Source organism: Pipistrellus hanaki (genome assembly GCF_964339955.1).
Source record: "Pipistrellus hanaki genome assembly, chromosome: 4".
NCBI lineage: Eukaryota > Metazoa > Chordata > Mammalia > Chiroptera > Vespertilionidae > Pipistrellus > Pipistrellus hanaki.
The window spans coordinates 63,181,364-63,306,466 of NC_140506.1; the positions used below are offsets into that span (position 1 = coordinate 63,181,364).

The 125,103-nt window shown below is 38.6% G+C and overlaps 1 protein-coding gene and 1 pseudogene across 2 annotated transcripts; one reads left to right on the forward strand and one right to left on the reverse strand.

The window, feature by feature from the left end:
* Positions 1-5,935: 5,935 nt before the first annotated feature.
* On the reverse strand, positions 5,936-7,255 carry LOC311621722 (chromobox protein homolog 1-like; annotated as a pseudogene). Its single transcript has 2 exons — positions 7,124-7,255; positions 5,936-6,732 (listed from the first exon to the last, which is right to left on the reverse strand). The product of its transcript is annotated as a chromobox protein homolog 1-like (transcript).
* A 1,890-nt stretch (positions 7,256-9,145) lies between these two features.
* HSD17B4 (hydroxysteroid 17-beta dehydrogenase 4) lies at positions 9,146-79,273 on the forward strand. The gene is made up of 24 exons (XM_084880466.1): positions 9,146-9,357; positions 10,785-10,838; positions 19,557-19,664; positions 21,257-21,316; positions 22,816-22,837; positions 22,955-23,001; positions 24,782-24,866; positions 27,250-27,437; positions 34,195-34,286; positions 38,556-38,580; positions 40,115-40,243; positions 44,368-44,474; positions 45,496-45,732; positions 49,422-49,473; positions 51,777-51,848; positions 54,238-54,341; positions 56,545-56,610; positions 59,197-59,266; positions 59,871-59,977; positions 60,880-60,966; positions 64,148-64,234; positions 65,871-66,009; positions 75,391-75,518; positions 78,874-79,273. The coding sequence occupies exons 1-24, from the start codon at positions 9,300-9,302 to the stop codon at positions 78,961-78,963; spliced, it is 2,214 nt and encodes a 737-aa protein (XP_084736592.1). The 5' UTR covers positions 9,146-9,299; the 3' UTR covers positions 78,964-79,273.
* The last annotated feature ends 45,830 nt before the right edge of the window (positions 79,274-125,103 follow it).

Consider the following 125,103-nt stretch of genomic DNA (forward strand, 5'->3'; position numbering starts at 1 on the left):
ATTTGTGGGTCCCTCAGCCTATCCTGTGGGATCGGGCTGACATCCCCAGAGGGGTCCCAAATTGCGAGAGGTCACCTACCAGGCTGAGGGAGCCCAGCAGTGCACGATCAATCGGGGCTGGGGAAGGGCGCTGGAGGTTGGCCAACCGGGGAGGGCCTGCGGGAGGGCTCCAGGGCATGTCTGGCCCATCTTGCTCAGTCCAGACCCACCAGACCTCAGCAGCAAGCTAACCTACCAGTTGGAGCATCTAGCCCCTGGTGGTCAGTACATGTCATAGTGAGCAGTTGAGCAGTCTTAGCATATCTTTAGCATATTATGCTTTGATTGGTTGAATGGATAACTAACAACTGGACACTTAGCATATTAGACTTTTATTATATAGGAAGATACTACAATAGTGGATAGATGTTATTATAAAATTGTCAAAACCCAAAGAGTTTTTTAAAAAAATATATATTTTATTGATTTCTTTAGAGAGGAAGAGATAGGGATAGAGAGTTAGAAACATCGATGAGAGAGAATCATTGATCAGCTGCCTCTTGCACACCCCCTACTGGGGATGTGCCCGCAACCAAGGTACATGCCCTTGACCGGAATTGAACCCGGGACCTTTCAGTCCGCAGGCTGACACTCTATCCACTGAGCCAAACCGGTTTCGGCAAAACCCAGAGTGTTTTGACAATTTTATAGAGTGAATCCTAATATAAACTATGGCCTTTGAGTGATAATGATATGTCAGTGTAGGTTCATCAATTGTAATAAATGAACTCCGGATGAGGGCATGTTAGTAATGTGGGAGGTTGTTCATGTGTGGGGGCAAAATATATGAGAACTCTGTTTTCTGCTTAATTTTGCTGTAAACCTAAAACTGCTCATATATATATATAAAGACTATGGCTGTTATCTTAGGTGCTTCATTTTGCTCTCCCATTTGCCATGTTGTGAGTAGCCTTATGTAGAAGCCCATGTGGCACCCATGATGTCTGCAGCCAGCAGCTGGCTAAGGCCAGTGGATACTCCCCAAATGAACCTTGAGATGACTGCAGCCACAATGGACATCTTGATCACAGTCTTGTAAGACACATCTCAAGAGACTCTGAGTTTAAGGAACTAAGATAAATCATGCCCAGATTCCACCCCATAGAAACTGAGGTGATAAATGTTTGTGATTGTAAACTGTCTAGGTTTTGTAGTAATTTGCTATGTAACAACAGATAGCTTAGATACCTGTTAAGTACCTCTCGTAATACAAATTTTAAAGAGATTCTTTAATAATAACAACTAGCCCTGGCTGGCTTGGCTCAGTGGATAGAGTACCAGCCTGCGGACTGAAGGGTCTCAGATTCAATTCCGGCCAAAGGCATATGTCTGGATTGTGGGCTCAGTCTCCAGTAGGAGGTGTGCAGGAGGCAGCCGATAAAAGATTCTCTCTCATAATTGATGTTTCTATCTCTTTCTCCTTCTCTGAAATCAATAAAGAAATAAATAATAATAATAACAACTAGATGATAAGTGCTTACACCTGTTGTTCATACTAGATATTCTATGAACAGTTAAGCTTAAATATATCCAACCATCTATGAGAATACAGTCATAATCACTGTTCTGTTCTAGAGTAAAATATCAATTTCTCCTCATAAAATGAAGAAAATTAATGTACTAAGCATTAATATTTATGAGGCCCTTAACATGATATTTTTAAAGAGAAGATTAGAGTAGTTAAATAATTCATGCAAATCTGTATGGATAGAAAGGGAATGAGATGGGATCAAAACTCCTGTGTCACTTTAAGGACAAGGTAAAAAGTAACTTACATGACTTTCTAGAACTTTTCCTTGCACTAATTTATGTTGAATAATTAGGCCTTTCTCTACAGAAAGAACTTTCAGGACAGAACTTTCAGAGCCACTGTGGTCAGAATCAAGTGGGACATTTTATACATATTTATCTCAGTAGCTGATAGGACAAACAGACAAAATATCAGTAAGGATATACTAGTAAAAGGCTTGAATAATACGATCTGCAAATTTAACTTAATGGCCATAAAACACTGAGCCCTAAAATGAAAATTGCACATTCTTTTTAAGTACAGTTGGATTCTTTGCTAAAATTGATCATAAATCTCAATATACTGAAAAAGAATTAAAATTAAAATATGTTTTCTTATAATAAATCATTAAGCTCAAAATCAAGAACAGATTATTAGGAAATCCTTATGTTAGGTATTAAGGAATATACCCATCCCTGGCTGGGTGTCTCAGTTGGAGTGTCATCTTGTACACTAAAAAGTTGTGGTTGGATTCCCTGTCAGAACACAACACAGATCAATGTTTTTCTCTCACATCAATGTCTCTCTCTCTCTCCTTCCCTTCCTCTCTCTAATTACTCTAATTACACACAAACACACACACACACACACACACACACACACACACAATTAAAAGAAAAGTATGTACTACTTTTTTTTTTTTTTTTTTTTTTTCTGCATAAGGTCCAACCTGGCCATCTATCCAAGGCTAAGAAACAAGATAAAGGAGAAAAAGTGTAGTAAAAAATTAACTAGATTTCTACCTACTAAGCTGAGCTTGAGAAAAAGCCAAGACTAAAGTGCTCCATTCTAGAGGTGCTAATAATGGGTCTGAAGTTCATGCTAAGTACAGCTGCCCTTGCTGTATAGGGTCCCCTAGAGAGCTTTTGTGACCCCTGGAAAGGAATGTCTATCTCCATCCAAGACCGGATCCTGACATGCTGTATGAGGCCCTGGAAGATCTGTGTTGGTTCCCAAAGGAATCTGTGCTTTTCTTGTTTTGTTTTGTTTGTTTTATTAAACTTGGCTTATGTGATTTACTAGTGCTACATCAGCCCTAGATGCAGCTGCAATCTCCAGTCAGCTGCAGCTCAGTGACAGCAGACAGAACTTTCAGAAAGTGAGGTTCAGAGCCACTGGCAGTCAGGAACCAATCATGCCCAGGCTGTCTGATGAGGATACCATTATCCTTGCAGCTGGACCCTGGACACTGCAATTTGTGCCTCTGACACTACTGCCAATGAACATTGCCCACTCCCTCTAGAGCTGACGACATTGTTGCTTCCCTTTACCACCAGAGTGGATTTGATATAGTTGGTCATTCTGCCCCAATTTAATGCCTTGACAGATAGAGGCATTAGGTCATGTGCTATGCCTAGATGCAAGGGAGGCAGAAAGGTATCTGGCATTTCAGCCTCTGAGGTTAAGATAGAGGTGCTGTGTTCCTTGGGCTCAGAGACTGAGAAACAAAAAAAGAGAAGAATATCATTTCATTGTAATATTCCTCCATGTTTTCCCAGCATCAGGGCTTTAGCTTGGTTTCTCCCTTAGAAGCACGACCCCTTAGAAAAGAAACATCCACAAGGTCAAAGCAGAGAAGACAAACGTAGGTGAAGTTCTAACCAGCAGGAAAGAGTAAACAGAATTCTTACCGAGAAGGCAATAGAAAGGGTTGGGAGGGTAGATAATAAGGGCTATGGTTGGCCTGCATTCTTTGGGGCCCCAACACTCCTTGTCCTCTTCCTGGTCTGGGCTTGAAGAATTGGGTCAGTGAAAAGGACAGAAGCACCAGATAGATTTGGACTCTGAGAAGACACTGCCAAGCAAGTGACCTTGAACCATCGTAGGGTGACCACAGCAGAATGCCAATAGCCTTGTTGTTAGTCTATGTGATGAGCACGCTGAAGGTCCCATGTCTGCCTCCCTTAGCTCCTGGCTGGCATAATTATTTTATTTGAATAAATTTTTATTTTAAAATATGTTTAATGTAGAAATTGCTAAAATAGTTTATAGGGTAAGATATAATGCACAACAGATTCTTGGAATAACTAAACCAACACACTGATGTAAATATGAGTCAGTGGATGGATAGATTCGAGTTGGGCCCCAGTGCAGGTGGGTTGAGGAGCACTGAGACCCCCTCTATGATGCTGAGAAAATAAACCACGCATTTTATCTGCTACATACTTTATCAGTAGGTGGGGGGAGAAGCAGAGGCCAGCATGGACCACACCTACCTTTGCCAACCCTTCCTCTATGGTAAGGTGACATATGGGCTAGGAGAGGAAGGAGGGAGAAATTCTGAAAGATAGCACTTACCCCAAACAGACTGAATTATTTTTAACTGAAAAGTTTAAGTTTCCTTTCTGTCTCTCCTCCCACAAGAAGGAGAACTTGAGAGCAAGATGAAACCTTTAGAGAAAATAATCTATACTTCTACTGTATAGGAACACTTTCTGTAAGTGTTTTAAATTACATTCCTCACTGTACTTCCATGACCTAAATCTGTACTGCCTCTCATTCATACTTACGGCAGATTTATTTGGGCACTTTCCAGGCACTTGTTGGCTTTGGTCTGGGGTTAGCCAGGCCCCCGATGTGAGTCTGAGAAGTGTAATATTGGCTTCCAAAAATGGCTGATGAAGCCTTGATTCTCACTCCCCTTGTAGGTCTGTGGTTGGACACCTCCCTGTAGGTTACAACTGGGTTAATCTTGAAAATATGGATACACACTGCTCCCCCCTCTTTTGTTTTTTTATATAAATCTATAGTTTTATTAAAACAATAACTGAAAGTGTTGTATGAAGTTTACATTTAAACAAAGTTTTCACAGAAATCTAACACATGCCTAAAAGGATTTTACATTGAAGTTCTAGATGTAGGCCTGGATGATATCAAGAACTGACGGATTTTATAAGTCAAGCTAGCATTTTGGGTATTAATTCTTGGGATTAAAAAAAAAAAGTTTTGTTTTGTGTCTTAAAGTGAACCACTGACCCAATATGAAAGTGAAAGATTAATCTTCTCCTGAGACCAGAGCTTCTGAAATAATCCAACTCTTGAAGTGATTCAATGAACTTGTGCTGTCAGTGATTGAACCCTGCCACCAATGGTTCCAGGGTTCAAAGTTCAAAATACAGACAAGCTCCAAGAGTTTTTCCATCCTAAAAACATGGGCCCTTCTCTTCATTATCACACCTCCTATACCATCCTCTTCACCTCCCCCCAAATACCTCAGCCAGGAGCTTGGATGGACAAGCTAATATCTACAGCTTCATAATTAGAAAAGAAAGGGTCTTGTCAATTTCAAGGCTTAGCACCTCTAAGAATGATCTGCCTATATATGTGCTCCAATAAAAGACTTTCTTTTCTCAACTAATTTCCGTCCTCCTACGGTACATGGCAACTTTGGTAACTTATCAACTGGCTTAGTCCTTTGTTGGGAACAGAATTAATCTCAGGCAGGGAACACCTGGGCCTGTAAATTTCAGGCATTCACAGTTTTTAAGAGTCCTCAGTTAGATTGCCAATTACATTTTTTAAAAAGAAAATATTCTGGACACAAAACCAAATCATTAGTAGTTTCTTCTTTTCATTGTTTCACCATTTCCATAACCAGGTCTCAAATTTTAGTAAAAACAATCCTACTCATCTCCCTTCCTACCCCATCCCTCTCCCCCCCAAATAATATAGCAGTAATAGCCAAAAACTACACACATGCTACGCTGTAAAAATGCAATTAACACTATTGGGAAGAAGGCTGTGGGTTGTGGAGATGCTCTTTGAAGATCTACAGTATCCTTTTGCTCTCACTCATACCCATTCTGCAAATTTTGCCCTTCATAGAAGACCCTTCACTTTTCTCAGCAAAGTGCAGAATGAATTGCCTTGAAACACTTATCCTCCTTCCCCTCCACATGGATGGGTGTGCAAACTATACAGCATGGAATGGCTTTAAATGCTATATGGCACAGAAACTATACTGGCTCTTCAAAGAACATCTTCTCAAATCACTTCTATGGTACCAAGATGAGTAGACCCCTGACTGGTTTGGCTCAGTGGATAGAATGTTGGCCTGTGGACTGAAGGTTTTGGGTTCGATTCCGGTCAAGGGCATGTACCTTGGTTGCGGGCACATCCCCAGTAGGAGGTGTGCAGGAGGCAGCTGATTGATGTTTCTCTCTCATCGATGTTTTTAACTCTCTATTCCTCTCCCTTCATCTGTAAAAAAATCAATAAAGTATATATATATACAAGTAAAACTCCTTCCCTCGCCACTTGAAACTCACAGTCAGATGTGACAGGGGCTGGTACTCAAGAGTTAATTCTTGTCTTTTTCTTGTCATCATCCTCTCAGGGATAGCCACGCCAACCTTTCCTCATAACAGGATATGACAACCTGGGGGCACTTGACATTGGCTTCTTGACTGGGACCAGCTAAGCCTTATCAGAGTTTTTTCCATCTTATCAGGAACATGAGACCTCTACTGGAGTCTGTAGTTTCAACGATCTGCTCAGGCTCCAAACCCTGGGGAAAGCCCGAGGCTTTTCTGGCTCTTCTTTCTTCTTCTCTGGTGTGCTGTTCTCTCTCGTATCTTTAGAATCAGAGTCAGCTTTGCGATAGCCTCCTTCTGATCTATCTGTCTCATGTGCTGTTTCCTGTGACTGTAAGAGCTCAGCAATGAGGTCGGGGCAATCCAAGTTCTCTCCTGGCTCCCACGTGCTGTCCTCCTCTGAGCACCTCTTCCACTTGAGGAGGTTCTCCACTTTGCCCTTCACCACTGGACGATCGAGAACTCTGTCCACCTCATATTCCTCTTCCTCTTCTTCTAACACCTCCTCCACTTTCTTCTTGTTTTATCCCCCCCCCTCATAGTGCCCCCCAGTTTTCTGGTATGAAGGGTGACACTGCAGACACTGAAGAACTGCACAAATTAATAAGCGTAACGCATATAAACCTATTTTTCTGTTGTTCTCTGAAAGCAAAATATTTTCTGTTGCACACACCAAACAAGTCAGTCCTAGACGGATCCCCCCTTTTGTTTTCTAATTACTTTTTTAAACATGAGAACAGGATCATTGGGTTAAAGAGGAAATATTACAACACAAAATCAAAACAGATACCCGACAGGGATATCTGGGCACTTGCACCAGGTGGGGCTTGGAGGAAGGGCCCAGGGCACAGTTCACTAGGGCATCTCCCGGGATCCACTTTGTGGAAATTGGGCTCTGCTGCATTGCCTGGCTACTCCAGATTTCTCTGCAGGAATTAAGGGTGTGGAGGCCAAAGTCTGCCAAGCTGTCACACAGGCTTACCCTTGGACCTAGAATTCCCACATGGCCGTGCTCTGGTTCACTTTTGCATTTTGATCCAAGCCTGGATTCATAATGCCCGTGGACTGTACCTCTGGGCCTTCCTCGTGGCCAGTATGCAAAGAAGGTCGTCATTGGTCTGAGCCAAGGGTAGATGCTCCTTTTCACAGAGCAGCCTGTGTGGTGGCAGCAGAAGTAGTGCCAGCATGGGACTGAGAGGAGGGCTCTGTCTCCAGGCAACCCACCCCATTGGTTGGAGGAGGCACTGGGCCAAGGCGAGGTCTTGACCCAAAGCTTTGGGAGTCACCTCTTTCATATAACAAGGGCTTTCTTATCTTTGGGCCCAGTGCCCTCAGAGTTAGCCTCCTGGGGTTTCCATGAGCACTGGAATTCAGGGGTCAAATGTCAGAAGGAAGATGTGCACAAATGGTTCTGAGAGCAAGTTGCTGCTTTAGGGCCAGCTTTCAGCCAAAGGGCTGCTCTTTGGAGAGCTAGTCTTGAGTTACAGAGAGACTTCTCTTGCTGTGCCTGAACATTGAAATCAAATTCTCAGAGCCCCACTGGTGTGGCTCAGTGGTTGAGCATCGACCTATGAAACAGGAGGCCATGGTTTGATTCCCAGTCAGGGGGCATGCAGGCACCAATCCGTGATTCTCTCTCATAGAGATATTTCTATTTTTCCCTCTCCCTTCCTTTCTAAAATCAATAAAATTATATTAAAACAACAACAACAAAATCTCTGAGCTCTAAAAACCACAGATGTCTGCTAGGCATCTGCAGCCATAGCTTCCCTTCACTTCCCAAATGCAGTTTGTCCCAAGTCGCAGGCATGTCCCCCCTAAAAGCTGCTATTCCTTTTCTGATGATTACCACCATAGCCTAGATTCTGTAGCCAGAAATATGGTTTTTTTTTTCCAGTTGTTCATCCCTCACATCCGCATCCAATTAATCACAAAGACTTCACTCCATTTCCAAAAATATCTTAACATTTTCCCTCTTCAACATTTCCTCTGACTTACTTCTGACCTCATGATTTGTCTTCTGTCAGTTCTCCTTGTCAACCTCCAATCAATCCTCCAATCAATAGCGCAAAGCGATGTTTTCATGATATAAATGTATTCTCTGGAGTAATGCTGCTTCAAGTCATTCTTAGCACTAAATTAAAACATCTAAATGTGATCTGACAGACTGCTTATTTCTGCGACCTTACCTTCTCCCTTGCCCCCAAATCTAGCTAGTATTTTCATTGCCTGTAATGTTCTGGTTTTTTTTTTTTTTTTTTTTTTTTTTTTTTTTTGCATAGTCACTTCTGAAAGTACTTTTTGCGTCAGCTCCTTTGGCAAGTTTCACCCTGTATCCCCAACAGGGATAGGGTCCGTTTATTTTGGCACCATCAGCTCACTTGTACATATTTACCACAAGTCTTACCCTGTTATTGAAGGTTTATATTTGGCATTGGGTAACTCCGGATTACCTTACTTTTTCTCTGTAAATTTGTGCTTAATAAATGTTGACTGAATTACATCATAGGACTATTATCAACATACAAAACCAAAAGTCATTTAGGGGCACTTGTTTACTTTTTTTTTTTTTTTTTGTCCCGATATTCTATTTTGGGGGATCAGCGTGGGGGTCCACGACTACGCATTTTTGACAGTTCCCAGATGAACTTTATGCAGAAGGTTCAGAGATTACATTCTGAGACATCTTTACTCATAGGTAAGGGTGCCATTCCTTCTTAGAGGCTATTTTGAAAGCTACTTGAGGATAGGGGCTGCGTCCTGTATCTCTAGGCTAGCTCTTAAATCCAGAAAACGTTTGTCGACTGTACGGCAAAACAACGGGTGAAAGGATAAACACAAAGTGCCAAGTCAGCTACTTTACCACAAAAGTCCCAGCAGCTTCTATTGCTAACTGGTGCAACAGAAATGGGCTTTCCACCAAGCGTCTTTGGCCTGCTCTCCGCGCCACCTCCCTGCTGGAGGCACGCTGGACTACATTTCCCAGAGGGCCAAGGGTCTCCGCGCAGGCGCACTTGGAAAACTACGGCGTCCGTCTCCTTCCCAGAAACTGGCAGGTCACTCGCGCCCGCCTCCTCTTTGCCTGACTCTTCCCTGTCCCCCGCAGTCTGAGCTCCAGAGGGTTCGGCTAGTGTGTCTGTGTGTGTCCTGCAGGACTCATGGCCTCGACGCTGAGATTCGACGGGCAGGTGGTTGTGGTCACAGGCGCGGGGGGAGGTGAGCACGCGAAGGCTGGAGGGCTCGCACGCCCCGGGGGTCGCGGCGCGGGGAGCGGGGGGCTGGACGCGGTGGGATCGGGTGTGAGGACGTGGAACTGCTGTTGTCGGGACACCGAGTCTGTTGTGGAGGGAGAGATGGGGCCGGCGGCCGTGCGTGGGGAGCCGCGAACACCTACCCTACCACGGTCAGGTGCAGCCCGATCCCTCCCTGTGCAGCCGCCCGTGGGCCCGGGGGCTGCGCGGGAGGGCGCGGGGCGGGGCCGCGGGACGAGGTGAAAGTCCCCACGGAGCCCCTCTCCGGCGACTCTTCCTGCCTTCAGACTCCAGGCCTCACTCAAAGTTGCGCAAAGCGGCTGGGGATCAGTTCTTTGCCTCTGAAAAGTGCCTCCCTTAGCGTCTCTTTCCCTCTGTCCGATGGCGGTCAGCGCTGATTTTTATTCTGGAGAGTCCTCTCGTTAAGTTTGCATACTTATCAAGTCAGTCTTCAGTTACCGTTGAGCCCAAAAAATTGTTAGGTGGAAAGTTCTAGCAATAAACTTCAGGAGTTTTAAGTTGTGCACCATTCTGAGTATTCGTGATGAAATCCTGAGCAGTCCCGCCCTGCCCAGCTCTGGATGTGAGGACTAATTGTCAGCCTCTTAAATCCTTTTCCCGAGATATTCTATGCCCGTAAAACGCCTATAGGTTTTGCATTCATTTTTGGATGTGTACATTTATACTTTATATCCTTGAGTTGGAGGTAAACATTTAATTACTACTTGATTGAGAATTAACAAGTGCTTGGTGATTGTGTCTAATTAAAGTCCAGGGCAGGATAGAAGAGTCGCTAGATATTTGGGGCAGGAAAGGATGTAACTTAAGCCCTTTGTATTTTTGGCAGTTTCCTCTTGGAATGACTCCTGGAACAATCCCAAGCAGGTCCGTCAGGATTCACAACCCTAGAGGCTGCCTTTTGAACTGCCGCAGCCTCCTTGGATACCAGGGATGTGCAACATGGAAGCCACCATCCAGATTTAGGGAGCTAGGTTAAGAAGTTGCCGCGATCTCCACGGTTCCTTAATACCTAGGAGGCTTCAAGAATTCAGCTCCTTAACCAACAGCAGCAGCTAGAAGTCACAGTACGGGGGCTTCTGCCTCAGTTCCACTTTCCAGATTTCATGCAAATGCATTTAATGGTGGCATCCAATTCCCATCTGGCATCCTAGCAGCTAGGTAGACTGGTAGGAAATGATGGGTAGAAAATACAGTTTTAAGCTTTTTAACATCTGCAGGTAGAAGAGGGTGAGGTACAGGTTGAGAGTACTAAGGAAGACATTGTAATATAATTAATTGCTCACTGATTATTTTAAAATAGGAAATGAGTTGAGTGGATCAAAACTTACCCTAACATTTGCTCAACTTTTTGATTATTTTGGTTTTCATTAGGACTGGGCCGAGCCTATGCTCTGGCTTTTGCAGAAAGAGGTGCATCAGTTGTTGGTAAGTGGACATTTTTTCTTCTTTTTAATCAGTAGCTGGTAGCTAAAGTACAACAGTCTTCACAAGCCAGCCATGTTTGTCTTTATATCACTAATGTGCCAAGGTCAAATTTATTACTGATTTTTTTTCTTCTGCCAGCAAAAATCCCCCCTCTCCCTCTTGAGGCTGACTTTATAACTTACATTTTAAAGTAAACTACTTTCACAGAATTTTCAACTTAACAGAATTGATTAGGATGGGATGCCATTCATGGTATTAAAGGAATTTATTGCATTTTGTATATTGTGGGCTATCTTTTTAAAAAATACATTTTATTGACTTTTTTACAGAGAGGCAGGGAGAGGGATAGAGAGTTAGAAACTTTAAAGAGATAGAAACATCAATCAGCTGCCTCCTGCATATACTGGGGGTGTGCCTGCAATCAAGGTACATGCCTGTGACTGGAATTGAACCCAGGGCCCTTCAGTCTGTATGCTCTCTTCACTGAGTCAAACTGGTTAGGGCTGGGCTATCATTTTTTGATGTAGAAGGCTCATGCAAGAGAAATCTCTTAAGTGTAAATACATTGCTAAGAGTAAGAAATAAGTGCATTTGGAAAACTAGCAGTTTAGAATTAGGGAATCCAAAGTATGTTGTTCTTTTAAAACATATCTTTAACAAAAAATTTTCACCAGGAAGCTTTTTACAACAGGTCATTAAATTTTTTACTGAAGGGGTAGTTAGCTTGAGATTTATTATGAGGGGTAAGTTGGAAGGTGCTGCCTAGAAGAGTCTTAAAAGGTGAGAGAGAGGTTTTGTAATATAAATGGTGTGGACTGACCTGAGGTACTTGGTCATTGTGTGAACACAGGAGCAGATTTGTCTACATCCAAGTCTTTGTGGGGAATAACTGACTAAGTGCTCAGTGCAGGGTAGGTGGGTAGGGCAAATGCTATGGCCCAATATTTAATAGTATCTTTTCTGCACTAAAATTGTTGGCTTCCCAATCCCAGTTTTCCTATATCTTAGGTGGAGATAAATTTCCCCTCATTTTTTTTGGAGACATAACAAAAGAGTAAGCAAGCAACCTGATTTTCTAAACAAAGAAAAGCTAACCAGGGCATTAAATATATTATTTTCCCTCACTGGGAATGTATAACCAATGTTTATAGAAAGGACACAGAGACTGAGTTTTCTTGTTTAAGATCATAGCCCATGTCTATTAATCCGATCTGCTTCTTGTTGCAAGGACACGCTTTGACACTGTATTTGACTAGTGGGTGTATAGTTTAGGTCCTCTTTGCCAGATTTTCCTCACTGTATTTCATGTCACGGCATAATGACACATATTGTTACCGTTTTTTTCTTTTCTTTTTTTTTTTTATATTGCAGTTTATTTCTTGATATTTTTACCGTATAACTTTTTATTTTCACCGGTTCCACTCAATTCTGTAAGTGCAAGGACTTTGTTTTATCTTCAAGGATCTAGAATATTGCTTTGGGCAAAGAAGGTACTTTTTCATTGGTTCTCTTATTGTTTGCAGAGGCTTTTTTTAGGGGGGAGCCCTGAGAGGGAGGGGCAGGGCCTGGTGTGTCTTTGAGATTGGTTGAATACATTTCTATTTTCTTTTTTGTTGTGACTGAGATAACATTTTTAGGTTACAAGCTTACTTTATGAAAAGTTTACAGCAGTGTGTTTTTGTGGGGATCAGTTTTCCTATATTTGTGACCTTTGTTAAATTTTGATTAGGAGTTTTTAAGTTCTAAAAGGTAAACAGGGACAGTGTGTCTATTTATTTGGTCATTGCCTTAGGGATGGTATTGCAGCAGGTGCTGGTGAAAGTTTAAGAAGGTAGGAAATGTGTGTTTTGGAAAAAATATTTGCCAGTCTTAACTGAGAGAACCAGATTTAGTTTGGCTTAGGGGAGAAGTCAATCTATGTGAAACTTATGTTGATTTCTCCGATTCTAAGTTGGACTTACCTGTGAATTCTCTAGGCACAAATGGGTTGTGCTCTTTCCTGACCAACACTACACTCTACTTTAAAACACAGATACCCTGCTTCTAGATTGTGTCACATGTGCTGACATGTCTCTTGTAAATTTTTTTCGTCTGCTCAGCAATTTTTTATATATATTTTATTGATTTTTTTACAGAGAGGAAGGGAGAGAGATAGCTAGAAACGTCGATGAGAGAGAAACGTCGATGAGAGAGAAACATTGACCAGCTGCCTCTTGCACACCCCCCACTGGGGATGTGCCCGCAACCAATGTACATGCCCTTGACTGGAATCGAACCTGGGATCCTTCAGTCCACAGACTGACGCTCTACCACTGAGCCAAACCGGTTTCTGCTGCTCAGCATTTTTTTTTTTAAAAACCTGAATAAGCAAAATATATTAAAGAGGAATAAGCAAACCTAGGATTGTTATGACATCAGAAAATCTTGTTTTCAGAAAAATCTATGACTAGCTCTGAGGCCAATAAGAAGCAAGACCTTCAGAAATAGAGTAGCTTGTTTATCCTTTAAGTCAACTTTTGCTGGCTTATGCTGGATTTACAAACACATTTAAATGGCTTGCAATAACAGGATTATTTCATGCTTAGGTGACCTTTCACCCTCTGTCAGCTGTGTCTTGTTGGTTGGGTCACTTTTGATTTAACATATAGCTCTCCCAATTGTGTGGGCAGAGAAAGCCTTATAGCCCCCCACTCCCCAGCTTCTCAGGTCAGGTCTACTTTTGGTCTACTTATGGTCACTTTAATTGTTCAGGCCAGAGATACCTCTCTGTATCCTAAGTTTATGGCTATTTTAATTGCTTAGGCCGGATGTATTTCTGTTTGCGTGTGGCACATCTCTATCCTCTGTACAAATAAAAATTCTGGTGCCTTCAAGTCTCATTCCTTCCCATGGACCCTTTTCATTCCTAAAACTTCCTAAACATGTCTACTTTACCCCTAAAATAAGGTGACCAGACGTCCCGCTTTTGGTGGAACAGTCCCGATTTTTAACAATTTGTCCCGCATCCTAGGCATTTTAAAAAAGTCCAAAAGATTTAAAAAATTCTTTCCAAAAATCGGGACTATCCCACCAAATGTGGACGTCTGGTCACCTTACCCTAAAACTCCTTTCATCTGGATGACTCAGTCTCTCATTTACAGTTTCTTCTCCCTTTGAGAATAACCTGGATGCCTTCTTGTTATTGAGAAAAAGAAAATCAATTAAAAGGACCTAATTTAAGACAATGCTGTCTAAACTATTGCCACATTTTGGAGTCCTTCAAATATTTATGGCCATTCTGGAAAAGATTTTTCATGAACTAGGGTGATTGTATTTTTCTACCTTAAGTGAAAATGATATCACAACTCTGTGTTTTCCCCTTTTCCTTGTCTGTCAGTAAGCTTCAGGGTAAACCTGACACTGTCTTGAACTAGATTAGCTACCATTAGCCTATGCTTTCTGTAGGCTTGTTTTTTCCCTGGCATAACATGCTGGGGTTCTTGTCTCAGCATTAAGAAGGGTTCAGCAATCTGGAGAAAGGCTGTGCATAGATTAAGTAGGAGTCCGGAGATGAAAGTTAGTTTTGAAAGGCATTGAGGGTCACAGGAGCTTCAGCTAAAGGAGCTAAAAGTCTCTCTTGTCTCAGGACCCTTACTTTTTATTAACACAATTTGTCCTAAGGCAAGGTGGAGATAATATACTTCATAGGGTAGGGTTCACAGAAGCATGGTCAGATTGGGGAATACCTACAGCTGTTCAGATGTCTGGACAACAGGAGGTAATAACATGTAGATTAAGATGCCCTGAGCTGTCTGGCAGCAAACAACCATCCTATTCAGGTTTGGGGGAAGTGCCCTCCAGCCATTCCAATAGGTGATTACACATGTGACTAAGCCCTTGTTGAGCCCCCAAGTTTCAATTAACCTTTTGATGAAACTCTTGCAATTATGACATGCTGGAATTGACTTCAAGCAATACCATTTTGTTAATTTTTCTGTTCTTTAATAGTCCTTGCACATGTATTTTATATTTAAGTCACTTTAAATACTTTTGGTAGCAGACAGTACAAAAACAGAATATAGGAAGAAATCCCCATTGGGCCCACAGTTGTAAAATCAATGAAATTAGCCCTAGCCAGTTTGGCTCAGTGGATAGAGCATTGGCCTGTGGACTGAAGGGTTCTAGGTTTGATTCCAGTCAAAGGCACGTGCCTAAATTGTAGGCTTGATCCCAGTTGGGGGGCATGCAGGAGGCAGCCAATCAATGATTCTCATTATTGATATTTCTTTCTCTCCCTTCCTCTTAAATAAATAAAAATATATTTTAAATCAATTAAATTATTCTCTTTTTAATTAAAAATTTAAAAAAATGTTTTATTTTAGAGTGAGAGGGAGGGAGGAAGAGATGGACAGAGAAGAAAAAAACCATCAATTTATTAATATACTAATTTATGAATTTATTGGTTGATTCTTATATGTGCCCAAACCAGGAATTGAGCCCTCGACCTTGGTATATTTGGATGATGCTCTAACCAACTGAGCTACACAACCAGGATCCATGAAATTATTCTTAATGCTATTGTTTGCTAAAGGGCACTTTATCAAATTGGGGAAAAATCAACTGGTGTCGCTCAGTTGGTTGGAGTATAGTCCTATGCACCAAAAGGTTGCTGGTTCGATTCCCAATTAAGGCACATGCCCAGGTTGTGGACTCTGTCCCTGGTCAGGGTGCATGTGGGAGGCAGCCAATTGATGCTTCTCTCTCACATCAATGTTTCTCTTTCACATTGATATTTCTCTTTATCTTCCTCCCTTCCTCTCTCTCTAAAAATTAATAAAAACATACTTTAAAAAGTGGGAAAATGTCCTCAAACAGAAATGTCTGTAACAGTGGTCAGCAAACTCATTAATCAACAGAGCTAAATATCAACAGTACAACTACTGAAATTTCTTTTGAAAGCCAAATTTTTTAAATTAATGCCACTTCTTCAAAATAGACTCACCCAGGCTGTGGTGTTTTGTGGAAGAGCCACCCTCAAGGGGCCAAAGAGCCGCATGTGGCTCTCGAGCCACAGTTTGCCAACCACTGGTCTAGAAGGACATCCAAGGAACAGCCTAATGCATTTATCTGTGGGAGAAGATAAAGGATGTGTAAAAAGGGACTTTTTGAGTTTGCATTTCTTAAAAAAAACAAAGAGCCTCTGCTTTGCATACTCACAATTGTAAACCTACTTTTGTTCACCCCCATATACAATGGAATATTAGTTGGCCATAAAAAGAACAAAATCTTACCATTTTTTGACAACATTGATGGACCTAGATGGTATTAATGCTAGGTGAAATCAGACTGAAAGTGACAAATGCCATATGGTTTCACATATCCGTGAAAGCCAAAGAAAATAAATGAACAAACAAAACATACTCATAGAACAGAGAACAGTTGGCAGAGGGGAAGGGGATTGAGGGGTGAGCCAAAACAAAAAAAAGTAAATAACTTAAAAAAAACACACATTTATAATATAATATTGCCCTTATTATCTTTTTATACACTTCTTGGGTTACCTAGTACAAAGGCTGTCTTACATATCAATACATATAAAAGTTATTCCAATTTCTACCAGTATAAGGTAGAATTGGAAGCATCATTTTACTTTGGAAATAAAAATAGTTTATAGATATGCCATTGGTAATATATATGACTCATTTGGTGACAAACCCTTGAACAAATTGAACAAATTTGAATTGAACAAATATATGAACGTAAATATGTGTAAAGATAGTTATAAAGCACTTTTCAAATATAAAGCATTATAATATTATTCCTCTTGATAATGTAGCGGGGAAGTTGGACATTGCTAATGACCAATTTCCCACATTGAGCTACAGAAAAAAGAAGGAGCTACCTATAATAAATTGAAATAGTAAAGTGAAGCCATAAAGTAATGTTAATGTTCAGATATTATCTCTCTTTCTCAACATTTTAATAAAGTAATTTATGATTTGGAATACATATGACATGTAGTTAAAATATTTTATAAAGTACACTTAAAAATCTGTAAGAAGGATAAACATTCCAAAAATGTCACTTAAACAAGCAAAACAGTAAGAAATAAAAATGAAAATTTACAAGTATATCATATTTTGGGATATTTTGATGGTTTCAATTGAAAAGACTGTCCTTAACTATCATCATCTTATCATTTTTACTACATATTTTAAAGCTATTTGTTTGAGTGAGGTGGCTGATTTATCATTTCCTCTATAGCTTCCCCAAAGAAATATGATTTTTTTTTTTTTTTTAGTGGAAATAATTACCTTCTTTTCAGGATAAAAGAAACTTGCTTACAGTATTAGAGGAGCAGAGTGGCATTGAAGTAGGTCAGAGTTCTGGTCTGGATATTACTATTTCATGAAGCCTTGGAGCCTGGGGCGAAGTTACCTAATCTTTCCTGAACTTTCCTCACTGTGAAAGGAGGAATAGCTCTTCATGCTAACGTCCTAAAAAGCTGTGTGGAGATCTAATGCAGCAGTGTACTTAGTGGTTCTTTGAAAATGCCACGTAAACACATACCAATATAAGGTGGTAATGGTATTTAAAAAATAATTATTCTTATTATAATTTTAGCCATAAATTTAAATGGTAACAGTGTCACACAATATAGATCTTAATATTAAAAAAATCTTAATATTGTTTCTATCCAAACTCTTCAGCATGAAACTAGCTTTTCTAGTTAGGGTTGTAATCCCTGTAATTTAGTTCTGGTGATAGTGAGATGACTGAAAGAGATCAGTTCTAATTTAATGCTCTCAAATCTAGAGACTTATCTTGAATAAATCTGTTCTGATACTGTTTCACTGCACATTATTGGTCTCAGTGCTTACCTGTGTGGTTGCACTTTGACCAGTTTCCACTTGGGGGTGGTGTTTCATTGCATAATTGAACGATTCTTTATTTAAATATTGCACTTGCCAGTTTGCTTTTGAACTTTCCCTTGCTTAGTTAAAAAGGCTCTTAAAAGACTGTTAGCTTCATGTCTTAAAATATTGATATTTTTTGCTGGTTGTTTCCTGTCATTTGCATGGAATGAACAATTAATAGGAATTTAGTGTTAAATCTTATTACTGCTTTTTAAAAAATCTCTTGAGGGATAATGTAAGCCTCTTTTTTTTTTTTTATTATTTTGTGTTTGTGGTTTTATTATTTTTTACATGCAGTAAGAATAAATCTAATTGTTAGAAAAAATATGTCTGAGTCCACATTTTGAAAAACATATTCCCTTAAAAAAAGTTAATTAAAAACGCATTGATTTAGCTAATTTTAAGTGTTGATATGCATTTGATTTTTCTCTGTATTATCTTTACCAACTAATCCCACTTGCCACTCTCATTCCAATGTACAAAAAACAAACAATGCCATTCTTCAGAAGAAAAAATATTTTCTTTTTTCCCAGATGTGGTAATTATCAACTAATATTAAAATATTTTAAAATTTAGTATATGTCATCATTATTTAACCATTTGTACACCATAAGTGTCTGTAGATGCAAGCGGTGGACCTTTTTTAATTAAATTCAAAATATGTGGCAGTTAACTGGTTAATATTTTTTATTATATTCCAAAGAAATCTTACAGATCATTTTGCAATGCACATTAAATTTTTGTCCCAAGTATTTTTCTTAAATTCTGTTTTTTAAAAAATATTTGGCATTGATCTATGTATCTTTTCGTTAGTTTTTGCATGCTATTTCATAAAGTTTATCTTAAATTATTGTGTAAATTAACTTTATCTGGCTTATTATTTAGTTATGTTGGCCTTTATGCTAAAATTTATTGTGCATTATGGTATTCATAGATTAAAAATGCTTTAAGATGTACCATTTTTATTCATCTCTTGTTCTTCTGTAGATTTTCTTGCAAATAATAAATGCTCAATTAACATTTATATCTATGTAATTGGATATAGGCAGATGTTATGTAGTAAGTGTGATTAGTTAAAGATATAAAGACGGAGTCATGGTATAGTGACTGAACATAGTTTAAATTAGTTCTGTATATAATTTTGATTTTTAAAATAGTTTTATTTGCTTCATTGTAGATTATAGCATAGTATGTATATGAAAACTCATTAACTTGCCTCTCTAATAGTTTAATATCATGATTGTTCTTTATCACCATTTCTGTAAACAAAGGCTTTCTTCACATAGAGAAGATATTTCACAATGTGTTTTTAACCTTTCTTTTTAAACTATGGTAAGAACACTTGATGTGAGGTATACCCGCTTAACAAAATTTTAACTGTTCATTAGTTCCCCTTTTTTCATGGTTTTACTTCCCACAGTTTCAGTTACATGCTGTCAAACACCGAAACTATTAAATGAAAAATCCCAGAAATAAATAAATGTCATCGTGTGTTTAATCTAAAAGTGATCTTTAGTTTTCTTCTATTATTTCTTTTTTGCTCATGTTCTTTTTCTTTTTAAAAAAACAAAATCATTATACAATTAAAATTTTATGACAAACCTGTTTAAATATTTTTATTGTTTTTTCACGTCTGTATTTACAAACAAAAAGAGAGTCATGTTTTGAAAATACATACCTCATAGTATGTTCAGTAAGATGAGGGTGGGAAAGAATGTAATTGGGCAGATGACTAAAGAAATATACTGATAACTTAATACTGATACTTCAGTTCTTTGAAGGTCTAGAAATGATTGCATGTTTGTTTATTTTTGCATTGCAGTGAATGATTTAGGAGTGGACATCAAGGGACTTGGTAAAGGCTCCTTAGCTGCTGATAAGGTTGTTGAAGAAATAAGAAGGAAAGGCGGAAAGGCAGTGGCCAACTATGGTATGGTACTTGAGAGAATTAGGCTATTTTAAAAATGTTTCCTTCAGCTAATGCTATGGCACACATTGATGATCATTGAGCAAACATCTCTGCATTCCAGTGCAATTGTGAAATTAGATTTTATCTAAGTCAGACAAAGTTATTTGGTACATATTTTCTATCATATGTGAGAATTTTTAACCCTTTTGATGTAAATTATTTCATGTCTACCTTTTATTCTATTACTTAATTTTTTTATTAATGAGCACATGACATAAATTATTGTAGATATGTATAAGAATATGTTCTTATTCTTAAAAGACCTGTGTAGCTAAAAGGTCTCATGTATTTCTATAGATACCATTAAATTTTTCTTTTGAAATTGTTTAAAAATTTAAAAACAGTAATATCATGTACAAAGTGAAATGCCCCCTTTCTGTACTCAACCTCTATATTCCATTATTCACAAGTAATCTTGTGAATGCTATATATAACTTCTTATCTTTATAAATACTTGTGTCAAAGTTAGGCATTAAAATGAAGCCACAAGGAAAACAGCAAATACAACCTTTACTTTTGATGTATTGAGTCTAATAGTATTTGTAAGGAACCTTCTTGAATAGATTTAGCTAGCACTTACTAATTTCTCTGCAAATTAAATTGCTTTTATGAGCCAGGGATTAAATTCAATTACCAGTGACTTCATTTGGAAATTTTAGAGGAAAGGAAATAGGATATGATTTATTTTGAGTGTTTAAAGAAATAATGGAACAGACATTTCAGAATCTTCTTTCCAGATTAAGGATCTAGAAAACTGTCTTCACCTTTTTTTTTTTTTTTTTTTTTTTTTTTAATTTTGGTGTTTTAAAAACCTATTTTTTATAAAGATAAAAATTCCAGACCTTCCTTACTCCTGCCCTAGTTTTGATATGCAACCTGTGTCAGTCAGGCTTCAGTCAGAAACACAGAAGTTCCTCTAGGCTTTCCAGGTGTGAGGGTTTCAGTACAGAGAAATAGAGGCTCACAGAGCCATTGGAAGGGTTGAGTAAGTGCATGTAGGGGAAACTGTCCATGGCCATCTCAGTCTGCAGCAGGTGGTAGATGTGCTGTTGGTTTTACATCTCCTCACGTGATTGCCTGCATATGCAGGCTTCTACTTTTCCATGCTATGATTATCTCTTTTTGACTTATCTAACTCAGGACTATACGTGACCTAGGGAAGGGACTCTATTTCCTGGGTCCTCCCCTGTGATTGCAGAGGATATAGAAAGAGGCAGTGGTGACGCTGAGTAGACAGCTGACCATTTGACACACAACTTGGGGATATGAGCCCTTCCCCTCAGCTGATTAGCAGAAAACAATGAAACTACTATTTTTGCCAAGCTTCATTTCTTGTGTTTGGTATTACAAAAATAGGTTTCTTTTCCATATGGAGTTATATAGTGTTGAACATTCTTTTTCAATTTAAATACGCACTTTCTTTTTCTCCCTTCCTTCTTCCTCCTCCCTCTCCCCCTTTTCTTTCTCTAAAATAAAATAAAAAATTAAAAAAAAAGAATTTAGAAATCATTTTGAGAGATACTAAAGTTTTGTACTAATTTCCCTTTCCTCAGATTCAGTGGAAGCAGGAGAGAAGATTGTGAAGACAGCGCTGGATACTTTTGGAAGGATAGGTGATGTTTCTTTGCTTTCATGGTACTAACAATCCATGGGTTTTAGCAGTTTCATGGTACTAACAATCCATGGGTTTTAGCAGCCTGACTGCATTTGAACAAAATAGTAGAGTTAGCTATCCCTTCCTGCCTCAAATCATGGTGCTCTTTTTCTTACTAATAAATGTAGTTTGTGGCATTTACTTTTTTCAGAAAAGAGCACTTTCATTTGTATTAAAAACCTGTTCAGGCAGATATCCTTTCTTTTCAGCAATTTTCTTAACTTGTGTCTGGAAATTTGTCTGCTGCCTGTTGGTCAGCAGAAACTGCTTCCCATATTATCTGACATTTTTAAGCCAAACCTCTTTCTAAAATTTTCAGACCACCCTTTGCTTTTAAATTCTTGACCTTTATTTGGGTCCTTCATCATCCTTTTGCTTTAAGTTGTCATATAATGAGTTTGCTTTTTCTCAGGTCACATTAGTGTGTGTAGCCATGCCTTTCTCACAGCAATCCTGCACCCCATAAAAGCTGCATTTCAATACTAGATAAGAAGATATTTCACTAAAAAGCACAAAGTTTTCATGACTGCCGATGTAGCTACAGTGATGGCTTCATGAATATTTTTGTTTTGTTTACAATGGTCTTTATGCTATATTCATTTATCTAGACATGCAGGCAACCACAGTTAGAACTCTCAATCTATGATACATGTTAAGTAATTCAACTTTTTTTTTTTTTTTTTAAATTTAAGACAAGGAATACTTTTTTTAAACCCATCAGAGAAATGGACAGGTTGGGACTGCAACAAAGCTTCATGTTTGAAAACCTAGGCCAGTTATTGTATTATGAGAGTATGCACCGCTACATCCAACAACTGAACAGACCATATCTTTTCAAAGTTTAAAATTCTAGAATGAAACATTATTGCAAGCTAACCCAATATGTTTACAGTCTGAATTTTTTTTTTTTAATTTGAACATATTCCTTCGTTTTTTACTGTCAAGCATATTTGTTTTTCTAGTCATGTTTGGTTGAGCTTATAAAAGATGTGTTCACATATAGTGACAGAGGGATCCAGACCACAAAGGTGGGAAGTCATAAGTGAAAATAGTTACATGACGGTGGTTCACCTTAAAATATATAATTTATTTTCATAAGAGGAATACAATTATGTGTTAATACATCAGCTTCTTTTTTTAAAAAAAAAATTCTTTATTGTTTAAAGTATTGGTTTTCTTTCTGGGCTTTTGGCTTTTGGGTGGCAAGGAAAAATCTTTCAAGCTTTTAACTAAGTGAATTTTGAGGCTAAATGAGGAATGGCGTGTGGTCACCCCTGAATCCTAAGAACCTAAGAGTTGTGCAATAGCTAATTATATAAGATGATAGAATTTTAGCAGAATGTAGAGGTGGAAAAATTTAGATATGAAAATTTGAGAGCAAAGCCCTGGTATAATGCACTCTCTACCAGTTAATATGCTTGCTTATATAGTTGTGACCTCTATCTTTTTATATTGCAGATATTGTGGTTAACAATGCTGGGTGAGTGTTTCCTTTTTTCATTTTTTAGTTAAGTAATGTGCAAAGTTTTTTTTTTTTTTTTTTTTTTAAACTATATACTCCCTCCCCCCTCTAACCAATATAATATAAATTTTTTAGAATTCTGAGGGATCGTTCCTTTAGTAGAATAAGTGATGAAGACTGGGGTAAGTTGTTTTTAATATATGTCTCTGGTATATACCTAACTATTTTGTCTTTTAATATTTGATAAATTTCTATATTTAAGAAAAGACTTGCTTTTATCTACTTCTGCTAATGTAAGTAATGCATAGATAAGCTTTTTAACTGAAAATGATGAACACTTGGAAATAACTAATTTTTTTTAAACATTTGAGAAATTTTAAAAAATTTAAATCAGTTGTCAAGTTATTAAAAAGGATTTTGTGCCTTTCGATTTGTTTTTCCCTTGAGAGGTTGTCAGAATTTCCTAGCAGTATTAACTCTTTCTAACAGCCTGCAGCATGCTTCTCTGGCTCTGTGATTCTTATTTCAAGAGCAAGAGCAGAATATGGAAGAGAGCCTGGGGCACTAAAAATGATGGAAATCTTAGTAATGGGTAGGAAAACCTAGATGTAATTTTGAAGCTTCTAATAAGTAAGAAAATTTTCCATTAGGAATGCCCCATTGGAAAGATTGAGTTTAGATAATAAACTGATCACAGTTAAGAAAAATGTTTTTTCTGTTCGCTCTTCTTTGCCCTTGTATTCATTGGCTATCAGAACTAAAACAAGCAATGGTGGCTGAGACAGTGGCAGGCATGATAACCGAGGTGAATTCTCTCATCGTTTGTAGTGTGTGCCTGAGGAATACGGCCACAAGTTCTGTTGGAAGAAGCAAAATGTCTTTGTGACTTACTAGACTTAAGCAGGTCTTTTGGTTTCCTCTCCCCTTGTAGGAATTGGAGAAAAAAGGAAGCTAAGATAAGATCTGTGGGCAAAGGGGGTTTATGTTGGCACTTCCTTCTCAGCTCTAGTTGGACTGGGATGTTTCCTCCTCTGGTTCCATCCTCAGCTCACCACCCCTAACTTAGTACCTCCCTACCCTTTAAGTTTCTTCTTTTACTCTTACATTATTCTTCTAACATATACATGAAAACATTTGATGAGACCCCAGATTGAAACAAAAATAAGAATGATTAAAAAATTAATAATTAAGATATCAAATTAAATCTAAATAAATTGAGTTAAAAAATTAAATCTACAGGTTTTTGTTTATCTGAATCATTCTCCAGGTTGAATATTCATTAGATTAGCATTCTTTCTCACTTCCTCCACCTTCCCTCCTTCTCTCATTTTCTCACCCCTAAACTCCCAAGTCTCTCTAACGCATTTATAAATCCTGGGAAAAATAGGGATATATTGAGCATTTTGTAAACGTTTCTTGATGATGAACTGTGTGGTTTGTTATTATGCTTTAACTAATGTTTGTGTCGAGTCCCAACTATATATGTAAAATTAGTGATTTTTAAAAAATATAAAGTCGGCATAAATTAAAGATGGCATTGTACCGTACTTACCTGTCATGGGAAATACCGTGATCACAAAGGTGTTTTTCTCAGGGGGAGGCTTATCCATTGCACCCTGGATATGCTGACCCCTGCAGTTTCCCTAAATGTGGGAAATTCGACTGCACAATTTGTGGTAGCGGAGGACTGTGTTCTCACTTACCCCTGGGGGGGAAAAAAAAGATGTCATTGTATTTAGATATATACAGGGTTTCAATAATTATATCATAAATGATAGGGAAAACAGGTATGATTGGTTTTTCCTAATTGGAACAAAGGCAAAATTATTTACCCAGTTGATTTTGAATGCTAGGTTTATAAATAACATCTGTTTATAAGTAAATCATTGCTTATGTTGATTCTGAGACATGTGTATTGGAATTTTTGACAAAATATATAATAAAAATAATTTCTTGTTTTAGATATAATTCATAAAGTTCATTTGCGGGGCTCATTCCAAGTGACCCGGGCAGCATGGGATCACATGAAGAAACAGAAATTTGGAAGGTAGAGTTGCATATGACTTTCCAGGGGGATTAGAAATATGTGTGAGTTCTTGTGTAAAGGGAATGATAATTGTTTTGATATTGAGGAAAACATTATCATATATGTGTAAGCTTTTTAGGTATAGTTTGGGCACATATCCTCTCATTAAATTGGTCACTTAGTTATAGATTAGCTGAGCTGGACAGCTTTATGTATTTTTTTTCACCTCCTACTTTTCATTATTAATGATTTTTCTCCTGTGCTGATATTTTAGCCGTGTTAACATGGAGAACTTAACTGTACTTTATTCTCTAGCCAAAATGTCATTTTGTATATCCAGTGACTAATTCAGGAGAGCTGAGTGGCTGTTTCCTATTAGTTGGTATTTGTGAGAAATTAGATAGTCTTTGTAAACTGTTTAGGAAATGTATAGACCTCTCATAGTTGCATCTTTGTGAGTACTCAGAATGTGGGAGAGCTAGTAAATATGTAAGACTGGGTCAGATGATACGATGGCATTGTTTTAATATGAGGTATTTAATGTTATCCAGAAAGGGAGAAGGTCAAAGTGGTGAGGACTGAAGAATTAGAACTGCTTTATCTAATATTTCTTTTTTTTTTTCTTTTTTTGCATATATTTTATTGATTTTTTACAGAGAGGAAGAGAGTGGGATAGAGATTAGAAACATTGATGAGAGAGAATCATCAATCAGCTGCCTCTTGCACACCTCCTACTGGGGATGTGCCCACAACCAACGCATATGCCTTTGACTGGAATTGAACCTGGGACCTTTCAGTCTGCAGGCCGACACTCTACCACTGAGCCAAACCGGTTTCGGCTATCTAATATTTCTTACTCAAATTTTACATATGTATTGTCAGTTTATTTTATATCCTAATAAAAAAGTAATATGCAAATTGACCACATCACCTCTACACTCACAAGCCATGCCCAACAGCCAATCAGAGTGAGTATGCAAATAAACTCAACCAAGATGGCTACAGCCACAGACAGCAGGAGGGAGGCTTAGGTTTTCCTGGCAACAGAGGAAGCCAAGCTTTCTTCCTGCCCTTGCTGGCTGAAGCCTCCACTCAAGGCTACAAAGTTTCAATTATAGAAGATAAACAAATTCCAACAGAAATGGCTGCAGCCATGGAGCAAGCAGGAGACTTGGCTCTGCTCCAGGCTATAAAACTTCAATTGTAGAAGATACATAAATCCCAGATACCAAGGTCTCTGCTTGGGTCGCTAGGGGGCATGGCCAGCCTGCAAACCACTATAGGCCCCACACCCCACGGGAACCCCCACCCTGATCCGGGACACCCTTCAGGGCAAACCAACCGGCCCCCACCCATGCACTAGGTCTCTATTCTAATATCCAGATTGACCATCACTCCAACACACAAGATAGCTGCCCCCATGTGCCTCTATGGGGAGGGTAGTTGAGAGGGACCAGGCCTTCAAGGTAGGGCAGTTTGGGGCAATCAAGTCTGCAGGAGAGGGCAGTTAAGGGTGACCAGGCCTGCAGGGAGGGCAGTTAGGGGTGACCATGCCTGAAGGGGAGGGCAGTTAGGAGCAAATAGGTTGGCAGGGGAGCAGTTAGGCATCAATCAGGCTGATAGGGATGTGGTTAGGAGGTTATCAGGCTGGCAGGCAGAGATAGTTAGGGGCAATCAGGCAAAGGCTGGTGAGCAATTGGGAGTCAGCAGTCCTGGATTGTGAGAGGGATGTCCGACTGCCCATTTAGGCCCAATCCCACCAGAATTGGGCCTAAATGGGCAGTTGGACATCCTTTGAGGGGTCCCAAATTGGAGAGGGTACAGGCTGGGCTGAGGAACACCCCCCCTTCCATGCACAAATTTTGTGCACCAGGCCTCTAGTTTATAAATACTTATTGTTGTTTTCAATAGATAATGAATGAACATTCTTATACTTGAATTTATTTGGTTCTAAACAGGAATCCTTTTTAAAACAGTTAAATCTTCTGGTTGAAGTTTGAGAGATTACTCGTTTATTATTATCATTTATTTTTAATTTATTGATTTTAGAGAATGAGAGGGAAGGAAGGAAGAAAAGAGAGAGAGAGAGGAGAGAGAGAGAGAAACATTGTTTTGCTGTTGACTTATTTATGCATTCATTGGTTGTTTCTCATATGTGCCCTGACTGGGACAACCTTAGCATATTAGTATGGTGCTCTAACCAACTGAGCTACTTGTTCAGGGCTGAGATTAATTTTATTATTAATATTATTTTAGATATGTGAATCATGACTGTAAGAATATAATGGCAGTATAAGAGTTGTTTTTGACAGGTGTAATAGTACTGAAAAGAACAAAAGACGTACAGTTGCAACATTATCAAATCAAAGCAAATATGATATTGGGGGACTGATTTTTTTTTTAGGATAATTATGACTGCATCGGCTTCAGGAATATACGGCAACTTTGGCCAGGCAAATTATAGTGCTGCAAAGCTGGGTCTTCTGGGCCTTGCAAATACTCTTGCAATTGAAGGCCAGAAAAACAACATTCATTGTAATACCATTGCCCCTGTTGCTGGATCACGGCTGACCAAGACTATCTTGCCTGAAGGTAAGTAGCTTTGATTTTTCAGTACTGTTACCCACAAATGTGTGAAGTGAGCTTTGCAAAAGTATTTAATTTTCTGAATAGTTAAAAAATCATTTTTCTACAGTTTAAAATAGCATTATGTATGATATGTGTTCATTATAAAAATTTTAGAAAAGTACAAGGGAAAGATTAAAAAATGAGCCATAATTCTACCACACTGAAATACACTTTCATTCTTTTTCTCTGCATAGGCACATATACATAAATATATTTTTTACAGAATGCAGTAATAACATTCTTACTGTTTTATAATAATAATTTAAAAAAATAATAGACTATTGAACCATTGGTTGTTTAGTAGCATGTTGTTTAGTCTCCATGTGTTTGTATTTTTTCTAGATTTTTCTTGTAATTGAGTTCTAGTTTCATGCTGTTGTCAGAAAAGGCACTTGATATGATTTCAGTATTCTTTAATTTATTAAAACTTGTTTTGTGGCCAAATGTGATGCATCCTGGAGAATGTTCCATTTGCATTTGAAAAGACTGTATTCTGCAGTATTTGGATAAAAGGTTCTGCAATATCTATTAAGGGCATCTGATATGTCGTTTAAGGACAGTGCTTCCTTTTTTGTTTAGTGGTGATGAACTTCTGTAGTTTTAGCTTCTCTGGGAAACTCTCCTCCAATTCTGATTGGTAACCTTGCCCCATAGTGTATTCTGGCATGTAAGTTTTTCCTTGTCATCATTTTAAATATATCCCTTCTGGCCTGCAAAGTTTCTACTGAAAAATCATCTGATAATCTTACCGGGTTTCCCTTGAATGTGACAAGTCAGTTTTTTCTTGCTACCTCTAAAATTCTCTCTCTCTCTCTTTTAACTTTTACCATCTTTATTATAACTGTCTTGGAATAGATTTCTTTAGGTTCATGTTGTTCAGGATTCTGTGCGCTTCCTGAACCTGAACCTGGATGTCTCTCTTCTCCAGAGTAGGGAAGTTTTCAAGGACTCTTTCTTCAAATGAGTTTTCTACTTTTTGCTTTCTCTTGCCCACTTCCGGGATCCCTATAATGTGAGTGCTAGTATGCTTGATGTTGTTCTAGAGGTCCCTTAAACTATCTTTATTAATTTTTCTTCTTCTTTTTGCTGCTCTGATGGAATGATTTCCACTGTTATGTCTTTCAGATTGCTGATCTGTTCTTCATATCAACCAATCTGCTGTTAATTCCCTCTAGTTTATTTTTTTATTTCACTTACTTTCTTCATCTCTGATGGCTTTTTTCTTGTGTGTTTTTCCCCCCCTTGGTTGAAGTTCTCCCTGTGTTCTTTCATTTTTCTCTTGAGTACAGTGAGTATCTTTATGACTATTACTTTGAACTTTTTATCAGGTAAATTACTTATATTTGTTTAATTAGTGTTTCAGTTTTATTTTGTTCTTTTTTTTTAGAGTGTATTTCTATATTTCCCAATTTTGTTTGACTTTCTGTATTTATTTCTAGGAATTAGACAATACAGCTACTTCTTCCAGTCTTGAAGGAGCAGTCTTGCATAGGAGTGCATTGATTGTGTGTGCCAGGTGGTTTTGGCTGGCTGGCTAGAACTGAAATAGGCATAGTTCTGGGGAGTCCCAGGATGCGCTCTGTCAATGCCGTTTTGGTGGAATGGCTGGAGCTGGAGCAGGTGTGCGTTGGGGTTTCCTAGGTCACTGCCATGCTGGGGCTGCCTGGAGTTGTAGTTGGTATGGGCATGGAGGTCCTGGGGGGCACTGTGTTTTGGTTGTCTTGGCAGAATGGCTGGAGCTGGCTTGTGTACTTCTGGTGCTGTCTGGTGGGACAGCTAGATACGGAGGAGGCATGGGATGGGGGTGATATAGGGTATGCCTCACCAATTCTATCCTGGCAGGGCAATTGGATTGCATGCAGATTAGGGGGTGGGGGGTCCTAGGACACTCTTCACTGGAGCCACCTTTGGGGGATGGTTGGTGCTGGTGTGAGCCAGGGACTCAGGGAAATGGAATGGCCGTGGCAGGCCAGCTAGAGTGCCTGCACTGTGCTCCAACCCCTGCTATTAAGGTGGAGGGAGTAACATAAAGATGATGCTCTTTGCTACCTCTGATCCTGAGAGAGTTCCAGCAGTTCTCCACCATGTGGCAGGCACTCTAAGGTTTGTAAATGGATTTCCTCACCGATAGGCTAGCTGCCCTTTAAACTGCTGTTTTCTCACTGTGCCCCAGGGTGGTCTGCATGCAGGGCCCCTCAGTGATATTTCTAATGCAGGCCACTGTGTTGGGGATGGGTCCCCTCATTACCATATCTCCATATTGCCCGCCCTTCTCTGGTCCCTATGTCATTTGTTGTGCAGAAGCTGCTTAGTCAGCCCCAAGTTTCTCTTCAGGAGAAATTTCTCTGTATTCGGGCTATATTAGGTGTGCTAGTGGGAGGAAGTGATTTGGGATCTTTCTGTGTCATTATCTTGCAACCCTATTTTTGTTTTTATTACTTTTTTAATAGTTTAGAAAAAGCTGAAAATTAATTTTGCACAGATATTTCTTCACTCCCTTTGAAATATCCACTTACAGGCTGTTATAAGAATTATTTGTTAAAAAACAAGAAGTTATGAGTAATGTGTGGAGACATTTGCAGTTTCTTTTTTCTATTTAAAATATATTTGATAAATGGAAATAAATATACGTAAATTATATATTTCTTACCTGAAATAAAACATAAACCTAGAATGAATAGCCATGAACTAACTTCCCAAATTATATTAGTTATTTACTGTTCTGTGATAAATTATTCCAAACTTTAGTGGACTAAAACAACAAATATTTATTATCTCATACAGTTTCTGGGATCAGGAGTTTTCAGTAGCTTGGCTGGGAAGTTTTGGGGTTTAATGCAGGTGTTTTCTGTAATGAGATTTAATGGAGATAGTTTCTGGGACTCTGGTCATTTGAAATCTTGTCTGGGTTAGAGGATCTACTTCCAACCTCTTATATGTACATGACAGTTAGCAGGAGGTCTCCATTCTCTCCTAGCTATGTGTGGAGACCTCAGTTTCTCATAATCTGGTTTTCTCTGGGATTACAGCTGACTTCCCCCAGAGCTAATAATTTGAAAAAGAGAAACAGGCAGCAGACAGAAGTTGCAGTGTCTTTTCATTTCTGAAGTGTCCTATTCTGGTGGTCATAGAGAGCAATCCTGGTACAGTGTGGGAAGGGACCACAAAAAGGGGTGAATAAGAGAAGGGGAATCACTGGGGCCGTTTTGAAGACTAGCTGTCATGCAACCTCCAAATCGGGGCATTACCAATAACTTACATCTATCTTTGTTATTCTTTCATCCCAACCCTCTTGTTTCCCCAAGATGTAATCACTGAGAGAAAATGATTTGCTTTCATTTCTGTACCATTTTTCCTTAAAAAATACTAAACCATTTAAATATTAATTAAATTTTAAAAATAATAAGTACCTGGCTAAAAATTGTTTATTTGATTTGCTTGTTTTGTTATTCATAAAATTGTAATTGCTGTGTGTTGGGGGGGTTGCTCTGGTTATTTTGCACAATGTTATATTTCTAAGATTATATTATTTATAGCTGTAGTTCACTCGTTTTTATAATAGTTCTGTAATAGTCCATTATGTGAACTTATCTAATTCCTATTAGCGGACATCTGGGTTTGTTTCCAGTTTCCATTCCTGTTCATGTATCCAGAGTTACCCAGCAAGGATATTTCTAGGTTGTGTACTTAGAAGTAAAATGGCTGAGTTATGGAATATACTAATGCTAAACTTTACATAATGCTAAAGTTTAGCATTAGTATTTAATTTTCAAATGGTTAAGCCAATGTAATAATCATCAGTGGTTACAGAATTCTCATTGACCTATGGTTGGGTTGGGGTTTTCCAGTATCACTCCAGGCTCCATAATTCTCTAGAAGAATTCACTGAACTCAGCAGAGCTGTTATGCTCATGTTTGTGATTTTTTATAGTGAAATATACAAGTTAAGATCAACGAGGGGGAAAGGCATACAGGGTGAAATTCATGAGAAACCAGGATAGATGCTGTAAATGTTGCCAGCCAGGGAAGACCTCCTGAGCCTTGGTGTCTAGGTTTTTTATTGGAAGTCAGTCATGTAAGCAAGCAGCTCCTGTGTGATTTACCTCAGCCACTCAGACTCCATCCCCTCAGAGCAAAAAGACTTCTCCTTAAGTCACATCCTTCGCATAAACAATCTGACCAAACTGGTTCAGGATGGCCCAGGGACTCAGGCCTACAGAAACACTCCTACTAGGCTGCATATTCCAAAGGCTCAGAGCTCACCCCTCAGGAGCTGGCCAAGATCCAGTCTTGAAGACAGACCTTTCTGAGGATTGTGCAAAGTTTAAGCAACCCTGGCCTGCTGAGTTAACCCTTTTCTATGCCTGGTCCTTCCCCAAACCTGGCATTGTTTTTATGTGTCAATCTAGTGAGTATAAAATTGTATCTCACTGTGATATTCTCAGGAATTTCACTTACCTCCTTCATCCTGTTTTTTGTTCATAAAATTGGGCTTATGCCAAAACCGGTTTGGCTCAGTGGATAGAGCGTCAGTCTGTGTACTGGAGGGTCCCAGATTCGATTCCGGTCAGGGGCATGTACATTGGTTACGGGCACATCCCCTTTGGGGATGTGCAGGAGGCAGCTGGTCGATGCTTCTCTCTCATTGATGTTTCTGGCTCTCTGTCCCTCTTTCTCTCCCTTCCTCTCTGTAAAAAAATCAATAAATTATATTAAAAAAATATATAAAAAAATTAAAAAAATAAAAATTGTGCTTAAGATGCTAGCTAATGTTGGAGTTTGGAATGTACCGTATTTTTCGGACCATAAGACACACTTTTTCCCCCCCAGAAGTGGGGGGGAAAAGTCCCTGCGTCTTATGGTCCAAATATAGCCTACACATATACTGTAAAAAAAAAAGTTTTTTTACTTGCCCGGCTCTGTGTGGTCTCTGTGTGCTTGCCCGGCTCTAAAATGGTTCTAAATGCTGCTGTTTATTTTACAGGGTTGATTACATGTGTTTATGACTGTGATGTTGGGTTTTAATGCACATAAAATATTTTAGGACACTATTTGTTTCAGAATCTTTTTTTCTTCATTTTCCTTCTCTAAAAACTGGTGCGTCTTATGGTCCGGTGCGTCTTATGGTCCGAAAAATATGGTATATTGAGTACTGGAAAGCAAGGATATTTACTTACATTATTCGTGACAATATGTGAAATGCAAGTCGAAATATTCTTCCTATGTGACATGTTCTTTTCTCCTTTTTTATCACCTAAGATAATAGTTGGTGAGGTGGATTTCATTGATGTATTAATTGTTGCATTCAGTACTACAAAGTTAGTCAACTCAAACATCTGAATAGGTTAAGAATTTGTTTTGTCATGTCATTTAAGATAGTTGGATTCTCCCTTTGGTTTTCTCCTCATGCTTATAACAGAGAGTGGAGAACAGTGTACCATTGGATTTTTTGAATACTTGAGAACTTTTAGAGGCTATGAAATGAAAAGTTTTTGGAGCTGCTCTTTAATTTATAGGCACTGTTTATGTCATCTTTGCTACTTTAGCATATTAATTTAAATTATATTTCATAATTTCACAATTAAACTATGCAATTATTTTAATTTTTTAAGTTTTTTATTTATTAAGTTATTACATATGTGTCCTCATCCCCCCATTAGCTCCTCCCAGCTTACCTACTCATGCTCTCATTCCCCCCCCCCCCCCCCCATTGTCTGTGTCCATTGGTTAGGCCTATATGCATGCATACAAGTTCTTTGGTTTATCTCCCCTCTTTCCCCCACCCGCCCCTACCTTCCCTCTGAGGTTTGATGGTCTGATCTATGTTTCTCTATCTCTGGATCTGTTTTTGTTCATCAGTTTGTGTTCCTTATTCCTTAAAGACTATAAAGGATGTTAACAAATTGTATTTCATTTGAGCCTTGGAACAACTTGATGAAACAGGCAGGGAAAGTATTTTACTTACCGTCTTATTGAGAAGACATGTCCAGGGAAGTTGAGTGATGTGTTCACAGTCCTAAATTGCCTGCTTTGCAGGGCTAGCAGTAAAATCCAGGTCTTCGTACTCCTTGTATGGTACCTTTCTGCTTGGTTACATTGCTCACAGAAAGGATGCAATGGGGAAATATTTCTTACACTTTGTTACTCATCAGTAATGGTTGCAAGGTTCATTTCACATCATCATCTTATGCAGTTGCAAGGTTCATTTCACATCATTATCTTACACGGTTGCAAGGTTCATTTCATATCATTATCTCACTGACATTACAATTGTCAAGGCAAGCTGTGGGTTTTTTTTGTTTTGTTTTGTTTTGTTTGTTTTTTTTAGTTTTCTAGCTTCTGGTTACATGGCTAAGAGAGCAAAATAGTTTTGGGAACAAAGGATAGCAAAGTTCCTTATGTCATACATAGCTCTCCTCACCAGTGTTTGCCTAGGCAGCTCTAACTGACTTCTGAATAGTGTGTTATCTTGGAAAAGGTATGTCTGATGTATTTAATATTCAAAGCTTGAGAGAACTTTAAGAATATCTCTATTGGGATGGAAAAAGTTATTTGAAAAGCCGCGAGTGTTAGTCTAATTATGTACATTTAAGTTTGTTCTTGTTATTTGAAATGTCTCTGAGTTGCCTATTAAAAGTAAGAAATTTTCAGAAAGTAAAATGATTGCTTACATGTGTACATATTCTTGTTAATAAACTTTTTTTGGGGGTATTTATTTCAGATGCTGTGGAGGCACTGAAGCCAGAATATGTGGCGCCCCTGGTCCTTTGGCTTTGCCATGAGAGTTGCGAGGAAAATGGTGGCTTGTTTGAGGTATTTGTACCTTCCTGCTTTCTTTCAAAGCAATATTGTGTAATTAGATATAAAAAATGTTTAAAAATTAGTATTTTCCATTTGCTCACATTTTTAAAACTCAGCATCAGTTGATTTTTTAAAAATCTTATGGTTATTTTATAATTAAAGAACTTTTGAGAAATTAACTGCAACTTCATAAATTCTCTTTTTACTTCATTTCTGATATTCTTACCAAATGAAAATGGGCTGGTTTGGGGTGTATAGTCAAATATAGAAAGTCTCATTGAGTTTGAGAAGTTCAGTGGTAAAGTGGAAGAATGAGCTTAGGGCTTAGTGTCAGTCAGGTCAGATTTTAGTTCTTATTTTGGCAGTTGCTAGCTTGCTGGAATTTTGTGCAGATTAACCTCCCTGAAGTTTAGGGTTTTTTTTGTGGCAACCAGAAATCATACTTTTAAACTCTTAGTATAGAACTTAGTACATAGTACATAGCAGTCACCCCTCAATCCTATCTAATAAAAGAATAATATGCAAATTAGCCATTACTCTGCTATGCCCATAAGTTATGCACACTAGACAATCAGGAGCGAGTATGAAAATTAACCCAACCAAGATGGCTGCAGCCATGGAGAGAGCAGGAGGCTTGGGTTTCCCCAGCAATAGAGGAAACCCAGCTTTCCATACAACCTGGCCGGCCCAGGCCTCCACTCAAGACTACAAAGTTTCAATTATAGAAGATAAATAAATCCCAACAAATATGCCTTCAGCCACGGAGCAAGCAGGAGGCTTGGCTCTGCTAAGGGCAGCAAAGTTTCAACGATAGAAGATAAATAAATTCCAGATACCAGGGCCTCTGCTTGGGTCGTTGGGGGCATGACCAGCCTGCAAACCACCACAGGCCTCCTGCCTCATGCCCCAAGGGAACCCATACCCTAATCTGGCACACCCTTTAGGGCAAACCAGCTGGCCCCCACCCATGCACCAGGCCTCTATCCTATCTAATAAAAGAGTAATATGCAGATTGACCATCACTTCAACACACAAGATGGCTGCCCCCTTGTGGACACAAGATGGCCAGCAGGGGAGGGCAGTAGGGCAGTACCAGGCCTGCAAGGGAGGGCAGATGTAATCAGGCCAGCAAGGGAGGGCAGTTAGGGATCACCAGGCCGGCAGACAAGGGAAGTTGGGTGTGACCAGGCCTGCAGGGAAGGGCAATTGGGGGGGACCCAGGCCTGCAGGGGAGAGCAGTTGGGGGGTACCAGGCCTAAAGGGGAGGGCTGTTAGGGTGACCAGGCCTGCAGGGTAGTGGTTAGGGGTGATCAGGCTGGCAGGCAGATGCGATTAGGGGCAATCAGGAAGATAGGCAGGCAAGCAGTTGGGAGCCATCAGTCCTGGATGGTGGGAGGGATGTCCAATTGCCTGTTTAGGCCCTATCCTATTGGCAGTCAGACATCCCTCCCACAATCCAGGACTGAGGGGTCCCAGATTGGAGAGGGTACAGGCTGGGCTGAGGGCACACTCCCCCCATGCATGAATTTCATGTACCAGGTCTCTAGTTTAAATATATCAGTATAGCAGGAATTTAGACTGTGTGTGATAGATCAGTAAACACAACTTACTATTTATCTTAACTTTAAAAATAAACTCTTCCCTGTTTCCTTGTTGCAAAGCTTTAAGTGTTTGTTGTAAAATTAAAAAAATACATATATATATATATATTATTCCACCATCCATTGAGACCCATAGTCAAAGTCCATTTAGATCTCTTTATGCCACTTTTTGCATTTTTTTTCTCATTTGAGTTTGATCACTTATTACCTTTCTAGCATGAACTATTGATATAGTTTATAAACGCCCGCCTTCTCTAGTAATAATGCACCTGTTGTATGAGGAATACAACGATATTCAAAAATATTTCTTAGTAGCAAAATAACCTGATGCAGTTTGAAGTGAATAGTATTTTAGCCTGATTCAGTTGAACAAAAAGCTGGTAAGTAAATAAAAGCAGTCTATACATGTTTAAATGGATATATGTGCCTCTATTTTCTTACTTACAATCATTGGTTGTGAATTGTGGACAGTTATAGGGGGAAAGAACTTTACCATGCTAAATTTACAGAGGAGGAAAATTTAATATCAAGCTCAAAATTTTGTCTGCTGTTTTTTTGTTTTGTTTTGTTTTGTTTTGTTGTTGTTGTTTATCTTATTAGGGAATTAAAAAAATCTTTTTACCTTCTACAATTATTTAATTTATGGAAAGAAAAATTATGTGTGCTTTTTATGGATAACTTTAAATATACAGGAAAGTATTTAGAAGAAAATAATCACACACATTATTCATTACTACTATTTAGAGGTAACTACTGTGTTTCCCCGAAAATAAGACATCCTCCGAAAATATGACCTAGCACATGGAAAGATAAGACATCCCCTGAAAATAAGACTTAGCGCAACCTTGGGAGAAAAAATTAATATAAGACACTGTCTTATTTTCGGGGAAACAGGGTACTACCGTATTAATATTCTTATACATTCTCTTCCAATCTTTTATTAGATGCACATTTTATACTAGTAGTCTTGTTTTAGATATGCATTTTACACACATAAATATACACAGTTAGTATCCTGGGTAGATGAAATTTTATGATATTGTGCACATTTTTAGTGAGGAACATTTGGTATGTATGATTGATAAAATAAAGTAAGGTATGGGGGAGGGAGGGTAAAAAAAATAAAGTAAGGTATGTGTGTGTTATATCCTGTTTACACCTTGAAAGTTAATTGCCACTTTATTTGCAAAGTCTTAATAGATGACTGTGATGGCAGGTACAGTTCATTTGGCTCAGTTGTAGCTGTTGTTTCTAGCACATGAGAGGAGCTTTTAGTTTGTTGCTTCACTCCCAAAATATGATAAAAGATGGCATCTCTTTTGACTATTGTCAAAACCACTGCTGATTTATGTACTTTGACAGCATCAGGACTGATTTGTCTATTATAAAAAGCATGATCATCTACACCAGTGTTTCCCAAACTTTTGACATATGTGTACCCCTTCTATAATTTTCATAACGCTGAGTACCCCACGTACTCATGAGAACGTAGAATTAGGCGCAGCTAAGCACGGTGCAGTGCATATCCCCACCAAACTCCGGTGCAACATATACCCCCACCCAAATCTTTTCTTACCCCTAGGGTACGCATACCACACTTTGGGAAACACTGATCTACACTAATAAAAGAGAAACATGCAAATTGACCGTACCATTGCGACACCCACCAGCCAATCAGGAATTAGTATGCAAATTAACCCAACAAAGATGGTGAGTTAATTTGCATACATAGTTGCTCCAGGCCTCTGGGCAGCGTGGGAAAGTGGAAAGGCGGCTCTGGGCTGGAATGAAGGTGGTGCTGGCAGCTGGGGGAAGGGAGACCTATTCTTGCATGAATCTTCGTGCATCGCACCTCTAGTGTTAATCTTTGAAAAAGATGGAAAAAAATAGTCATACATTTGAGCCTATAGCCATTAAGATGTGTACTGTCTCCTGGTAAGTTTTCTTCTTTCCATACATGTGTGGAATTCTGGTGATGAGTTCTGGCACACTGAGTTATATTTGAAGACATGGCAAACAGGTTTTCTTTATGTCCAACATTTTCTTTTGACAATATCTTTGAATGTCCTCTAGAAAAGAATTTATCTTATGTATGGCAGTTAATATATTTGGTCATTTGCTTTACCTTTACATAAAGATGTTTTTATTAAAATGACATATAGATGTTTTAGTTCATTAACTCAGATCCTGGTTTTATTTTTCTTTGATTTTAATATTTTTATCCACTAGGTTTTTCTAGAGAGACATGTATTTCAAGTCTGTGATGTGTTAGACAATTTTATAATTTATATTTTTTAACCTTCATGATAACCTCACAAATAGTGTATCATTATCCTTATTTTACCTAAGTGGAAACTTGGCTTTAGGGAAGTCAAATAATTTGACCAGGGTCACATAACTAGTCAGTAAGAAGAACTGGTATTAAACCTTGGTTTCTGACATCAGAGTCTTTTCTACTACATAATTTCTACTGCATTGTGCTACTTTATATTTCTACTGCAATAACATGAACAGTGCAGTCACAAGGACGAGTGGATATTTGTAGAGCTGTATTATTTTTATCCTTTGTAATCTAATATTCTAATATTCTTAGTAAGATAGTGGCCTGTTTTTTATATTTAAAGAATTTTATTAGTGATTTCACATTAGATGGTATAACTTTTTCCCCTCTTCTTGGTAGGTTGGAGCAGGATGGATTGGAAAATGTAAGTCTCTTTTGCTATATATTACTTCCATATCTTTAAACATGTATATCTAATTAGAGCTGGATAAAGGTCTTGTCAAATGCCTAACCATTGGATCTAGTGCACACACACTCAACCTCAAACATAGTTACACCACCAGGTATTCTAAAACCTGGAAGTTGTCCTGTGGATTTGTAGCATTTTCAAGAATCTGTTTTATTTTCTTCCTGTTGGCAGTCCTTATTGAGGATTTGCCTCTTCTTAACTGGCTTTTCCTTCAGACAGCACAGTCTCTATATTGATGTCCTCCTACATCTCTCACATGCCAAGTGCTTGTTCTTACTGTTTCAGCAGGAAAGTGGGAGGGAGGGGGAGCTGGTTTTTAAAAGATGGGAAGAGCCACAGCAGGCAAGTTCTCTAATTCTCTCATTTAGTTCTTTTTTTCCTTGGAGCATGACACATCAAGAGACAGAGTCACATGGACAATTTTGTGGGACAGAAATTGCAACTGATCTGTGGAAATTTATTTCCCTTCAGTCCACTAGTAAATTAATTCATTTGGCTTCAACCCTCTCTTAAATCTTGTGAGTGCTAGCGTGGATTATTGCTTTTCTAAGGCAATTTTTAGAAATTTAAAAATTCTTATATCCCCATTTATGTTTTCAGTTGGCTAGTGGTATAAAAATTAATTGAATTATTTGAAAGGTTACCATTACTGGGGAGCATTGTAGATTATCAATATTTTTATCTCTTCTCTCCAGTTATTAAAATAAATTATATTACTCAATTAAGTGTCTTATGACATAAATTTTAAAAAGGAAGATCGGTTGTTACAATAAGAGCTGTATCTGAGACTTTATTAATAGGAAAGCTCTGGAAGCAGTCATTTCTGTCATTCCCCAACATAGATCTTTAGTTTAATAGTAATCTGAATTTGACCATTATGTTGAAATAAGTTACTAATGGTTATTTATCCCTGTCTTTTGAAAAGAAAACAATGTTAATTCTCATGGAACTTATGCCGTAGTAACGATTTTTGTGAATCTGTTAATGCTAGTTGACTTCCTGTGGAAAAGGAGGAAGAACAAAGGGAGGAAAAGGGAGAATTATTTTGATATAGTATTTGGTTGTCTGGACTTTTTGATCTGATACCACTACTAGTACTTGGTGTACTATCCAGCAAAGCTCTGTTCTGTTATCTTGAAGAATATTCCCCAAATGATCTGTGGTCATGAAGTGAGTTTTTTGGCATGATAATATACATTTAACTCTTTCTGATTCAGCATTTCATCCCTGCTTTTAGTAGTGTTTTGTATAATACTATACAAAAGAAAAGTTTTTCCCTTCAGTTTCAGATATTTTCTTAAAAATTTGGCATTATCTTAATGGATTTGTTATTTTAGAAAAATCAACTTTAAGGCATGTAGGAAAACTCTTTAGAAGTTAGAATCCTTTTTCCGAATTTCCTTTTTTTAAAGTTAGAAAACTTCGAGGGACTCTTATGATTTTTACTTAAACTATGTGTTCACTATCTTATTTTTGTTTCTATGACCAGTGCGCTGGGAGCGGAGCCTTGGAGCAATTGTAAGACAGCGGAATCAGCCAATGACTCCTGAGGCAGTGAAGGCTAACTGGAGAAAGATCTGTGACTTTGAAAATGCCAGCAAGCCCCAGAGAATTGAAGGTAATAAGTCCCACTCAGTCCAGTCCTGGCTGGGGAACCAGAGGCATTTTATTCTTTTTATAGAATTGCTTCCTATTTTACTGTGATGACTTAGACACATAAAATTATTTAGAGTACATTTTTTACTCTAGTATGTATTAGAACTCTTCAAATTTAAGATATGTTTGTCACTCCCACTGTCAGTTTTTCAGGTTTTTTTTTAATAGTCTTTCCCCTCTTCCTCCCCTTTCCCCCCCTTTGTTTTTTTTTTGGTGTATAAAGTAAGGTTATCCATTTGTATGAGGTAAGTTATCCATTTGTGCTTAATGCATCTACTTCTCATCTGATGGTTAGTTTCAAAGTCTTCATTATCTAACCATTTGCTCCTTACCTGACCTGATTTTTCATGATATCAAAAAGGTTTATTTAAGCCTATTTTATTTAGAGTTAGCTCTGTTCTGTTTGGTGCGTAGATTTGCTGTTCTAGCACTTTGTTTTTGCCATTGTTTCTCTATATTTCTAAAATGCCTCTTCTTCCTTTTATTAGGACTTCTTTAGAAAAACTAAAGCCTTGGATGTTCAACAAAACCTCCCCAGATATTCTGCGCTAAGCTGATCTTTCTTGTAGCTGAACTGTTAAGGTGTATTGATTAATAATGCAGATTGTGTAATCAGAGAAAGCACAATAATTTCAAGAGAAACATAAAAAGTGCTTTATTCAAAGAAATATCCATAGCTAGCTACACATTTCCCCCATCTTTCAGGTAATTTGTGGATACTGTCCCAATAGAACTTTTTTGTTTTGAGGCAAACCATTCAGATACCCATTTTCCACTTCTTTGTATGTTTTGAAGTGCTGCTCAGAAAGTGAGTATGGCATCGATCAGAACAAGTGGTAATCTGAAGAAGCAAGGTCTGGTGAATACAGCGGGTGGGTTAATACTTCCCAGGCAAGATCTTTTAACATGTTTTTAACTGGTTTTGAAGTGTGTTATGGTCATTATCATGGACCAAAATTATTTTGCCATGTCTTCTGCCCATTCTGATTGTTTCATGATTCAAACTGATTTTTTGTTGTTGGTAGCGATCAGTATTAATGGTTTCATCTGGTTTTAGAAGCTCATAATACCCCACAGTTTTCTGATACCACCAAATGTAGAGCATTGTCTTCTTTCGGAAGCGATTTGGCCTTGTAGTCAATGTTGATGGTTGATCTGGATCAACCCACTTTTCATCACCAGTCACAATTTGATGCAAAAAAGACTTTCTTTTGTGCCATTGAAGCAACATTTTACTGATGACTTTGCGGTTTTCCATTTCTCTTTTGTTCAGTTGATATAGCACCCATTTTCCTTCCTTTAAAACATTTCCCATTGTTTGTAAATGATCAGAAATTGTTTGCTGAGCAACATTTAATCTTTCTGCAAGTTGATTTTGAGTTTGACACACATCTTTATTCAATAATGCTTGTAATTGTTGGTCTTCAAACTTTTTCGGTTGTCTGGGACGTTCTTTGTCTTTCACATAAAAATCATCACTTTTAAAGCATTTAAACCAGCGTTCACAAGTATCTTGAGATGGAGCATGTTCATCATAATAGCTTCCCAAAGTATATGATAACTTTCAGCAGCACTTTTCTTCAAAATAAAGTAATTGAATTAAAAGTTCCCACAAATGCTCTTTTTTTGACACAAAATTCGACATTTTTAAGCATAAAAATATCTATGATGTTAACCCCTTCAGCAAATTTGATATGAATCTTGCTGTCAACACAACAAAGCAGTATTCATATCAGATCACATTTATATATATAAATCCTCTCCATTAATATATATATCAACATATGTGGAACTCCATCTATTGAAAGAAAATCCGCATTATTAACTAGTACACCTGTCTAATTGTTACTGCTTCTCACTGCTCTTGTTTCATAATTAGTGTGGTTTCTTAATTGCATTGTAAGTTTCTTTAAAAGCAGAGACTATATCTTGTATATACTTTTATAGTAGTTGGTGCTAGCATAGCACAGAAGTCATAGAAAGGGTTTAGTAATGCTTGTTACCTTGAATTATTGAATCATCTTTGATATGCCACAGAAGTAGATAACCAATAAAAGTCACATTATTTTTTCTACTATAACTCACATGTACATATAATATATAAAATTTAAAGGACCATTTTGGGAAAGATCATGAATTAAGGTGTTGTTTTTTTTTTTTTTAAAGAACTCTTTTTTCCCCCCTCTTAGTAATTTTATATTTAATGTTTGATAGAATAATATATCAGAAAAATGACTATTCTGTTCCCCCCCCCCCTTAATAATAATTTGCTGCCTGCAGGTAAATACACTGAAATTTTATTGTGCTTTCCCTCAATCAGATGATAGCATAATTTTTATGTCATTAATGGTAGCATTTTCTATATTCTATATTTTGATATTTGAGATAAATTTAGTCTATCAATAGCAGTTGCCTATCAGTGAAAATGAATGAAAGGAAAAAGGAAGGAGTATATATTTCCTCTGATGTCAAAGTTCCACTTTATTGACTTAAAAGTATTGGACTAATATAAAGAAAAAGCTAACTAAGTGAATTATGTATTATATACTGGAGGCCTGGTTTATGAAACTCATGCATGGGTAGGGTTCCTAGGCCTGTCTAGTGATCAGGGCCAATCGGGGCCTGCTGGCTGCTGGCTGGGGCCTTCCTTCATCCCACACCATCCCCTGGTGGTCAGCACACATCATAGCAAGCAATCAAACTTCCCCATCTCCTGGTTGAACTCCTTGGGGACATTTTGCATATTAGCCATATATATATATGTATGAATATATCTTGTATTTGAAGTACAAGTAGAAGAAAATATTTCACATTTTCAATAGGATTGAGACTGTCTAGAGCAGTGGTCACCAAACCGTGGTCCGTGGACCACTGGTGGTCCATGATGTCTGAAAGGTTGGTGACCGCTGATCTAGATCACCTACTTATACCACTGCTCATTTTATAGATGATGAACTAAATCCCAGAAAAACTAAATAAATGTTCCAAGCTTTCTGTGTTTGAGTCAAGAGTTAACTCAGGTTGTCTTACTCTGAGTGTGGTACTTCCAGTCTGCATTAAGGTGACTTTCAGTTAAATAGCCCCCCTCTAGGTGGCAGGATGACTAGGGAGGAAAGGATAGAACTAGTAGGAAAAATCCTCTCCATTAGTATAACCAGGAGGGGCAGATGTCTCCGGTCCTGTCACATTGTGTAGTTTGGTTTTTGTTTTTCTCTGAGTTTAGAAAGAAGCTTATAACTCTAAGGTTTGTTAGAAAGGTCCCAGAGCCTTTGGAATTATATGGCATATGTGGTTGCTCCATGATTCTTCACTAACCGTTAGACCTTAGAACAGCAGTTTCCAAAACCTGTCTGGAGTCACTGGTCAGAATGGTGGTTTTCTCTAGAAGAATTTTTAGTACTATCTTCAGAGCTACTACTTGATCAGGGACCTAGGAGTAATTTTGGCATTGTTCCATCCTGGAGAAGGGGTGACAGTAGTCAGAGAAGGGAAATTAGTTGTCCCTCCACCAAACAGAAATTGCATGTCTATGGATTCCAGTTTAGAGTTTTAAAATTGCTCTAAGACATTGCAAAGCTCAGAGCCTCCTTGGGGTCATAACCTATGAAGAGCATGTTGGACAATGTCTTGTTTTCAGTTGAAAACATCCAGTTATCTGTAGTCTATTTCAAAGTCTTTCACAACTTTCCCCCAAAATAGCCTGACATTACACATTCAGTTCATGAATAGCAATCTAGAGTCTGCAGCAGGCTTGCTGAATGCTATAGGAAAAATTATCTAGCACAGTGATTTTCAGCCAGAATTTTTAAAGCATTGACCTCTTTTTCCCTTAGACTTTCAAAAAAAAAAAAAAAAAAAAAGACAACTTCCAACACAACAATAGCCGTTGGGTGTGAATGAATCAAAATTATACCCATTTTTTTTGTTAGATTGACAAAAAATATATTTCTGGTGTGCTGTGGAATTTTAGTAATGAGATTTTGTGTGCCATGAGGTGAAAAAGTTTGAAAGTTGCTGATGTAGCACATTGTAGCTTTCTTTAGTCACATCTTTAACAAAGGTATTATTATTGTTGTTATTTTTTAGAATCAACTGGCGGTATTATCGAAATTCTAAGTAAAATAGATTCAGATGGAGGAGTTTCAGCAAATCAGACCAGTCATGTGGCATCATCAAAAGCCACATCAGGAACTGTAAGTAGGAGAAAAGCCTAAAGCTGTGCCTTCTTGGGAGAAGTTTTCCTGCCCTTTTTTCTTTTGTTTCATACAGAACATTATTTTCCAAGCTATTAATCTGTTATTAGGAAAGATAAGTGACCACAAAACTTTTTATAAAATATATACTAAATATTTATAAAATTTGAACACAAGGCTAACATATTAAATGTAACGTGTGCTTTCTCTTCTTCTGTATAATTAGGTGTCTTTTCCCCCCCCAGAAGCATTGATAATTCTACGTTAGTCACTATTTTTCTAACTTATTAGAAAAGGCTAATTTATATAGTGCCTTTTCTGAGTCATTTCTTGTAAGGGAAAGCACTGATAGAATGTATGTCAGAAATTCTAATAGAATTGTGATTATAGCATGTGAAGTTGTCGGATTTACGATCTCTTGTACTTATCCTTAAAAAAAAAACACTTGTGCATAAAATAGTAAGGAGTCAAGAGTTTGACACATGTGATTTTGGTATTTTGTGATTCAGGACAGACATAGTGATAAAATTAACCATCTAGTTTTAACCCTGAGAATGTGATCAGTTTATAAGTGTGATTTTACTTAAGGATAGGAGTTGGCAAACTTCTTTGGTAAAGGGCAAGATCATAAATATTTTAGACTTCCTGGACCAAATACTATTTCTGACACACCTCTTCTTGATTTTATTTTTTTTTAACCACTTAAAAATGTAAAAACCATTTTTAGCTCTTAGCATTGTTTGGTAACTCCTTCTTTAGTATGAGACATACTACCTATTAGTAAGCAATAAAAAAAGTAATTACCTAAAAATGCACTACTTTCCACACATTATTAATTGGTTTCTATTTAAAAACTATATAATGAAATAGTTATAATACTCCATTAAATTCACTAAAATGATATTTTAATCACATCTTTTCAAAAAACAAAAGTAGGTATGTACCATAAGTAATGAGTAATTCTGAAAAATTGAAGTTTTAACAATGAATACAAAAATCATTTCCTACAATTGCCCCCTAGGGTGAAGCTGTTGGCCACACACTTTCTTCATTTTCTACTGCTTACACGGAGCTGGAAACTATTATGTATGCTCTTGGAGTGGGAGCATCAGTCAAGGAACCAAAGGATCTGAAGTTTATTTATGAAGGACATTCTGACTTCTCCTGTTTGCCTACCTTTGGAGTTATTATAGCTCAGAAATCCATAATGGGTGGACAATTATTAGAGATTCCTGGGCTTTCAATTGACTTAGCAAAGGTATGCATAATAAGAAACCTTTATTTTGCTTTTTTTCCTGTTTCTTTAAATATGGTTGATAAGTATCACATCTTATTAGTAAAACAGTTTTTAATGGTTGATACAGGAATAAAGAGTTAGCATATCCTTTGATATTCCTTTTTAAGAATAACAGAGAAAAGGGTTAGTTGAAAAGGCAAACAAACAAACAAAAAAAAGCAATCATGTTCAGTCCCATAACCTTGACATAATGTTATTAATTCTTTCTCTACTCTACTTGCTGTCTGACCAAGGGTAAATAACTTCTCTAAGCTTGTTTTCTTATCTGTAAAGTGGATATGATCATTATTATCTGATGATATTGGGGAAGGAGCAAGCCAGGCAATTAATTATCCTGTGGAAGAGTATTCGAGGCAGGAAAAACAAGTGTAAAAGGCCTCGAGGCTTCTTTTTGGAACAGCAAAGGGATCACTATAGCTGTAGAATAAGCAAGGGGGCCAGTATCACTGTAGAATGAGAAGGGGCAGTGGTGGGAGAAGAGGGCCTTGTAGTCATTGTAAGGATTTCAGTTTATACTCCGAGTAATGAGTAGGGACATCAGTAGCACTTTGAACCGAGGGGTGATAGGAGCTGGCTGTGTTCACTCACAGGCTCATTTTTGCTGTTGTGTGAGGATTAAGTTATATGGGAGCCAAGCATGGAATCATGGAAACCAGTTAGGAGCTTACTATAATAATGCAAGCAAAAAGCTGGATAAGAGGGGGAAAAAAAGAAATCAAGGATAAAGGTTTATAGTCTGGACAACTGGGATAATATATACAGGGTAGGGCAAAAGTAGGTGTACAGTTGTTCATATGAAAAATAATACAATGATTAGTAAATAACAATATAAGAATAAACTCTATTTCACTTACAACTATACACCTATGTTTGCCCCATCCTGTATACATAACACTATATTATTTATGATTAATTATATATAACACTAGAGGCCGGTGCATGAAATTCACGCATGGGTAAGGTACCTAGACCTGACTGGCAGTCAGGGCCAATCAGGGCCTTCCTTTCGGCTTCTGGCTGGGACTTCCCTTCCCTGGTTGCCAGCTGCCAACGAGGGCCTCATTCCCTGGCTACTGGCTGCTGCTCCCTGGTGGTCAGTGCACATATAGCGAGCGATAGAACTGGTCTCCCTGTTGAACTCCTGGTCTCCCTATCAAACTCCTGCAGGACATTTTGCATATTAGCCTTTAATATATATGGATATTTAATATGTATATTATATTATATTATATATAACTGTGTCTAATAAAATAGATATATGTAGTTACTTTAAAGTAGGGATAATTAGTTGTTTTCCGACAGATTTGAGATGCCTATCATACATGCAGGTGGAGTTAAAAAGTGGACAGTTGAACATATGAATCTAGAGTTTGGGGATAAGGTCGAATTGGGGTTTGTAGCATTTAAGTGATATTTAAAGACATGAAATTACCTAATGTGTGAATATATGTAGAGAAGTTCTTGAGTTTAGGGACTTTGCAGTGTTTAGTGGTTGAAAAGATGAGGAGAAATTAGTGAGAGAGACTGCAAAGGAATGGCTGGTAGGGTATGAGTTATGAGGAATATCAAGAGAATATAGTATTTGGAAAGGAAAGTGAATAAATTATTTCAAGAAGGAAGGAGTGAACATCTGTGAGAAGGCTTTTGAGGTGAGGTCTATTTTATTTCTTGGAGTAAGGTTTAGAATGAGCCTAGATAATTGTTGAATCATAGAACTATGAGACCATTTCTGCAACTCCTCGATTGGAGAACCCATTTACTGGAGGTTCCATTATCCCATTGCTGTGTTGAACTTAGGAGAATACTCTTATTTTATTAAGAGTATTTCATGAAGTTGGGAGGGAGCTGAGAAATGTATGCCAACCAGTTTGTAGTTTTAGTCACTCTCCCGTGGTAATTGCTGCAAACAGTTCTTGTGTTTGCTTAATGTAAGAGCAAGCAAAACAGTTGTTTCAGAATTGTCCTTCAGAGTTAAAGGAATTGGAAATCAGAAATGGTGTTCAAAACCTGTGGCCTGGAATGATAGCTGTCTTGGCATTTATTTTTATTTTTATTTTTTTTGGAATTCCTTACCCAGAGATATTTTTCCATTGATTTTTAGAGAGAGTGGAAGAGAGAGAGAAAGACAGAGAGAAACATTGATGTGAAAGAAACACATTAGTTGGTTTGTCTCCTCCACGTGTCCTGACCAGGGCCCAGGCCAAGGAGAAGCCTTCATAGTGTGAGATATGTTTCCTTGACTGGAATTGAACCTGGGACCCTTCAGTTTGCAGACTGATGCTCTGTCCACTGAGCCAAACCAGCTAGGGCTGTCTTGGCATTTGAATCCTAGTCTTCCCAGCTTGAGTTTCCAGACCTTATGATACAGTGAGGCATCCTTCATTTGTCCTCCTTGCACTGCTAACTGCCTACCCCTTTTTCCTCTTCTGGGTTCTGAGGAAGACTGGGAACTAAGCTGTCCATGGCACTGGAGTGTGGTCTTTTGATTATGTGGGCCACGTTTTGTTTTTCCTGTCCTATTGTTTTCCTACATATATTTGGGTATTCTTGCTTCAATACGTGGAGGTTAGTGACTATGAAGGTGGCTGCCCCCATGTGGACACAAGATGGCCACCACAAGATGGCCAGCAGAGGAAGGCAGTTGGGGGTGACCAGGCTGGCAGAGGAGGGCAGTTGGGGGAGATCAGGCCAGCAAGTGAGGGCAGTTGGGGGGAGGGGAGAACCCAGGCCATCAGTGGAGAGCAGTTGGGTGGGACCCAGGACTGCAGGGGAGTGCAGTTAGGGGTAACTGGGCCAGCAGAGGAGGGCAGTTGGAAGAGACCAGGCTAGCAGGAGAGAGCAGATGGGGGGGACCAGGTCTGCAGGGGAGAGCAGTTGTGGGCAATCAGGCCCGCAGGGAGGGCAGATAGGGGTGACCGGGCCAGCAGAGGAGTGCATTTGGGGGAGACCAGGCCAGCAGGGGAGGGTATTTGGCGGGGACCAGGCCTGCAGGAAAGGGGAAGTGGGGGGCAGGGGCAGACCTGCAGGGAAGGGCAGTTAAGGGTGACCAAGCCAGCAAGGAAGGGCAGTTAGGGGTGACCTGGCCAGCAGGGAAGGGCAGTAGGGGGGGACCAGCCTGAAGGGGAGGGCAGTTGTGGGCAATCAGGCCAGCATGGAGGGCAGTTAGGGGTGACCAGGCCTGGAGGGCAGTTAGAAGCATTCAGGCCAGCCAAGGAGCAGTTAGACATTAATCAGGCTGGCAGGGGAGTGGTTATGGGGTGATCAGGCTGGCAGGCAGAAACATTTAGGGGCAATCAGGCAAAGGCTGGTGAGCAGTTGGGAGTCAGTAGTCCTGGATTGTGAGAGGGATGTCCCAGATTGGAGAGGATGCAGGCTGGGCTGAGGGTCACCCCTCGTGCACGAATTTCATGCACTGGGTCTCTAGCATAAGATATCTTCTCTGTTCCAAAAGACAGTTTTTAGATTGGGGGACTGGTTATTTCTAAATCATGTGATTAAGAAGTAGAAGCCAAACTGAAACAATTAATTTGGGGGAAGTAGTGATGCGAGCATGTGGACAATGAAATGTCACTTTTGATGAGTAATACCCCCAGACAGAACCCGTGGAGAAAAGAAAGTCTGCTAATAAAACTTTACTTATCCTAACATAGGTTCTTCATGGGGAGCAGTACTTGGAGTTGTATAAACCACTTCCCAGAACAGGTGAGTTCTTGATACACTGACTCCAGTAACCACACCATAATTTTATTTTTTTTTACTAACCTTCCAAACTGTGTCAGGTATGTTAAATTGGCACAGAGAGACCTAAATAAAGCATATCACAAGTTATTTATGCACTTATCAGCCATTAGACTAGGTTGCTATTAACTAATACCTGTTTTGATTATCTTAAACTTTGTCCTTTAATATTTTCCTTTAATAAATTACTTCAAAATGCTAATAATTTATTTCTATTGATATATGTGCTATTCACAAATGAAAGGAGCATTTTTGTGAATATGTTCTAAACTTGGTGATTGTGTACAATCAGTTATGATTCCTGTTAACATGGCTCTTCATTCTTTTCTCAGGTGTTTATATTGGTGCTCATTTTCATAAAATAAACCATGTTAAAATATACAGAATTTTTTGTATCTTTAATCATCTATTTTTCTCAATAATATCTTAGTTGTTCATTTCACATTATATAATGTAGAGGTCAGCAAGTAGCTAGAAAAAGTTAAAGTAGCTACTTTAACTCGTTCCTCAATCTACTTATTTTACTAAATAAATTATGAGATTCTTATTGCTTAAGGCTGAATAGCTTTGTTTCATTGTTAGTGTTACAGCCTGTTTCACACTGTCTTTTTTATCCATTATAATGCACAGTGTGTGGTGACTGTTCATCAGATATCTGCTGGATACTTGCCACTTGTAGGACATATTTGGTTTTAGATAGTTTTGTAATCTGACTGTATATTAAAATCACCTGTTATATTACATTATATTACCTGTAACCCCTTGTGATAAACATTATAGGTAAAACATACATGATACAATTAGAACTTAAAATAGAAGGATTGGACATTATTGTATTGGTAATGAAAGTGTTCTCTAAGGAACGATTAAGAAGAGAGATTTTAAAGAAAGATTTTAGGTGGGTATGAAGTGAGGCAAAGCAGGAAAGAAAGAGCATTCCAGACATCCAAGGGCCTGTGTAAAGGCTCTTGAAATACGAGAAGCATAGATAACGAGGAGCAAAGGAAGGCCAGGGTGGCTGGAGAGCCTGGTAGTGATGGCAGGGAATAGTATCATATAGATCATGTTAGGGAATTTTGTATTTATCGCAATTTTATAAATATTTATGGGACTGGTGGGGAAAGATAGTGGTAGTGTTGGGAAAAGCACTTTATTACATTGTCAAAATTGACTTTGGGGAAAAAATCACCTCAGACATGTACGGAGCATGTTTTAAAGTTGGTCAGAGTGGATGTGCAGGCACCTAGTTAAAAGTCTGTATTGGTACTTCAGATGAAATGATGGTAGCTTGCACTAAGGTGGTAGAAGGATGAAAACAAGTGAGTGGATCAGAGAGATTTAGAAAAGTGAAAAATCTGGATATCTTCCATGGCGTCTCTTTTACCATCTTTTACATCCAGACACTTACCAAGTTTGTTGGTTCTCTCCTTTGGTACATCTGAATCCTATTTCTGTCCACCTCCACTTCTACTTTTTTGTTTAGTCTACCATCTTCTCTTGCTCTCTTAAGTATTCTCTCTGTCTCCATTCTTATTCCCTTGAGGTTTATTCACCTCGCTGCAGCCATAATGCTATTTCTGAAATGCAAATGTGTTTGTCACTTTCCTATGAAACCCCAGACTTAAGGATGAAGTAAAAAATTTTTGTAGAATCCATCTTCTACCATCCTCGCATACTCAAGTGCAGACACTACTTAGACTCTGTGAGTCGGGTGATGCTCAAGTTTCTGTCTTGAGCAGCTCGGCGGGTAGTGCCATCTATTTACGTGTGGAACAAAAGAGAAAGCAGGTTTGAGAAAAGCATGAGTTTACCCGCAGACAATGATGATCCATCAAGACATCACCAGTTAAATGATGGAAGGAAGAGTCTGTAAAAGTACAGAGTGATTAGAGAGAAACAGTGTCTCATGGAAGCTAGTAGAGTAGAGATTTGAGAAGGAATGGTGTAAATGGCACTGGTCATATCCTTCACAAATGTTTGTTGAATGATTGAAAAGTATTATTTCTTAAAACCTAATTTATCAGAATTACTGATTCAAGTTTAGAGACTCAGATGTTCTGACTGCCTCTAATGTTGAATTATTTAGCATTGTAATGAAAATTATTTAAATGATACTTTTTAGTTTTGCTGAACTTATAGTGGAAATTATGTTAAATTCTCTCATGTCTTAATATAATAACTTATTATTTTTAACACAGTCTATTTATTTACTTATGACCTTTAAAACAGTCTATTTATTTATTTATTTATTTTACTTTTCATTTTAGGAACATTAAGGAATGAAGCAATTGTTGCTGATGTCCTAGATAAAGGATCCGGTTTAGTACTTGTTATCGATGGTAATTAATTTTCAATTCTTACGATAATATTGTTAGATTGATAGGTTTTATATGTAACATAGTACTTCACCATAGAAGTTATTAGTAAGTTTGTATTTTTCAGTTTCTGGGAAAGCAAGATAAGCACTCTAAATATCTATAAGCTGCTTTAGAAAATAAGGAAGGAGGGTAGGAAGCAGTAGATTAAGATGAGGATAGGGAGAGTGGGCCACTTCAGGGGATTTGAGACGATACAAACAAAGCACAGAAGAACTGTGGTTGGTTAAGGAGAAATATACTTGCTGAGTTAGTTTTGGACAGGAAGGAATACATAGACAGCCCTCCGTTGGTAATTAGGCAGTATTATAGAAATTGTTTTCTGTGTTAGCTCTTTGAAATTTGGAACATATCTGACCCCTGAATCACTCTTCTAAATGATAGTTAAGTTTCTAAACTTGCACCTTCAGGCCTATAGAACTCATAATGTGGTTTAAACATTATAGCCACATTTTATTTGCAGTGGAAAAAATATTATAGTAGTTTAATAAATGTTGAAATACTAGTAATTAAACATAAGATACAGATAACACTGCTTAAAATTTTTAAAGTTTAAGAACAAAAGAAATAAATATTATCAAACATTTTTAGAAATAAAGGACAGTGTAAAGTTTAATATTATTTGATATTTGGAATATAGGCGTTAATCATTTTTGTTCTAAACACATAGGATGTTATACTCTATTTGCTGTTTGGACTTGCCTTGTTTTTACTTAATTATATATTGAGAATATTTTGATGCTCTTAAATATTCTACTACATTGTTTTTGATAACTCTGTATTTCATCATATGTTGGTTATCTCTTCTTTTCCCTTTTCCTCTCTTTCTTGTCTTCCTCTACTTTTATTCTTTTTTAGATTTTCACATTTTATTGTCATTCCAAATGTTGGCCAGTATTTGGCTGTAATTCTCCCAGTTATCTTTTAGTCTTCTCACCATCCTACCAAATATAACATACCACAAAAATTCTGCAGTAACTTTAGCTTCAATTTTTCCTATTGTCTCTTGATCAACTCCATTTATTTAACTATAGCTTGGTAATTTATACTAATAAAAGCCTAGGTGGCCCTCGTATATGATGTTGTCACAAGATGGCCGCCACAAGATGGCCACCACAAGATGGCCACTCTGCGTGGTGATACCTGGGGGTCCCATGGCTCCATGCAGTGTGGAGGCCCGTCCCAGCATCTCCACTGCCTCGCGCAGAGGAGGCGGGTTCCAGTGGCGGAGGCGAGTTGTGGCAGGGGAGGGCAGCTGTGGGAGATCAGGCCAGCAGGGGAGGACAGTTGTGGGTGTTCAGGCCAGCAAGGGAGGGCAGTTGGGGCAATTAGGCCAGCAGGGGAGCAGTTAGGTGTCAATCAGGCCAGCAGGGGAGTGGTTAGGAGCCAATGGTCCTGGGTTGTGGAGGGATGTCTGACTGCCAGCCTAAATTGGGGTTCCAGATTGGAGAGGGTGCAGGCTGGTTGAGGAAAACCCCCCACCCCCAATGCAGGATTTCATGCACTGGGCCTCTAATATGTAATAATTTATTAGAATTTTTAGTTAAAGTATAAATGAAATAGAATGTCCAGTTTCTTATTTAATAAATACAAAATTTTTATTTTAAATACGAATTACTATGACCTTTTTTATTTTTTGTTATAATTGGATTTTTTTCTCTAATGCAGTTCAAAATCATGTTCCTATTTTTCTAGAGCTGGAAACACATATAATACTTAAACTTTCACTAGTAAATCAGTCAGTACAAAGAGGAACAGCTGTCTTATATTCATTTATTACTTGATTACCTGTTCACTACTTGCTAACTTGTCATTTAGTCATTGATTTGTTAATTGACTTAATAGACATTATCAGGTGCCTCTTTTTGGTCCCAGGTACTATTCTAATTGCTGGGAATATGATGATGAGCAAAATAGCCATGATCCCTCCCTCCTGAATCTTATACTTTCACTCTCACTTATTTCTTCTTTTATATTCTAGGCTCTTTTTGAGTGCTTTAGCAGAATGTTTGAAAGTTTGAGTGTGAGGTTACCTGTGCTTTATAGTGGGATTTCTTGAAATGTTTGATTTTGAGAGAATTAAAATACGAAAGTTGGGGAGGTTTAAAAAGAGGGGAGAGAACCTGTTATTTCATAGTCAAGTAAGGGTTTGTGAACATCCTCTTCTGTCTGCCTTCCAGAAACTGGTGAATAAAAAGGAAAGGCTCATATCCAAACTTAGACATATTTAAATTATAAAACCTTTCAGTAATTGGATTTTGTTTTTTAACTTTTAAAGGAATTGCTGGTCATATGTTGGTTAATTAGTTATGTCTTTTGACAACTTAAAACATATTTTTCATTTACTTTTCAGTCTATTCTTATTCTGGGAAGGAACTTATATGTTTTAATCAGTTCTCCATATTCCTTATTGGCTCTGGAGGCATTGGTGGAAAACGGACTTCAGATAAAGTCAAGGTATGTTATGTCTTTATAAGTAAAATATATATGTAGTTAAGGATCCTAATCTGTATCTTAAATTTACCATTTTACCACACGTGTAATTTCATGCAGTAGAGGCTCAATAATCCATACTTCTTAGAATCAGAATATGTTTCTTGGATTTGAAATGCTGTTTATGTTTGTATAGTTTAATATATAATATACGCTACATATAGCAAAATCTGGTTGAGATAAGTATAATGTACCTGAGATAATTATGGGTATGCTTTTACTTTCTTATACAAACTTTGTAGCACCCAAGGAAGTCTTTATAAAAGCTTAACACATACAAGTGACTCTTGTGGAAATGAAAATCTTCATTCATTAAATGGCTTTAGCACTTCTCTTATGTAAGACAATTCCAGTTATTCTTTAGTTCTCAAATCTATGTAAAAATATATTTATTCTAAAAATATTTTAGAACTTGTATTTTACACTAATTTAACATGGCCTTTACTTCTAATTTATGTGAAGTCATAAAGATACTGTAATAAATATTCTTCTGGGATAAAGTATTATAAAAGCAACATTGCTTCTGGAATGTAGTGTGTGAGTTCCTTTGACCCTTTCCCCTGTGAAACAATCATAACTGGTAAAAAATTATGAGAAAAAAGAAAGTTTAAAGTTTTTGGGAATTGTTTTAAGGGAATTAGCAAATGAAGAAATATCTATTCAAGATCTATATCTTGGCAAGGACAGTGAGAATCTGGCATTTGAGCCATGATTCTCTTCTTCCTTTCTCTCCCTGGCTCAATGTGGTAGAAGCTTCACTTCAGGCAGGTGCAGCCAAACCCATATCCCTCTGTTCAAGTGGAAGACTACTAGAGAGGACCACAGAATGAGACAGTTAAGTGGAGTCCTCATTGGTTCATAACACATCTCTAAGACTAGCCCCAAAGACTAACTATCCTTTTAAAGACGCCTGACTTTAATTGGATCAGACCTTGGAGCAATTTATGCTCCAAAGTATTGTTGAAAATAATAGAGCAGTCATCTGGCAGCTAGTGGAGCCCATCAGCTGAGTGGGATTCCAAAAGAGACAGACAGTTTAACGTAGAGAGCCCTAATAAAACCACAGGGCAAGCTGCACCATCTGAGAAGCAACATCAGGGCTGCACACTGTGGGAGAGAGAGACTTAATTAAAATAGTTTAGTCAAATCATCAAATAAATTAACATGTTAATAACAACAAGCCGTGAAGGGAAGGGCGACTAGTATCCAGAGTTATTACAATATGTTATCTAAAATGTCCAGTTATCAGCCCAAAAATAGGACATGAAAGAAACAGATAGAGTGATCCATGGATAGATAAGAAAAATAAAACAAAATAAAACTGGCAACAGAAATCACCTATGAGAGGATCTAATAACAGATGGAGACTTCAGAGCAGCTATTATTTATTTAAAGAAGGAAAGTAAACCCTATTTATAGAAGTAATATATGATGACATGACTCATCAAGCAAAGTCAATAAATAGAAAATATTAAAAAAAGAACCAAATAGAAGTTCAGCAGCTGAAAGTACAATAATTGCAATGAGGAATTTACTAGAGGGGCTCAATAGTAGATTTGAATTAGCAAAAGAAAGAATCAAAAAGGTTGAAGATATATCTATTCCACCTATCTATGAGTATGTATCTGAAGAACAGAAAAAAGGTAAAGGAAAAAAAGAAAAGAATGAAAAGCCTCAAAGAAACATGGGATACCTTCAAGTAACAGGAGGAGCAGAGTGAGAGGAGAGAAAGAAGTAGAAAATAATTGAAGGAATAATGCCTTTGATGCAAAACAATCTACACATCCAAGAAGTTCAACCAACTCCAAATAGGCTATAAATGCAAAGAGATCTATACTCTTAGTAAAGTGAATTTAAAGATTAAATTAATTTAGATGTGAATTGTTTAATTTTCATATCTGTCCTCATCTTTTGCATTTGGAAAACAATCTTTACCTTTTTCTTCTCCGTGATCCCTCTCATTAAATAGGGAAATCATAATGTAGAAGAAGCTAGCAGTTATGAAATTTTAAACATTATCTCCTGAACATAAAGTATTAAAAAAAATTGTTATCCAACTTGCAGATTTTATTATATTAAAACATAGTTGGTTATAAAATGCCAGTTTGGGTAAAGAGAATAAAAGTTACTTTGTTGGTATTTAACATACAGTATTTTTTTATTTCAGGAAGCTGTGGCCATACCTAATAGACATCCTGATGCTGTACTTACAGACACCACCTCACTTAATCAGGTGAGATTGTATATTTTATTTTATTATTATTATTTTTTAAATTTTTATTCCGTTTTTTACAGAGTGGAAGAGAAAGGGATAGAGATTTAGAAACATCAGTGAGAGAGAAACATTGATCAGCTGCCTATTGCACACCCCCTACTGGGGATGTGCCTGCAACCAAGGTATATGCCCTTGACTGGAATCAAACCTGGGACCCTTCAGTCCACAGGCCGATGTTCTATCCACTGAGCCAAACCTGTTAGGGCAGATTGTATATTTTAAAAGTGATAAATCCACCTGACTTCTGACACTTTTTAATTTATAACTTGACACCTTATAGTGCTTGTGTCCTTCAACATAATAAATAAATAAATATAAATATAAATATAAATATAAATATAAATAAATATATATATATATATATATATATATATACACACACACACACACACATATATATATATATATAGTGTCGTTGGAATTCATTCTTTCTAAATTTTTACTTATCAATTTTTTCTTCACTAGGTATGAAAAGATAATATAAAAAGGCTTTTCAGTAGTCTCTTCAAAGAGCATCGGGCTTCGCTGGTGATGGAACACTTGCCTTAGGGAGACTGTCATGCTTACTAGTGAAGAAATTCATAAGAGCTTTAGAGTGCAGGATGTAAAGAATAAAAAGGCAAATTTTAGTCATCCCTTTCTCTATTGGGAAGGAAACTGAGCTGCATTGGTTGGAATCAGATTATATTATGCTAACTTTAGCATACAGGCAAAATAAAGCATCTTAGAAAGGGTAGATGATTTAATCTCTTTTTTTGACATAAATAATTTGTTCTCTGATGGAAGATATAAAATACCCTATCAGGTAACAAATGCTATGAGCATGTAAGGATTTATTTAAGAAGCAAAGAGTAGCCACAAAGAAGAGAAAAACAGCTTTGTTTTTGGGAGACCTGAAGATTCTTCCCTGAAGTGGCCAGGAGACAGCCATGCAGAGAGAGAACAGAACAGGCAAAGCCCTGAAGTTGTGCTGTGAGTGAGCTTGTGATGACAGCACGTTATTTATAAAGTCCACTGCTTTTTTGTGCTAATTTTGATATACTGGATGTGAGAACTTCTGCAAGATTTATATTTTCTGACAAATATAAATATACTAGTAATTTCATGAGCCAGAAAGAATTAAGGTTGGTACATATTGTATTCCCCCCCCACCCCCACCCCCCTGCACTATATAATCAGATGATGGAGAGAACAATATATATTTTTTTTTTGTTCAGATTAGTTTTTTCCTTTAAATGTTTTAGCAATGTCTGTTTCTTATCAGTTTCTTAAGAATGCACGTGTGTGTGTGTGTGTGTGTGTGTGTTCAATTAAAGCTTCATAGTGAAATCAGTTTTTTAAGGGCACTACACAGAAAAGGTTTCAAGGTTTCACAGTGCAAAAAGACCACCAATGCTCTTTTATTATTTTTGGGTTACTGAAATAATAAAATGTACCTGTTATAGATAAGAAAAACTAGATAGTTTCCAAAGCTTGAATTTCTACACATAATGGAGGAATTTTTTTCTTTTACTTTCTCAGATGAATAGAACTTTTTATTAGCTTTTAGCAGCATTGTCTATTTTGCTGCACCACAAATATTAAGTTAACAAATTTTTTTTGTATAAATAATGAGCTCTCATCATTTGACAGAAATTCCTGATCACTTTGCATTTTGTATTTGATTTAAAACACTCTATTTAGAAAGTTTGCATACATTTTGCTTGGTTAGAAAAGGCTGTAAACATTTACATTATTTCTATTGTATTTTAGTGGGAATAGGTTGATGGATTTCTTTTTGTGAATTTCTTCTTAAGTAGTGGTAACCAGTGTTATATAGTTCTTGACACCCCTTCTTATTATTTGACAATCCTTCTCAACTGATTTCAATGTCAGGTATTATAAAAATTTGCTTTACAGTTAATTTTTTTTGGGGGGGGTAAAAATAGTTACTTTTTAAAATATATTTTTATTGATTTCAGAGAGGAAGGGAGAGGGAGAGAGTGATAGAAACATAATGATGAGAGAGAATCATTGATTGGCTGCCTCCTGTACTCCCCCTGCTGGGAATCCAGCCCACAAACCTGGGCATGTGTCCTTGACCCGAATCGAACCTGGGACCCTTCAGTTTACAGGTCAATGCTCTATCCACTTAGCCAAACCAGCTTGGGCTAGAAATAGTTATTTTTTATTTTAATTTTATTTTTAAAATATATTTTATTGATTTTTTTGCAGAGAGGAGGGGAGAAAGAGAGAGCTAGAAACGTCGATGAGAGAGAAATATCTACCAGCTGCCTCTTGCACACCCCCTACCGGGGATGTGCCCGCAACCAATGTACATGCCCTTGACCGGAGTCGAACCTGGGACCTTTCAGTCCGCAGACCGACGCTCTACCACTGAGCCAAACCGGTTTCGGCGAAATAGTTATTTTTTAATCAAAGCTGCAATTAGGTACATTATAATGCATTTGAGATACAATAACCAGCCCTATTTCCTGTTTTTCTTTTAATGTATTCTAAGAAAGCACTGGATACTAGTTACATTTATAATTCTTCTCTGTACAGGCTGCTCTGTACCGCCTCAGTGGTGACTGGAATCCATTACATATTGATCCTAACTTTGCTAGTTTAGCAGGTGAGTTGCTAAAATACATGCCAATGAAAAAATATTAGCTCAGTTATCTAAATCAGACTTAAAGACATTGCTACTTATGACTTGTAGTTTAAGTAACATTTTAAAAATAGCCCTTTCATAATACATTTATACAAAGGATATTGAAAGATAGGAAGTAATATTCCGAAAATGGTGTACTTGAAATTGAGATTTTGGTGGAAAGAAGCTCCTGCTAGTGAAAGGTCTAGGATAGGATCATGTGTGTCAGTGTCTGAGTTATGAAGGTCAAGGTCATTGGAGGAAGGAGCAAGAAACTGAAAGGTTAGGGAAAGATTATCTATATAAAAAAGGATATTGAAATCATCCTGGATGATTTTGTGGTTACAACCAAGCTAAACAAAGCAATGCTTTGTGTTCCCATATCTCTAACATTCCTTTCTTATCTTTTTCTTTATTTCATAATTTTCATCCAGGAGGTATTATTTATAGAATATTTTCCATATTGCTTAAAATAGAAGGTATAATTCATTCTAATGTAGTTAGAAGATTATGTTTTTGAAATCTTAAATTTTTCTTGGTTTTTAAACATGAAATATATCCATATCTAGCTAAACTCTCTTTTTAGGTTTCAACAAGCCCATATTACATGGATTATGTTCATTTGGATTTTCTGCCAGGCATGTTTTGCAGCAGTTTGCAGACAATGACGTCTCAAGATTTAAGGCAATTAAGGTATACACATATTATTGCATAATTTGAACATTTAGAGAGAAGATAAAGTTTTAGGGACTTTTTAAAAAGTAAGTACTATACTGAAGTAATAAACATTTTTATTACATTGACTTGGCAATTAACACGTTTTCTTTTTGTAGCTAAAATACCTCTATTACACATTTTTCATGTAAGGGTATCATATACAGTTATAATTTTAACATATTAATTGGATTGTTTTATAAAATATATGCTTTTACAAAAACTTGAGATTCACCTTAAATTTTTTTTCCACTCTTTTGTAATTTGACATTAATTTAATTGAAAATGTTAAATGGCTATTATACATTTGAACTCTAATAACACCTACATCAACATGATGGTAGCATTTAGTTTTTGTACTTTTAAGTGAATTCAAGCTTTCATCCATTATAAATGACAAAGAAAACCATCTCTGAACAATATCTTTGCATAACTGTAAGTAAAAAGATACACTCTTAAAAAAGTGTAGTACAGTATCAAACAGTTCCCAAAGCTTTTATCAGTTTGTGTTCCATATAGCAGTGAAAATGCATTTTTTTGATACCTTGCCTTTGATAGCACTGGTTATTCTCATGTTTTTGATTTTATTTGAACTCTTTTGGTGGTAGTACTACTTAATATAATTCTGTTTCTGTTTCTGGGTTTGCCAAGATTAAACACTATTTATTGACTCTGTACTTTGAAACACAAAGAATTTACTTATATTAACTATATTCTTTCTCTACTTATTTTATCATATTATTTTTATTGCTTTATAAATTATATTTAAACCTGTCTTTTCTCCTTGTATGCTCTTTGACTTCCCTCACAATTTTTTTTTTTCACAAATAGAAAAGTTGCATTTTGAAACATTTTCAATCCCAAAACTCATTTTTTTGAAGGCTCGTTTTGCAAAACCAGTATATCCAGGACAAACTCTACAAACTGAGATGTGGAAGGAAGGAAATAGAATCCATTTCCAAACCAAGGTATGAATATTGTTTTCTTACCCACTTCACTATGTCCTATAATTTTGTTCCATAAAACAAACAAACAAAACACACACAAAAACCTGTAAAGTCTTTGTATAATCAGTGGTAACTTTTTTTTAGAAATAAGATCCTATGTACCTTGTTTTTTATTTTATTTTGAACAAGAGGCCCAGTGCATGAATTTGTACATGGGGGTCTTTCCAGCCAGCCCCAATTGGGGTCCATCGGGCTGGGCTGATGTGGGGGAGGGGTCACGGACAGGTGGCTTGCTGGCCCCGCCCCCAGTCGGGGTTTTGGGGGCCAATCAGGGCCCAGAACAGGCTGGTTGGCTGCTACAGTGCGCATCATAGCCACCTGTTCTGGTTGTCCCACCGTTCTGGTCACTGGGCTTTTGTATATATACTAGAGGCCCGTTGCATGAAGATTCCTTCCCCTGGCTGCCAGCACTGGTTTTCCTCTGGCATCTGGGACCCAGGCCTTTGCTCTGGCTGCTGCCTTCAGTCTTCGGTCCAGCTGTAGCCTTCAGTCTTTGTTCCATCTGGAGTGTCACTCTTATAGCTCCCTCTGCCCCCACCCTCCCCCTCATAGCAGGTGTCCCACCCCACCTGCATGCATGCTGCCCAGAGGCCCAGAGCGGCTGGGGGATAGGGCCGCCACCATCTTTGTCAGGTTAATTTGCATACTCCTGATTGGCTGGTGGGGTGTCTGAAGTGATGGTTAATTTGCATGTTTCCCTTTTATTAGTGTAGATAGATAACTGGTTCCTGTATGTGTAGCAGTGACAGAGCTATTCTGCAAATACAACCAACCCTATCTTTTAGGCTCAAGCAGTTAGGTTGTTGTCAAAATATAATCTTCAAAAAATTAAAGATATGGCTCTCAGAGAGATTTAAATGAAAACATGACATAAATGTATTTAATTAATTATGAGGGAACTAACATAATTAATAACATTTGGTTCTAATTCTGTTTTGAACCAGTTTTAGCATCTTGCAAAAAGATGATAAAACTGGTTCAAAACAGAATTAGAACCAAAGGAAATGCATTCTAAAATAATTTTACTGATATAGAGACAAAACTAGTGAATGTACTAAAGGATAATCCTCTATAATAATAAAAGTGTAATATGCTAATTAGTCTGGACATCCTTCCAGATATCCTTCTGGGAGAAGCCAGGGCTCTGAGGGAAGTCCAGGTCCCAGGTGCCTGCCAGCGGCCGGATGGAAGCCCAGGTCCTGGGTGCTGGAGGGAAGCTGGTGCTAGCAGCCAGGAGAAGGAAGGCCTACTCTTGCATGAATTTCATACATCAGGTCTCTAGTCTACACTATTAAAAATATAATATGCTAATTAGACCAGGCCACCTTCTTGGGTATCTTCTGGATGCCCTTCTGGACAAAGCCATGGTGACGGGGCCGAGGCAGAGGCAGTTAGGGGCAATCAGGCCAGTGGGGGAGGGCAGTTGGGGATGATCAGGCTGGCGGGAGGGCAGTTGGGGGCGAACAGGCCAGCAGTGGGGGGCAGTTGAGGGCCATCAGGCCTGCAAGTGGATGGGGGCAGTATTTGCCTGAATTTCATGCACCGTGCCATTAGTATATAATAAAAGGGTAATATGCAAATTGATAGAATGGTGGAACAACTGTTTGCTATGATGTGTACTGACCACTAGGGGCAGATGCTCAAGTTGGGCTGCAAGTTGGGCTCAGCTACAAGTTGGGCTGCAGGGCTAAGGATGTCCAACTGATGGCTTAGGCCCGCTCCCCATGGGACATCCCCTGAGGGCTGCTGGACTGCTAATGGGTGTAGAGTGGGCTGAGGAAATCCCACTTTCAAATGTATGAATGTCATGCACCAGGTCAGAAAACACCTGTATCTTAATCACACAAAAATTCACAAATTAACATATTATGTCATAAGTCTGAGATTAATTATAAATAACAAGACAAACAAAATGTATTTCCCTATAGAATTAAGTAATTTTGGGTTGAGGCTGTTAAGCAGTGCCCCAATAAAATACTAAAAGGACATGCAGCCGTCCATTTACTTGTAAGTTTTTTAAAGGTCATTTTTGTTAACACAGTTGACCAGCTGATACTATTTGGCCTGATCATGTACCAATACTGCATAGATGGTTTGTGTTGAGTAGTTTAAACACCTCTGTTAATAATAATAACAACTTCCAGTTATTGAGTCCCATAAGCAGGCTATACCATTATCTCTAATATGCTGTGATTAGATGTGCTCTTTTTCTGCTAGTTATATATATAAGAATCATCCCTCCCGCCCTTTTTCCCTCAGTCCCTCCCTTTCTCCCTTTTTCTTTCCTTCCTATTGTATTGTAAGAAACATCTTAAACTAATGTTCCAAATGATATGCTTGGCTTGGTTACAAGAAAGTAATTTACTAAAGTGTATTTTGTTTATAAATTGTCTTTTTTCATACCTTTCACTGATATAATTTGAAATAAAATGAACAAATTTGGAAGTTCTTTTTTTCTGAACTATGATATGAAGTAGTCAAAGGATAATGATCTTGATAGTTAAAGATCAGTTTTGATAAATGCTGCCTTAAATTTTAGATATGTTCCTGTACATTTGTAGCAGTACCATAATTTTATAAAAGAATAGCCATTGAAATAATTTTAGATAAATTATTAAGAATTAAAATTTTAGTTTCTGTAATAAATGAACTTTTGTTTTGATAAAAGCATTTAGTTTATGCTATGTACACTTCCTATTTGAAACAAGAACTAGAATTAATACTTTGAAAAGATGAGTATTAGCAGAAATAAACTTTGATTACCACTGCCTCATGTGGATATTGGACCATGCCTTCTACCTTTCAACAATTCAGTAATTCTCATTTTGGTTCCCATTATACACACAGTTGTGTGTTTTTTAAAGTCCCCCAAATACCAGTGCCCAGGCTGCACCTCGGATTATTTAAAAAGCGTTCCAGTTGATTTTATGGTTAGATTAATAACAGTAGTATTAAATCAGTAAGGCTTCATATTTATTCATCTTGACATTTAATTTATGAACCTTTAATTTAATTTGGATTATTTTCTTTTTTATATGAGGGGGGAAAGTAAATTTTCTTTAACTTTATACTATTTCACATGAAGTGTTTGCATCGGAATTATCAATGAATTGTTTATTTTATTTTATTTACCCCTTATAAGATCCAAGAAACTGGAAACATCGTTATTTCAAATGCATATGTGGATCTTGTGCCAACATCTGATGTTTTAGCCAAGACACCTTCTGAGGTAGGTTATAAAAACTGGTATTCAAGCCATCTCCTAATTTCTGAATGTATATCTGTTAGAATTACTTTAAGAATGTTCATCCTACTTTTGAAAATTAAGAGCTGTGAAAGATTCTTAATTCTTGAATTAAAACTGCTTAGAATAAAAATAATATTTTGAAAACATATACATTTAAAAAATTCTTTGGAGGCCAGACTGGGGTATCTTTCAAGATAAAATAATTAATTTTCTAATTTTAGAGTACTTATATCAATTGTTTAATGAGAAATGTCAAGCAAACAAGGTTTTGGAGAAAAATAAGTGATAAAATTAAATATTCTAAGACTTTCTTGATTTAAATATTTGTACAAAGCTTTGTATACAAATATAAAAACAATAGTATTATTTTTTAAAATATTTTTTATGTGAAAGAGAAACATTGAATGGTTGCCTACCATACGTGCCCTGACTGGGGATTGAACCTGCAACTTAGGCACATTCTTGGAATCAAACCTTTGATCTTTCTGTGTACAGAATGACACTCTAAGCAACCGAGCCACACTAGCCAGGAAAAAACATCTTTGTTATTCTCTGTTAGCATGCTGAGACTTAATAAAAATGTTTATATTCTCTGTCTCCCAAAATACTAATTTTGTAATGTCAAGGTTACCTTATGATCTTAAAATAACTTACGATTGATAGCTCTCAAGAAGTCTCTAAGATAAAAAACAAATTTATTAGTTTTAGAGCTAAAAATTCAGTCTTCATATAATTTAATCACATTTTACAAATAAAGAAATAAGACCACAGAAGTGGAATGATTTGTCCTATATTTTCCTGTTGATGTTAGTTAGGATATAGGTTGTCTATTTCCTAATTTACTTTTTTATTTTTTTTATTTTTTTTTTTATTAAATTATTATCTGTGTACATATTTTAACATTGCCCCCCCTCCCATGCGTACCCCCCTCCCCAGAGTTTTGTGTCCATTGGTTGTACTTATATGCATGTATACAAGTCCTTCGGTTGATCTCTTATCTCCCCCAGATCTCCCTACTCTCCCCACTGTAATTTTACAGTCTGCTTATTGCTTTACTGTCTTTATATCTGACTTTTGGTTTGTCAGTTTATAATGTTCTTTAATATCCATAAATGAGTGAGGCCATGTGGTATTTCTCTTTCATTGACTGGCTTATTTCACTCAGCATGATGTTCTCTAGTTCTATCCAGGTTGCTGCAAATGATGAGAATTCCTTCTTTTTTATGGCAGCATAGTATTCCATTGTGTAGATGTACCATAGTTTTTTGATCCAATCATCTGCTGACGGGCACCTAGGCTGTTTCCAGATTCTAGCTATTGTAGATTGTGCTGCTATGAACATAGGGGTGCATATATCCTTTCTCTAATTTACTTTTAAGCTATTATTTCTGAATTCTGATAAAAGTAAAAACCTCTTATTAAGAGGACTGAATTTCTGGTTGAAATGAATGAATTTAAAGAAAGTGTGAAAGAAGTCTAGAGTAAAAAGAAAAACATACTAGTTTGCCTTTAGGTATAGATTTTAGAAAAGTCACCTTAATGTACATATATTTTAGAATGCTTTTTCTCCTTGACTCATTTTTACATAACTTCTAAAATTAAGTTTTCTTTTTCCCAGGGTGGGGAGCTCCAGAGCGCTTTGGTATTTGAGGAAATAGGTCGTCGTCTTAAGGACGTTGGGCACGAGGTGGTGAAGAAAGTCAATGCTGTATTTGAGTGGCATATCACCAAAGACGGAAAAGTTGCAGCTAAGTGGAGTAAGTTATATCCCTGGTTTTAAAATATTTTAAAGTAATGCTTAGTAAATAGAGATAAAATTCCTTATTATAGTTAAAGCCTGTCTCTTTGAAAGTAGGTAAACCCTACCTTCTTAGGTCAGTTATTTTTAATGGGAACAATAAGCTTCATGTTATCCAAAGAATGTGTTATTTGGAGATGTAGGGAATCAATTAAAATGAAAATATCTGTTTTAAATATTCTATTGTAACACTTGAATTATTACTTTCAAACAGTCATCTTAACAATATGCTTCTCTAGCTAATCTTCAAATTTCTCTTAAACATATAAAGCAAGTTTGTCAGGTCAAATGAGATATTGTTGTCATTATATTTTGACAATTTTAAAATTGTTTTCTTTATCCCAAAACATTAGTAATTTGGATTATTACCTAATTATCAGACTTATATTTAAGGGTGCCTATTTAGGTGCCTTTAAGAAATCAGATTATTTCTCATTACAACTGAAGATCACTATAAATGCTCATTTAGACCAAAAAATTAAAGTGCATCTCTAAATCCACTGAAACTATTACATATTCCTAAAAAACATTTTGAACTTATATTTAATTAATTTTGGTTCATTATAAACACATTTTTTTTTCTTTTTTTAAATATATTTTATTGATTTTATACAGAAAGGAAGGGAGAGAGATAGAGAGTTAGAAACATCGATGAGAGAGAGTCATCAATCAGCTGCCTCTTGCACACCCCCTACTGGGGATATGCCCGCAACCAAGGTACATGCCCTTGACCGGAATCGAACCCGGGACCCTTCAGTCCCCAAGCCGACGCTCTATCCATTGAGCCAAACCAGTCCCGGCTAAACACATTTCTTTTTAATGTAACAGTTGCTGTTTCTTTAAGGCAGTGTGTGTACATTATATAATATTTGATATAGAAAGGTTTAAAGAAGAAAATGATGTGAACTTTTACTACCCATAGTTAACATTTTGATGTTTGTTCTTCTGGGAGACATTTGTACTTTTAGGCTGTTAATCCAGAAGGGGTAGAAAGGAAGCCAAAAATGTAATATGTTCTTGGTCCCCCAAATTTCAGAGTGTCTAATATTTTTCTAAATAACGCCATGGATTAACACTGTAAATGTAAGTGTCATCACTTTCCTTTCTTTCATCTTTCTGCCCTTCCCTTTTTCTTTCTATGTATCCATGATGGAATTCAATTTTATCCCAATGGATGACAGTATATTGGAAGTTGGGTAATAAATATAGAGCACAGGACTTTTGAAGATATTGGCGAAGAAGAGAAATGGGGTCTATGAGTGAGAAAAGGTGCTGGAACTGTCCGTCTCACTGTTGGCAGAGCTCTGAAGGGATTTATAAAGTATACAAGTGATTCACTCTTGGCAGACAGTTTCAATTACCAACTAAGATTTCCCCCTTATCTTGGTGACAGTTTCCTTGTAGGCATATTAGAAAATGTGCTTACATAGAAAAATTACCTTGAATTAACCTAAGGGATTTTTCTTTATATTTCCACTGGGGGGGAAAAATGGAAATATTGGAATCTTGTTAATAAGGACTTATTATTGATGCCTTGTGGCTTATGTTGGTCTTATCATCTCTTCTTAAAGTTAACAGTGAAATTGGATTTTAAAGCTTTCTCTGAAAGGATTCACCATTTTCTTTGGTTATCTGCTTCCTGTTATTTGATTGGATTCTCAGCTGTGCAAGTATTTTTAGTTCTTTTTATGTTTTCTCAAAGTCTTTATGTCACTAAAGTAAGTAGCAATAGCTGGCAGCAGAAGAAACTATCTCGGTCTTTTGGCTTATGGTATCTTAGAAGGTGATTCCATTTGGCACCTCTGTTTTGCACCTTGACACCTAATGACATGAAATAAATGAGTGAATGATTTGATTTAGGGAACACCTAAGGTACTTCTCTCCTCCCCCCTCGCCCCCCAAAAAAGCAGTTTTTAAAATGTTTTGCTAAGTACTTTATTAACAGATATTTTTATATGTTAAATTGCTGCTAGTTGTCCAAGCCATCACATGTTGGCAGACTGGAACCTAGTTATAGAGAACAGGGATAAGCTACTCAGTGTACCTTGGCTGGCCTCAAGTGTCACTGGAGCTGCATGAGTGACTGACCTTGAGCAAGTTGAGGAACAAGGGTTTGGGCTGAGTGGCCCGGAAGGCGCATTCCAACCCAAAGATCCTGGATCATGCCCATGTTCCCTATTAACTCCCTCACCCAGCATCCACACAACTCCAACAACAAATCTCCAGGCCGAATGCATGTGGGGGCGCGAATCTTTGCAAACCCAATTAGTCTGAATATGGAGTTAGTAAGGTTCTGTGTCAGTACTGGGTTAGGTGTGGTCTTGGCTGTGGAGGAGGAACAGTCGTAAGCTGTGTCTTTGGAGTTAGGCCTCCCTGAGGCCCGTTCTGGTCATCTAGGAGCTGGGTGAAAGCCAGGCCCTCTGAGTCACTGAGATGACCTGAGAGAGGTTGGAGAGCCGTTCCTTTTTTTTCTGCGGCCAAGAGTATGTGTCATGGAGAAATGCATGCCCTGATCTACATGAGAAACCAGAGGGCCTCAGTGAGGTATTTTGGGGAAGGAAGCTATATCTTGCAATACTTACTTGCAGCTTCTTATGTCTAACTCTGGTGACAATGTTTTGATTATGGAGTATTATTTTAGAAGTCTTAAAAACATTATGGTCCATTGATAGTGTTTCTTTAAGTAGATAAGGTCAAGATAGAAACCTGTCTTACTTATTTCACTGTTAATACTTATTAAAATGTCAGGAATACAGTGATTTTTATCTTTTTTTATTACTCCAAAATGTAATTCACTGCCTATACATGTCTGAACACCTTTTTTAGATTGCCTATAATACCTTCAAGTGTTTTACACTTTTAAATAAAGGTTGTCCTTTGGCTTTTTATTTTTCTAGAGTTCCTTGGAATAGGTTGGAAAAGTAAAAAATAGATACCAGCCCAGCCAGTGTGGCTCAAGAGTTAAGCATCAACCTATGAATCAGGAGGTCAGGGTTTAATTCCCAGTCAGGGCACATGTCTGGCTTGCAGGCTCAGTCCCCAATGTAGTGTGGGGTGTGCAGAAGGCAACCAATCAATGATTCTCATCATTGATATTTTTAATCTCTCCCCCTCCCTTCCTCTCTGAATCAATTTAAAAAATATATATTTTTAAAAATAGATATCAGATGGAGAAACAATCTCTGAATTCTCTTTGAACAGAGCCTGTTGTTCACCACAGTTGTCTTACTGTGTTATAGTTATTTCTAATTATATCTCCTCCCACTTGACCTTGGGTTGAACACTGAGAAAGAGCTCCGGATCAGTTTATTTCTAACTTCAAGTACCCTGACTCCTTAAGTGTTGAATAAGTGCTAAAAGCCATGTAAAACGCACAACTTTGGATGGAATCAGATGCCTGCCTTTTTAAAAAAGTGCTGAAATCGGTGCCTTTTCTTCTTTTAAAACAATAAGTTTATTGTTGGGAGAGCAATACTATGTATTTTCTGTTTAGTCTAAGGGAAATATTCAGAAGTAATATGATATAATTGATTTAGGGAACACCTAAGGTACTTTCCCCCACCCCCTAAAACGCAGTTTTTAAAATGTTTTGCTAAGTACTTTATTATCAAATATTTTTATATGTTAAATTGCTGCTAGTTGTCCAAGCCATCACATGTTGGCAGACTGGAACCTAGTTATAGAGAACAGGAATAAGCTGTTCTCCATTTTATAAGTAGTATATTTTATGACTTTATTACTATTAATTGAAGCCAGTCTAAAGTTGTCCTTGTAAACACTTTGGGTCCCTAAGCAACAGTAAAAATTCAGAGGAAATGAAAGATGACAGGAAGGCATAAAGAAGATGAAAGAACCAGAGGCTTTATATGGCCTATAGAATAGTCTGCTCCTGAAAATTAGAACACAGTTACTTTTTTATCTGCAATTTGAGAAACTGAAAGCTCTAAAAATGGAGAGATTTTTTTTCCCTCATAACTCATTGGTAGCAACACCTGACTAGAACTTAACAATACAGCTGATTGTCCTCATCTCATCTGGTTACTAGTCAAATATAGAAACCATATATTTGTTTATAGTGTTGGAAGTCTTACATAATATGTAATACATGTTTTAAGAACCATGTTTTCTTACTAAAATTTTGAAAAATTCTGAATTCTTAAACACATCTGGCCCAAAGGAGTTTAAATAGGGAATTGGGACCTATTCATATATACAAATTGTTCTGGTAGAACAGAAGTGATCAGAGACATGGGAAAGGTGCTATTGGCTTTCACAGATGGGAGGATTGGTTCATTCAACAAATATTTGAATATTTACTATGTGCCAAGTTCTCTGCTAGGTTGTGGATTGCAAATATGAGAAGACAGATGTGTTTTTTGGACTACAGAAACCAGGAAAGTTTAAAATATTGGAGTTAAGGAAACACTGCAGATAAAAAGGAAGGAAGACCTCCTTTAAGGTAATGGCAATAAAGGAGAGGAAAGGGCCTGTGTGGATCTATTGCTGAGACAGAATTGACTGACTGGGCTACCAATAATGCCAGAGAAACAGGAAGAATGAGAAAGAGACAGCTAATGCAGGAGTGCTGAGCTGCATGACTGAGGATTTTGATTATGTTACTAGAAGGTGAAACATGAGAGAGCAGTTTATGAGAAAAGATGGAAAGCTGTGGTACCCAAAATGTAGCAGCCCGAGATCTGGCCTAGGTTGTGGGAACTGTACACAACGGGAGACAGAATTGGAAACCATGTTTATGGAACTATTAGTTGGAACTCAGAGCATTGGCTTTGCTACCCTGCTTTGTGGCACACAGGAGGGAATAGAGGGAAGTTTTTCTTGATTCTACAAGGTTATTTGCTGTTCATGGTTTATAGAATAACAAGAGGCCTGGTGCACAAAATTCATGCTCGGGGTGGGGGGGAATGTGACCCTCAGCCCAGCCTGCACCCTCTCGAATCTGTGACCCCTGCTAAACAGGCAGTCGGACATCCCTCTCACAATCCAGGACTGCTGGCTCCCAACTGCTCGCCTGCCTGCCTGATTGCCCCTAACTGCTTCTGCCTGCTAGCCTGATCACCCCCTAACCACTCCCCTGCCTGCCTGATTGCCCCTAACTGCCCTCCGTTGCCAGCCTGGTCGCCCCTAACTGATCTCCCCTGCATGCCTAGTAATTCCCAATTGCCCTCCCCTGCCGGCCTTGTCCCCCCAACTGCCCTCCCCTGCAGGCCTGGTTGCCTCAAACTGCCATCCTCTGCCGGCACGGTCACCCCTAACTGCCCTCCACTGCAGCCTGGTTCCTCCCAACTTCCCTCCTCTGCAGGCCTGGGTTCCCCCTCTCCCCCCAACTGTCCTCCCCTTCAGTCCTGGTAACCCCCAACTGCCCTCCTCTGCTGGCCATCTTTGGCAGACATCTTTGACCATATGGGGGTGGCCATCTTTTATGTTGGAGTGATGGTCAATTTGCATATTACTCTTTTATTAGATAGGATGGCTCCAGTATTTACATGTTTCTCTAAATAAAGTGAGCATCTTAGAATTTGACCAACAATTTTTATTTATTTATTTAATAAATATTGTTCAGATTATTACAATTATTCCTCCCCCCCCCTCCTCCCCAGAGCTCCCCTCTACCCGGTTCCCCCCCACCCTCTGTCCTTACCCCCGCCACTGTCCTCATCCATAGGTGCATGATTTTTTGTCCAATCTCTTCCCACACTCCCCACACCCCTTTCCCCCCAAGAATTGTCAGTCACTTTCTATGCTCCTGATTCTATTGTATCCACTAGTTTATTCCTTTCATCAAATTTTTTTATTCACTTGATTTGTAGATTCATTTGTTGATAGATATGTATTTGTTAATCATAATTTTTTATCTTTATCTTTTTCTTCTTCCTCTTCTTAAAGAATACCTTTCAGCATTTCATATAATACTGGTTTGGTGGTGATGAACTCCTTTAGCTTTTTCTTATCTGTGAAGCTCTTTATCTGACCTTCAATTCTGAATGATAGCTTTGCTGGGTAGAGTAATCTTGGTTGTAGGTTCTTGCTATTCATCACTTTGAATATTTCTTGCCAGCCACTTCTGTCTGGCCTGCATAGTTTCTGTTGAGAAATCAGCTGACAGTTGTATGGGTGCTCCCTTGTAGGTAACTAACTGTTTTTCTCTTGCTGCTTTTAATATTCTCTCTTTGTCTTTTGCTCTTGGCATTTTAATTATGATGTGTCTTATTGTGGTCCTCTTTGGATTCCTTTTGTTTGGGGATCTGTGTGATTGTAAGTCTGAACTTGTAAGTCTATTTTTTTTTTTACCAGGTGGGGGAAGTTTTTTGTCATTATTTCTTCAAATAGGTTTTTAGTATCTTGCTCTCTCTCTTCTTCTGGCACTCCCATAATTTGGATATTGGTAAGCTTGAGGTTGTCCCAATGAATGGATGTTAGAGGTGTTTTATTTTACATGTTAGAAATCATCTGTTTTGGATCTTGGAAATTGCCAAAATGTGGTAGAATATGTACAGTTTGGACAACTCCCTTTCTTTTAAGATCAGAATACTTTCATGCTTGAGGATATCATTAGCTTTTGGGTTGCTACTCATGTTGTAGTGGTCCAAGCAGAATCACCCGTAGGGTTTCTCAGCATGGATATAAATGAAATCTTAAGGGTGTTGGTCCCATATTTAGGGTTGGGATCCAAATGACAATCTCATGTATTTATAGACAAGATTTGAAACATGATCTTTGGAAAGAAGTTGCTGTTCAGTCTGGGATAGGGACCTCCTTGTTTGAGAGGCATCTGCTTCAGATTATTCTTTCCCTTAGCAACAGTGACTGCTTCCCCTCTTACCATCACAGCCCCTTACTGTTTGCCCACATGCATTTACACACAGATTACTTAAAACTATTATGAATTTTTATTTTTCTCTGTGTGTTATTCATTTTAATAATATCTTTTTTATAGTTTTTTTTTTTTATTTTGAACTAATTTCAGGCTTATAGAAAAATTGTAGGAATCGTGCAGAGAATGTATATCTGTCCTTCACCCAATTTCTTCAAATTAACATTTTATTCCATTTTCTTATATTTGAAGAGTAGAGGCCACTTATGTTGTAGAATGTTCCTCAGTTTATATTTATTTGATGTTTCTTCATGATTATTAGAATTTATTAACTATTAGCAGGAATAGTACAAAAGTGTTGTGTCCTTCTTAGTGTGATTTAAAAAAAATCTTTACTTTTATCCTAAGCTTTTGTTTGTTGTCATTATTTTTATAGAGATGCTTCTTCCATGTGCTTTTTAATCAGCCATTCAACAAATAGTTACTAAGTATTAATACTTTCTATTCAAGGAAGCAGAAAGAACTTATAATCTTAAGGGGAGAAGGTATCCATAAGACAACTTCTTTTTCCCAGGGTATCCCTTTGGGATATGTAAGTTCCATATCCTAAGACCTTCGAAGATCTCCAAGTTTCCAAATGCTGTGTGCTCATCTAGCACCTCTCCCTCCCCCGTTAAACGCTGTAATGTATAACTGAACCTTTTATGGAGTCTCTTAGAGCCGTAATGACTATATAAATACAAAGCTAACGTCAGTTTATAAAGCTTTTAAAATAAATTGTACAATTAAAATAAAATATACACAATCTGCTTCTTCATTTTAACTTAAGATTAGCTGTTATGTAACAGGTGTCTGTAAACTCAAAATGATGGTGGTAGATTATGATTCTCCCCAAGAGGCAAGTTGTAGACTGTGACCTGAGCCACTGCAGAACTGAAAGTTTCACTCCTTTACCTCATCTTTGTGTATCTTGCTAAGAATTTCCCCCATCTTAGCACTCTTTTATTTCATCAATATTAGTTTCTAGATTTCCACCAAAGACAGTTTTATTGCTTTACAAGGGTCATGGGTGTGAAGTAGCACATAAAACCAGGTGAGTGAGAGGGCAGGCTGACAGCCAAGAACCTCCATTAGCCCAGAGGCTTGCTACCACTCCCTAGTAGTGAGATGAGTGTGGTACAGTTTTATTCCTGAGCAAGACTAGTATGTACAGTGGGCCTTAGAAATACCAGTGAACAATTAAACCATGAATGTTGTCTTTGAATGCTGGTTTGCTTCCCTTTAAAGTCCTTCCTTTCTCCCCTCTTCATTCTCCCTCCTCCCTTTCTGTCTTCTTCCTTCTTTTCCTCCCTTTCTTTTCACTGTAGTACAAATAATACATGAAAACACATTCATAATATGAAGGTTTCAATAAGAACAGTCTGTACTTTTCATGCCTCACTTGCAGTACCTTGCCTGTTGTCTGACACCCACAGTAGAAGCAATGAAGTGAGTGAGTGAAGTATACAAAGCAGAAAGGTTCCCTTTCCTTAGTTCTTCCCCTTCCCCAAGGTTACCATTACTATCAAATTATATTTTTAGTTTAGTTGGTAGCGTTCTCTTTTGTGGAAAGTAAGAGTGATTTGATTTTCTCTTTGGAGCAAGGCTTGGCTAAGCAGAATAATGTTAAGCACTGTGGATTTTTCTTACCTATGTGTAGTGTTTCCTTGACCCTAAATTGGGAGCGCCCTATACACCTTAGGGAGAATGATGTGACTGCAGCTCTGTCACTGCAGCAAGAGAAATCACCTTCAGGAGGCTGAAGTTGGAGTAGAGTCGGGTTGCTGGCTGGCTGGTATCACTCATATATATGATAATTAAAACTTTCTCAAGTGGAACTATGGCATGAAGCTCTATACATGTTGTAGGGAGCAATGAAGGTAAAGGTTTAACAGTTTTTTTAGTTTCCCAGCCTGGGGCACTTAATTCTTCTGTCAAAAACAGTTAACGGAAAAAGAGTAAATTTTAATGTTTACTCATAATAATTAAGGCAATAAACATTTTATAAAAGCAAAACAAAACTAATTAGAATATTTGTAAAACATTTATGTTGACTATCTTGATGAATTCAGGTTATAGTATGTATTCCCTTCCCCCATATTCAACTCTTTTAAAATTCAGCTTTCTCCTTTGTTGAGTATGTGAACCTAAAGACACTAACCATATAAACTTCACCAACTTAATTTCCTTATATTATTCCACATTAAAATGTTTCTGTTGTGTAAACTTCTTCACTGAGGAAAAATACTGTTTTGATTTTTTGGAGAACTTCTTTATAAAAAGGCCACCTCAAAAAATAAAGGATTAAAAACATTCCCCCCCCCAAATGACAAGTGATATCTAATTTAGAATAAATAGGCAGCACATTAACTTGGAAACTGTAAAAATGTCTGTATTTTAGTTGGTTTACTTTACTCTATATTGTGAAGAAAATATGACCCACATTGTTGTTTTTACTATTTTCCCTAGCTGTTGACCTAAAAAATGGTACTGGAAAAGTATATCAAGGCCCTGCAAAAGGCTCTGCTGATGTAACAATCACACTTTCAGATAATGATTTCATTGATGTAGTCCTGGGCAAGCTTGACCCTCAAAAGGTAATATTCATAAAATGTTCATTTTTCTCTTTATTATTGCTTTCTGTTTGACAATTGCAGTTTTTAGCTGACTGCCAAATTCTGATTTATAAGGCAGAGTCATAGAACTCTGAAGAAGACACAGTTGATACCAATATCTGAGTTGACAGATCATGAATTTTTCTGGTAGAGTTTCAACTGACACATTTTAAAACTGAACTTTTGGTGGAATTCTTTAGCATATCCACAATATAAAACCCACATCTATTCTTTGTATAATATTAGGTCATTAATTCAAAGGTGGAAAACCCTAGGGTATTAGGTATTTCACAGAATTAGACATTCATTCCTGATATATGATTAAGAATTTTAAAATTATAAGTAGAAGGATAGAGTGTAACAGCTAGTGTCTTATTTTTTTAATATATATTTTTATTGATTTTAAAGAAAGGAAGGGAAAAGGATAGAGAAACAGAAACATCTGTGAGATAGAATCATTGATTGGCTGCCTCCTGCACACCCTCTACTGGGAACCAAGCCTGCAGCCCAGGCATGTGCCCTGGCTGGGAATGGAGCTGTGACCTCCTGGTTCATGGGCCAATGCTCAACCACTGAGCAACACTGGCTGGGCACTAGTGTCTTATTGAAGGTGAAACAGTTAGAGTCAGACATTATAGTGGAAAATCATGATTAAGACAAGAGTGCCATTTCTTACTATGATGAGTTAGTATTGTTTTGAAACTTTGGCCCAATCTACAAATATACAAAATTAAAGTAACTAAAGTAGCAGTTAGAATGGAATAGAATAGAAAAATTTGTTATTTTCGAATCAGGATTATGTAGCTAAAACAAGAGAGTCAACTAGTTGGCTCTTAGAATAGAGGAGTTCGAAGAAGTGGTTAAATGCACAATAACTATTTAAAATAGTTTTCACATAGCAAAACCAGCTAGAAGATATAGTTTTAAAAATTTAGTTTATAATTACAACCTAAACTAAAAAACACGAATGACCCCCCTAATAAGAAAAGTGCAGTGCTTATTTGAAGAAAACTATAGAACCTTATAAGAAACCGAGCAATTTGAATAAATGGAGAATTTTTTTTTTCTCCCCTGGATAGAAAGACTAATTTGAAAAGAATTGTCAGGTAGTATAGTAAAGTATGTTCTTTGTCATCAGATATATCTGAGTTTAAATCTTAGCCCTGCCACTTACTCTCTAAACTTAAGTTTCCTTATTGGTAAAATGAATGATTATAATCCTAAAGCATTGTGATGATAACAAATCCAATAGTTTATGTGAGGAGCTTAGTAAGTACTTGGTACTGAATGAGTTCTCAGATTATTCCTTCCCAGGAATTTATGTAGTACCTACTCATATTCAGGTTCTAAGGGTGGTTAGATAGATAGTGCCCCAATTGTGCATAGCTTAGTTCTAGAGGTGAGTGGAAAAGAAATATAATTTCTGGTATGAAGAAAATTAAGTCAGGGTAATGGATTAAGGTGATGGTTGGCAAACTTTCTGTATAGGGTCCCATTGTAAATATTTTAGGCTTTGCAGGCCAGATGGTCTCTGTTTTACCCACTTAGTTCTGCCATTGTAGCATTAACATAGCCATAGACCATATGTGAACAAATGGATGTTGCTGTGTTCCAGTGTAACTTTACTTACAAAACAGACAGCAGAGTAGTATTGGCCCACAGACTCTGGTTTGTCAACCCTGGATTACAATGTGACAGGACAGAGGAACTATTTTAGATAAGGTTGTCCAAAACAGCCTGAACAAAGTGAGGGATGAGCTGTAAGGTTAAGGAAACAATGAGTGCACAGGCTTGAGGCAGGAGTAGGATTACATATTAAGTGTGTATAACTGTGAGGAGGCCAGTGATGGTAAATGAGCAGTGGGGATAGTGGGAGGATGTGAGATGGAAGAATAGGCCAAGGTTGGATCACACAGGACTCTATAGAGCTTGGGTTCAGGTTTTATGTGTGAATGGAAGCCACTGAGCTGTGGAATGACAGCATCTGCTGAGTGGAAATTGCCTTTAGGGAGAGAATAGATAATTAAGAGTTCCTTTTTAGATATATTATACTTGAGATGTCTGTATATATAAAGATTAAATGTAGGATTAAGGAAACATTTATATAATTGCTAGGAATAACAGGCCTTTTGGGGGAAATGGATTATTCAGTGAATGATACTGGGCAGCTGCTTAGGAAATGGTAGTGCTTTATGCTATTCCATATATCTAAGTCAATACCATACTGAATGGAATTGTGTAAAAAATAAAAGCAGAAGCAAAAACCTGATGAAAACCTAGGTATTTCTTATTTATATGTATATATTATACATATTTTATTGAGTTTTTTTTACAGAGAGGAAGAGAGAGGGATAGAGAGTTAGAAACATCAATGGGAGAGAATCATCCATCAGCTGCCTCTTGCACACTCTCTACTGGGGATGTGCCCACAACCAAGGTACATGCCCTTGACTGGAATCGAACCTGGGACCTTTCAGTCCGCAGGCTGACGCTCTATCCACTGAGCCAAACCGGCTTCAGTTTATTCTTTTTTTTTTTTTTTTAATATATTTTATTGATTTTTTACAGAGAGGAAGGGAGAGAGATAGAGAGCTAGAAATGTCGATGAGAGAGAAACATCGACCAGCTGCCTCTTGCACACCCCCTACTGGGGATGTGCCTGCAACCAATGTACATGCCCTTGACCCAAATCGAACCTGGGACCTTTCAGTCCGCAGACCGACGCTCTACTACTGAGCCAAACTGGCTTCGGCTTCAGTTTATTCTTAATGATAATGCTGGAGTTCAGAGAGGTTATGGAATCTGCACAAGCTCAGGTTTCTAGTAAGTGGCAGAACCTAGATTTTAACCCAGGCATTTTAATGCTAGAGCCCAGGATCTACTCACTAACTTTGTTCTCTACCTTCTTTTATCATTACGTGGCTTTGTAGTTCATGAAGACATAATACATATTTTTAATCTGCTTTTAAGAGTTCTGAATTTAATATTTTAATTGTTAGGAACACAATAAAGCCTTTTTTATTTACATATTCACAAATTCATGTTTAAGAGTATAGATTAAAGCTAAAAGCATAGTTTGAAGCAGAACTCCCAGATCTGACAGTTCAAATAAATTAGTCTGTGGTTTTCTAAAATACACAGGAGTCTATTTTTTTCTTTGCTGTCTAAAACTTTAATCATTAAACTATCATTGCTAGATAAAAGTTGCCTTTGTTGCCAAGAGTTAACTCAATTGTATTCAGTCTCAACAATGACTTTAAAAAAAAAATGATCTTTTAAAAATACAGATAAAATGTAACGTGATAAAGTTTGCTCCTCTTTTCCCTCTTCTTTGCAGGCATTCTTCAGTGGCAAACTGAAGGCCAAAGGGAACATCATGCTGAGCATGAAGCTTCAGACAATTTTTAAAAATTATGCCAAGCTCTGAAGGATATGCTCCGCTGTTAACAAAAGTAGAAGAAAACTCTCTTCACCCTAATACACAAAACTGATTCAGCAAAAGTGATCAAAACTAAGAAGAAATTGCTTAACATTTTCAGATTTCAGATAACTTTTCAGATTTTCATTTTCTACTAATTTTTCATGTTATCATTATTTTTACAAGGGACTGTAAAATAGCACATAATTATTCTTCCTAGATCTTATCTTCATAATAAAAAATTTTCATTAAAGCCTAGGATCCTTAGAATTGTTAATAGCTTTATACGTTGAAAAGAAAATTAAATGAGTCAAGGCCACATTGATGCCTTTTGCACTTTTTGTTACTTTCTGTTCTGTAATTTATTGATACCCTGGTTTTAATATGAATATACATGTACTCATTTTTCATACTTTGTTATAGTAGATAGTATTCTTCTTTAAGGCCAGAGAAAGTTCTTTTGTGTTCTCAAAAATTCTTTTTTTTCTTCCTCTCCCCCTTTAGCTGGAAAGTCTTTACTTTCATCTAATGCTTGTAAGTCTACCAAATATATTGCTTTCTTCCTTAATTGTTAAACTTAAATTGTAAGATGTTCACTAGCAAGTACTGCCATACAATATTTCCCCAACCTTTAGCTCAGGTGATGGATGCTGAGAAAATGCTTTCTGATGGTGTAGCTGCAAAGGTAAGAGAAAGTGGGTGGGTGCTCAGGCCAGGAAGAGGCTACGTTTCAGTAATGGAGGTGGGTGGGTGAGTTCTCCAGGGAGTGGACTGAGATGAAGATTTAGGAGCAGGAAGTTTATTTAGAATTGTGCTTTGGATCAGTGCATAGAGAAGGTGGTGGGGGTAAACAGAAGAAGCAGGGCTAGGCAGAGGGAGAAGTTATGCTTGGTGCTTGTACCACGTGCCTTCAGCAGATACTTTAAGGGCTCAGAAGCTGGGATGGTCTTCAGACTTGTCCTGAGCTAACTAGTCATTGGTTATAACCTGCCCTGTTATAACCAATGACCTTGGACAAAGCAGTAGAGCAGTTCCTGGAGTGCTTATAGTCAGTTGATTATCTTCCCTGCAGCTGAGGGAATATGTTTTCAGTCCTGAATAGAGCTTCTGGGAGCTCTCAGCACAGTACTTTGCTTCAGGGAATAAGATTGAGGGAATCAGTGTTCAGGGATCAAGAGAGAAGGTCTCAGAAATTTAGAATTTTAGTGTTTAGCACAGTGCTGGAACATACTACAGGACTTCAATGTATAATTGTTGATTTAATGAATGAGCACAATATATAGAAGGCATAGAAGAAAAGTTACATATTTGGCAATTATGCCTTGGTCTTTAGAACTTTGTATGGTGTCTTAAAATTAGCTTTAATTCATAGTGATCCATTGTTATGCCAATTAAATTTAAAAAAAACAATGGCAGTATTTTAATGGTGGTCTTTTATAATAGTTATTATCCCTGTTGAGCTTGGAAAAGCTTAATGTCCTTCTAAATAGAAAAAGCATATTAAAATTAGTCAGATGCCACCACACATTAATGAATGTGTTGCTTAAGACATGTTAAGAAAGTGATTTGTTTTGTTGTTGATAATCCTCACATAAGGATGTTTTCCCATTGATTTTTAGAGAAAGTGGAAGGTTGGGAGGAAAGTGGGGGGGATGAGAGAGAGAGAGAGAGAGAGAGAGAGAGATCAATGTGAAAGAGACATACTGATTGGTTGCCTCCCGCACACACCCCAACCCAGGTCTAAGGATCAAACCTGCAACCCAGGTACATGCCCTTGATTGGGAATCAAACCTGCAGCCTTTCAGTGAGTGGGTCAACACTCTAACCACTGAGCACATTGGCAGGGCAAGAAAGCAATGTTTTAATTATTCTACTACCCTCTCTGTCAATCTTTAAAGGTCAGAGAGACACTGGTATCTAGATTTAGCAGCAGCTTTGTTATTGGTCCTCCTGCTCCTTAACCTTTCTGTAATAGTTAATATTATTGAATTCACCATCCTCCTTAATTTGTTACTTTCCTTCTATCTTCTAATGGGAAATATATTAACTTCTTAATGAGCTTGTGAGTTAATCTCTCTTGTCTCTTGTAATTTTCTCTGTTGACCTATTTTTTCATGATTTTTGATCAAGGTTTCAGCCTCCTCTTTTCAGGAGACATTTTCTTCCTGGATCATTCAATCTACTCATATCTTCATCCATTACTAAGTGTTCATAACTCCCAATCTGTATCTTTAGCTTTGATCTTTCCATAATTTCACAGTTCCATCCACAGTTTCAAATCATTACTAGACTGCTGTCATAGTTACTGCAGACAAATGTCCAAAGTAAATGTGATCTTCCTCTTTACTCCTAAATCTGTGTCTTTTTCTGTTTTTGTCTTAGCTAAAAGCATCACTTTTTGCATAAATGAAGAAACCAGTCATTTTTTACTTTTCTCTTCCTCATACCCCATATTTAATCCATCACCAGCTTTTGTCTTTTTTACTTCCTGAATATTTACGGATTTTATTCTCTGATACCACTACCCAAGTGTGCCCTTATATGTGACAGCTCATTTTATTTTTTATTTTTTTATTTTAAATATATTTTATTGATTTTTTACAGAGAGGAAGGGAGAGAGATAAAGAGCTAGAAACGTCGATGAGAGAGAAACATCTACCAGCTGCCTCCTGCACACCCCCCACCGGGGATGTGCCCGCAACCAATGTACATGCCCTTGACCGGAATCGAACCCGGCACCTTTCAGTCCGCAGACCGACGCTCTACCACTGAGCCAAACCGGCTTCGGCGTGACAGCTCATTTTAAAAGCTTTCCAGTCTTTTACTGCCCACCCTCACCACCCATCAGAGGGGCCTTTGAACATGTGGCTTCTCCATTGAGAAATCTGTGATTGTCACCTACTGTCAACCTGGTTGATGGTTGCATCAGTTGGTATTCTTTCATTTGGAAGTAATAAAACCAGTTCAAATAGGCATAACAGAATTTATGCATATAGCTGAAGGGTAGGGCTGGCTTTGGAGGGGCTTGACCAAGCAATTCAGTGTTATGTAGGCGCAATTCTTTGCCATCTCTGCCTGCTCTGCCCGCCAGCTCCACGTGGTACTCCTGGAAGCTCCAGGTTATTCCTGTTGTGGTTACAAGAAGGCAGCCACCAGGTACAGCGTCACAGTCCCATCCCAAGTCAACCTGCAGAAGGAGAGCACTGGATTCTCTCAGAAGCCCAGTGAAGTTCTCACCTGGTTTCACTGGCTGTGCTGGGTTAAAAGCCAATCCCTGAGCCCATTACTGCAGCCAGAGATGTTGGATGTACTGACTGACATTGTATGTAGCTAAGGATGAAGTGTTGGCCAGCCCCAAGACTTCCCCCAGTTTGGGTGGTTGGCTGGGAGGACTCAGAGGACTCAGCATATAGTCCTACTTAAGACAATAATTTATTAAGGTAAACAACACAAACTAAAATCAGAAAAGGGAAAAGGCGTCACGGGGTGCAAGTCCAGAGGAGATCAGATAGAAGCTTTGAGAGTTCTCTCCCCATGTAGTTACAGAGGAACTGCTTGCTTCTAGCATCAAACTGTGGCAGTAGGTATGACATGTCTACCAAGACTCAGCGTCCAAGGCTTTAAGAGGGAGCTTGGTCACATGGGCTTCTCCAGAGCATCTACCAAAATTCCAGACTCCTAGAAGGAAAACAGGTATTTTAATGTAAGCCACATTGTACAGTTTGGGCACAGGTCCCCCCTATTCTCAGCGAGGGCATGGTGGGAGCCTTCCTGAAATCTAAGTTCCCAGGTGCCAGCCAAGGGCCAACCTTGCACACAAACCTAAGGACAGAGGTCTCAGACCTGCCACCTTAACTCTTCTGCTCTGATAGCATCAGCCACACCCAAACTACATGTGCAGAGAGAGAATCAAGTGTGATATCAGGGAACTTAGGGTACAAGGGATCCAAGGCAGAAATATCTGCCCCAAAGGCTCATTCGCTCTCCTAAGCTGCTCTTTACCTCATCGCCTGGTCAACAGCCCTATTTCCTTAACCTCCCAGTGTGCCACTGTGTGCAGCTGTTTTTTTTTTTTTTTTACCAACACTGGCAGGAAAACCTCTGGCTTCTCACAGAACTTTTGATCTGTATTTTAAAGCAAATAACCTGAGAAAGCTGATTTTTACATTGGAGAGAAACAGATATGAGAGACAATCCATTTAACAATACTATTTCTCTAACAATTTTTTTTTCTTTAGCAAATATTGCAGCAAAACTAAATGGTAATCCAATCCACTGAAATTCTGAAGTTGGGAAGCCTCAAAAACAGAGTGATAGAAAGTGATTTTTCTGAAGAGCAGAAGACTTTATTAGGTCAGTGTGGACTAAGCTATTTAAGAGGGGAGAGGGAAAAAAAAAAAAAAAACATTTAAAAACCTATAGGCAGGGAAAGAGAAAAATTGCAAGCCTAAGTTAAAAATGAATCTAGGTTTATGTGTATGAACTGTATCTGCTGAAGTTACCTGTAGGTAACATCTAGATGTCAGGCTTTAACTTAGCTTAAAAAATAAAGACAAATCCGAGGTGGGAAAATGTTGAGGCCCAGAGCGTTTATAGCCTCACCCAGAGCCCAATTTTAAGAAGCTTGGCTGAATAAATTTTGAGTTCACAGCTGACAAGTATAAAAAAATAAAATAAAATAGAGAAGTAGAAAGAGCAGCACGTTGCTGGGAGCAGTGTCTGGGGAAGTTTTGGAAGGCAGTGTGGAAGAAGACAGAACGTTCAGCCAGAAAACCCAGACTCAAACATATTACTTCCAGTGAGAATCCCGTGAAGGGAGGTCGAACAGCTCTCTATTCCTTAGTATTCTGAAGTTCCATCAGTAAAGGATAATGACTGGTTAAATCGGGGCCCATCAAACATTTTCTGTAAAGGGCCAGATAGCAGATGTTTTAGGCTTTGCAGTCCACATATGGTCTCTGTTGCATATGTATTTTTTAAATAGATTTTTACAAATATAAAAAACCTGTACAAAAACAGGCCAGGGGCTGGATTTGGCCTGCAAGGTGGGACCAGAATATAGGTGTTGAGAGCTCTGGTTTAGAAAACAAAACTTTTAAGTCATTTTTGTTTGCTTTTAATAATTATGAAAGTATGAACTCACCTGAATTTTGGGAACATGAGAGGCTCTCTCCCACTGCACAGCACGTCCCTGGCCCTGCTCCTCCCAGCCCACTCATGCATTCTGTGGAGGTGACGTGTACTAGACCCGTGGTCGGCTAACTGCGGCTCTCGAGCCACATGCAGCTCTTTGGCTCCTTGAGTGTGGCTCTTCCACAAAATCCTATGGCCTGGGTGAGTCTATTTTGAAGAAGTGGCATTAGAAGAAGTTTAAGTTTAAAAAATTTGGCTCTCAAAAGGAATTTCAATCGTTGTACTGTTGATATTTGGCTCTGTTGACTAATGAGTTTGCCCACCACTGTATTAGACCATGGTCCCAACATCCACTCGTTTGCAAACTAGCAACTCAGGTATCACCTTTTCATCCCCATCAACATCCAGGAACCACCACCCTCTACAATACTGTTGTAGACATTTCATGTCTCCTGGTTTCCTTCCATCAAAACTGGTAGGAAGTGGAATGACAGGGTGAAAATGTAAGGGGAGCCTCATGACATCCTCTACAGCCTCCAAGTCCCCCCTGTGCTTATCATCCCACTTGGGGAGGTGGGGAAAGGAGAGCAAGCATGGGTATCTTTAGGAATGGTGAGCTCTGACACAGAAAACAAAAGTGACAGCCTCTGTGCGTCAATGCATGCTGACTCACTGTGCTTTGGTTCCTAGTGTTACTGAATTTGTATTTCCAAGCGAGAAAAGCAATGGAAGCAATAAGACTTAGATCTGTGATTCAAATGAGGTGGTTGTAGGAGTAAGTAGAAGTGTGCACGCTATCAGGTGTGTAATGATGGGCCGGAGGAGTGGGTCCTGCTTCTGACTGGGAATGGGCACACCACAGGACATGCCATAAGGTGGGCAACTCTGTGCATTAAAATGATTTGAATCTTTGGCCCTTTTGAATAATCAACTGAAGTTGACAACCAACCCTCAGTCCAAAGTGAGCCACTGCCCTTTTCCCAATGGAGGGCGCCTGGACAGTGATATAGTATTTTACCTTAGATTTCAGATTGGGAAATTAGAATGGTGCTTGGTACTGCTACATTCTGGCCAACTGTTCTCTATAAAAATAGGCCTCTCTTATTTTTCCTCTGCCTGGTTAAGATTACTATTTTTTTTTTTTTTTTTTTTTGCCTGTGAAGATGAGTTAGGACAAATTGGAACAAATGTCACTTCCCCTTATTCTTCATCTTTCAGCTTCATATGGGAGCTGTTCCATATAACCATATTGATTCCCAAATAACAATTTTTAAGACCACCAATGGATAGTTAAGTATTTACTGAACCCCTACTATATATGGGGCATTGAAGATTTAGATGTGAATAAGGAAAATAGCTAACTGCAAGCAGCTTATTACATGAGTGAGTGGATCTAATTTTATTGTTACTTCTTAAAAGTGTTGTTATTTAAAGAAATTCATTTGCAGATATTCGTGTTCTCTGAAGTTTGACTTAAATTGTATTTAAAAAATTTAAAGAAATATATATATTTTATTGATTTTCTACAGAGAGGAAGGGAGAGAGATAGAGAGCTAGAAATGTCGATGAGAGAGAAACATCGACCAGCCGCCTCTTGCACACCCCCTACCAGGGATGTGCCTGCAACCAACGTACATGCCCCTGACCAGAATTGAACCTGGGACCTTTCAGTCCGCAGACCAACGCTCTACCACTGAGCCAAACCGGTTTTGGCTGTATTTAAAAAATTTTTATTCAAACTTTTAACCTAAAATAAAAAGGTTATCCATTTCTTGCACCCTCCACTCTCCACCCCCACCTCTGGCAGTCATCAATCTGTCCTTTGTATCTATGAGCTTGGTTTTCAAATTGCTTCAGTATTTTTCATTAATTACAGAATTAATGTTTTCCAATGGCTTATTTAAGAAATATGTATTTCCTCAGGTGTGAGTCATCAGTTCTATTCTTTAGAGTTGACAAAAAAGAAACCCACTCGGCAGATGGCAGTGAAACCTCCAGTGAGTTGTCCCAGGTCACATGGGAGAGGTTTGAGTCAGACCAAGAAACTATGTCTCAACTCCTTGTTTGTGTTTCATCCACTATGCTTTTAAGCAGAACTTCTAAACATGTCTCTCCATCCCTGTCTTTTAAGGATAATATGATCTGCCTTAAAGTAGACTCCTTAATTAAAATGAATGGAGCTCTGAAAAGTGCTGCTTCTTTAAAGCTGGCAGTGTGTTTACTTTATAACTTTGGAATTATAGAAAATTCTTAAAGGTGAAATAGGAGAAGGCTGGGTATTGTATAATGGACCAAAGAAGCTCTTTTATCTTTGACGTTTTTTGAATTCTGACGTCCTCGGGGAGTTGAAAATGCACCCCTAGCAGCTAAGGGCCTAGCTGATACTCCTGTAGAGCTGCTTCATGTATTAATGTTCCATTCCCCAAGTGCCTGGTGACAGCACCTCAGGAACTCATCTCCAGACTTCACCTCTCCTCCAATATCCAAAGATACAATAGTCTTTATAATTTTTTTTCCTGATAAAATCTTATAGTTGACAAAGTCAAATTCTCTCTTGAATCTAATTAGGCTTACACTGTAACTATTATAAAAGAACAATACTAATACTCCTAAAACAGGCTCTATTAACTTCCATTTCTATACAATAGCTCATCTTTTTGTATATCTTAAAAGTGAGATTATTACTTATAAACACATTGAGTTGTTATAGAACTATGACTATTATTTAGCCATTTAAAAGAAATCATAGGTTTCAGTTCTCTAGATTAAATTAATTAAAATGTTTAGTTGATTTTTATTTCATGAATTCAGTGAGAATGAGTTTAATCACTTATTCAATAATTAGACAACAATAAAACATTACTTAAAATCTCATCTTTTGTAACAGTATTGGATTTTCTAAAATCAGCTCAAGCATAGGAGAACAAAGGAAAACTTTAGAAGTTCTGATGATCAAATGGGCATGTTTTCATACTTAATTTCACTTTCATATGTCAAAAATGAGTTTTAACATGGTATTTTATTCTGATGATATATTAGAAAGTTATGTGATATAATGATATATTGATTGGCATAATTGAAATAAAGAGATTATCCATTACTGAAATAGATGAACTAATGTCTCAACTCAACATGTACAGACAACTAGTAATAGTTCCCTATTTTTGTGAGCCATCTTTCCTACTTAGGCTTATTTTTATTCCTTTTCTGATTTGAAACAGCTACCCTATGAAGAGGAAGGGAATGGTTGCCCTTGTCCACGTGCTGCTGGGAACCTGCCATGAAAACTGGACAAGTCATTGTCATGGCTGGTTTCCTAGCTGTTAATAGGCTTGAACTAGGTTATCCCCAGAAGGTCTTTTAGTTTCAAGATTTTAGGAGTCTATAAACATCAAAGTTCTAACTTTGCTGTGATATCAAGTATTTCACTTTATCCAGTAAGAATCATGTGGTAAATGTATGTCCAATGGAAAGCCAGTGACAAAAAGGGAGAAAATGGTATAATTAAGATGTCAGCAGACTTGATGGTGCAAAGGTGGTGGGAGCCCAAGTTTTCAATGAAGCCCTATTGGTCATCTCTCATTTAATATTCAAACCAAGAGTCCCCCTCTATTTACAGTAATACATCCAATTCCCCTACCCACATGTCCTTGTATCCTTGGGGAGCTTTTGATGGCTTTCAATGACTGTTTGATATGATGTTTTGATTGTATTGAATGATCAGCTCCTCATCTCTTATTATGCTATTCCATTATTATGCATTGAATCTAAACGTGGAAAAGCATTCATTTTTGTTAATACCTTCCACCCCTAAAACCACACACTCAAAGTAACTATGTGTCCTAGACTGTTACTGCAGTGTTATGGTTAACAAGAAGGCTTATATAACAGCCTGAGCCCAGCAGACTGCTTGTGGAATATACTAGTCATTCTGATTCTTAGGGCTGCCTTGGCCACCATTAAAAAGTTCCAAACAGGCTGACTCACCTCTGTGCCTCCAGAAGTCCCACACTCCTCCTACTTCATTATACACAACCGTTTAACTCTGTTTCTCAACCAGGCCATTGGAGGGCCCCTAACCATTGCTAACGAGAGTTTCAGTGTATTTGCCTAAAGTAAAAGGTTTCTCTCCTTAAGAGGAATTCCGCTTCTAGCTTACATGTATTTTTTTCTTCTGTTCAAAGTAGGCTGGCAAGGATAGGAAGAAGTGAGTGGGAAGGCTCAGACATAGCGAGGGAAAGGATACCAGGTAAGGGAGCTAGTGCCCAAGTGCCCACCACCCCCAGCACCCTGTGCCAGGGGGTTTATCATCCCAGCTGATCACCACAACAAGCCTGTGAAGTAGATGAGACCATTAGCCCCCGAATAAAGATGAGGAGCCAGCTGTGGGGACGTTAAATAACTTCCTCAAGATCAGATTGCTGTTAAGTGGCAGATGGAGGACTTGGGCACAAGCTATCTTCGTGCTCAATTATTATAAAATGCTGCCGCCTTATGCATTATTCTGGGACTGCACCTATGCTACCACATTTTATTCCTGTGAGTTATATGCATTTTTCATCATTTTTTCCAAAGAGAAAACTTTCCCAGAGTCACAGAGTTGGGACGTACTGGTGCCTGGAGTCTAACCCAGCTCATTAAACTCCTACGTCGATGTGGCATGTGGCCTTGATGGGCTTTCCATTTAAAACAGCAATGGACTTTTACTTGGGCTTATCAGCAGATTTTTTTTTTTAATAATGATTCCATTAAAAATGTGCAAGTTTTATAATAAACATCACAGAGTTGATGCCTAGGGATATTTATTATTTTAAAAAAAACTTATTGAAAGCCATTTATATTAAATTTACAGTGTGAGCAATAGAAAGAAAAGGAGAGAGAGTTCTAATCAGAGAAGATTAAAGACAACCTTTTCAGATAGTCAAGGTACCACTGAGCAAGAAGACACACTCTGGGATTCTGAGGTACCAGTATTGTTCTATTCTTGGAATTCCTAACACCTGGATTTTGGTAAGGAACATCTTACTGTGTACTTCAACTTGTCAAAGGTAAACTAACTGGCAACTGTCTGAAAAATGTTAACTATCTGCAATAAAAATACTGAATTTTCATTGTCTTTTGAAATTACAGGGCCCACAGAAACATTTAACACAAATTTACACAAAGAGTGACAGGGATGCTGTCTGTTTTTAAAGAGCAGCCTAATAGAGAAATTAAGAAAATTTAGACTCAATAGAATCAATAGCATCAGTCAATATCCATCCCACCGGATACTTGAATCCTTTTTTTTTTTTTTTTTTTAATATATTTTATTGATTTTTTTTTTTGCCCCCCTCCCTCCCTCCCACACATCTCCTCCCTCCCCAGAGTTTTGTGTCCTTTTTAAACATACCTGGCGAGTGGTTGTATAGCCCTTGCTTGGTCACTCCTAATGACAGAGAACTCTACTTTTCCTAAGGCAGGGAGGGACTTCCTTAGGAAAATGGGCTGTGCCATGTGTTAGATAACTCAGTGGAATGATGAAATGTGCTTCCTTTTGTGTATGGTCTGTTGAATTTGACTTTTTGTTTAATGAAGCAGGAGAGATTTAATTTCTCCTGTTCTGTAGAGTTGGTTCAAATCCTTTTTAAAAGGGAGGGAATGTGGTTTGATGGGAACAATATTGGACTTAGCATCAGGACACTGATCTCGGCCTCCCTGAATGGCAGGTCTGAGGGCCAGTTGTGTGATGCCTGAGAATCCCTTCTCTAGGATGTTCATCGGCTCATTTCAACGGGCTGTTTTAAGGGTTAAGTGAAAATGAATATGAAAGTGTTTTAATAACACTGCCTTATAGTGGTGTGTTCTATGATTCATTAAATTGGTGCAGACAATGCTCTAAATGTAGGCAGATGAGTTTAGAGTTCAGTGATTCAGATACTTTGCTTAATTATACAGGAATTGTCAAGACCTGAAGCACCTGTGGGCAGGAGTGTCTCTGTGGGGGTGGAGGGCGGTTCTGGTTGTCAGAGATTTGGTGCCAGTAGAGGAGAGGGAACACATGCTTCTCAGAGTTAGATCTCGTGGGTGCGAGATGCTCCAAGTCCCTGCCCTGAAGCCTTCTGTCCCAGATTCACTCCTCAGCCCCAGGGACCTCCCACAGCATATTGGCTGCTTCCTTTAAGGACGGAGGCCCTCATCTGATTCCAGCAGGTGGATTGTGGCTGCAGGATCCCATCGGCTCTGTTCACCTTTCTCAGGGTGAGGCTTTATTTCTCAGCTGATGGTGCTGGGCCTGCTCTTACCGGGCAGATTTCTGGGATTCAACCATTAGCTGTCTACCTCTTATTGATGGCTTAGTCTACTTGTGTTCTGTTTTTTGGGGGGTTGGGTTTACTGAATACCAACCCTTTCCTAAATAATGCTTCAGTTTCTCAACTTATGAGACACTGTGTCCTAGACTAGTGGTTCTTAAAATATGGTCTCTGAACCAGAAGTATCATCATCTAGAAATTTGTTAAGAGAGGATAGCTCTTGGGCCCCACTCCAGACTTACTGAATTCTGAATCTCTGGGAGCCCTTACCAATTGCAATAGGGGATTCTGATGCACACTAATATTTGTTTTTTGTTAATCCTCATCCAAGGATATTTTCCCATTGGTTTTTAGAGAGAGTGGAAAGGAGGAGAAGAGAGAAACATTGATGTGAGAGAGACACATTGATTGGTCACTTCCCACATGCCAGGGATTGAGCCTGCAACAGAGGTACGTGACCTTGATCAGAATTGAACCGGGGACCCTATAGTCTATGGGCCAACCAGCTAGGGACACACTAATGTTTAAAGCCCTGTCTTGGACTATTTGGTTGCCCTCTGTGGAGGCAGATGAGGTTACTTCACCTCCTCCATGGCCTACTTCTAGAGCAGCGTTTTTCAACCGCTGTTCCGCGGCACACTAGTGTGCCGCGAGATGTTGCCTGGTGTGCCGTAGGTGCAAACAAGACAAGAATTTTATAATTTTTCACTATTTTGTTTACTTAATATTTCATAATAAAGTAATTATAAAATACTTTCTTTGTGTTTATTTGATTCCTATTCAAGAGAATTACTTTATATTTAGTCAATATAGGCACAGAGTTAAATTTTTTAACATTTTCTAATGGTGGTGTGCCTCGTGATTTTTTTCATGAAACAAGTGTGCCTTTGCCCAAAAAAGGTTGAAAAACACTATTCTAGAGGACAGTGCCTGCCTGGTGTCAGCTTCCAGGGTAAATCTACTGGTGTGTTGCTAAAATCCATCTAAAGGATCACCCTTGTTTCCACATATAAATAGTCTAGGGTAGGTAAGATTACCATGGGCCATAACGAACCACAAAGTCTAGACATCCATCTGATCTGAATTAACCAGGCACTTATACTGTAATGCCAAACAACATACAGTTTTTTAATTTACAACAAACAAACAGAAATATCACTGGGAGTCATGGTGGGGCAGTGGAAGGGCTCACGGGATGGGAAGCCAATTAGGATAAAATACTTTGTCCTATTTCATGCTCAGGATAACTTGGCTGTCCTTCGTTCTTTTCTCCTTTTCTTTTCCCTTCTAGTTTTGTTTTTCTTTCTTCCTAGAGGAGCAGGTGAGTAGTTTGACAGTGTTATTAGCTAATAAAAAGAAGAGAGCATTACCTTATTTATTGACTCTGAGTGTTAATATCCAGAGGTTTAAACGTGAAAGCTGAGGTAGGTCTTCATGATTGCTACTTAATTTCCTCCGGAATAACTAAGTGGGAGCTACAATACGTCTTTGTTTAGCAGCTATGGTTTTCATTAAATTTAATTAAGACTCCCAGAAGCTTTAAATTTAGGGCAACTTCAAAATGCAGGTGGCTTCTGTTAAGTGTAATTATATTCCCTTTATAGCTGCAATGGTTTGGAAAAGCTGGGCTGTCAGACTGAAAATCTTTAACAAGCTCACTAGTGCTTTGGCTTCCAGAGAGTTCATTTTCAAGTATAGCCTTCCCTCCCTCTTATTACCCTTTTCTACCTCTCCCTTCCTCTTTTCCCCTCCCTTCTTCCCTTTCTTCTTCCTTCCCTCCCTTCTTCCCTCCCTTCCCCTCCCTTCCCCTTCCTTCCTTCCTTCCTTCCTTCCTTCCTTCCTTCCTTCCTTCCTTCCTTCCTTCCTTCCTTCCTTCCTTCCTTCCTTCCTTCCTTCCTTCCTTCCTTCCAAAGGCCAATGTGAACTTAAGAAAAACTTCCCAGTTATGCTTATGACCTTACTAATGAGTTAAGGTCAACATTGCAGAGGGAAGTTTTCTCAGAACTTTACGTCAGTCTGGTTGACCACGGGGCAGAGTGAGGGCCAAGGCCTGCAGAGAATGAGAACAATCACCGATTGCCGCAGTGGAAGGAGACAAGTGGGTGAAGCTCCCCCTGGCCTTCTGTTTACTTCTATTTCCTTTGAATCAAGTACATCTTTTTATTTTTAGATTTAGAAAGAAATTTGTGCACATTTTTTTGGTGAAGGTATTACAATAACTTCACAGAAAGCCTTCTGATGGAACCATGGGTGTTTCACAAGAGACATACTGAATTATAACAAGAAATTTGCACAAGGTCAGCTCTCTGAACCCTCTCTGCAAATTGAGGTGGGTTCAGGGAGTAGGAAGAGGGAAAGAAGAGTTATTAAACAGCCACGGTGTGCAAAGCTAGTCCGTCAGGTTCTAAAATTTTCACATAAAAAGTGTTTCTCCTCAGAGATCCCAGAGCAATTGCATTTTCTGTAATTGGGCCAAGGTTCCATATCAGCATTTTCCTCACCTAGCTAAGAGCATAATATATCACCTCAAAGGTAATGAGACAATGTTGTCAGGAGTTTGATAAAGTCCAGGGATTTTTTTTGTACTCCTGGTTTCAACCACACTACCCTGGGTCTGAACACAGATTGTCTGGGTCAATTCATTTTCTTTGGAAGAAAACAATTTTCTTATGAAGTTATAAGCAGATTTTTGCACTATTCAAGTATATTTTATTGGATCCCACTGTAACCCAGGACATATTTAATGATGTGCATAATTGTTATGATCTGTGGGAATAAATGTCAAATAATTGAATAAATAATTTAATGTTACTTTAATACAGTTAAACAAACCCAGTGTAAGTTTTGTTTCTTTTTGATAGTTAAGTATCTATAATCAGCATTACTATAATCCATTTTTCAATATTATCAGTTTTCCTGCTAGCCATATAAAATAAAAAAATTTCTCTCCAATTCATGATAAGTATGGACTGAACGTTAGATGTTATCAAGAAATTTTATTAAGGGTCATTTCGAAAAATGTCCTTACATTATATAATGCACACTGAATTAGGTAGGGAGGGTTGAAGTGATCTGGTAGTAGATCATACTATTCTTTCTACTTTTGTGAGTTTTTAACACTTTCCTGGTAAAAAGCTAGCCCCCTCAGACATGTGCATGCTGTAATGCAAAGCCATTGCACTGCTCCACTTGGTATCAGGTCTCAGTCGTTGTCTCTACTTAAGATGCAGTCACCACTGGGCTATCCTGCTCAGGAATCTGCTCTGACCGGATATCCTGAATTCCAGGTGATCGCCTTTTTTACAACACCTTGCCTCCCAGGATACCGCAGGGGGAAGCAAAAGGCCTCAGGCCTAAGATGTGTTTTCCAGTTTATTTACCAGAGGCCCCTCACTTAGGGGAATTCCTGGACATTGTGTGACCCAACGAAGGCCATTGGTGGAGTGACCTCCCGCCCTCTGCCAGGTTTGAGAAGATGAGCAAGGAAGCCTGGAAAATGCTAGGGCTATTCCCAGTTCTTGTAGCAATCAGAGCCATGCCCACCTGACCAAACAGGCCCAGGAGCCTAGCCTGTGGATAGGCTGAGAGGGAGGGAGAGGGAGCAGAGTTTCCATTTGGGCCCATGTTCACGCTGAGGAAGGAAGGTCCAGTCCCAAGGCTGCGTTGATGGGGTGCCACTTTCTTCTGGCTCATGCCTCCCACTCATCGTGTCCCCTCCATTTCCCAAAAGTGGTTTTTAAGTATCCCCTACAATTTTTTCCTCCATCTACTTGCTGATGGCTAAAATACTTGTAAGGGGAGAAGACATTTCAGTCTGTAATCAGTGATCAAATGCAAAAAAGTAAACACCTGGTTGAGATGAAGCATTTAATATACCCTTAAGTCTCATCAGCCAACTGGTGTTAAGTGGTATTGTGAGAACTTTTGTAATGAGAAGGGACAAAGATGTGGAGAGCAGAGGGGCTGCTCGGAGCCTGCTTGTGGGCTAACGAGGCTGTGCCCACTCCTGTGGCCTCTCAGGCTGGGCAGTATGAAGGTTCCCTCTCTCCACAGGTGGCAGGGGAAGAGGCCCCAGAGCTTCAGAGAAGGCAGCTGTAAGGTAGGGACCAAACCCAGAGCACTGTAAGCATGTCCAACACATGTCCTCCACATACTGAGAGGCGAGGATGGCCCCCTCATTCTGGACATTGTAAACACTGAGTTTTCTTCTCTGACTGTTAAATAGGCACTGGGGCCTCACAAGTGAAACCGGGGAGCTGATTCACAATACAAGATGTTTTCATGTGTGCCTTTCAGTCCTTGCTCTTTGCCATAAGTTAGTTATAATTGTTAATAGGCTTTGGCATTGTCTTACATCATTGTGTTAGCTGTGAGAAGATAATTCAGAACTTTTTTTTAATTAAATTTTTTTTTATTGTTGAAAGTATTCCATAAATCTCCTTTTCCCCCCACTGACTTCTCCCTGGCCACTCTCCTCCTCTCCCCCCAGCACATGCCTCACCCCCCCCTACTGTCTGTGTCCATTGGTTAGGCTCATATGCATGCATGCAAGTCCTTTGGTTGATCTCTTTACCTCTCCTCCCCTGCCCTCCCCTTCCTTCCCTATGTGGTTTGACAGTCTGTTCAATGTTTCTATATCTCTGGATCTGTTTTTGTTTATCAGAATAAAACGTTATTCATTATATTCCACAAATGAGTGAGATTATATATTTATTCTACTCTGAAAGTTTTTTTTTTTTTTTTTTAATAAAGATTACTCATGACTGCTTCCTGAACTATCTCACTTACAGTATTAGACATAAGGTAATCAGTACCCAATTTTTCTCCACAACCAAAATAGCAGTGCCTTAGGCAGCCTCCTTTGTGCCAGGGACTCCAGCAGAACCTACACTATATTTTCAGTGCATTTGTAAATGGCGTGGAACCAGGAGGAATAAATTAAAATGATCGTAAGGGGATGTGAGTACCAGCATATTCTTCCCTCTCCTGACCTTATGCCATCTCTATCAAAGTTACTAGCTCCTTGAGGACATGCTTTTGCTTTCTGAATTGTTCACAAACTATTAAAGTATTTGCAATAGTGGAAGCTAATATGAGATACTTCCCCTCCACATGAGCTTGCAAATGTTTTGAAATGTCCTGGGACTTACTGGGTTGCTCATTAATATTGGACCCTTAAAAGGGCTTGTTCTTTAGCAGAATCATCACCTGGTGAGCAGTTTTTATCTGCCTTCAAAAGATGGCATGTTTGTTTGTTTTTTCTTCATCTGGCTTTTCTAAGCATTAGAAGACATATAACATCATGACACCTGGACAAGGGCCACAAGAGTCACGTGGTGGAGCAGAGAGAGTCTGGAAAATTCTGAACCTCTAGGCAAGGGAGCAGGACCCAGCATCCAGGCCAGAGATTCTACAGGAGCCACTTCAGCAAGTGATTGCATAATTCATGACCTCTGGAGCTGGTGCAGGCTGCAAAGGAACTCTGGAAGGTTTTAGCAGTTTTTTCCTAATCTTTTTAATCTCTGAAGTCTCTTTGTGTTGAGAAAAGTTCATGTCTTTCCAAAGGTTAATGCACAGGGACTTGGGCAGTGGTTTTCCAATTCTGGTCATTAAACCAGCAGCACCAGCAGCCAGGTCCTGCTAGGAATGCAAATTCTTGGGCCTGGGCTGGATCTACTGAATCAGCAGTTTGTTTTAGTAAGTTTCCAGGTGATTCTGATGCATGCTTAAGTTGGAAAGCCTCTGGTCTACAGGCCCTCAGGGGATCCCAGCTCTAGAAGCCTGGGTTTCCAGAAGAACCCTTGGAGAGGGGTATGGATTGGAGTTTGTTTTGTAACCTCTCAGTCTATCAATGGTGAATAGGAGGTTGAGTTTTGTTGGCTAAAGTTGACCACAAATCCAACAACAAAATTTATTTTTCCTATAAATCTGGGAGATACCTTGCCTCTTTAGTATAAAATACCCCTGAGTCTAAGAAAGTAAGTACTGACTTAAAAAGGAAAAGGGAATAGGGTGATTCTGGGAAATAAGAAGACACATACTTGACAAATGATTAAGTTGACAATATGAAAATTACTATGCACAAAAGGAAACTTACTTGATGATATTACATGAAATTTTATTTAAATGAAAGCATATAAAAATTAAATATGGATGGATGATTACCATGAAATTGTTAAATTTCAGGAAAGGCGATTTTCATTTGCAGAAATGACATTTTAAACTGGCTGAGAGGCAACATCAGTAGGAAAAAGACTTAGGGGAATTTTAGTCATTTAGCTTTGGATCAGTTATGTAAAAGGCCCATGATGAGAATTAAATGGTATAAAATACGCTTAAATGTGAATCCCCTCTTGCAAATCATTGTACATGTAAAGTTGTCCTTCAGAATAAGCTTAATACATTTGGTAATGTAAAGAATTCTAATTGGAATATAGAGTTTATGAATATTTTTCTTCACCATGGTCATCAGAATTTATTCAGTGGCTACTATGTGGATTGAAGAGTGACAGTGTTCTCTCCCTTTCTCCAAATAACACTAGGAAGAATCAGCCACTTTCATGGGAAGAGAGAGTGAACTTTTGACCACAATTATACCAAAATGAGAAGGATACACAATTAAAACCAAACAAGTTAAACCTTTACCTCAAAGTCAAATCAAAGCTTTTGAAATTGAGAACCTTTATAGACATAAAGGAGAAACAATATACAAAAAAAAATTACCTTGGGAATTCCTTAACTTTGGGATATGAGACTCTTAATTTTTTAAAAACACCCTTTCCCTTGCATGGATATTATACACTGAGCTATTTATTCCTTATTGATCATCATTTTTGGTTATCAGGCTATTCTTAAATGATAAAGACTGAAATTGTGTTTTAGAAAGATGGATAGACAATGACTAAAAAGGGTTCCTCAATTCCTCAGATGTCCACTATAGGACTTACTCCATCCATTACATGTTGTAGTAGTAAATTGTGAATCAGATTTCCTTGTGTCATTTTGAAAACAATAGTATTTTAAATATGTACTTTCTGCTACTAAATGTCTAGAAAGTAAAGGAATGATATATCTTTTTTGGCACTCCAGTGAGGATTCTTTTATGTCAATATTCTTTTTAACAAATGAGGTTTCAGGGTAAACATCCATTCAGCAATGCCTATTGGAAATCAGATGATAATCAACAAACCATAATCATAAGTGGAATTAAAAAACAAGGCTACTTTTGAACTTAGAGCTATTTTTTAACCTTGTAGAACATAAATGCACCCCAGAAGGCTATATGTATACATATGTACTTTAACTCAGTAAAAGCAGGACAGCCAAAGCCTTTGTAATTTATAGCATGGGAAGAAAACGTTTATTATATCTAAGCAGTGAGAACATAAGAGATTAAGATGTTGGAAGGCAGAATATGGGAAATAAACATTAAAATGAGGGGAGGAGCATCTAATATTTCAACTATAATCCAGTGTTTCTGTACATTATGTATAATCCTCAAGAGAATGCTTCAAGGATAATATCTCTACTTTACAGATAAAGTACAAAGGGATCAAGAATATCCTCAAGATTCTGGACTAAAAATAGGTATTTATTACTGAAAATTTAGCAAAAACCCCTCATATTTTTGATGTTGGGAATGGTAAGATTCAGGCAATGCCAGGCCCTGATAGGATAAATAGTTGACGAAAACATATGCAAGCTGACCCGCACATTTTCTAATACTCCCCGACCTCTGCCCTCCACACTCCCAGAACTATTGGATTAAAATCTCAAGAGACTGCCTCGTCTCAATGCTGCTTCTCCCTGACTTTAGGTAAAATCTTGGCCAAAGGAATTGATCAAAGGTGGTGGGTAAAAGTCAGTATCTAGACTATATAAGTAACTCTTACAATGCAACAATAAAGAGGCAAATAACCCAATTAAAAATGGGCAAATAATTTAAAGGTACATTTCTCCAAAGAAGATATGCAAATGCCAATAAGCACATGGGAAAAAAAAGCTCAACACAATTAGTTATTATGGAAATGCAAATCAAAACCACAATGAGATACCTCTTCATACCTACCAGAATATGGAGAAAATAATACCCATTCAATTTGCTGATGGGAATATGAAATGGTGGGTAGCCACTGTGGAAAAGCTTGGCAGTTCCTCCAAAAGTTAAACATGGATTCATCACATGTACTCAGAAGAACAGAAAACATGTCCATACAAAAATGTGTTCATGAATGTTCATAGCCCAAAAGTGGAAACTCAAATGTTCATCAACTAATGAGGATGAACAAAATATGGTATATCTATGCAATGAAATATTATTTCACCATAGAAAGGGGAAGGCACTAATATATGCTATAGTGTGGGTGAGGCTTGAAAACATTATGCTAAGACTAAGTAAAAGAAGGCAGACATAAAAAAGCAGATTTGCATGAACCCACTTCTATGGACTATCCAGGATAGGAAATCCATGGAGACAGGAAGCAGATCAGTGGTTTCTAGAAGCAAGGAAAAAGAAGGAATTGGGAAGGGATGACAATAGGTGATGAAAATGTTCTGTATTAGACAGTGACACTAATTGCATATTCTTGTGAATATACTAAAGCCATCAAATTGTACACTTTAAAAAGGTGAGTTTGATGATAAACTAATTATATGCCATTAAAATATGTATCTTATTAAAAACAGAAAAATTAACAAAATTAAAATCTTTTTTTTGGACCGGATAGATGAGATTGACAAACTAAACACAAATGATAAGGAAAACGATGCTACTCTGCTGTGAAAAGGAAGGAATTTTTACCCTTTGTGACAGCATAGATGGACCTGGAGAGCATTATGCTAAGTGAAATAAGCCACTTAGAGAAAGTTAAGTGCCATATGATTTCTTTCATATGTGGAATTTAATGAACAAGCTGAGCTATCAAGCAAAAGAGACACACTCATAGATGGAGAGCAGGCAGACAGCCCTGGGGGTTTGGAGGAGGGGGGAGGGGTTGATAAAAAAAGAAAACTCATGGGCATGGACAACTGTGTGGTGATTGCTGGGGGTGGGATGGGGTTGAGGTGGAAGAGGGCATAGAGGAGATAAATGGTGATGGAAAAATAAAATAACATTTAAAACAGAGATAAGGCAAAAGAGATGATAAAATTATAAAGAATACAGGAAGAAAATGGCCAAATACATACAGATAGAACAGGAATGTAAAAAAAAAAAAAGGTAGTGAAAGCATACCATAATATCCCACAATAACATTAAGTTGATGTCTTATGATTGACAATATAGTCTGTCCCTACTTCCAAATGGCCACGGAGTCAACTTTGTATCTTTTCTGGGAGAGCCATGGTAGGGGTGTGGGGCTGGGGTCAGGGGAACAGCTGGCAACCTTTGAAGGAGCCCCTTTAGCCCAAATCTGCAGCAGCGGGCAACCAACTAACTAGGAAATTCCTGGAATTGCTGCCACTGACCTGGAGGTTTCAGCCAATCCTGGGTCCTAGAATTATCTATATTTCAGCCAGACTGAACAATTACCACTAGGTGGCAGCACATTGCAGCTATCTAGGATAAATTTGAACTCCCCAACTTTGCAATTCTTGGCTGCAGGTTGTGGAGGCTCCTCATGGACACTTCATTAACCTTACAATTAAACATCTCTTCATGTACATGACTGATTTTTTTTTTTTTTTGGTTTGCATTCTGCTTATCCAATTATGGGTTTTACTCTGCTATGAATAACTATTTGCAAATGAACCTAAAACTTAGGTGAAATTGAAACAATCCTTGAAAAAGACAAAATGGCAAAACTAGCACAAATATAGAAAACTTGAAGAGAGCCATAAATATTAAATAAATTGGACTGGCATTTAACAACTTCCCCAACCTGATACCGCACGCTCAGAGAAAAGGAGCCCCTTTAAGGGGAGTCTGGGAAGTGAAAAGAGGCACCAGAAGCCTAGGAACAACTGAAACTCAGACCTGGAAGTGACCACAGAGCCTCGGATTCTGGGACATTGGAGCACCTCCCTGACCAGGCTGAGGGAATGCCTCTTTTCTGAGGTGAGGTGGTATCTACCTGGTAACCATTTTCTCTTGGGACAACTGGTCAGAAAGTCTCTCCTTGGGCTTAGTTGAAATCTGCTTCCCTGAGGCCAGGATATTCTCAGAGCTGCTAAACTGGGAAGGTGAATAGCAACATGCTGGGAAGGACCTGAGCTCTATGGTGCTTAGGTTACAGAGGGGTGCTGGCTGTAACAGGCAAGACAGACCAAGTTAGTGAAGGGTCCAGACTGGAGGAGCCAGTGGCAGCTGGATTAGCTATTTTGCATACACCTGTGGGATAGCACAGGCAATGTGAATGTGTTTGGAAAATCCCATATTAACCAGAGGCTTCTGTTACCCTGATATCATTTCTTTATCAGAGCACATATATAGGGATTTCTGCCAGAAAGACTGTATGTAGGCATTAATTTATCCACGAGTGTATACAACAGTCTGTGGCAACAAGTTGGAAAATGTAAATAAAGGACATAGAAGATAATCTGAATAAATGGAGGGACATCCCATGCTCTTGGATGAGATGACTCAATATAATGACGATGGCAATTCTTTTTTTTAATTTCTTTATTGATTAAGGTATTACATATGTGTCCTCATCCCTCCATTAACCCCCTAGGCAATTCTTCCTAAATGAGATACAATTTCAATTCAATCCCTATAAAAATCCCATGGATTTTTTAATGCACTTCATAGCCTTTACTCTAAAATTTATGCAGAATAATGAAAGTCTATAAGAGTAATTGAATCTCTTTTTAAAAACAACCATGGTCCACACCATAAAATTACTCCTTTAAACAAAATTTATTTTCAGTGTTCAGTATAGAATTGTAAACTATAAGCACAATGTGGTACTGCAGACCTCCAGAACTTTTTCACAGTAAGCCAGTCTTGAGAAAGAGAGGAAATGGGGTAACAGCCTCTGGCAGATATTAAGACATACTACAAAGCCATAGTAGTAAAAGTGTCATGTGGATGCAAGAATAGACACATAGATCAATGAAACAGAATAGAGAGCTCAAAAACAGACTCATATATATATATTTTATTGATTTTGTACAGAGAGGAAGGGAGAGAGATAGAGAGCTAGAAACATCGATGAGAGAGAGTCATCGATCAGCCGCCTCTTGCACACCCCCTACTGGGGATATGCCTGCAACCAAGGTACATGCCCTTGACTGGAATCGAACCCGGGACCTTTCAGTCCCCAAGCCAACGCTCTATCCATTGAGCCAAACCGGTCTCGGCCAGACTCATATATTGATTGGAAATGAATATAAAGGTGGGACACAGGTCTGTTGGAAAAAAGGATTCTGCAGTAGATGGCATTGGAAAAACAGGTTCATTATATGAAGAAAAACAAGATTGATCTTGTCATAATACCACATCCATAGTGGATTTCAGGAATCAAAGATCTAAACGTGAAAGCTAAAACTATTTAGTTGTTAGACGAAAATATAGAAAAATTTCTTTGTGACCTTAAGGTTGGGAAGGATAAAAAACAAACAAACAAACAAACAAACAAAAAAACTTGAAATGTAAAATCCATAAGAAAGATAAAGCTGATTTTGATTAATCTGGGCAATGTTATTACACCTATTAGAATGTTAGTAGACTATAAAAAATGTGGCTGCTGCCAACAAGGGACTAATATTTAGAAGACACAGAGAACTACTGCAAACTAACAAGAAAAAGGTACAAATCCTAATGGAAAATGACAAAGTATAGGGAAAAAAAACCTTACAGAACACATACTGAATTTTATAAGAACATAAGCAAATCAAAAAATTAAGTGTTTCAAATAAAGAACTGTTGGGGGAAAAGCAGATGAAAAACAAAACAAAACATTATATGCACCCCTATGTTCATCGCAGCATTATTCATGGTGGCCAAGACATGGAAAGAGCCAAAGTGCCCTGTGATAGAGGACTGGATAAAGACGATGGGGTACATATATACACGAAATACTGCTTAGCCATAAGAAAGAATGAAATAGAGTCATTGACAACAACATGGATGGACCTTGAGAACATCATGCTAAGTTAAATGAGTCAGATAGGAAAAGCTCAGAACCATAAGATTTCACTCATATGTGGGATATAAAACTGAAATTCATGAACACGAACAGCGGTGAGGTGGTTGCCAGGGGGTGTGGGGGGAAGGGGGTGCTAATATGAGTTGACAGGAGAAGACCCTTTGGGTGGTGGGCACATGGTGCTATATACAGATGTTGTAACTTAGAAATCCATACCTGAAACCTACATGTTCATGCTGACCAATGTCACCCCAATAAAATTCAATTTAAAAAATAAAAGAAAAAGAAACATTAAAATGGGGAAGAAGAAACTGCATTGTTGCCTAGGAAGTGGGAGAGCAGTGCTAGTGGGCCATGGGGACTTGAAAACCATGCGTGCAGAGTAAACAAAGGAGTTAATAAGTCAATAAAAGGGGTCTGTGTGGACCAATGAACTGAGGTCCACCAACTGAGCATAATTACGGTATCTTAGTCTTTTCCAAAGGAGACCCTCCCCTGCCCTAAAGTTGATGTGTTTGTAAACTTCAAGCCCACTCCCCATCCTAGTGTTATCATTGAGACCATGTAAACATCCTAGGTAACCTCAGAGGCTGTCCTTTCCCCCTTCTTTTTATTGAATTTTATAACAAAAATATACAGGTTTCAGGGACACAATTCCACAACTCATCATCTGTACGCTGTACTGTGTGTTCACCTCCTCATGATTACCTGAGAAGATCCCCTGATGTAAGTAGGACACCTGACACAGACTATAGACTCAAATGCTAGTTTCCTATTCCCTATTGTAATATTTTCTTTTTTACTTACTTTTCCCCTAAAAGTTTATTTGAAACATTTAAGAATTCCTCACTGTTGGGTTCATTCTCTCTGTTTTTCTCTGTCTCTTCCGAAGTGTGTGCCATGTGGTGTGGCGTTAGGTCTTTACCACACGTGGGTCTCCAGAGTAGCCCTCTTCCTGGAATCACGCGTCTGCTAATGCAGCTGGGGGAGAGAGCAGGCGCAGTTTGGGCAGCCACTTCATTCTGATGATTCCTGTTGAGTTCCAGCCTCCACCCTCTACCCAGGAATCTGTCCTGTTGCTTAGCCCTTTCTCTCCCATCCTCTCCTTGGGCAGTTTCCTAGCCCTAAGAACACAAGTACCTGTTAGATTTCCTTTGGTTAAATTTGGCTCAGCTTTGCCCTCAGCCTGTCAGCTGTGCCAGGTTTGTGTCATTATGTAGATTTTCATTGGCCCTTGTGGGAGGAGCTGGGCCGATTTCGTGGATGTTACGGAAAGGCAGGTTGAGCCTCAGCATAAAGAAAACCTGTACAAACCAGAACATGGACGACATTTCCCTGGAAGGCGGTGAATTCCTGGTCACCAGAGGTGCTCCCAATGTGGCTGCTGGATCCAGGTAGGGACAGGTCGGCCCTCCTTTCACCTTAGGGTCATCGGGGGAGTTGTTCAAACCTCCCGTGATGGCCCCTCTCCTTCAGACCTCCTTGTGCAATTGGTTTGTGAGGGGCCTGACATCAGATTGCTTTCTGAAAGCTCCCCAGGTGAGTCCAGGGGCCCCCCAGGGCTGAGGGAGGCTTTTGTAGAAACAAATGAAAGCCCAGGATAGGAGAGTTGGGTCTGACATCCTCAAGTTCTCACTTCTATCCCTGAAATTGTACTATTTTAACTTTCTCTCTGGTACAAAGCTGGTGCTCAGGTGCTTTTTGATGCTGACCTCCTTTCCCTCCCCATGTTTTCTTTGAAGGAGGCCCTCTCCCTGCCTGGAGCATCTTCCTGGAAGGAAGGGGCTGCCACTCCTGCTGCTGCTCTTACTCTTGGGGCGCAGCCTGTTCTGCCCCCCGCCCCCCTCCTTGAGGTCCATTGCCCGAAAGTGCTCTCATCCCCACACGCTGAAGTCCCAGCATTTTCACCAAATGGACAATGTTCTATAGAATTGACTAAATTGCACATACATTTAACTGGAAAGGCCATCAACAGTAGCTCTAAGTGTAAATTTCCTTTTTTTGGGGGTCCATATGTTGAACTAGTTTAGAAAACCCTAGATTCTTATTAGCTTAGACTTGTGGTCGGCAAACTGCGGCTCGCAAGCCACATGCGGCTCTTTGGCCCCTTGAGTGTGGCTCTTCCACAAAATACCACGGCCTGGGCCAGTCTATTTTGAAGATGTGGTGTTAGAAGAAGTTTAATTTTAAAAAATTTGGATCTCAAAAGAAATTTCAATCTTTGTACTGTTGATATTTGGCTCTGTTGACTAATGATTTTGCTGACCACTGGCTTAGACAATCGAAAATACATTAAGGAATGATTACACGGAGCTTGCTAACTCTCTGCATCCTGCAGGGTAAAGGACGAGGTTGGGAAGAGGAGGGGAATAAAGGCAGAGAGAGAAACCAGTGGCAGAGCCCCAGACTGTAACTACCTGACGTCCCCTCATCAGAGAGTCTACTTCCCGTTTTTCTTCTAAGTGAACTTATCATAAGATTTGAGCCTTCAGATGTCCCTTTACCTCTGTCCTTTTCAGACTAGCTGTCTACCTCTCCCTTCTCTGTAGATTCCCTGAGGGCGATGGATAGACTGGCTCCTCTGTGACTCACTGCCACTTTATAGAGGTCATTCTTATGTCTCTTGCCTCCTTTCAGGGAAAAGATCAGGACTTGACATTATAAAGACCTTCTTAAATACCTGTGAGAGGGTCAAGTTCACTAAAAAACCATCAGTTGCTTCTAGGCAAATAGCAACAATTCTTGCTCGAAAACCTTAACCTTCCAATCATTAAAATATTAAATGTAAAAACAAGATAGACATCTTTTGTTGTCTTAAACAAATGCCTTCCTTTTAAAAAAATTCCTTCTTAGATAAAGTCTCCCTGCTAGTTTCCTGCATTTCTCTTCATAAGCTGCCAGTGGGCCATATTTACTCCTTCCTAAATTCTGATGTTGAGTGTGGTGGGGCATGTGGGAGTATACATTTTGTGGACATGAACAAAATTCTGTTTGCCACCTGGCTGAGGAGCACTCCTCTTTCTGCTGGGCAGGCTTTTTGCAGCTGTGGCTGAAACAAGACCCAGCCCTGGCACTGCCTCCTGCACCAGTCACTGTAATTGGAGGCTAGAACTCTGGATGAGAAGGAGAAAACCTAAAGGGTGGGGCACAGGGCTTCTTATTCATGGAATGATAGCATTTCCTGGGGCTGATAGAGAAAAGCATGAGTTTGTGCTTATGTGGATCATTTTAAATTCCCATTTGGGGGGAGGGCATAACAATTATCCTCACACAAAACAGAAGTGCCAGTTTCACCTGCATTCAGTACAGTTGGCTGAGGTCCAGTGCCCAGCAGGCTTCCAGAGAACAAACACAATCAGGATTGCCTGGTGGGTGAGGAACTCCACGTTTTGGTCTAGTTCTAATTGGTACCCAAAGATTTTACTTTAGAAATCTGGCCCCCCTAAAGGGCTAGGGGTGGATATGTGCTAGGGCTCCAGGAAGTTCCTAGCAGTCCTGATCCCTTAGGAATCATCTGCATGACTAAGAACGAGGCTTAAAGACTTCCTTAAGAATCAGTGCCCCTGGCCTGGTGGAGGCTGACAATGTTGGCAGGACCAGTGAGGGAGTTACACCACCTCCCTGGAAGTTTCAGGAATCTTTTCCCAGTGGAGGTACAGGCGCCACCCTGAAGAAATGAAGGAATTGTGGTATCTTAGCCCAGCCAGTAAGAGGTTTTTCAACCAGTGCAGCTAACTAACCTTTGGGTCCTCACTGCCTGGAACTTTTGGTTAAATTTTAAAAATGACCAAACAAAAGCACACATGCACATTAGCTCCTATTGAATACAGCTGTCAGAAATCATGTTAGCAAATGTGATGGACACACACCAGACTTATGTGATGGATGAAAGATTGTGAACGTGAATAATGCCTTGATATAGGTTTTATCTAAGCAAAGTCCCATGCTTATATGTCAGTCATTGAACTTTACCAGCTATCGTGACCTTTTAAAAAAATCTATAATAATAAAGCAAAATATGCTAATTAGACTGGAGAGCCGGATGACCTTCCAGAGAAGGACATCCTTCCAGATGACCTTCCGGACAAAGCCGGGGTTTCGAGGGCCAAGGCAAACTGCAACTTGCATGAATTTCGTGCATCGGGCCTCCAGTATATATATTTTATTGATTTCAGAGAGAAAGGGAGAGAGAGAGAAAGGTAGAAATATTAATGTTGAGAGAGAATCATTGATTGGCTGCCTCCTGCATGTCCTACACTAGGGATTGAGCCTGCATCCCAGGCATGTGCCCTGACTGGGAATCAACTGTGACCTCTTGGTTCATAGTTTAATGCTCAACCACGGAGCTGCACTGGCTGGGCTCCAGCTTCCATTATCATCAGTTCAAACAGTCCTCTGACCTATGCCTTTGTTTTCACGTTACTGCTCTTGAAAAAAATGTGGATATCTTTGGTCCAGACTGTGGTGATCTTATACCTGCTCAGCCTCAGTCCTTTTCCATACCCTGTGTTCTCTGTGATGGAGAGGCTTACCCATAAGACTGTCTTTCCCAAACTCTGTTGTTCCTGGGTTTCTCCTGAATTTAGCCCAGGAAGGCATTGGTGAGAGACTGGAGGGAGAGAGAGGAAAGGGAGAACGTAAATGCCAGGGTATTTTTCCTCCTGCTTCTGTGCCTTGGGCTGGTTCTCTAACAGTAGCTGAATTTATCCTGCAGTTCCAACTCCCATTTTATAGGCCTACTATAGTCCCAGCTTTTGCTGGCTGATGGACTCTCCTGAGATCCAGCAATTCCACCTCCTCGCTTTGTTTTGCAGTCTAGAGGTGCCCTTGGCTTCCTAATATCTGGGGTTACCACATCATCCCATTTTGGCTCTAGTTTCTCTCTCATCTGAGTAAATTATTTTATGCATTAAATCGCCTCTATTATAAATATTTGCAATGGTTTATAATGCTACCTTCTCCTTTTGTAAAGAAGGAATTTGAAGCCCAGAGAGATTAAAGTGTGCTTCCTAAGGCTATCTGAAAGTCAGGTTTCTAGCATTTCAATAACTAACAATGCAGTTAAAGAATCCAGACATTTTTTTTTTTAATATCAGTAGCTATAAAAAAAAATCTTTGCACTAATGCCCATGCAATAGCCCCTCTAAGTAGATCTGTCTTATATTCAAGTCTTTAATTCATTTTGAGTTAATTTTTGTGTGTGATGCAAGATAATAGTCTAGTTTTATTTTTTTGCGTATGACTGTCCAGTTTTCTCAATACCATTTATTGAAGACACGGACCTTTCCTCATTGTATATTCTTGCCTCCTTTGCCATAAATTAATTGGTTGGCCGTATGTATGTGTGTTTATTTCTGGGCTCTCTGTTCTGTTCCATTGATCTGTGTGTTTGTTTTGATGCCAATAGCATACCTTTTTTTTTTTTTTTTTTTTTTTTATTATGATAGCTTTGTAATATAGTTTGAAATCAGGGAGTAGAATGTCTCCAGCTTTGTTCTTCTTCATCAGGTCTTTTGTAACTTCACAAAAAATTTAAGATTGTTCTATTCCTGTGAAAAATACCATTGGAATTTTAACAGAGATTGCACTGAATCTGTATTTGCTTCGGGTAATATGGACACTTTAACAACATTGATTCTTCCAATTTATGAGCACTCAGTATCTTTTTATTTATTTATGTTTTCTTCAATTACTTTTATCAATGTTGTATAATTTATTTACAATATACAGGTACTTTACTTCCTTCATTAAATTTATTTCTAGCTATTTTACTATTATTAACTAGAGGCCCTTTGCCTGGCCTGTGGGATTGGGTTGAAACCAGCTCTCTGATATCCCCCAACGGTGTCCAGATCGCCAGATAGTGCAGGCCAGGCAGAGAGACCCCACCAGTGCATGATTGGGGGATCGGGGTGGGAGGAATTCAGGAGGTTGGCCAGCCAGGGAGTGGGAGGGACCGCGGGAGGGCTTGAGAGCATGTCCATCCCTTCTCACTCAGTCCTGATCAGCCAGACTCCAGCAGCAAGCTAACCTACCAGTTGGTGTGTCTTCCCCCTGGTGGTCAGTGCATGGCATAGCGAGTGGTTGAGCACCTTAGCATATTGTTAGCATATTACGCTTTGATTGGTTGAATGGACTCCTGGACAATCAGACACTTAGCCTATTAGGCTTTTATTATAAAGGATGCAATTGTAAATGGAGTGTCTTCTTAATATCTCTTTTGGATAGCTTGTTGTTAGTGTATAAAACCACAACAGATTTTTATGTGTTCATTTCTACCTGCAATTTTACTGAATTTTGTTATGAGTTCTAATAATCTTCTGGTAGAATCTTTAGGATTTTCTATGTATAAGATCATGTTGTTTGCAAATAGAGTTTACTTATTTCTTTCTGATTTGGATGCTTTTTATTTATTTTCATACCTAATTTCTGTGGCTAGACCTTCCAATACTATATTGAATAAAAGTGACAAGAGTGGATGTATTTGTCTTATTCCTGATTTTAGAGGAAAAGCTTTCAGGTTTTCAACATTGAGTATGATGTTAGCTATCAGCTTGTCATACATAGCTTTATTATATTGAAATACGTTTTGCCTATACCCACTTTTTTGAGAGTTTTATCATAAATGGGTGTTGAATTTTGACAAATGCTTTTTCTATATCTACTGGAATGAGCATGGGATTTTTATCCTTCATTTTGTTACTGTAGTGAATCACATTGACAGATTAGTGGATGTTGAACCAACCTTGCATCCCTGGAATAAATCCCACTTCTGCCATTGGAAAGAGGAAGAAAGAAAAAAAGATGAGGCTCTATTAGTAAATACATCCCATGACTGGAATCTCTTGGTGTAAGCCAGTGTCCTTATTTAACAGATAAGGAAATTGAGACCTCGAGAAATTAAGCCTTCTTACTTCAAGCATTTATTGAGCACCTGGAAGTACACATTGATTTACTAATGAACAAAACAAAGTTCTCTGTCCTCAATAGATTAACACCCAATGGCGGAATGGGAACTAAAATCCAGGTGTCTTAAGTGCCCATTGTTATATTGTTCAGGGTCAAAAGGACTGTAGCTTTAAGGCTACTTGAAATTCAAGTAAGGTAAATGTTATGATTGAGAACCATCAGAGGTTTATCTGGTTGCCTTGGGATATTCTGAAACAATCTGTGCCTTGTCCTGTGAATCTGATTGATCTCCATGTCAAATATCTGCCTATTAACTCCCACTTCCCAAACCCAAACCTTGTCTATTTTGTTTTTATCTCCTCCTAGTCCCCCCCACCCCCCTACATTATAAATGGAAGGGAACCAGAACAGAGTAAGTCTCATCTCTCCTTCCAAATAATACTTTAAAGGGAAATATCCTATTTGAATGAAAAGAGGAATCTAGTTCTCTAAGGATTTGGTTTAACTTGACAAGTTATTTTTGAATAAAACATGAAAAGAGGTATGAGAGCTATTTTAAACAACCATATTTAAATGTTCCTAACAAAAAATGTTATCCTTCACATTCATTTCGGGAAAATGTATATTTTCTAATGATGTTGCCATGAATCAAAACATTCTGGAATGCGTCCTATCCTATTGATTTCAGAACCACTTAATAAGTCACAGGAGAGATTTGGTGAGATTACTTTATAAAAAGACTCCCCAGTTGATCAAAATACAATTTCTTGGAAGGAATACTTACCTTGTTTTCCAGATCTGACTCTGAATACCTTTGTCTGTTCTCACCACTAAGGATATTTAGAAGTCTAAAACTAAAGGCAATTTTTAAAAAGATGTTAAAAACATTTTGAGTAATTGTTGGAGTAATGTCACACATTTCTATACTTCCAAGGTGTATACTTGAAAAAAAGTTTAACTATTTTGGCAGGTAGCAAACCACATATTCCATGAATAGGTCAAATACGTAACTAGGCATCTTTCTTTGTCCTAATCTAAACAAATATTTTGAATGTCAAATATTTGAAGAGGGGTGTGCCCCACTATTTTAAGTGGGAAAAATTGTAAAGGACATCTAGCCCACAAAACAATTCCCCCCCAAATCACGAATACTCTTACATACCATAAACAGTTAAATTTCCAAAATCACATTTTCAGATATCTTTACAAGTTTGTTTTAAACATAATTTTTAAGAATCATAGACTTGGCAGATGTGGATAAGTGCCTGGCCAAGTTTATCCTCCAGAAGTTTACTTCTCTCTTCATGAGCTCATCACTTCTCCCTTTTAGTCGACTATATGGGCTTTTCCACATCGCTTGACCTGATTTCTTCACAGGCCTAGGAGGAGATGACAGACAAGGTTTGGGTTTGAGAAGTGGGAGTCCTTTCTGTAGATTTTTCCGTCAGTCATGTGAGAGAGGTGACACAGCACTTTTGATTAGAGTGCACAAGCCCCATACTGTCTGGAGAATAGCTGAGAGGGGGCTTTTGTGCCACATAAATGTTTTTTCTGGTATGTATTTGCAGATTCACTGAAGCAATTTTTTATTTGAATAGTGAATTTTATGTCAATACTTTTGTAAATTATTAGATATTCTGATGGTATATGTCTAGTAAGTGAGTAAGCCTGTATGAAATAGTTTGTGTATTTACTTATCTAATATTAGAGGCCTGGTGCACAAAATTTTTGCATGGGGGTGGTGTCCCTCAGGCCAGCCAGCATCCTCTCCAATCTGGGACCCCTGGAGGGATGTCTGACCATCCGTTTAGGCCCGATCCCATAGAATCGGGCCTAAACAAGTGGTTGGACATCCTTCTCACAATCCAAAACTGCTGACCCCCAACTGCTTGCCTGCCTCTGCCTGATTGCCCCTAAGCGCTGCTTCTGTCTGCCAACCTGATAACCCCCTAACCACTCCCCTGCCAGCCTGATCAACACTTTACTGCTCCACGGCCAGCATGCTTGCCCCTAACTGCCCTCCCCTGCTGGCCTGATCTCCCCCAACTGCCCTCCCCTGTAGGCCTGAGTCCCCCCTAACTGCCCTCCCTTGCTGGCCTGGCCTCCCCTAACTGCCCTCCTCTGCTGACCTGGTCACCCATAACTGCCCACAACTGTCCTCCCCCACAGGCCATGTTGTGATTGCCATCTTGGGTCCACATGGGGGCAGCCATGTTGTGTATTAGAGTGATAGTCAATTTGAATATTACTCTTTTATTAGATAGGATATGCTAACTAATTACCAATTTATTAGCATATCAAATATGTTCCATACTTTAGAATAATTTCAGTATTTATTTGAAATTAATATTTAAAGTTTTTGTTTTGGCACCTTGAAAGAATTGCTTAAGTGGCATTTGCCACGTAATTTATATAACCTTTTATTTTTGTTTGGGATTAATATTCTTGGTTTTGCTCAGTGTGTTTTTTGTTGGATGAAGGGAGATATTTCTGTGGAAGCCAACTGTTCTTCCAAAACAGAATTGTGGAATTATATTTAATTTAGTGTAATTCATTAGATAAGTTGTTTTTCGTATTTGTATATATTTTTAATCCCCACCCAAGGATATTTTTTCCATTGATATTTAGAGAGTGAAAGGAAGGGAGGAGTGGGAGAAAGAGAGAGAGAGAGAGAGAGAGAGAGAGAGAGAGAGAGAGACAGACAGACAGACAGACAGACATTAGTGTGAGAGAGGCACATATAAATTGATTGCCTCCCACACATGCCCCAACCAAAGTGGAGATTGAATCTGCAACCGAGGTACATGCCTTTGACTAGGAATTGAGTCCAAGTCCCTTTGGGCCCACCCTCTAATTACTGAGCCAAACCAACCAGGCCAGATTTGTATTTCTTAAAACAACATTCTGGAATTAATAGATGTGGCTAAAAACTTCTTTTTTAAAAGTAAATATGGAGAACATATGTCTCTTCTTTGAAGATTTACAACTTATGAGAACATATTAATGACTCTTAGAAGTCTTGTGGATAAAACAAAGCAAAACAAACAAAAAATTCTAATTAACTTTGTTCTATTGATATGTCCCATTTTTAAAGTGAAACACCTGTTAATATCCTGTAGAACAGCAGTTTGGAAAACATTGCATTAAACCAATTCTTTATTTCTATCACAGATTAAAGAGCCTGTTCTAGAATTTGGAGTTAAAAAATGTTCTACAGTTATACATCTACATTTCCCAGCTCTTAAAAATATTCTGAAGATGTTAATGCTAATGCTAGACTTCAGAATTCTAATAAAAATTAAAGACAGTATAATTATAGTTTACCCAAAGTGTATTTTAAATTTTGAATAATTTCTCTAAGGACATTATATAAATTCAGTATTGATCCATTACTTTAAAATAATACTTATTGCTGCAGTAAAAAGAAATATTAGTGTTGTATTACATTAAATGCAGCTAATCTGGAACTGGTTATTACCAGAGTCAACTTGGTATAGCATATCAGATGGAATGTAATGGAAATGAAGACTAGAGACAGCCATGGGAGCTGGTCTTCCCTTCTGGACTTTTTGTAGTATCATGCCTTCTTAGACTCTCCCCTTTCCCCAGCACTATCATGCTGATCTCCCTATCTATGTGGATTGAAATATTGTCTAAAGCTTAACTTTTTTAACAGGCATTATCTCTCCATCTCCTTTTCTGATCTTCTTTTGCCTATTAACTTCTTTCTGTCTCTAGACCTATAGCATTGGGGAGTTACGTATAGCCTTATGACATTTATTTTTGGTCTTGATTATGATATTTATGTTCTTGTCAAGACCCTCTGGTGTAACCCACACCTCACCTTGAAATTCTTGTTTTCAGCCCTTGTACTTAGCCAACACGTAGCTGGTATCTAATACTTATGAATTGAATAGTGTAAAAAACATAAACAAAATCCAAACACCCAGCTACTTTTTATAAGTACCCATACCAAAAGCAATTGGTGAAAACTGGGCATCTGAGGACAGGCCCCTGAGTGTTTAGTGTTGGTGTTAGTATAATGGTGTCAACCAGGACACCAGACTGTATCCAAAGAAGAACTTAAAGTATATTATTTCATTATTGCATCTCCAAGGGCAACTATTCTAACCGGCAAAATATTTTTCAATATTTCTGTTGCATGGACTATTTTTTTTAGAATATTATTATTGTAGGGTATGTCAATTCTTGGCAGCTAGTTGGATTAAACAACTAGCTGTTTAACAAAATCTAAGGATGTCATGAAATAAGGACATTTATAAGGTCTGTTAACTCTTGACTTTGAGCAATTGACTAAGTTCAAAGTTAATTCATGGAATTCCATATAATAGTAACTTACATTTGTCTAGTGTGATCAGAGGTTTACAAGGCACTTTCATCTGTAGCATTCATTCAATCAATCAACTAGTCAATTGATAAACTAATTTTTCATCAGACATTGAGCTCATTACATAACAAACATTAGTGAGCATGATTTGGGAATTCCTAAAATAAAGCAAAGGTCCTGCCCTCTAAATGTTTTTACGCTGGTGAAGGGAGAGAGAAATATAAACAAGGAAATAAACTAAAATGTTGTTTACACCACAGTGGTCCAAGTCTGTTCACACCTCAGTGGGGACTCCAAGTGGGGAGTGAGTAGCTCTCACTAAGGAAGGAGAGAGTGGATGGAGAGCATTCATAGAGGAGGGGTCATTAAGTGCAATTTTACTTGATTCTTATTAGTGTCACTCTTGTCCATAGTTTACAGCTGGGAACCCAACTCAGGAAACTGAAGCATCTTCTCTGAGGTGACCCTGCTCTTAAGATTTCAAAAATACATTGTCCCATCCACTGCATCTCCTCTGCATGCCCTGCAGGTCCTGGACCGTGAATCTCATATTCTAGCAGAGATGAGAAGAGAAGGGAAGGCCAGAGAGCCTGAAATGGAGGATTATGTTTATTCAAAACAGGCCTGGTTCCCGGAGTAACAAGAAAAACAACTTGATTGAAAATGTTATTCATCCATAAAAAAAGAGAGAAAGCCAAACCTAAAGGCAAGGTTTAGAGCTGGAAACAATGGCTTTGCTAAGATTTACAGGTCTGTGAGATTGCTCAGTTGCAGGGGATATTAAAGAAAGTCATTTGAAAAATATTTAAATTACTTTGACATCATTTCCCCTAGGCAAGAGGGAAATTCACTTTTTGGACGTTGGGCTTCTATTAACATGAAACTTTGGAGGAAATGGCATTTAAAAGGATGACCTACTTCTTCTGCTGTCACCACCCACAACTCTAATTTAATTTCTTTCTCATTTTGTCCGCTGAAAGCCACTAGGTTTTCTCCTGGGAAGGATGCTTCCTTTTAGTCACACATTTAGTGTGTGTGGCCACTTTTCACTACGTTGGTGGCATATTGATTTGCAAACTTCTTAAGAAGATACCCATGTGCATTTAAGGTAACAAGGGCAGAATCAACTTAGTATTGGCACATGTATTTTTTTTGTTCTCTGAAAGAAAGCTTAATATCCAATAGTATAAAACAGCACCACTAAGGCATTTATCAGCTAAAACTGCCCAGAAACTGTAATGGGAGGGGATTTGGTCCTCACATGAAAATTATGAGCTGGAGTGGTATATTTTATAAATTTTTAACTGGTTAAATCACAATGTTAAAAAGAAAACCACAGGCATCAAATGGTTTCTGTTGTGTTGAAGCCCATGATACTTAACCTAGACTTAATGCCTGACCTTATTGCCTTACTGAAATCCAACAGCTAATGGGCCTGGGCTGCCTGTCACTACTTGAGCCAATTAAGCAGAGACAGGGTTGTATCATATATGGGTCTTTATTCCAATACTGCCTTCAGTATGGGAAAGCAGCAGGTCATCTACCAAAATCTGCTCTGCACCCAGTAAGCCAGCAGCTGCTTATATGGGGTACAAATACAAAGATCACATGGGGAAGTAGGCAAAAGGAATAAGAATGGCTATAATGGCTACAGATTACAGGCAATGTGGGCTGAGGGGTTGCAAAGGGCTGAGGGCATGGGACTCCATGGTTTCCTTTCCTCAATGAGTTTGTTAATCTTTCTATGACAATGGGCAGTTCTCAGATACTCCCATGTCCTGGAGCTGCATTTCCAGGTTAGCTCCTGGGTCCTGTGTACAACTCCCAGCCAGGTTAGAATGTGCTTTCTTTAATCAGAACAAAACGACCAATTAATATTTCTTATAACTAATAGCTAGTCCCCGATATTCTATTTCTGCCCCTATCATTTCAACCTTCACCAGGAATGTAATCTTAATCTACCAGTCTGCAATTTTCTGGTCAACACCAAATGGGGTAACCTGTCACGCAGGCCCTCTACAACCCCAATTAAAAAAAATATATATATATATAGGTAAAAATCTTGCTGGTTCCTTCTCCCCCCAAAATGATGTCCTGGTCTAAAATTAACCCTTTCTTTTGTTTGCTAATAGCTCCCCTACCCCATCCTTCTTCCTATAAAAACCTTTCATTTGTACAACCCTTGGAGTGTGGCCTTCTCTTTACTAGATGGGACGCTGCCCATTCATGAATCACTGAATACAGACAATTAGATCTTTAAATTTACTTGGTTGAATATGGTTATTTAACAACAGTTCAGGTAGCAGGCATGTTAACTTACCTGAAAACAAAGATTCTATTACCCTAGTGGACTATATAGCCTTTATTTATTTATTTATTTATTTATTTTTTATGATCCTTTATAGGTTAAAAATGTTTCAAATGATCACTTTTTGGCCCTCATAAGAACTCCGAGGAAAGGTATAGGAGATCTTACCTGCACGTTTTCTGTTTTGTTTTGTTTTGTTTTTAACTCATAAAGAAACTGAGGTCCTGTCTAGACAGGTTGAGGCTAGGCTCCAGCTAATACTAATGAACATTTTTGGGGGTTCTCTTTTGGACTAGTGTTGCTTAGTTCTGTTAAACAATAAACTGAGGCATATTAAAAATTTTGAGTTTATTTGAATAAAAACCCATTTGAATTGGGCACTGTCAAATTGGAAGTGGCTAGGAGCTCTGCCAATAGGAACCAATTTTACAGAGAAGATGTGGAAGCAAAGCAAGGGAGTTATCTGATTGGCTGGAGCTTATCAACAATTATATTATTTTTGAAAGCTGAGTTGGCTGTTTGTGATTGGTTGTCGTTAGGTTTTGATTTCTTAACTGTAGGCATTTACAGGCTTAGGTTTTGGGTTGCTTGCATAGAATGCTGAGGTATTAGAACCACCTCCGTCTAATGGCCTCCTAGTTTAATTGATTTAACAGTTCTTTATTGCTTCTTTACAGAGAAATTCTTTCATGAATACACACCATGCTCCTAACTCTGACCTGCTATTTCTCAGAAGTGTGTGATTGAGGGACCCTGATTGAGAAATCAGATGATTCAGTACCAGCCAATCTCACTTATAAGAAAAGTAACACAAATCGTATATCCCATTGGTACAATAGTTTGAATTACTTTAATATATGGCGAGCAGCATATAATTAAATTCTAAGAATCAAGAATCATGTTTCTTTTCCTGTGAGCACCGGCATCAGAAGAGAATTAGTCCGGATGAGCACAGCCCACCAGGGATCCTCATTATAACATTGTATGCAGATTAAATTGTACTAAAGGAACAGAAGGCGGTGATATTACCCATGTCAGCTCATTTTCTCAGGCCACACTAGCCTGGAGTTTTAAAAGGGGTCACGTAAATGGTAATAACCTGCGGTTTTAGATTTTTATTCTTTTGGCTGTTACAAATACTAATGTCCTCCCATCCACCCCCACCAGTGTCCCGAGGGCTTGTCTGCTGTGTGCTGTCCAGTTCTGTCTGCCTCCTGTGGATTTCATGATGTGTTTCCTGCTCCAGCTCCCATGTGGGCAGGCTGGTTGCCTTCCGGGAAACACAGATTTTGCTCTCACTGGGCACCCTCTCCTGGTACCATGCTTGCCTCTGCCAGGCTCTGATTCCTTTCTTAAGTTCTTGATGTGCCAGGTAGAGGTGGGATAATGCTGGTCTTCCCCCGTTGGGGATATGCGTGTATCTCAGAACAGGGCAGGATGATTAGTACATTTTCTCTTTATTATTTTAGATGGATAGCCCTCTCTTTTTAGCACTGAGATGTGAGTACACAGGGTACTTAGGCCATGGACAAAGCCGCAATCATTAAACACCACAGTAAGACCATTACCTTGCCCTTCCCTTGTTCCTCATGAACATACTTGCAAGTATTTCCTGGAAGACTAATACCTATTAGCTACCAGAGGGGCCCAGAATTCCAGCACAAAATAGAACCTAGACCTCTTGGTCCATGGGTTGATGCTCAACTACTGAACCATACTGGCTGGGCCTTTACTCTCTCTGTATTAAAACCTCAAAGAGGGTCAGATGCCACCTGACAGTGGGAACTCTGTAGGAAGGTGTTTCTCAACCAGTGAGCTCTTAAAAGACAGCATGATGTGGGGGAACAAACAAACCATAGTAATCTGGGTGTGTCCAAAAACTTGCCATTTTTCCTTTTCATGGACTGTGCCTCTTTATCCTTTCTCCATCTCCCTTACTGACCGTCTTCTTCCACTTCCTTCGGTCTGTTTCTTTGTAAACCAGTTTGATCTACATTAACCCTCTTTCTCCAAAGTTCCAAGCATAGAATTGTGGAAAAGGTCCTCCCACCCAAGGAGTTTCTTCAGAGCCTCGTGCAACGCTTTTCCTGTGGGCCTCTCGCTGTGGGGGGGTGTCTCCCCTGACATCTATGCAGCGTCTCCCAGGTACCAGGCGAGTCACTGTGTGAGGCCCCCTTTTCGTGTATCCTTTAACCCTTGATACTGAGGATGTTAACAAACACTTACATCGCACTCACTCTGTGCCAGACACTGTTCTATTCAGTTTACCTAATTCACTCATTTAAATCCTCACCACCAACTCTGGGAAGCAAGTACTATTATGATCTTCATTTTGAAGATGACCATCTGAACCATAAAGTATAAACATACAAACAAACACATGCCCAGGGTCCTAGGGCTGATCTCAACTATTTCCGACCCGCAACAGGGCAGTGATCCTCTCTTTACAGATGAGAAGGCTGAGACTCTTAACAGGCTAAGGAAAGCTGCCCACAGGCACAGAGTAAGTCAGCACCACACACACAGAAATCAAGCCCAGGTCTGACTCGCTCCAGAGCCCCAGCCCTTTCCACTTGGCTGCTTCGCCTTCTCAGGGGCAGTTTTGCTTTGTCACGAACCGCAGAGCATGGCGTTTTTAATGAAAGGAAAGTCTGCCAAATGAAAAGCGGATTAATGAGATATTTGGGATGCTTTCCAGTAAACAGTCTCTTTCAGAATTCTCATCTTCTCCCACTCACATTGCTAAAGCCATAACAGTAACAATTACCTCAGCCCGGCGGCGGCAGTGTGGGCGTGAACTCTCTTAATTTTATTGCTCAGGGTACACACCAGAGACCAGCAAAACTTTCCTTTAGGTCAGAAATCGGTTGTATCAGATGTGCCATTCCCCATCAGCTTCCTCTGGCCCTTTCTGCTTTAGCTATGTCTCGGAACACCGTTACTTTAGGAGAGAAATAGAGCTTAAAATTGGGTCAACATAAAAAATATTAGAAATGTCAATGTTCACCTGCTTCCCAAGTAGATGAGACTTAGAGCATCATTTGAACATGACCGCCTGAGACCCGAGGAGAGTCTATTATCTCTCTAATAGATAATCTAGATGCTCCCTGGGAATTTTCAAATATCCCTTGTGAAGCTGAGAGGCCAGGAGAGAAATGTGGTTATTTCTACATGATGTTTGACTGAATTTGAAGCCAGATGCACACATTTATATTCAAGAAGAATGTGTGTCTACTCATGCTAGCTGTCGAGGATATGAGAGACATGGAGACCAGCAGGTCTCATTCTCTTTCTCTAAGGGCTAGTGGTCTACTAAGGGAAATGAGATATAAGCTGCAGTAATATGTGCAGTGAGGGGAAACACACCATTTACTGCCCGGCTGCCATCAACCAGGTTTGTGGCAAGCACCTTAGTTAAGGACATGGCAAGATGAAGTATTATCCCCATTTCTAGAAAAGTAAAGAGGTTCAGAATAAGATGTCCTGGCCAATAGCTCTTTATTAATGTAACTGAGCTTCAAACTCAGGTGGTTCTAATGAGAGCCTTATTCCCTTTCCCCTTCATTTAATAGCCTATCTAATAAAGAGAGAGTATGCAAATTGACTGTCACTCCATCACAAAGATGGCAACGCCCATAGCCATAAGATGGCAACACCCAGTCCCCTCAGTCCTGCTGGAGGAGCGGCAGGCAGGCAGCACAACTGAACCCACCCCTAGGAGTTCCCCAGTCCTTTCAGTTCTTCTGGTGGCAAGCGGGCAAGCAGGGCCTGCTTGCCTGTCACCATAGTGTCGAGCAGGCAGACCCTGTAGAGAGCAGAGAACCACGGGGAATGGGCCTAAGCCATCAGTAGGACATCCCTTGAGGGCTCCTGGATTGGAGAGGGTGCAGGTTGGCCTGAGAGACCCTCCTCTCCCCGCCCCTCCCCCCCGCCCCTGCACAAATTTCATGCACTGGGCCTCTAGTATATGTGTGTGTGTGTGTGTGTGTGTGTGTGTGTGTGTGTGTACTGATTTCAGAGGGAGAGATGGATAGAAACATCCTATCTAATAAAAGAGAAAGATCCAAATTGACCGTATCTTCCCAATGCCCACCAGCCAATCTGAAGTGAGTATACAAATTAACCCAACAAAGGTGGGGGTTAATTTGCATATGCAGGCGTTCCACATTGCCTCAGCTACTCTGGGCCTCTGGGCAGCATGGGAAGGCAGAAAGATGGCTCTGGGAGGAGTGAAGGTGGTGTCAGCAGCAAGGGGAAGGAAGGCCTGTTCTTGCATGAATCTTTATGCATTGGCCTCTAGTCAGTGATAAGAGAGAATCATTGATTCTCTCCTTCACATCCCCTACTGGGGACCAAGCCCACAACCCAGGCATGTACTGGGGACTGAGCCCCCACCTGGTCATGTCCCATGACCAGGAATCAAACTGTGACCTCCTGGATCATGGGTCAAGGCTCAACTACTTAGGCACACTGGCCAGGCTTCCTTACATTTTACTATTAATTTAGCAGGATACTATTAATAGTTGACATTTAATGGCTTAACTTATATTACTTTGTGGAATTTAAAGGTTTATATAATTAGCTCACCACGTTGTATAATGTTTTGAGATGATTTTGACCTGGAGTATTTTGAGAAATCCTGGGAAAATCAAACAATTTTCAGCTTTTTAAAAGGAATGTGAAAAGCAGAAAACTTCATCCATTTCTTAAACTTTTCTGTTTGTAGAGTGAGGCTTGTGGATGGTCTTTTGGTGAGGGGCAGAAGAGAGTAGGATATCATCACTTGGTAATAAATAATGGGTTTCAATTTTGACTTTGCCACTTCAAAGTGGCTGCATCTACTGGGTGGGAGTTAATAGTCTGATGTGGCTAACAAAAAGCCATTCTTAGCAGAAGTCCTTTTGAGGGGGAAGAACCCCACTCTATTTTGCCTCGGCTAGTCCTTAGTTGGAATACTGTGTTCAGTTTTGGTGAATATACATTAAGACAAATATAAAGCGACTAGGACACATTCAGGAGAGAATGGAGGGCAAAGGGGAAATGAAACCTGGATGTTTGGAGGAATAAGGGGTATAGCTGAAGAAAAAGCCTTGAAGGGCCGAGAAAACAGTCTTCCAATATTAGAAGGAGTGTCTTATGGAAGAGGAATGTAAACTTATTCTCTGTTGTCCTAAGGTTCTGAGGAAGTAGATTTGTCCTCACACGGAAGAATTTTATGTTATACTCACCCAGATATGTAGAGTTTGGTTGTATGTGTGTGTTTTAAAAAGTGGTGGGTCCCCAGCTCCTGAAAGTGTTGGAACCTGGGTCTCGTAACTACCTGGAAGAGCCATTGGAGAGGAAATTCAAGGCTATCGTGGGGACTAGATTTCACAAACATCAAAGTCTTTCCCAACCATGAGCATCTCAGCAGCTGCTGGACTGTATGTTCAGGCTCTACCTCTACCTTGGTCACCAGGGTTGGGATATGCTTTTTGGGGATGGATGGGTGACAGGGGATGGAAGAATCCACAAAGGCAGTGCAGTAACTTGGACCATTTTAATTTTGTCTGCCATTCTTATTTTGCATTTCTATATATTTTCATGCTTGTCTTATACTGTAGACACCCAGAGGACTGCAGCTGTAACTGCATAATTCATTATCCTCAACTTAGCACCATCTCATTGCAACTGCATTTTTACAAATGCTATTTGACAATGATTTTATTAAGTCTCAAATCAGGTCTCTGGTATTGTCAGGCTGCAACAGTGAGATAGTCTAACTTGGCTGCACGTATAAAGTCTAACTTTAGGTTTGTGAAACTGTGGTTGCCTCTTCCCTCTGAGAGAAGATAGAACCTGAATTCTTTTCCACATTTTAATGAGATGGAAATTTCAGGATACCCAAGAGAGGGAGAACCATTCAAAGGGTTTCACACACAATTAAAAGTAGCCTTAAAAATTACCCATCCACTAGCTGCACTGTTCCAGCTCTGTGTCAGGTAGGAATTGTCAACTGTTTTGAAACTCTTACCTCTTTTTAAGAACTAGAAGAAATTGATGGAAGATTTTTGCTCTTGTCCTATAGCTGAACTCTTGTAGAGTCACCCAGAAATTATTCCAGCAAAAGGAGTGGGGGTTTGACCATTTCATTACTTTCCTTGGGGAAGACATGATGGGCTCATAGTAACGTTTAATCTTCAGGGACCTCAGTTGTCACCCCTAGGAGCAGGTTTCTTCATTATTCTTTAAACAGCAGGGGAGTATGATTCATAGAAAAACAGGCATTTTTAGCCTGAAATTATCAGGCACTTCCCTTCCTCATTATGGAAATACTGCCTATCTTTTGGAAGATACTTTAAGAACTTGGTCAGAGTCTATTAATCCCTTTTACTTCTATGAACTGATGTCAAAGGTTCATGGAGATTTTCAAGACCCTGCCAAATGGGTTTAGAGGAAAATGTGGCTCATGTCAGATTATCCCTAGACACCAGGAAATCAGTTGAGCCTACTTATAAGCTTGCTTCCCTTGCCTATAATTTATATATAGTAGGTCCTCGGGTTACATTGGAGATCTGTTCCTGCAGTGCCACGTAATGCGATTTTCCCTGTAAGTCAGAACCCCCTTATATACGCACCTACGTCACTCACATGGAGCACACGCACAGCAGTAATGAAGTGACACAGTAAAAAATTTAAAAGAAAGATAACAATTCCTGACCTTTACTTGTGGGAAATAAATAATAAAAAACATAAAACACATATGTACATATGTCGAAATGATGGAACTTATTTTTTATAAATAAATGGGAGATGGTGACATAACCATGAAATGAAATAATTCATTCATTGAGTCCAGCGTAACCTGAGGACTGCCTGTATAGCAGCAAAGACCCTGATAAGAAGGTGTCCTGACAACTGGGGTTTTACTCCAATTCCTGGGCTCTTTTATGATTAACGTTTGATTACTATGTAGTTATTTGAACTCCATAAGTTTCAACTCAGCTTGTCAACCTTATTACTTTGTAATGGATATGCATGTCTTATGATCTCAATACATTGCTTCACATGGGGACACCGTCTTAGGAAGATCTGGTCTGTTCCAAATATATGAGGAAGTCAAATATTTCTTTTTAAAAAAAATATATTTTATTGATTTTTTTACAGAGAGGAAGGGAGAGAGATAGAGAGCTAGAAACATCGATGAGAGAGAAACATCGACCAGTTGCCTCTTGCACACCTCCTACCGGGGATGTGCCCCCAACCAAGGTACATGCCCTTGACCGGAATCGAACCCAGGACCTTTCAGTCCACAGACGCCAAACCGGTTTCGAACAAATATTTCTTTTTGGTACTTTCTCACCACTGCCCCCAACATCTTCCTCTCCACCAAATGAACCATTCTTTCTTTGCTCTATCTTCACATCTCCGACCCTATTAAAAATGATGCAATTCTCAGCTTGTTTTCCACAGGGGCTGGTAATGATTTAAGATAAGTTATCATTTCTCACTAGGTTATTTGTATTTTAATAAAAATCCTTGAAGGTTAACTATTCGAGGTACTGAATCTCTAAGGTTAAATTTTAGGCAGTGGGGAAAATATTTCAGATGGAGATGAAGGGGGTGGGGTGAGCAGGGCTCAGGATGAGCAGGGCTCTCTCCCTTTGGTTTTGAGAAGGCTAGCCCCTATTTTGTAAAGCTACTGTTTGGAATTCTCTGCGGTTTTTTAAGATAGCCTCTTTTTCTAAAAAAAATAACATTGCTTTCTAGCCCGCTTTAGCTCGCTTGAATAATGAGGAAGATAAACTTAGCTGTCTGACCTTGTAGGCCAGAGACTAGATACGCCCACACTCTGAATGCCACACCAGGTGTATTTTTTAATTAGATAGAAATGTGTTCTTTTCAAGGCCAGCACTGAGATAACCACTAAGTGCACATAGGGCTGGCTCTTTAATAAAAAGGGAAGTTCTGCTTGTAGCCTTGCTTAGAATTTGAATTCATTTTCTCTAAGCCCACCGCAGTGAATAAAGTGTGACTCCAAACTCGCTGAGCATTGCTTGATTTATTCCAGTTCTCTGTAACAGTTCAGGTCATGGTGTGGTCAGGTCTGGGCTAATGTAGAGCTGGCATTTCTGTGCTGGCCTGGGGAAAATGAAAGAGGCACCTGGTCAGGACATTGTTTGGTCTAGGGAGAAAGAAGATTCACTACTTCGGCAATTTATTTAAGTTTTTTTTTTTGGAGACAGTTTGAGGAGCAAGTTGTGTAGCTCATGTGAAGTGCAAGGAGCTGTGGAAAATCAGAGATAAGGAACCATGGCCTCTATTTTCAAGGTTTGTACCCTGTGTTGTGGGGAAATCAGACACATTTGTTAATAGATGGGCCGAACACAGAATATGAAGAGTTATCAGAGGTACAACTAGCAGCTATGAAAATGTGGAGTCATTTCTCACTGGGATATCTAGAAAGGCTTCTCATAGAAAGTAGGGTGTTTATTTATTTATTTATTTATTTATTTATTTATTTATTTATTTTGAGAGAGAGAGACCGAGAGGAACATGAATGCGAGAAACATCAATTAGATGGTTCCTACATGTGCTCTGACCAAGGATCAGACCCACAACTGAGATATGTGCCCTGACCAGGAATTGGACCCACAACCTTTTGGTACATGGGACAATGACCCAATCAAATGAGTGACTCAGCCAGGGTGAAAGTGGGATTTTAGTTGAGCATCAAAACAAATTATAGTTTAAAAATTTGTGCTTTTGAAAGAAATGATGCCAGGAAGGGCCCGTGTTTTGTCTGAGGGAGGGCGGTTTGTTCTGCTTGAGCAGAGGCTAGAAGATGAGTGCTGTGCTGTAGCCTGGAAAACCCAGCAGGGGCTTTCAACCCTGCAGGGGTTTGTATGTTTGGTTGAATATTTTACATTTTCCTCTGTTCATATTGGGAAGCCATTTAAGATGTAAGTGGGGAATAATAGTCTTTAAGAAAATAACTGACCAGGATGTACTAAAGATGGGGAAGGAGATACTCATTCATCAACAATTAGGGGAAGAGTGGAAGATTGCCTCTAATTCATTAGATATGCATTG

What these genes read in the sequence shown, in the direction of transcription:
- HSD17B4 (XM_084880466.1), top strand. Translation starts at nt 9,300, where the DNA reads ATGGCCTCGACGCTGAGATTCGACGGGCAGGTGGTTGTGGTCACAGGC. An exon ending in CAAGCCCCAGAGAATTGAAG is followed by an intron (nt 40,244 to 44,367) that starts GTAATAAGTCCC and finishes GTTATTTTTTAG; the next exon opens with AATCAACTGGCGGTATTATC. An exon ending in ACACCACCTCACTTAATCAG is followed by an intron (nt 56,611 to 59,196) that starts GTGAGATTGTAT and finishes TTCTCTGTACAG; the next exon opens with GCTGCTCTGTACCGCCTCAG.